Genomic DNA, 142,631 nt, shown 5'->3' on the forward strand with positions numbered 1-142,631 from the left:
GTGAAAATAGGGATGAGAACCTTGGTCTCCAAGCTATGGCAGTTGCGAGAAGTTTATTTCTTTCTTCTCAAGGTAGCGGTTGATACAAGGAAGGAGAAGATTTTTTCAGTAACACAGAGTCCACCCTTTTTGGCGTTGCCCTAGAGATGCAGGTCACGCCCTAGCTCTAATCGCCTATTGGGTATTTTAGGGTTTACTTGATTTTGGGCTTATCGTCCTTTTTACTTTAATTGGGCTCACCGGATATTCACTTAAGCCCATTGCCCAGTCCAGTGAGTATCCTATTTTTCAAGTTAATTTATAGTAACTTAATGTTTTGGAAATAGATTATCTAACGTTTTTACTTTATGATCAATCATTTTCAGAGAGCACGTCAACGTCGTGCTTTAAGTTTTTGTCGACGACATAATTTACCTACTTAACTTCGAGATGAGGTTTCTGCTAATTTAAAGTTAGTGTATCTATCAAATTTAGAACCATCAGAAGATCATGGTATTCTTATGTCACGTCTATCAAAATTCTTTTTGCTATTTTATGTTAGATTATTTTCATTTTTATCGTCTGTCAATGAAAACTATTAACTAAATTTGTTGACGTTGCAGGATGTGGCAACATTTTCTCGTCGTTCTATCGTTTTATTTTTTTGTCGTTCTATCGTTCTATCAATTGTGAAAACATTTATTAATTTCCATATTTCATTTGAATTGAGAGCTTATATTTTTTTAAAGTTCAAACTTTAAAAGGTACTAGGGATGGATCCTGTTTTATTTCATGCCAATACAACAGTGATTCTACAATATGAACTCCCAACATGGCTTTATTTTGTTATACGCGGTTCTGGGGTAAGCATCTAACTTTTTTATATGAATTTTCTTTCAAATTTAAAATTTTGTAACATTTATATTGTAATAAGATATTTGTGATAACAAGCTAACACAAAGTGGTTTCTTTTTGTTTGCACTTGATAGAGGCTATACTTCATTGTTTGAGCGTCTCGTTTACCAATATCCAAATGGACTAGATCCGAATGGTCGTGACGATAAGGGATGGACATCGTTGGTGAGTGAACTCTTTTACATATTATATTGTAGTTTTAGTTTACTTAATTAAATTGTTCTTATAAAATCAACATATAGTAGCATCACGTGGAGATGTTGCGAACGTTGAACGTTTGCTTGAAATTGAGGCTGATCCTAATAGAAAGGGTACATATCATGTTAACTATCCATATGGTTTTATATTCTTTTCCTTTATTTGTCAAATTCATTTAGTTTTATAATTTTAGAAATAAAATATACATAGTCTAACCAATTTAATACCGTTAATTAATTTGAGTGTAGATTTGGATGCAAAGACACCAATTTGGTACGACTTATTTGGTGGACATGATGGTGTTATACAAGTCTTGGAGAGAAGATGAGCTGCAAGGTTGTAATATTGGCAAGTTTGCATGTGCTACAATTGAACCAATTGATTTCATTTTGAATTTGAATTATAAACTAAAGCATCATTGTCATTGTTAATGAATGATGCAACTTAAGAATGATCTCAATACTTTAGTCCAAACGAATGGTTGATTATGAGATGTACTTCATTTTGAATTTTGTTGTCCTCCCTTTGTATTCTGGAACCTAAGTATGTTGTTGGGTTGACGTTTGAAAGACTTTTTTAATGGAAGATTGATGTTGAAGAAAATATATGTTCTTCTTACTTTGAACAATATTGCAAGGTTCTATAGTAGTAATTTATAACCACGTTGCCAATTGTGGATACGGTGCATTTCTTGCGTTTGTCCAATATATGAATTTTGGGACGGAGTATATATTATATTGTTGCAATTACTTACTTGTGAATCTTCCAATATATACTCCCTCCGTCCCAAAATATAAGGGAAAATTGGTCCAACTAAAGTTGATGTATCTAGTCCAAATTTTTAACCAAATACATCAACTTTCTTTGACCAATTTTCCCTTATATTTTGGGACAGAGTAGTACTTAATATTAACTTAATGAGGCAGTAATGTGCAATAAATAAAACTTTCATAGAGTTTACCATGATCTTGCACCGATGTGAAATTAATTGGTATTCTATTGGTCAATTAAATGAATTGCACCAAAAAAGTCCAAAACCTGCACCATAGAAACTCCGGTTTTATAATTGTGAGTAGAGTAATAGTGAGCTATGTACCCAAAAAAAAAAAAAAAAGAGTAACAGTGAGATATATTGTGGAACCAGTTTAGATTTTTTGATGAATGATATTGATATTTAGGAAAAAAAATAGTTGAATTGTTTAAAAATTTAAAAAATATAAAATAATATTAAAAAATGGATTTGGTCCATTTAAGCAACCAACTTAGATGTTATGGATGTCGATGCTTTTATTGACATATCTTATTTCTTAACCTTTTTTTTAGACAATTTCTTTTGCCTTTTGAAAAATAAATGTTTTGGAGTATTTATTATCTCTTTGAAATCACAACACCCACTTTTATGAAAGCATGAAATCTGGGTTCGTATGAGATCTAGCAAAAGATTAATATGAGCACGTGACCATATATAATTCTCCTGGTCACACTCACAAAATTTTTAATTTTTCATTTTATTCTTTTAATTATTTTATAAATAATAAAAAAGTATGTGGTTGTCTATATGGTCACGTGACCATGAAAATCTTAATCTCCGACAAAATACCAAAATGATGAAAGTTAAATGGGAAATTCTAACCTAGACACAAACCCAAATAAAAAATATTTGGGCACACACAATTGATAGTTAAATCCGGATTTGACCCGTAAACCACATAAAAAACAAATGCTATATAATATATTACCCACCGCACTCCCATCATGAAATCGTGGACATATGAGGGCATTATGAGAATTGAGAAGCGTAGTGAGGAGAAAAAAGGATTCTTTATGATCAATTTATGATACAGTGAAATTGTGAAACATGAGCGTTTGATTTAAAATTATTTCTTACAAACACACACGATGATCTCATTACATGAACACCAAAAATAGCATGGCAGTCAAAATAGAGTTGAATTAAAGTCAATAAATAAAACAAAGAGAGGCATGTTCTGAAGCATGCATGAGACAAATGCTCTTTCATCAATACAACTTACTTCTAACTATTTTGAACCAAGAGTTGTTTAATCAGTACAGTACAAACCAATCTCTGCCATTTATTACATTGTTTTTATTTAAAACATTTGGGCCTAAAGTAAACTGAGCATCATGTAAGTGATGTTGGGTTAATTAGTATCAAACTGAATATGTCAAAATAATTTCTTCATCTACCAAAAATAAAAAGTTTTTTTTTTCTTCTTATAAATTAAATATAGTGTGAGGAATGATGCTCCGTCCAGTATAAGAAAGAAAACCTTAAAACTTTAGAGCATTTATAAAGTAATACAGTAATGAATTCAACCAACAAATTAATTTCCCAATAAACTAATAGAAATAACTCAAAATAAAATATGACATAATTTACTTTTGAAATATTCAAAATATCCAACAATCCCCCATTTATTTAAAAGTATTCAAACCAAAGAATACATTAAAATTATGTTTGAAAATATTGCATTTGTCACCTTTGAACCAAGCTATATGAACTATATTGAAATATGTGTAGCAAGCTATATGAACGAAAGATTCTTGATGTATGTTATTGCGGTGTTGAACATTTAAGTCATGTATGTGTCTGGTTTTCATGAGTGCTCTAAAGGTTCGCCACGATCTCATGCAAGCGGCCTCACTTAACACTTATATAGTTGATTCCATTTAATGCATGATGCAACCATACACCACCCATATAGGCTTATCGTAATCGTGAAAAATCTTAAAGCTTATCCCTCAAATTAATTTGATAAATTAACACTTCTCATAGCGATTCACAATCACAAATGTTAAATTCCCATTACTTCTTGGGAGATTTAGTATACGAATTCGTCAAATTAACAAATATTGACTAGACGTTTCAAAGTTAATTAATCTCAAAAAATTTTAAATGTAAAAGAAAATAAACTCGGTTTTCACAATAAACTTACACAAGTTTTTTTTTTTTTTTTTTTTCACAATTACACAAGTGTCTTTTAATGGCTACTAAAAAGCAACGTCTCCTATACCCAAAAAAAAAAAAGCAATGTTTCCTTATTAATGGACCAGAATATATAACAGTTTCACACTGTTATTAATCTCGATCATTAAATTTAGATCAAAAGGTTCAGACTTCAAATTATATACATAGATAAATGATCACATCCATTGATTTATATAAGACGGTGTACATGCGCGTGCCACTAAAATAAGAGACTATGACATCTTTATATACATAGATAAATGCTATAGGCGTTTATTCATTAAACACAATTCAACTTACACTCTACTTTTATCATTCTCAAAAGAAAGAAAGAAAGAAATGATTCATCATTTGCATTGTTTGTATGAGTAGTTAAGATCATGGTTTCATTAGGAAAAAAAAGAAAAGACATCCATAGTTTTCAATTTTTTGTTGACGCAGAATTCTATATATAGTCAATTTTTTCAATTTTTCTCTACAGTTTTTTTTCTTCAAACGAAGTCTCTCCTTTTGTTTTTCTAGAAAGAAAAAAAAAATGCATAACAATACTATCGAAACCTGGAGAGAACTTGACCCAAACCGAAGACCGTGAGTATTAGAATTTGAGAGGCCTATACTCAACCACAAAAGTTAGCTTGAGAATGTGAAACTATTTATAGGCTGCGCGAATTCATTCTTCTCCAAGTTTGCTCTCCTAGAACTTCGGCCACCACCGTCTTCTCCAGCGAACCAACGTAAGAATAGGGGTGGTTATCTTTTCCTTCGTCCCCAAGCTATGGAGGTTATGGGGGTGACTATTTCTTCCACGTGAAGCTAAACAGTTAATAGTTTGGGAAGAATAAGATATTTTGGGCGCGACACAATGTCCAAAACCTGTTAGCGCCACATCACTTCATCCCGCCACGTGATGTCATCTCGCCATCTCGCCTGTTGAGTCTTCCTGGATCATTTTGATTGGGCTTTGTTACTTTTGGATTTATTATGCCTAACTAATTTATCTTTGATCCATTGCCCAGTACAGGGCCCAATCCAAAAAATGACCCACGGATCCAGTTTGGAGGGATAGAGATGGATCGAACCTGGGTACTGACCGGTTTCGGTTCCCACCCAAGAGACCAGAAATTTTCAAACTCCTTTTCCTGCCTCACTTTAGCCCTTTCACCTTGTCTGTCCACACCCTCCATAGACCCCGCTACCTTTCCACCCACAACTTCACTTTCTGTCAACATAATCCGCTGGGTCCCACACTCATTCTTGTTACTTTCTGCAGGAAATACCCCAACAAACTCCTTTTGCAACATATTTTCTCTGTTAGTTCCCTCATCTCTTGCTGACACCAAAAGTTGAATTTGACTCATACCCTTCTCACCTTGTCCTTTTCTTGTATTATATAATTTGTGTCGAGTATTTTTTTCATTCTATATATGTTTATTAAGGAAATAAGATTAGATTTAAGTACTTCATTAAAACATACTTGAGTAATAATATGTCTTACGTGTTAATAGTGTAAAAAGTTATAATTTGATCTCTTCCGTTCACTTTCAAAATGATATAATATCTCATCAATCTTAGCTTAACCAGCAAAAATACTGAAATTGTTAGGTCGAACATCATGATCCGAGTTCGAACTCGAGATCTCACAATTATATGTGAATTTAATTTCAATGGATTATCACTTCATCAAAAACAAAAAAAATGATAGAATGAACTTTTTTATAATCTTTATTTAATTTCACTGTTTCACTTCATTTCATTATATTTTATTTCGCTGTTAGGTTCCATCAATTCAAATAAAACCTATAATAAATATTTTTAGTCTCAAATTACTCTTGCTGAAATCAGCGATTTTGAAAAGGTTTACTTTAATTTTATGTTTTCATGGAGAACTAGAGAGGGTGCCTTTACTCTATGAATTATCCACCCAAGTGCATCACATCACTCTCTTATTCTTAAGCATAATCACGTTTATCTTTTTTCATTGTTAAGATGTCTGTGTTTTATTCATGCGACTAAAAGAGGGCATGTGTAAAGAAAAAGCTTGTATGATGTAATGTCTATTATTGATCAAATTTTAATAGATTTAGGCATTTAATTAACTACCGTGTAAACATTGATACTTTCTTTGACAAAATCACACATATTCATGAAATCTCTAGGGTAATATAATCTTGGTACAAGAGCAATCATATATCCAGAGATGAAGTAAACGTGGATGGATAGCCAACAAAAACGCACTTATGGAATGAAGCTCAAAATATTAGTGAAATTCTGGCAGGCTGGCGGAAAGATGTTGTGATGCTACAGCATCTTATACCAGTACAGAGCATAATAGACAAGTTAAATAAGGCCAATTCTAACATGAAAGACTTTATCAAGTCTTCCATGGTGCACAAATTACTCATATTATTATAACGAATACGAATTTTACAAAATCGATCGTTGGATTGAAAATTTATATTGTATAGATCATCCATAATTTATTTTAAAAAAATCGAAAATCATTTGATATGTTATTGAGACCCATCAAAATTAACGGTTTATTATATACCGTTAATTTTGATGGGTCTCAATAACATATCAAGCGATTTTTGATTTTTTTTAAAAAAATTATGGATGATCTATACGATATAGACTTTCAATCCAGCAGTCGATTTTATAAAATTCGTATTCGTTATAATAATATGGGCAACTTGTGCACCATGGAAGACTTGATGAAGTCTTCATGTTAGCCAAAGCCGTTAAATAAAATGCATAACGTAAATAACACAAGTTATTTGTTAACCCAGTTCAGTGTAAACACACATAATTTGGGGATACCAATCCAAGAAGGAAATCCACTATAATAGTGTTAGTTCAAAGTCCTCGTGCTAACTTCTAACCACTACCCCGTGCTAATTTCTACCTATGAACTCCTAGATATGAGACCCCTCTCACTTCCTCTCAATCACACAACCTGTGATGTAAACTCAGTAACAACTCAATTGTGAAGACACACTTCAAACACAATCCTAACTCCGTACTTCGAACCCGTGAATTTTCTACCTACTAGATTACTTGAAAAAGAAAAAAAAAACTAAACTAGTATGGGATTTGCAGCATATATGATTGCTAGTGGAATTTATTTCCATTTCCATGTAAAAGAACTCTGCACAGTCTGCACCCCATTGTTTTTTTCTCTGGACACTTCCTAGTTCCTACCTACATCTAATGCATAGCGTTGTACAAGCACATTATGAAAAAAGACTGTTATTACTCCAATGGCTATAAAGAGTGTAGTGAGGATGCATATTACATTACAAGCAATACAAAGTAGTAGATAAAAGAAAAGTTGAAAATCTGAGATAGAGAAAAAAAGAAGAAGATATGCATCAATATCGCAATCCAACTGTATGCAAAAGCTTCATCATTTTTCCAAATCAAAAACGTTACAAGTAAGTTATTAACTATTCCATTTCTGCTATTTCCAAATGAAATACCACACTTTCATATTAACCAATTAATTAATGCTTTTATTTTTATTTGATCAGGATATGGCAAAATTTTCTTGTGACTCTGGCTTTCTACACATCAATTGTTTCTTCCTTTGTGTTTGCTTTTCTTGAGGAACCAGAAGCAAGAGTTTTTAATATTATCGATTACATTGTCAATTCATTTTTCTGTTTTGACATAGCTTTAAATTTCTTTGTGGCCTACTACCAAAAATATACTCTTGTTCTTGTAACAAATCCAAAACATATTGCACTACATTATCTAAAAACTTGGTTTGTATTTGATATTATGTGTAACATTCCACCAATTTTTGCTGGAATGTTACATGCTCCACATCTAGCACATGCCATGTTTCTTCTGCTTCAAATTTTTCGACGATTTGGAAAAACTCTAACTTTTTTCAATCGGTGAGATTTTCAACATTTTTCCATTTCAAAAATCGTTTCTGTTTTGGCTATATATTGAATATTATTATGTTTTTTGAGTGTAGGCTTGAGATGGATGTAAGGTTTAGTTTTGTTAGGATTGCTAAGCTTATTTGGGTAAGTTCTTAAACGTATAGTTTTAGTATTTTCTTAAAGATATAGATATAGTACTGCAAGTGCATCCCATCAACTTATTGAATAAGTTTTTTTTACAGATTTTGCTGTTCAAGATGCATCTTGGAGGGTGTATCATTTACTTCATTGCTTCCACATATGGTCCAGAAAGCATATTGGATTTGATTGTAATATCTAAGCATTGAGTTATTATGATGTCTTTTCCAAATAGATCTATGTGATCGGCATATTTAGGATGATTGTAATGTTATTTATTTTCCTTTCGGATTCAAGTTAGTTGTTTCAATGTTCTGTTTTGATTAATGAAATTCAATATGTTTGGATGCACGCATTTGTGATTATTAGCCAACATGTTTGAATGAAACAGAAAATTGAGTATAAAAACATAAACTTGGAAGGTGAATGAATTGTTTGGTTTTTTGTTATCTGATAGTCATTTTTTCACTGCAGTAAAATTGGATTTGGTTTTCTGTTTTATTTTGTGTGATTTATGATTTTAATGGTTATATTTTCAAGAGGGTAATTGGAAAAAAAATGTTTGTTAAATTTAGCAGCAGTTTAATGATTGGTGGTTGTATTATTTTTTGGTGTTAACTGCAGTCCTTAAGACTAGTGATATGGCACATATTATTATAACTATGCCTTAATTTATTCCAAACTGTTAGAGAAGATAAATTAATTTGGGATGGGAATATGTGGTTAGGGAAGGTTACCGGGCACCGGTTACTCATGAAGGAGAAATGGAGGCAAGATGGGAGGGCTGTAAGTAGAAATTGGGTTTATTGTGGGTTTACCTTCTTACCAAGGGTATACTACTATTCTGGTAGTGGTGGATAGATTCTCCACAGGTATTCATCTGGGCATGCTGCATCCACACTATACTGCCTACAAAGTAGCATTACTTTTTGTTGATATTGTGGGCAAACTTCATGCTTTATGGTCGGTGAATGCTCCTCCCAAGGCACGCCATGTGTTGTGGAGAGTTTGTAGGGAATGTATTCCTACGTGTGCGTGCGTGCGTGCGCCTATTACAACGTCAAGTTGATTGTATTCCAAGCTGTCCTTTATGTAATATCGATGCGGAGGACGATTACCATGCATTTGTGTTGTGCCCGCAAGTCACGACTACCAGGGTAGCAGCTGGTCTTAGCCACATTTTAATGCACAGACTGTCTAACTTCAATGATGTAGCAGAGTTGTTTGATATTTGCAGCAAGGAAGAATGTGACATAGCTGGTCGTGTTGCAGGACTTATATGGTGCGTGTGGCACAATCGTAATGCGAAGGTTTGGAGCAACACACAACAATCATCAGAACAGGTTGGGAACCAAGCTTTTCAATTGTGGAAAAACTGGTTTCATGCACAGCAGATCCGTAGAAAAAGCCTCACGATGGGTGGCTCAAAATAAATGTGGATGCGGGATTCTTTGAGCACCAAGGTACCACTACCACTGCTTGCTGTGTTAGGAATAGTAATGGTGAATTTCAAGGCACACAGACAAGAAAATATACTTCGAACATGTCAATACTTGAAGGCGAAGACATGGCCTTGTTAGACGCTGTGAAGTTAGCTACCCAAAAAGGATGAAACTTTATTATATTTGAAAGCTTAGTTAATGCCACCAATTCAAGAAATGGAGGAGTCTTAGAATTTGGTTCCATTATTGATAGTATTAAGAATAGTTTGTTTTTGTTGTCCAACTTTGAGGTTAAGTTTGTTTGGCGACTAGCGAATATAAGAAAGTTATGACCATAAATTGTTTCATTTAGGAATGATTATTTTGCTTGCATTTCAGAACTTGTGCTTCAAAAGAAACAAGTTCCCTCAAATTGGGATTGCAACTAAAATGCAAGTATGAGGCACAAACGATTGGCAGGATACTATTATGCAGCTCGAAAGCACCTCATGCAACTTAAAATTGTGCAGAGATGCTGATACAAACTAAACTACTACTACTACTACTACTAACTAAGAATTTAGCTTTAAGCATCAACACACTAAAGAAACGGAATGGAAATGTTCAATTCCGATTTTGTTAGATAAAACACAAATCATCTAGAATTGTAATTCAGATTGTATGAATTTCATCACCACAACCCACAGACCAGTCAATAAATACATTCCTGAGAAAATACACCTCACAGCAAAACAATCACAGGTTCAAGCAAGCACAAGAAAGCAGAATAAAATTCACAAAATTAAGCTCGGTAAGAGAATTTCATCAATGCAACAACTATCACATAATGTTGATACACAACTACTTACAATCATGTTGTTTAGATGGTAGATAACTTTGGAACATCAATGGGAAACTGGTCAATCTCATCGATCCAAGGACTTTTCTCCTTAGCAGGGTTGATCGTTCTGAGAGCCTTCGACACTGCGCTGTTACACTTGAATCCAGTACCAAATGCTATTTGCCACGTTCTATCTCCTTTTTGATCCTCCCTTTAGCTTCTGTGTAAGCAAGTTCATACCAAAGTGAACTGCTAGACGTGTTTCCAAAACGATAGTGTCATCCTTAATGGTTCCATATGCCAAGGAGATAGCTGCAAATTTTTCTCCAGTTCATCCAAAACAGCTCTGCCTCCGGCATGGATGCAAAATTGTTCAAAAGCTAGCTTAAAAAGTTTCTTCCCAACCAATGTGCTAGACGTAGCTTCTTTGACTCTATGTTTAGCTTTAGCATACAAATCTTCAGCTATGCGCTCTTCTGTGATGATCCAGTCTCTTCATACTTATTTTCAATTTCAACAAGTAACTTATTAACTATTTTCAAAACATCTTTGACGATGACTTTAATGAGGTTATATTCGGTCCTACCATATAAAGGAAACGGGAAAAGAAGGGTTAACATTCTTGTTATGCAGATAATATAATCATACGAAATTTATTGTAAACATAGTAGAGCAAGAAATAATAAGAAAATGTTTCATAAAATGATAATCCAAAGATATAGAGAAGATAATGAATGTTTTAATTTTCTAAGATATGAAGTAGTTTATATTACAGGTAATTTTCGGAGTGCCAACCAGCTAACTCGGCAGCTTCTTTGAGAGCATCTTGCCATTTGTGCAAGTTGACTTTATTGTACTTCAAACAGTGTTCATGTTTTACAAAACCTAGCCCGAAACTCCCAATCTGTAATCTCACACGCGATGGATTTACTTTGTAGAAAATAGGCATCACAATTTGTCCTTGATCTTTTTTGCATTCTAGAATCTTGACAAGTTCATTCAAGCACCATTTTGAAGAAGCATAGTCTTCTGAAAAGATGACTATAGATACATATGACTCCTCAATGGCTTTGATCAGTCCTGACGAGATCTCATTGCCTTTTTCAAGTTCATCGATGTCTAGATAGGTTATAACTTCCTTGCTCAGAGCAGCTTGCAGATGGCTTGTGAAGTTTTTACGAGTATCCTCACCATGAAAGTTTATAAAAACGTCATACTTTTTCAAAGAATCATCTATGGTTTGTTGGATAGTCATCATAAAATTCCAAGTGTTGCATTGCACTAATCACAATGTTACACTAAAAAAACTGGGGATGAAAAATAAGTTGTAGATGATGAATACTACTCTAATACCATTTAATTTTCATCATCTGATAGTGATAACTGATAAGAGTTTTTTTTTCCTGACAAATGATGATAAGAGATAAGATTAAAAATAGGAAAAATAAAATGAACATACCAGAGTCCACAGATAGTCCCAATCAATTCTAAGATAAGCATGCCATGGTACCTGATTAAAAAATAATTGTCTCAGTCACTCTTCTTTTTCTGTAAACTAAGATACGCGTAGTAATCAATCTACAATAAATTGGTCCAAGTGATAAGAGATTTAGACCCTTTAAATAATTGATCATGTAGATTCAACCTTTGATGACATGTACAACTATCCTTGATACTATAAAGCATACAGCTAATCTTAATCCTACAACTGAAGTTGTCTATAGTGAAAATCTTGATGCTAATTTTATCAATTCAAACAAATTTTCCTATGCAGTAGTCATTGTGGGAGAACTCCTCATGCAGAGACATTAATGTTAGCGGCTAACACTCGGTGGGATTTAGTCCCACATCGGATATATAGGAAACCCAACAGACAAACCCAACAGACTCGCACAGTGCAGCATAGCGTGATATGGGAAAAGCCTCACGATGGGTGGCTCAAATTAAATGTGGATGCGCAACTCTTTGAGCACCAAGGTACCACTATCACTGCTTGCTGTGTTAGGAATAGTAATGGTGAATTTCAAGGCGCACAGACAAGAAAATATACTTCGAACATGTCAATACTTGAAGGCGAAGGCATGGCCTTGTTTAGATGCTGTGAAGTTAGCTACCCAAAAAGGACTCTCAAATCTTAGTTAATGCCATCAATTCAAGAAATGGAGGAGTCTCAGAATTTGGTTCCATTATTGTTAGATAAATCACAAATCATCTAGAATTGTATTTCAGATTGTATGAATTTCATCACCACAATCCACAGACCATTCAATAAATACATTCCTGAGAAAATACACCTCACAGTAAAACAATCACAGGTTCAAGCAAGCACAAGCCCATGACAAAGTTGAATTCAACAAAAACTGCCCATAAACTAGCTAGACCTACCACTTGTACACCAGAAAGCAGAATAAAATTCACAAAATTAAGCTCGGTAAGAGAATTTCATCAATCCAACAACTATCACCTAATGTTGATACACAACTACGTACAATCATGTTGTTTAGATGGTAGATAACTTTGGAACATCAATGGGAAACTGGTCAATCTCATCGATCCATGGACTTTTCTCCTTAGCAGGGTTGATGGTGTCGAGAGCCTTCCACACTGCACTGTTACACTTTGGCTTCTGTGTAAGCAAGTTCATACCAAAGTGAACTGCTAGACGTGTTTCCAAAAGATAAAGTGTCATCCTTGATGTGGTGACATATTGAAAATAACAATAGCTGAACCATGTCCAAGCACCATCATGTATGTGGCTCAATTCAATGTGTGATTCAGCCAAATCTAGCGAAAATTGATGCACTTGTAGCTGTATGGCTTCCTGGCACCGAAGGTCAAGGTGTTGCCGACATTCTCTACAGTGACTTTGGATTCACCAGCAAGCTGGCAAGGACATGGTTCTCGACAGTGACCAGCTCCCAATGAATGTTGGTGATAAACATCATGATCCTCTATTTCCATTTGGATTTAGTTTGACTACAAACCTTACCAAATATTGAAACCTCATATAACATGTTCAAGAATACAACACATTTTCTAATATTGCAATTATGAGATTCAACACTAGATTAGAAATGTGCTGTATGGTACCTTGATAATTTTAGTAGTATAAACATGTCATTTTCAATGAACAGAAAAGAATTTCATTTTGAAAGGATGATGTGGTTCTTTGCAGAACTTCTTTTGTTGTGAGCTTAAGAGCCTGGCTTATAATATATATGATATCCTTTATACTTGTAATGTCTAACACTAATTGGGTTGATAGTTGATTAAAGAGAAATATATGGCCAAATGTCACAACTTGCAACACAATCATTATTGATAAATACCAACAAAAGTAAGACACAAAAGAAATTAATAATATTAATTAGGAAGGTTTCTACAATGGCAAAGCCTATAACAGTATTACTTATTGATGTAGTTTCACATTGAAAAGATGAATTATTACAAGCATACAGAAAGTGGGTGAAGTTTCGTACCGATTGAACATCACAATTCAATTGACATGCTACTATCATTAAGCAACCTAATTGTATTAGAAGAAAATAAATAATTATTGAAAGTGGTGCACGATCAATAAAGACAAGGAGGGTGAATACTCATAGAATAAGTCAACAAACTCATGTTTATCACAATTTAATGACATGGTGATTAATTAAAGAAAACTACTCGTATCATGTATGTATTGGGCAATGGATCAAATGATAAATTAGTTAGGCCCAATAAGTCCAAAAGTAACAAAGCCCAATCAAAATAATCCTGGAAGACTCAACAGGCGAGATGGGATGAAGTGACGTGGCGCCAATAGGTTTTGGACATTGTGTCGCGCCCAAAATATCTTCTTCTTCCCAAACTATCATCTGGTTAGCTTCACGTGGAAGAAATAGTCACCCCCATCTCATCTAAGTGCGCTTGGGTTAATTAGTATCAAACTGAATATGTCAAAAGAATTTCTTCATCTACCAAAAATAATTTTTTTTTTTTTCTTATAAATTAAATATAGTGCGAGGAATGATGCTCCGTCCATTATAAGGAAGAAAACCTTAAAACTTTAGAGCATTTATAAAGTAATACAGTAATGAATTCAACCAACAAATTAATTTCCCAATAAACTAATAGAAATAACTCAAAATAAAATATGACATAATTAATAGTACTAATTAGAACTAATCCAAATTACAAATATTAACAACCTTATAAGAACAAATAAATGTTTTGTGGAGAAACTAATAAGTTTAATTGTGTGGAAAATGGGAAAACTTACCCATTTTTTCCAGCTCATTTTTTCCTTCTTAGTTTCAGTGAGTAGTATGCATAATGCAGTGTGGAAAAGTTAGCCCAAAAATTTCATGAAGCTGGAGATTTTGGTACTGATCTAGTAGGAGACGAAAGAACAGGTTTTGGTGGTATTTCCAATGAATTCATGTTGCATTCTAACATTTCAATCACTCTACTCATTGTAGGCCTATCATTTGGAAATGTTTGAATGCACCATAAACCTACAACGGTCATTCTCTTTGCGATCTCATCTTCTTCTGAGGCAATGACTTCGCCCGGTCTTAAATAACCGCCTAGATCAAGTCTACTGTACACCCAATAAGGAAAGTATATCTCACTTGTGTGACTTGCATCAGCACGAAGGTTTTTCCTCCCTCCAACCATTTCCAACAACATCATTCCGTAACTATAAACATCAGACTTGTGTGAAACTCGTCCAAAATTTTTATTCCACAGCTCAGGAGCTACATATCCCATTGTCCCTCTAGCACCTGACATCGAAATAATGCTCTCTTTCTTCGGGCAAAGTCTTGCCATCCCAAAATCTGATATCTTTGGACAAAAATTCTCATCCAAGAGAATATTATGTGGCTTGATATCAAAATGTAAAATTTGAATGCTACATCCTCTATGCAGGTACTCCAGCCCTCGAGCTATCCCTTTAGAAATTTGATAAAGAATCTCCCAACTCAAAGATGGAACGGTTCCTGGTCCTTTATTGTAAATAAGTTTGTCAAGAGAACCATTAGACATTAATTCATAGATAAGAGCTTTTTTCCGGCCTTCGAAACAAAATCCAAGAAGGGTGACAACATTAACATGAGAGGTTTTAGTAATGCTAGAAACCTCATTCATAAAATCTTCCCCATTTCTTTTGGATGACTTTAATATCTTTACAGCCACAGGGCGATCATCGAGTAGCTTTCCTTTGTATACAGCACCATAACCACCTTGTCCTAATTCAACTTTGAAGTTGTTGGTCATTTTCTTGATATGTGAGAACTTGTATCTTCTAACAGGAAAGGGTTCATGAGTTTTTAAGAATTTTTCGATGTCTTGGTTATTTTTTGTTGACTTGTATTTGAAGCAAAAGATTGTGATACATACGGATAATGCTACAAATACTGCACCTGCACTTCCTGTTAGGAGGCTTAGTCAATGTATTTATGATTAAGCAAAAATTTACATATTTTTCTTTGCATAGTTAATACTAATAGTTCACTTATAAAATAAATAGTCCAAACTAATCAACACAGATAGGGAACTTAGATGTATCACCTATAATGATTTTTATTTTCCCTTGTCTGCTCAACTGCTTACCTGCAATAGCTGTAAAAACATCATAGACAAATCTGTTAGAGCATTGGTTACTCTTAAAAAATATTAACTTTATCTTGAATATTTGACAGCTGACATAAACAATCAAAGATGCAAATATTGTTCGGCAAAAAATCTAATAAGACATCGGGAGAAGAAAGAATACCGGTTGATGGTGTTACTCCGTCTATTGGTGCCACAGATTTCTCCGGCGAGAGACAGATAGTTGCATTTTCTGATGTATTGTATCCACATCTCCCACCAGATTTAATGCAACCATCACATTCGTCTTCTCCCACACCACTCCAACCAACCTCGAATCCTTCATCTAAAACATCAACCACAATATCCGAATCGTTTGTGAATGAATTCTTCAAGCCAGGAACTGTGATACTATTTTTACACTCCATAGCAATGAAATCAGCCAATTTGGCACTTGACACTAGGTATGCATCACGAGGTTTACCCTCTATGAGGCAAGAAATTACTTCGGAAACTTCTGAACTCAAAGTAGAGGACTGTGAAAGAGGACCACATTCATACAATAGAGTATAGTTTTCATTATTGGAAGTGTACTTGAAGAAATTCAAATCTAAGTTTACATTAATATATTGCTTAGGACAAGAATGCACAACATCAGAATCGTAACCCCATAAATCGTCCCTTGCAATCCTCAAAAGTTGAGATGTATGATTTATTTGAAGGATGTGAAACTTTTGCGACTTTATGTCAATAGTTTAATTGCCATGTTGGCAATCAAGCTTGAAGTTTGGATGGCCACAATAACTTGGTTGGATGTTAAAACTCCAAAATGGATAACTAATATTGCTGAAATTTCCGCAGTCAAAAGGTGCACAAGATGCGTACATTACCGCATTAGCAGTGGCATGTTTTTGGTATTGGATTAAGAATAAGAGTGAGAGGAAGAGGAAGAGAAATGTGTTGATGGTGAAAGGAAAAGATGGTAGAAGAAGAGATAGACGCGTTTGAGAAGAAGAATATTTATCCATAGTGATTTTCATAGTTTCTCTCTACTAGTAAACTACTGTTACTAGAACAAACTAACTATGTACACTATGGATGAACTCATCCAAATTGATTCCTCTTGTTGGTTTAAAGGTTTTCTCCGACCTTGAATCTGCAGCAGAAAGAAAACATCTGTTGTCATATATATAAAATAATTACACATGAACAAAAGGTAGACGGTGTCATATAACCGATTATCCCAAAAGCTTAAGCTATTAGAATAGAGCTACATCAATGGTTTTATATTATTTCTAACACGCTTCCTCACGCAAGAGCTCACTTGGGTTTGAAGCGTGGATAATGCATAGGCCCACATACCATATGCTTAAATTCCACTTTTTAATTAGAAAGTAAGGGGAACGGGAATCGAACTCTAGACCACTTAGTCATAGAGGCTCTGATACCATGTCATATAACCGATTATCCCAAAAGCTTAAGCTGTTAGAATAGAGCTACATCAATGGTTTTATATTATTTCTAACAGACGGGCTGCACCGCTATTTGTCAAAATGAGTCTTAATTTTAGAGAATAATAAAGTGAGTAACACTCTTCTAAAGTGAAAAATATCACTCGAGAGAATAAAGTGAGTAATATCAATTGTTGATAAACAAATCAATATAGTATCAACTCTTAATTTTCCCACTTTACTAACTACTCAGTTAAGAGTAGCCAAATCCTCCACTGGATTATACTGCTCATAAACTATGTTGGAAAACGGTTATTGGACGTTCTCGGTGTATTATACTGTTATGTTCTAGTCATCCAAAATCATAAATCAATCTTTTGGTATGATTTCTCTGTGACAGTTTGGTATGTTGTATGTTTCATGGAATGACATGTAAAATTACAAAATAAGAATTCAATTTTCTTCATTAGCAGTGACTGTTATTTTGTAGAAATACAGCAATCATGACATTATGTAACAAATTACTTACAAAGAAATTTCATACCTTGTTAATCAAGCCTTTTGATGGCAACTAAGACAGGATCACCATTTCCATCAACAAGACTTTGTGACTCTTTCAGATTCTGAAAACTAAAGTTTCTCTTTGCTCTTTTACTTCAAGTGTACCATTTGATTATTATTATCCACATGCATGAAATTTTCAACTGCATCTTGATGGTGACATGAATCCATGTGGACCCTATTCTTTCTCCTCCTCTCCCTGCAATCACTCATTATTTGCACGTATTCATGCAGTCAGTGTTTGTGTGACCGTCTGATAAAAAATGGACGGTGCATATCTCGAACAAATTTTAATTTACAGAGTTTGATATATGAATCGTCAGGTACACATTCACTGGCTGTATGAATGCGTAGTTAGCGACTACAGGGAATCTCGGTGCGACATATTAATAAGTGGGATCCATGCCTATAATGCAGTTGTTGGCACACATTTGTCTAACAATATTATGCTAGACAAAACTTATTTTAGACAAGTCTTATCTTATTTGTCTTTTCTAAATAGATATTTGGTAGTCGTTATTAACAACTTTAACTTTTTCCTATTAAAATTAAACATTTATTGTTAGTAGTCCTCATCGTTTATTTACCAACAAAAATAATTCAAAGATGAAATAAATCAAACAAATGATTTCTACTGTGTTTGTGTTCTATAGTTTGACAAATTACACCCGACGTACTAGCTCGGTGGTAAGAGTTTAACCTTATAATCTCAAGGTGCTAAGTTCAAATTCCATCAGGGATAAATGTAAAATACTAGTTATTAGTATCACTTAAATTGATAAAAAAAAAGTTTGACGAGTTAATGCAAACTCAATTCATCCTGTTTTTAGTAGAGTTCAAACATGTAATTATGATGTAAATACTCAAGATAATTAGCACACAGAGATATTCATCTGTATCTGAATTGGATTCTAAATCTTTATCTACCTGCAACTCAACAGATCTCATCCTATTAGTATTGGCTTCCAATGGAGCTAGTCCATCATCATCACTTGTGTTCTTTATATTTAAATAATGTGTACAAATTTCAGGCACACAAAAACCATGATTGAAAATGTGAGTATTTGGTATCCTTATGGATACTACACAAAACCATGATTTAAAAATAGTGATGATTTCCATCAAAGGTGTTAATGAGTTATTGATACAACGGAAGTCCAAGATATAAATTCTTTTTCCGGATTGGAACCTTTCAAAGAGACCCGAATATACTGGTCCTTCTGTTTTACTTGAAGGATGCCACGGCCCCTTTCCGCTCCCGATAAGATCCGCCGCTGAATGGTACCAAAAGCTTAAAGGATAGTTGATACTTTCATTAAAGGATAGTTGCCCCTTCTTTGTCCTACAAGTAAGTTTTATGTTATAGTTAAAAAATAACCATGCAGCAGATAAAAAACCTACAAAAAATTGTAGGTAAGGAAAATTTCATAATGTATTTTCCGATTTTTCGCAAGTGAAATTTTGGAGAGGCGGAAAATTTTTCAAATGTATTTCACTTGCGGAAAATTTTCCTTGGTCCTTTGATTTAAAATGGCAAGGAGGTTATGTTTTGGTTGTTAGCTGGTATGTCTATTGATTAAACATAAAGCACCCTCTGACATAAAACTTTTGGAGAGGCGGTGGTAATAATACTCGAAAATTTTGGAGAGGCGGTGGTAATAATACTCGACATCAGCCTGGAGAGGCGGTGCTAAAATTATGTACAAAGTGTACTATATTGTATCCATTTGCGGGTTAGCACTTAATATTTTCGTATTTGATGCCCGCAAGTCACGACTAGCTGGGTAGCAGCTGGTCTTAGCCACATTTTAATGCACAGACTGTCTAACTTCAATGATGTAGCAGAGTTTTTGTTTGATATTTGCAGCAAGGAAGAATGTGACATAGCTGGCCGTGTTGCAGCACTTATATGGTGCGTGTGGCACAATCGTAATGCGAAGGTTTGGAGAAACACACAACTCTCATCAGAACAGGTTGGGAACCAAGCTTTTCAATTGTGGAAAAACTGGTTTCATGCACAGCAGATCCGTAGAAAAACCCAAAAAACGCGCACAGTGCAGCATAGCGCGATATGGGAAAAGCCTCACGATGGGTGGCTCAAAATAAATGTGGATGCGGGATTCTTTGAGCACCAAGGTGCCACTACCACTGCTTGCTGTGTTAGGAATAGTAATGGTGAATTTCAAGGCGCACAGACAAGAAAATATACTTCGAACATGTCAATACTTGAAGGTGAAGACATGGCCTTGTTAGACGCTGTGAAGTTAGCTACCCAAAAAGGATGAAACTTTATTATATTTGAAAGTGACTCTCAAACCTTAGTTAATGCCACCAATTCAAGAAATGTAGGAGTCTTAAAATTTGGTTCCATTATTGATAGTATTAAGAATAGTTTGTTTTTGTTGTCCAACTTTGAGGTTAAGTTTGTTCGGCGACAAGCGAATATAAGAAAGTTATGACCATAAATTGTTTCATTCAGGAATGATTATTTTGCTTGCATTTCAGCACTTGTGCTTCAAAAGAAACAAGTTCCCTCAAATTGGGATTGCTACTAAAATGCAAGTATGAGGCACAAACGATTGGTAGGATACTATTATGCAGCTCGAAAGCTCCTCATGCAACTTAAAATTGTGCAGAGATGCTGATACAAACTGAACTACTACTACTACTACTAACTAAGAATTTAGCTTTAAGCATCAACACACTAAAGAAACGGAATGGAAACATTCAATTCCGATTTTGTTAGATAAATCACAAATCATCTAGAATTGTAATTCAGATTGTATGAATTTCATCACCACAACCCACAGACCAGTCAATAAATACATTCCTGAGAAAATACACCTCACAGCAAAACAATCACAGGTTCAAGCAAGCACAAGCCCATGACAAAGTTGAATTCAACAAAAACTGCCCATAAACTAGCTAGACCTACCACTTGTACACCAGAAAGCAGAATAAAATTCACAAAATTAAGCTCGGTAAGAGAATTTCATCAATCCAACAACTATCACCTAATGTTGATACACAACTACGTACAATCATGTTGTTTAGATGGTAGATAACTTTGGAACATCAATCTCATCGATCCATGGACTTTTCTCCTTAGCAGGGTTGATGGTGTCGAGAGCCTTCCACACTGCACTGTTACACTTTGGCTTCTGTGTAAGCAAGTTGATACCAAAGTGAACTGCTAGACGTGTTTCCAAAACGATAAAGTGTCATCCTTGATGTGGTGACATATTGAAAATAACAATAGCTGAACCATGTCCAAGCACCATCATGTATGTGGCTCAATTCAATGTGTGATTCAGCCAAATATAGCGAAAATTGATGCACTTGTAGCTGTATGGCTTCCTGGCACCGAAGGTCAAGGTGTTGCCGACGTTCTCTACAGTGACTATGGATTCACCGGCAAGCTGGCAAGGACATGGTTCTTGACAGTGACCAGCTCCCAATGAATGTTGGTGATAAACATCATGATCCTCTATTTCCATTTGGATTTAGTTTGACTACAAACCTTACCAAATATTGAAACCTCATATAACATGTTCAAGAATACAACACATTTTCACTAGGAGCCTTGAAACTGTCAATTGCTGAGTTATTAGTTCATGTTTGCCTTTCTAATATTGAATATATGGCCAAATGTCACAACTTGCAACACAATCATTATTGATGTATAGCTTCACATTGAAAATATGAATTATTATAGCATACACCTTTATTATAGCTGAGCTTTTGCTGGAAACAAGGTCAGTTTCATTTGTGCTACTATGGAAAAAGACAATTTTTCAATGGATGTCGCAATAGGCAATAGCTCGTAATGACAATGAAATTTTTCTGGTTCTAGTTTTGAACAATAAAGTAATTCGAATCTGAAATTTTCGTTTTCAATTTTTGGACGCTAAAATGCATACAAATGTTGAAATGATATTAGAAATATTTATGTTTGTGTTTAAATGGCCTAAAATCGTGATTTTGACTTATTGGAGTTGCATGGGTTGGATCGGAATGACCAGTCTAGAGGCAAGATTGTCTCCGATTATTTGGAGGTCCTCTGAAAATATTAAAAATGGACCATAATAAATATATAAAAAAAAAACAAACATAAACACTTTCTAAATCAAATTTAATGATATTCAATGACGGAACTGGGGGTGGCTGGGTGGGCCACGACCACCCCTGAAAAAACTGACAAATTATTTTAATATGCTTGGTATTTTTACAATCTTAAAACTATATGGGATAAATTTGTTTGCACACATTAATGACAAGAAGACATCATGCCCTTGCAACTTGGGGTCGTGAGTTCAACTCTTACTAACCGCTATTTTTTGTTCTTTATTTTTTATTTTTTAAAAAGAATGTCCAACATCCAAGAACCCACTCATACAAAGACCAAAACATTTTTCAAGTCACTAAACCAATAACACTATTTCATAAAAAGGTGATTTTTATAGTCAACACAAACAATGGATAATTTCTATTTATGTTTTTCCCAAAAAAACAAGCCAACTATTTTCAAATAAAAACAATCATTCACTTTTAAGTATACATGTAATATATATCATTTTTTTTATAATTAACTTTGTGCAAGTATTAGTTTAAAGTAAATCATTGATAATTTCAAGTAACATGGCACACATAGAATATTATATACGGTATACAATTTAATTTTTTTATGATCAAATTTATGTTTTTTATTACTTAAATTTTTGTATGAAATTGTAAGGCCCGAAATTTAGAAATTTATTTAGTTATTATTTAATAAATTTCGGTAGAAAATATATGTCAAACCAACTAATTAATGAGAATTTAGAGTAGATGAGACGAAATAGTGAAAATAAATAAAAGAATAAAGATTTTCATGACTTTAAATTAATAGATCTTTTAGGAATTTAAGATGAGATAAAAATTGTCACAATTCAAGCCACTAGGTTTGGTCTAGTAGTGAGGGGTTTGGGTAGTATGTTATTAGTCTGGGTTCTATCCCCAGCTCATTGTAAACAAAAAAAAAATTGTCACAATTCATCCTTGCTTTTAGGAAAAGAAAACTTAGCTGACCCATCATAAATAGAAGGAAAAATAAGAGAATTAGGATTAGTCATCCTTTTTATGAAGCACATACTATAAGAATTAGGATTAGAGCGCGAGAACAAATGAGGCTAGGGCTTGAGATTAGAGATCAAGAGGAAAGAACAACTAGGATTCTCGCCACTATTTATTGCAACGCAAATACAACTGACCTTGTTTGCAGCAATATACTCAAATGCATAACAACATGAGTCACTTGGGTGTGATTTATTGTCCATAAAATATGGTAGACACCATAGAACTTATAATTGATCTACAATAATTTGTGCTTGCTTCACTCGATATATTTGAGGATGAAATCGATCGATATTGCATTATTATTTTTGAAGATCAATGCAAAAGAAAAAAAACTAAAATTATGAACACATTTGCCATCTTTTTCACTCCAATAACTCTCTCAACTGGAACACAAAATAATTGCATTATTTGGTTTGTTCTCTCAATTGATTGATTAGTAGATATGTTTTTTTGAAGAATTTTTAAGTTAAGATTCACTTTTTAACTTAAATTAAACGATAAATATCCGCATCCAAAATCACAGTTTAAGCGATATTTTTTCAAAAAATTGTGGAATCTAACCATATTTTTCTAACAGATTCACTACTTTTATGAAGAATAAGAAACGAACATTGCTAAAATCAAGGTATTTTTGGGGTTGAAGGTACCACAGGTAGCTAAAGAGCAATATTTTTGTTTTGATCCCTACCGTTAATGTGACGTTATAAAAAAAAAACTAACAGTGTGCGACGTTGCTCACTCAAATTATGCCATGTAGCACAGTCAAAGACTTGATTTACAATTTATTTTAGACTAAATATCACCCCTCTCATGAAAGAATGAAAGAAGTTTGAATTACACTCTCCGTCCATCTTATGTTAAAATATACATTTTAATTCATTTTAACATAAATAAATATTTTTGTGATAGTAATTAACTTTAACCAACTATTTTATGTCAAAAAACTTTAAGTCGTCATTTAAAAAATTAATTTTTCTTTCTTTGAAAATGTTATTATTAAATTTATTATTTAAGAATATAAAATTTAATATAAATTAGTTTTTCTAATCAAATTTAGTAATTTATCCAATATTTATATTTTATTTTGTATAGTTTCATAATTCATAACGATATTTAGCATTATATTTTAATGATGTGAGTAAAAAATAATAATGAAACATATGCATTAGAAGTTAAACTATATTAAAATGGAGTTTTATTAAAGTATCGGAAAATGTAGGTTTTAATATAAACAGGGAGGGGATAAAATTCAAGCTTGTTTTAAGAATGAAGAGTGTAATTTTCTCTAATATATTTTAACATAAAATGGAAGAATAGTGTAATTTAAACATCTCTTAAGAAAGGAGAGTGTAATTTACTCTTTATTATTTTTTTGATAGAGAATTTACTCTTTATACTTATTACTAATATTAAATGCTAAACAAATTTTTTTTTTTTTTAAAAAAAAAACTCTTCAAAACAGAAGTTAGGGTTCATAACCCATCCTCTCTTCTCCTTCATGTTCAACCTCATCAATCTCATTACTTCAAAACAGAGGTTAGGTGACCACTGACCACCACCCAAATCCATATCCAATTTCATCTTCATCATTATTAAATCTTCATCCATTGTTTATAGACTCTTTAATTGTATCAAACATTCCTCGTTAATCTGGTAGAGTGTTTTTATGATGCATCTGTTAACTAAATACAAGGGTATTTTGGTAAATTTGTAGGAACAAAATATCATATATAGGAACAAAACATAAGGATCTATACATAGGAAGAAAAAAATTAATAATAATATCATAAAGTCAATTAGTATCAAACTTACTAAATTACCCTAAATATTCCTAATAAAATTTCTAATTTTTTATTAAAAATATACACGGGACTATTATTTGTCACTAAAACATAAAAATTGAATAGGTCCTGGGTTCATCCCCAACTCATTGTAAACAAAAAAAAACATAAAAATTGAATAAATAAATTTACAATTCGTCAAAAAAAAGTTTACAAAAATGATTAACAAAATAATTCCACTTATATTAGTCAAAAACATAATTCCACTTATATTTTAACAATATTATATAATAAATTTTTAAATATTTAATTTAAAATAAATTTTTTACATTAATATAATGACAAACTCAAATATCGAATAAAAATTAGTTGACTCGTGCCCGAACCCGAACCGTTGTCCACCCCTAGTTTCATTAACCAATTAAGTCAAATTACTTGATTTACATCTATTATTTAATCATTTAATGATAATATATTTTTTATATTTAATTATTTTAAAATTAATTTTATCTACGTAGTACATACTCAAGAAAACTTTATGGTACCAATTCACTAAGGTTGCTGCACAAAAAACATATATGCTACCAAGATGGAAAAATAAAGGGGAAAGGGACTGATCGAGGTGGAAGATTTGAGGGGACATAAAGTGGAAAACATTGAAAGTTTTTTTTCAAGCTTCTACCAAAATATTTTTCCTCCTCAAATCTAGAGAGGCTCATTGTCTTTTGGATTTTCACCATTATTCTATGTTTATGATAAGGTGGCTTCTCATATGCATCACCCTACAAAGTGATGCAACTTACACAACCCCACTATTTTGGCTACAGTCCAAAATAAGGAAGTGAGGCCCATAAATGGATGGCCAGGATTGAATGTAATAGATTTTACATTTGTAAATCTGACCACACCATATCACCACTTGATGAAGTGGAGCCCACAACTTGATGTAAATGAAAATAAGTTAACTGGAGCGGATTTTTTAAGAATCCAACTAGGTCGGTTACTAAGAAATAGTTAATTGGAGTGTTTTTTTTAACCCGTTTTGTGAGTTTGGGCTAATGGATGGGCCATAACATGACTAGGCCTATTACGTTTTTTTTGTCTACCTTTTTTTGGTTTTGAAACAATGGACCAATTAATGATGTTTTCTCTCCTCACACCCCGTGAATCTTTTATCCCACCCTGAATTTCCAATTTTGCCCTTGAAAAAACTCCGGTTCATAGAAACCGAAGTTTTTTTTTTTGCCTTGAAAATAAATTTCGGTTTCTAAAAACCGAAATTTACTCTGAATTTGCACTAGTAAAAATTCGGTTTATGCGAACCGAATTATTCTGCAAGGGCAAAATTGGAATATTAGGGGTATAAAAGACTCACGGGAGGTGGGAAGAGAAAACATACAAATTAATAGGACACTTTTTTGCAAATAGGACACTTTTTTGTTAAGTAGTTTAGGCCAAGAATTGAATTTTGCAATATACTAATAAATTGAATTTTGACTAATAAATAAAAATAAAATTGTACATATACCGGTCAAGTATGTAATCACATAATTGAATTACAAATGCAGTAAAATGATAAATTAAAAAATTAGAAATGTGACAACACATATAAGAGTTAATTTTTTATAATTTTATTTTGTTGCAACATTTATAAGAAATGTGACAATATATATAAGAAATACTTCCAAAAGTTGTTACAACAACCACACATATGTTTGTTCCGTTTCATCGCAAACAATTGCAGCACAGAAAACAATAGTTTTGTTGTGGTGGTTTACCCCAGAGAATATAACTAATGGGCACATACACTTATTTATTTTATTTGAAAATATTTGTCTGGGTACATTACAATTTTGTTTATTTTATTTGAAAATTTTACTTCAAGTTAAAAGACAAATTTATGCAAAAAAAATATTTTTCTTTGTTTGTTTCTCAAAGAAGATGAATAAGTTTTTGTTATTTTGTGAAGTTGATATTTGATATGCATTTTTAGTTTATGTTTTAGTTTATGGTGCTATATACTGACTAATCTATCATCTTATACCTGCATAGTATCACTGACGCAATGAAGTTTCACACAATCACAAGCAAAAAGTTTTTTTATACTTGATAATATAATTAACTTTTGGTTTTTGATTGATATGATTGCAACATTTTTTGTTGCATTCATTGATGACAAGACATGTATGATGGTGGATAATCGAAAGAACATTGCCATTATGTACTCAAAAATTATTGTCGTCGATATATTCTTGTGGTTTCCCTTGGGAAGCATATGTTATATCCATATATTGGGTTGTTGTGACCTTAACGACCGTTGGTTATGGTGATTTGCATGCAGAGACTTTTGGAGAGATGAGTGTCTCCATCGTTTTTCCGTGCATTATCTTGTAGTAGCATCATATATATCACAGGCTATATAACCAACTGGATGTCTCCTGGCATAGGTAAAGAGCAATCGATCATCCTGACATCTCATATTCTCCGCATTCCATAACGTTCTAGTAAGTTAAAGGCATTTAACGGCTATCCGATTTGGACACTGATGGGCGTCGTCCGTAACACCCCATCACATTACTTATCCCCTTCATCAACAATGGAAACAACATTTATTTTTCCACGTGAAAACTTGTCACTTCCTAACTTCTCACACCTTTTGTCTGTTTCCTGCAATGATGTCAATTATTTACATCGAAGAATATTTGAAGAAGTACATTCTCTAAAAATATTTGCTTGGGTACATTACAATTTTGTTTATTTTATTTGAAAATTTTGCTTCAAGTTAAAAGACAAATTTATGCAAAAAAAATATTTTCCTTTGTTTGTTTCTCAAAGAAGATGAATAAGCTTTTGTTATTTTGTGTAGTTGATATTTGATATGCATTTTTAGTTTATGTTTTTAGCTTGTTGTTTAGACTTGACTCATTTCCTCGTAAAAACAGGAATTTTGTATTTTCTCCCCACTTCAGCTCATCTTGTAAGTTGGGCGTCTGTTGAAGTTCAAACAAAATGGCAAGAATTAAAGGAGGTATTCCACAAAAATTGAGACGTTGCATCATATCCCCCGATAATCTTTATTACAGGTTATTCTAGTATATATGCTTTTGTTTTTCCTGATAATTTGTGTGTTTTTGCGTTTGGCTAGACAAAAATTGTTATAACTATTTGTATCTTTCTCTCTCTTTCTGCTTACATGCCTTATGTTTGTTTGAATTTGTTAATAAAATGTTAGCCGTTAAAAAACAATAAATATTAAAACTTGTTTGCCTTTAGTAGGATATGGTGCTATATACTAACTATTCTATCAACTTATACTTGCATAGTATCACTGACGCAATGGAGTTTCACACAACCACAAGCAAAAAGTTTTTTTATACTTGATAATATAATTAACTTTTTGTTTTTGATTGATATGATTGCAATATTTTTTGTTGCATTCATTGATGACAAGACATGTATGATGGTGGATAATCGAAAGAACATTGCCATAGAGTTCTCAAAAACGATTGTCGTCAATGTATTCTTGTGGTTTCCCTTGGGAAACATATGTTATATCCATATATTGGGTTGTTGTGACCTTAACGATCGTTGGTTATGGTGATTTGCATGCAGAGACTTTTGGAGAGATGAGTGTCTCCATCGTTTTTCCGTGCATTAATCTTGTAGTAGCATCATATATATCACAAGCTATATAACCAACTGGATGTCTCCTGGCATGGGTAAAGAGCAATCGATCCTCCTGACATCTCATATTCTCCACATTCCATAACGTTCTAGTAAGTTAAAGGCATTTAACGGCTATTCGATTTGGACATTGATGGGCGTCGTCCGTAACACCCCATCATATTACTTATCCCCTTCATCAACAAAGGAAACAACATTTATTTTTCCACGTGAAAACTTCTCACTTAGTAACTTCTCACACCTTTTGTCTGTTTCCTACAATGATGTCAATTATTTACATCGAAGAATATTTGAAGAAGTACATTCTCTAAAAATATTTGCTTTGTTTATTTTATTTGAAAATTTTGCTTCAAGTTAAAAGACAAATTTATGCAAAAAAAAATATTTTCCTTTGTTTGTTTCTCAAAGAAGATGAATAAGTTTTTGTTATTTTGTGAAGTTGATATTTGATATGCATTTTTAGTTTATGTTTTAGATTATGGTGCTATATACTGACTATTCTATCAGCTTATACCTGCATAGTATCACTGACGCAATGAAGTTTCACACAATCACAAGCAAAAAGTTTTTTTATACTTGATAATATAATTAACTTTTTGTTTTTGATTGATATGATTGCAACATTTTTTATTGCATTCATTGATGACAAGACATGTATGATGGTGGATAATTGAAAGAACATTGCCATAGAGTACTCAAAAATGATTGTCGTCGATATATTCTTGTGGTTTTCCTTGGGAAGCATATGTTATATCCATATATTGGGTTGTTGTGACCTTAACGACCGTTGGTTATGGTGATTTGCATGCAGAGACTTTTGGAGAGATGAGTGTCTCCATCGTTTTTCCGTGCATTAATCTTGTAGTAGCATCATATATATCACAGGCTATATAACCAACTGGATGTCTCCTGGCATGGGTAAAGAGCAATCGATCCTCCTGACATCTCATATTCTCCACATTCCATAACGTTCTAGTAAGTTAAAGGCATTTAACGGCTATTCGATTTGGACATTGATGGGCGTCGTCCGTAACACCCCATCATATTACTTATCCCCTTCATCAACAAAGGAAACAACATTTATTTTTCCACGTGAAAACTTCTCACTTAGTAACTTCTCACACCTTTTGTCTGTTTCCTGCAATGATGTCAATTATTTACATCGAAGAATATTTGAAGAAGTACATTCTCTAAAAATATTTGCTTTGTTTATTTTATTTGAAAATTTTGCTTCAAGTTAAAAGACAAATTTATGCAAAAAAAAATATTTTCCTTTGTTTGTTTCTCAAAGAAGATGAATAAGTTTTTGTTATTTTGTGAAGTTGATATTTGATATGCATTTTTAGTTTATGTTTTAGATTATGGTGCTATATACTGACTATTCTATCAGCTTATACCTGCATAGTATCACTGACGCAATGAAGTTTCACACAATCACAAGCAAAAAGTTTTTTTATACTTGATAATATAATTAACTTTTTGTTTTTGATTGATATGATTGCAACATTTTTTGTTGCATTCATTGATGACAAGACATGTATGATGGTGGATAATTGAAAGAACATTGCCATAGAGTACTCAAAAATGATTGTCGTCGATATATTCTTGTGGTTTTCCTTGGGAAGCATATGTTATATCCATATATTGGGTTGTTGTGACCTTAACGACCGTTGGTTATGGTGATTTGCATGCAGAGACTTTTGGAGAGATGAGTGTCTCCATCGTTTTTCCGTGCATTAATCTTGTAGTAGCATCATATATATCACAGGCTATATAACCAACTGGATGTCTCCTGGCATGGGTAAAGAGCAATCGATCCTCCTGACATCTCATATTCTCCACATTCCATAACGTTCTAGTAAGTTAAAGGCATTTAACGGCTATTCGATTTGGACATTGATGGGCGTCGTCCGTAACACCCCATCATATTACTTATCCCCTTCATCAACAAAGGAAACAACATTTATTTTTCCACGTGAAAACTTCTCACTTAGTAACTTCTCACACCTTTTGTCTGTTTCCTGCAATGATGTCAATTATTTACATCGAAGAATATTTGAAGAAGTACATTCTCTAAAAATATTTGCTTTGTTTATTTTATTTGAAAATTTTGCTTCAAGTTAAAAGACAAATTTATGCAAAAAAAAATATTTTCTTTTGTTTGTTTCTCAAAGAAGATGAATAAGTTTTTGTTATTTTGTGAAGTTGATATTGGATATGCATTTTTAGTTTATGTTTTAGTTTATGGTGCTATATACTGACTATTCTATCAGCTTATACCTGCATAGTATCACTGACGCAATGAAGTTTCACACAATCACAAGCAAAAAGTTTTTTTATACTTGATAATATAATTAACTTTTTGTTTTTGATTGATATGATTGCAACATTTTTTATTGCATTCATTGATGACAAGACATGTATGATGGTGGATAATCGAAAGAACATTGCCATAGAGTACTCAAAAATGATTGTCGTCGATATATTCTTGTGGTTTTCCTTGGGAAGCATATGTTATATCCATATATTGGGTTGTTGTGACCTTAACGACCGTTGGTTATGGTGATTTGCATGCAGAGACTTTTGGAGAGATGAGTGTCTCCATCGTTTTTCCGTGCATTAATCTTGTAGTAGCATCATATATATCACAGGCTATATAACCAACTGGATGTCTCCTGGCATAGGTAAAGAGCAATCGATCCTCCTGACATCTCATATTCTCCACATTCCATAACGTTCTAGTAAGTTAAAGGCATTTAACGGCTATTCGATTTGGACATTGATGGGCGTCGTCCGTAACACCCCATCATATTACTTATCCCCTTCATCAACAAAGGAAACAACATTTATTTTTCCACGTGAAAACTTCTCACACCTTTTGTCTGTTTCCTGCAATGATGTCAATTATTTACATCGAAGAATATTTGAAGAAGTACATTCTCTAAAAATATTTGCTTTGTTTATTTTATTTGAAAATTTTGCTTCAAGTTAAAAGACAAATTTATGCAAAAAAAATTTTTTTTCCTTTGTTTGTTTCTCAAAGAAGATGAATAAGTTTTTGTTATTTTGTGAAGTTGATATTTATGATATGCATTTTTAGTTTATGTTTTAGTTTATGGTGCTATATACTGACTATTCTATCAGCTTATACCTGCATAGTATCACTGACGCAATGAAGTTTCACACAATCACAAGCAAAAAGTTTTTTTATACTTGATAATATAATTAACTTTTTGTTTTTTATTGATATGATTGCAACATTTTTTGTTGCATTCATTGATGACAAAACATGTATGATGGTGGATAATAGAAAGAACATTGCCACAAAGTACGCCAAAACGATTGTCGTCGATATATTTTTGTGGTTTCCGTTTGAGCTTGTTGGGCTGAGATTCCATACTTCTAGTCGAACTCATAAGATACTCAACGCTCTTCGCTTTTTTCGCCTTATCCGTTTCTACAGAGTTTATAGTTTGTACCTTGAGTAAGTTTGAATTTTTTTTACTTGAAATTTTAAAAAAAGAGATTATGAACACTTTATTGTTTTTTTGTTGTAAATTATAACGTGAATATGTTGAGTGCAGGCATAAGAAGAGTGACAAGATTAATTTTACTTATATTCGCGCGGCGATACTAATCATGGTAAACTTTTGAAAAATATTAATCATGGTAAACTTGAGAAAAGTGCAAAGAATTGATTATTTGTGTATGTAGATGACTTGTTTTGTCTTACATTGTGGGGCGTGTATCTTCTACTATGCTGCAACCTTGCATAGTGACCCCACGGGAACATGGATCGGATCTCTACAAAAGAAGTGGTGGGAAGCATATCTTATATCCATATATTGGACTGTTGTGACCTTAACGATCGTTGGTTATGGTGATTTGCATGCAATGACTTTTGGAGAGATGGGTGTCTCCATCATTTTTTTGTGCATTAATCTTGTAGTAAGATCATATATCACAGGCTATATAACCAACTGGATGTCTCCTAGCATGGGTAAACTAGATGAATATGTGAGTAAAATATATTTCTGAATTATTTGATGTTTTATGTTGAATATATATATATATATATATATATATATATATATATATATATATATATATATATATATATATATCTTACTTACATCTTATCTTGTGATTTATAATTTTAGAAAGAACACCGAAGTGTTGCTGCAAGTTTTTGCGAGCGAAGTTGTATACCTACTCCTTTGCAACAGGATATATTTTCTCATCTGCGTCTGCAGTATACAACAGAAATCCATGGATTTCATTATTATAAGGATCATCAGTTTCTCCAATCCTAGAGGTATAAGAACAAGCATTCTCCAACTTCTGTGCCACAAAATGTCAGATAGCCATTTATTCGAAGAAGTCTCAACTGAGACGCAATTTCACATGGTAATTGTTATTTTACATTCAATATTTATGATTTCGTATTTCATTTGTTTGAACTAAAATTTATATATATATATTTTGAAACCCAGGTACAAGCAATGGAAATTGTAAGTTTTCCGGAAAATGCAGCAATTGTATTGCAAAATGACTTCCCCACATGCTTTTATTTTCTATTAGATGGTTCGGTGGTGAGTCTAATTTGAATACTATATTAAAATTTTAAAATTCTATAAAGTTTTTGTGGTAGGTAACATTTTCATGTTTTTAATTTATCTTTTTATCTCATGTTTTGTCTTCATGGACAGGATTTAATGATTTTTGAAAATAGAATTGAATAAGTTTATTTGATTAATAGTACACATCAAGCAAAGTATTAAGTACTTTATCTGTCTATTGTAATATAATATACGGTAATATAATAAAACTGAATCTTAATCCTGATTTTAGGTTGCCGAAATGATAAGATTGGTAATTTTGTTGGTGAAAGCTGCGTGTTTACTAATAAACCGCAAATGTTTACCATCAAAACAACCCAAATTAGCCAACTTTCTAAAATAGACAGAGACAATTTTTTGAAAATTCTCGAAGGAAATCCAAGTGACGGAGCCATCATGTTAGGAAACTACATCAAGGTATGTTGTTTGTAAAAGAATATATTTTTTTATGTTATTTAAATTACATATGTATATAAGCACCATGAGTTACATTTATTGTTTTGTCTGCAGCTACTCAATTTATTAGATGACCATTACATCAATAGAGTCTTAAAGAGACTCGAGTATCAGATGGCCATAAGTAGGATTTGTTTTTATTGTTTTTTGTCGCTTACATTGACAAAAGAACTTTTGCCGTCGTGATATTCCAAAGAGAATTATTATCAACAATGTTAAAACATTTATTTTGCGTGTGATTTTGATCGCTCCTTTTGAGGTGGTTGGGATGCAATACCCTCCTAGTAGCACAACATATCGGATATTCACAGGGCTTTCCTTTCTTGGTCTTATCTACGCTACATAATCAGTGATTGTTTAACCGAGTAAGCTGTGAAATTGTTTTTCACTAAAAAATCATATATTCTTGGTTTTTTTTTTATCTTTGTAGCTAATGATGATAAATATGTTTATTTTGAGTGTAGGCTTGAGGAGAATGAAAATATAAACTTTGTTATTGTTCGCTTGGTAAAGATTGTCTTGGTAAGCGTTTGTAATTTCAACAGTTTATGAACATAAACTCATCTTTCTTTAGCAATATTTTGGTGGGTAGAAACTTATGATTACCTCAAATAATTTGCTTATATTTTGATGAAGGTGAGTTAGACTGATAATTGGAATGTTTATTTTTGTTAATATGTTTGCTTGTTTATTTTGCCATTATGGTGGGTGCATATTCTATTTTATAGACAAAAATTGTGATAACTATTTGTATCTTTCTCATACATGCCTTATGTTTGTTTGAATTTGTTAATAAAATGTTAGCCGTTAAGAAACAATAAATATTAAAACTTGTTTGCCTTTTGTAGGATATGGTGCTATATACTAACTATTCTATCAACTTATACTTGCATAGTATCACTGACGCAATGGAGTTTCAAACAACCACAAGCAAAAAGTTTTTTTATACTTGATAATATAATTAACTTTTTGTTTTTGATTGATATGATTGCAACATTTTTTGTTGCATTCATTGATTACAAGACATGTATGATGGTGGATAATCGAAAGAACATTGCCATAGAGTACTCAAAAACGATTGTCGTCGATATATTCTTGTGGTTTTCCTTGGGAAGCATATGTTATATCCATATATTGGGTTGTTATGACCTTAACGACCGTTGGTTATGGTGATTTGCATGCAGAGACTTTTGGAGAGATGAATGTCTCCATCGTTTTTCCGTGCATTAATCTTGTAGTAGCATCATATATATCACAGGCTATATAATCAACTAGATGTCTCCTGGCATGGGTAAAGAGCAATCGATCCTCCTGACATCTCATATTCTCCACATTCCATAACATTCTAGTAAGTTAAAGGCATTTAACGGCTATCCGATTTGGACACTGATGGGCGTCGTCCGTAACACCCCATCACATTACTTATCCCCTTCATCAACAATGTAAACAACATTTATTTTTCCACGTGAAAACTTCTCACTTACTAACTTCTCACACCTTTTGTCTGTTTCCTGCAATGATGTCAATTATTTACATCGAAGAATATTTAAAGAAGTACATTCTCTAAAAATATTTGTTTGGGTACATTACAATTTTCTTTATTTTATCTGAAAATTTTGTTATTTTGTGTAGTTGATATTTGATATGCATTTTTAGTTTATGTTTTTTAGCTTGTTGTTTAGACTTTACTCAATTCCTCGTAAAAACAGGAATTTTGTATTTTCTCCCCACTTCAGCTCATCTTGTAAGTTGGGCGTCTGTTGTAGTTCAAACAAAATGGCAAGAATTAATGGAGGTATTCAACAAAAATTGAGACGTTGCATCATATCCCCTGATAATCTTTATTACTGGTTATTCTAGTATATATGCTTTTGTTTTTCCTAAAAATTTGTGTGTTTTTGCGTTTGGCTAGACAAGAATTGTGATAACTATTTGTATCTTTCTCTCTCTTTCTACATACATACCTTATTTGTTTGAGTTTGTTAATAAAATGTTAGCCGTTAAGAAACAATAAATATTAAAACCTGTTTGCCTTTTGCAGGATATGGTGCTATATACTAACTATTCTATCAACTTATACTTGCATAGTATCACTGACGCAATGGAGTTTCACACAACCACAAGCAAAAAGTTTTTTTATACTTGATAATATAATTAACTTTTTGTTTTTGATTGATATGATTGCAACATTTTTTGTTGCATTCATTGGTGACAAGACATGTATGATGGTGGATAATCGAAAGAACATTGCCATAAAGTATTCCAAAACGATTGTCGTCGATATATTCTTGTGGTTTCCCTTTGAGCTTGTTGGGCTGGCTGAGATTTCAGACTTCTAGTCGAACTCATAAGATACTAACGCTCTTCGCTTTTTTCGCCTTATCCGTTTCTACGGAGTTTATAGTTTGTACCTTGAGTAAGTTTGAATTTTTTTTACTTGAAATTTTTTAAAAAATAGATTATGAACACTTTATTGTTTTTTTGTTGTAAATTATAACGTGAATATGTTGAGTGCAGACTTGAGAAGAGTGACAAGATTAATTTTACTTGTATTCGGGCGGCGATGTTAATTATGGTAAACTTTTGAAAAATATTAATCATGGTAAACTTGAGAAGAGTGCAATGAATTGATTATTTGAATTTTTGTGTATGTAGATGACTTGTTTTGTCTCACATTGTGGGGCGTGTATCTTCTACTATGCTGCAACCTTCAATAGTGACCCCAAAGGAACATGGATTGGATCTCTACAAGAGAAGTGGTGGGAAGCATGTTATATCCATATATTGGGTTGTTGTGACCTTAACGACCGTTGGTTATGGTGATTTGCATGCATAGACTTTTGGAGAGATGGGTGTCTCCATCGTTTTTCCGTGCATTAATCTTGTAGTAGCATCATATATATCACAGGCTATATAACCAACTGGATGTCTCCTGACATGGGTAAACTAGAGGAATATGTGAGTAAAATATATTTCTGAATTATTTGATGTTTTATGTTGAATATATATATCTTACTTACATTATCTTATGATTTATAATTTTAGAAAGAATGCCGAAGTGTTGCTATAAGTTTTTGCGAGCGCAATTGCATACCTATTCCTTTGTGACAAGATATATTTTCTCATTTGCGTCTGCAGTATACAACAAAAATGCATGGATTTCATTATTATAAGGATCATCAATTTCTACAATCACTACCTAGAGGTATAACAACAAGCATTCTCCAGCTTCGCTGCCACAAATTATTGTCAGATAGCCATTTATTCGAAGAAGTCTCAACTGAGACGCAATCTCAAATGGTAATCGTTATTTTACATTCAATATTAATGATTTCTTTTAAACTAAAATTTATATATATATATTTTTTGAAACCCAGGTACAAGCAATGGAAATTGTAAGTTTTCCGGAAAATGCGGCAATTGTATTGCAAAATGACATCCCCACATGCTTTTATTTTATATTAGATGGTTCAGTGGCGAGTCTAATTTGAATACTATAATAAAATTTTAAAAAAATGATAAATTAAAAAATAAGAAATGTGACAACATATATAAGAGTTAATTTTAGTTAATTTTATTTTGTACCCAAACATATATAAGAAATGTGACAACATATATAAGAATTAAGAAATGTTTCCAAAAGTTGTTTCAACAACCACACATATGTTTGTTCCGTTTCATCGCAAACAATTGCAACACATAAAACAATAGTTTTGTTGTGGTGGTTTACCCCATATAATATAACTAATGGGCACATATACTTGTTCCTCTTATATGTAGCATCAAAAGCAACTACGTCACCAAAAATATTGTAATCCCTTTGAGCAACACCGTCACACCAAAACAAATGTGACTAATGGGCACATATACTTGTTCCTCTTATATGTAGCATCAAAAGCAATTACGTTACCAAAAACACTATAATCCCTTTGAGCAGCACCGTCACACCAAAACAAATGTGTAAGTCTTCCATTATCATCAATCCCATGCCTCCAAAACATATTATCGTCACTTATACGCATACTTTCAAGATATTCACATGCAGCTTTGGCATTTGTAGAAGAGGTTAAGCGCAACATTCCTTGCATATTGTACATATCTTTCCTTCGAAAACCAACATTTTCAAAACCCCAGCTTCACTAGCAAACAACCCGAAGATATGGTTGGTCTTTATTCCAACATGCTTCATGTGGTTCATACGCCAAATGTCATATTTTGTCATCTTTCTATAACCCGGTAACATACCCATAAATTGATCACCCAACATGTCATAGTTATGGGTGTTGTTGAACAATTTGAAGAACCACCTACCAATTATTTTATCAATGTGAACACAACACTTAGCCGGACAACCACATCTGGTGCAACTTCTTGGTACACGTCTTCTACTTATTGAAGGAAATTTAGTCTCTTTGGCAATGCTTTGTCTATAGCAAACAAAAGTCAGTTGAGTTAATTCTCCATTTACTTTACTCCTTAATACGACATGTTTTCTTGCGGCAAAACCATAAAAACTTGCATACCAATTGTAAAAAATAAAAGCCACAGCAACATTCAAGAAATGGTATTTCATTATACCATCCATGTTCATTTCTTTGAAATCAATACATGTGATGTCTTCCAATGAATTCACTGCTTTGTTGACGTCAAAACAACAACCAGACTCATCACTTTGAACCTCGTCACTTTCTGTTTTTTCGTCTTTACTTTGAACCTCAAGCTCACTATTTTGAAGTAAAAAATGCTAAATAATCAACATTCTATGATTTAATCTTTGTTACTACAACTTGTACACAACACAACTTAAACAATAACAAAATGCACACACACCTGATTTGATTCAGTTGAATCATCCATGTTGCCACTGGATTGTGAACTAATAACCACCATTTTTCAAGGACTACGCAAAATCAAAATTAACAAACATTAACCCAGTTGAATTCGGAGCAACTAAACACTAATTGAACACTAATCGATAAAGCAAGATCAACTAATTTAATTTAAACATACTTTAAAAATTCCAAGATGAGAAAGTAGATCTGTTTTGCATGACCCAACAAGAAAACATTGTTGAAGAAGAAGAAGAAGAAGAATTGTTGAAGAAGATGAATTAAGTAAAGGGATATTAATGATAAGTTGTTGAAGTTTGAAAATTAATGATATGTTGTTGAAGTGTTAATAGGATGGACGATGAGTGATATTAAGTTTGAAATGAAGATGAAATGGGTAAGACCCAACTTGTATGATAGATTGGAAATGGGTTGTCATGATCCAACTTGTAGGATCCAAGTTGACTATTATATGGTGTGTTTTGACTAGGGTCCATGGTATGAATATTAGCAAAAATGTTGACTTTTGGGGGTTGTGTAAGTTGCATAGATTTGAAGGGTTATGCATATTAAAATTTACCTTATAATAATATAAGGGTCTTGCTAACGAGTGCCCCGGGGCACTCTTTAAGCATTCCATTAAAAGAAACTTTTTATTCAAAAAAATTAAACACTTCAATTTCTAATGCGTTGACTTTACGCATTTTCATAAAAATTCTATAAAAAACTTACTATTTAAGGGCTTAAAAAGTGCCCCGGAATACTATTTAGCATTTGCCATAATATAATTACCTTGAACCCCCTCAAATATTAATCTTTCACCCTATATTTCGTATCCAACAAACCAACTTTCTTGTGTGCACTAAGAGCTACTGATATTCTTAGTTATCCAAAGTCTAATAACCCTCTCCTTTTGTGAATGCTGACAGCTAAGTCCTACAAGTTTAAGCACACAATTTTATATCACATAAATTTGAGTGGTTTAAATCTTCAACAACATTTTCATAAATAAACCCAAATTTAAGGCTTTGCCACTAAGCCAACGGCACAAACATGAAATTATTTAGGGCTTCTTTGAATTAGTTTATTTTTGAACTTTTTTTAAACAAGTTTATTTTTGAGCTTATGTAAACAACTTAAGCAATTTGGATTAGATGTAGATATTTGGGTCAAAGTAAAAAAGTGTACCATGCTAACACACACCTTCTATTTTTTGAGTAAATCTCAAGCTCTATTAAGTTTTTTTATTCCTATAAATATCTCAAATGTTGTTTTTAGTCCCAATTTATTTTAGCAATTTTCGATCCTCCAAATACTTTTTATTACAACTTTTGGTTCATGCCTTTAAATCAACTCGTGTGTATTATTGATAGAAATCTCTTTACCAAAGGTTAACTTATTTTAAAAATGATTAATTAAAACCAATAGGTTTGTTCTAGTGGTGAGAGGTTTGAGTAGTACGTTATAGCTTATGAGTTCGATCACCAGCTCATTGTAAACAAAAAAAAAAAGGATTAATTAAATATGAATTTTTATTTATTTTTTGCTTAAAATTTTGTTTTTTTGTTTTTTTTGCGGTTATCTTTAATACATTATAAAAATTATATAAGCAAAATTTTACTTTTTAAATTTATTGAATAACTAATATATTTGATTTATAATTAAGTTCGAATAGTGAATTAAAAAATAAAAATTTGCTTATAATTAAAATGATCAACATGAGCAACAAACTCTCTAAACCCAAATTAAAACTAGGACCTTGGTTAGTAAATAAAAGGAGGTGGGTAATTTAAAGTTAGGCAGCAGTAAATAAAATCTAACTAAAAAAGAAAATATTATTTAAACACATTTATTTGACTAAAAAGGACAATATTATTTTTGTTTTTTTTTTAATATTTTTTGTATACCTCTGTTTCTAGAAAGAGAGTTAATGTCAATTTTATTTCTCAAATTTGATACCTCAACTAAAAATCTCAAGCTCAATGTCTTCATTTGACACCAAATACAATCAATTATATTTCCATGCACTAAAGTTTCGAAAAACATGATACTCTGTCATAGGCGTTTATTGAACAAACACAATTCAACTTACACTCTACTTCGTCACTACGCCATTTCTCATTCTCAATTTCAACCTTTGGATTTCGAATTTGATAGATACAAAACCTCTTGTTCCTCCAACGATGCCAATAACCTTCATTTACAAATCTACAAAACCGGTTTCATCAATGATGTTTTCATTTGCAATACCCTTATTAACATATATGTTAGAATTGCCAACTTGGTTTCAGCACATAAACTGTTCGATGAAATGCCCCAAAAGAATCTTGTTTCTTGGTCTTGTTTAATTTCAGGCTACACACAAAATGGTATGCCAGATGAGGCTTGTTCTTTATTCAAAGGGATCATTTATACTGGTCTTTTACCTAATCACTATGCCATTGGTAGTGCTCTTCGTGCTTGCCAACAATGTGGTCCGACTAGACTTAAACTTGGGATGCAGATTCATGGCTTCATTTGCAAGTCTCCGCATGTTTCGGACATGGTTTTGTCTAATGTGCTTATGTCTATGTATTCCGTTTGTTCTGCTTCTGTCGATGATGCTCGTCGTGTTTTTGATGAAATAAAATTTAGAAATTCTGGGACGTGGAATTCTATTATTTCAGTTTATTGTCGAAGGGGAGATGCAGTTTCTGCTTTTAAGCTATTTTCCAGTATGCAAATGGAAGATATGGAGATTAATTTAAGGCCTAATGAATATACATTGTGTAGTTTAGTAACTGCTGCATGTTCTCTGGCTGACTGTGGACTGGTTTTGCTTGAGCAGATGCTAACCAGAATTGAGAAATCCGGATACTTACGTGATTTATATGTTGGTAGTGCTTTGGTCAATGGGTTTGCAAGGCATGGTTTAATGGATTACGCTAAAATGATTTTTGAGCAGGTGTATGATCGCAATGCTGTGACTATGAATGGGTTAATGGTTGGACTGGCAAGGCAGCACCAAGGTGAAGAAGCAGCTAAGGTATTTAAGGAAATGAAACATTTAGTGGAAATAAACTCGGAATCTTATGTGGTTCTTTTAAGCGCTTTTACTGAATTTTTGAATTTAAAGGAAGGGAAGAGAAAAGGTCAGGAGGTTCACGCTTACCTGATTCGCAGTGGTTTGGTTGATGCTCGGATTTTGATTGGAAATGCACTTGTCAATATGTATGCTAAGTGTGATGCCATTAATTATGCTTGCTCAGTTTTTCAACTCATGCCTAGTAAAGATACTGTCTCGTGGAACTCTATGATCTCTGGGCTTGACCACAATGAGCGGTTTGAGGAAGCAGTTGCCTGTTTCCATACAATGAGGAGAAATGGAATGGTCCCCTCAAATTTCTCAATTATTAGTACTTTGAGTTCGTGTTCAAGCCTAGGTTGGTTAACATTAGGACGACAGATACATGGTGAAGGGATCAAATGGGGACTTGATTTGGATGTTTCAGTTTCAAATGCCCTATTAACGTTATATGCTGAAACTGATTCTATCAACGAATGTCAGAAAGTTTTCTTTCTAATGCCAGAGTACGACCAGGTTTCTTGGAATTCTCTTATTGGCGCATTAGCAAATTATGAGGCATCAGTTTTACAGGCCGTAAAATATTTCCTGGAGATGATGCAAGGTGGATGGAGACTTAATCGAGTGACGTTTATAAATATTTTAGCAGCAGTTTCATCTCTTTCAGTTTTAGGACTGGGCCGTCAAATCCATGCTTTAATCTTAAAATACTCTGTTGCTGATGACAATGCTATTGAGAATGCACTTCTAGCTTTCTATGGAAAGTGTGAGCAGATGGAGGACTGCGAGATTATTTTTTCTAGAATGTCTCAGCGAAGAGATGAAGTCAGTTGGAATTCAATGATTTCTGGATACATACACAATGGCATCCTGGACAAGGCCATGGATTTGGTGTGGCTTATGATGCAAAGGGGACAGAAATTGGATGGTTTCACATTTGCCACCGTTCTCAGTGCTTGTGCTTCAGTTGCAACACTAGAACGTGGTTTGGAAGTTCATGCATGTGCTGTAAGAGCTTGTTTAGAATCTGATGTTGTTGTTGGCAGTGCACTAGTTGACATGTACGCAAAATGTGGAAAGATAGATTACGCTTTGAGGTTCTTTGAATTGATGCCTGTCAGAAACATATATTCTTGGAATTCAATGATTTCAGGTTACGCACGCCATGGACACGGACAACAAGCTCTAAAGCTTTTTACACGAATGAAACAGCATGACCAATCACCAGATCATGTCACCTTTGTTGGGGTTCTATCGGCTTGTAGTCATGTAGGGTTAGTTGATGAAGGATTTAAGCATTTCAAATCAATGGTTGAAGTTTATGGACTGCCTCCTCGAATAGAACACTTTTCTTGTATGGTAGACCTCCTTGGGAGGGCAGGTGATGTTAATAAGATAGAGCAATTTATCAAAACAATGCCAATGGATCCTAATATCCTTATTTGGAGAACAGTTTTAGGTGCATGCTGCCGAGCTAACGGCCGTAATACAGAGCTGGGGCGGAGGGCTGCGAAGATGCTTATTGAGTTAGAGCCGCAGAATGCTGCGAATTATGTGCTTCTTTCTAACATGCATGCTGCTGGTGGGAAGTGGGAAGATGTGGCAGAGGCTAGGTTGGCAATGAGGAAAGCAGCAGTGAAGAAAGAAGCTGGGTGTAGTTGGGTCAACATGAAGGATGGAGTTCATTTGTTTGTGGCTGGAGATCAAACACACCCTGAAAAAGAAAAAATCTATGAAAAGCTCAAGGAGCTAATGAACAAAATGAGGGATGCTGGATATGTGCCTGAAACCAAATATGCACTCTATGATCTTGAGCATGAGAACAAAGAAGAACTCCTTAGCTATCATAGTGAAAAACTAGCAATTGCTTTTGTTCTCACTCGCAAATCTGAGCTGCCAATTAGGATAATGAAGAACCTTCGGGTTTGTGGTGATTGTCACACTGCTTTCAAATACATATCAAAGATTATTGATCGACAGATAATTTTACGAGATTCAAATAGATTTCACCATTTTGATGGTGGCATGTGTTCTTGTGGGGATTATTGGTGACCAATGCTAAACAATTATGCAGTATCTTTGGATCTATCTACAGCATGGACATACTCCACTGCCCACAAGATTCTTTCACCACTGATGCTATGGGGGAACATGGTTGACATTTGCAAGTGCAATTTATAAATGATGTTAGTAGCAAAGAAGAGTGAATGAAAATAGTGTGACACATATTGATATTGATTGGCATGTTATATTAGGTGATAGAGATAGAAGAGTGGCAATGTCTGGAAGTTCGATGACAATCCACCACTATGAGAAGTATAGGTGCAAATTTTGGAACTCTGACTATGTCTTAGTTTAGTCAGTTATCTGATTCTGAATCATAATCAGATTTGGATCCAACTAGTACAACAGAGCACAATTAGAAAGGAAGACATTGGCTTGGTTTGGTACCAGGTTGTCTTGTTTCTCTGAAACTGAGTTGTAATAATTTTGTACATCTTCTCACTGTAACTTTTCATCGACTCCTAATGAGAAAATGTTTTGACATTGTGGAGAACAACATTGATCAGAAACTGATCGGGAACTTAAAGCCCATCTAGTTGGGATTGAGAAGTTTATTTTGATGGTCTGTTTGCGCCTTATTTAAAGTTACTTATCGCATTTAATTTATTTGTTATGGTTTGTTTTATGGTCTGCTTGTATACTTGCAGTAATGGTCTTTGGATGTTATTGGAGTCATTGCTAAGACATGACTTAGTGGAGACCTGCTTGTTATTTTAAGGATTTGAAACAAATGGATTTTTGGAATGCATACTGTTTTCTGAAACGAGTCTGCAATATCTGGTATGTTATGCATACTATTGCATACTTGTTGCCTACTGCTTGCTGCATACTGCTTAATTTCATGCATACTGCCTGTTTTCCATATCGCTTTCAGCCACTACTTATTGGTGCCGAGAAGGTTATTATTGCTGTTTTCCAAAGACTCCTCTTGTTTGGTCTTTTGACTCGTGTTAGTGCCTTATAGGTAACTTGATCGTAGATCAGATATAATCTAGTTTGTGATTATTTTGAATTTGGTATTGCTTTCTTTACAGACATCTCAAACACGAGGAAGAGAGATGCATGGAAGAGTTGCAGTGCACCAAAAGGGTTTTTTGAGACTGATAACATTTCATGCTAGCTAGGCCTAGAAGCTGCAAATGCTGTTGGCACTCCAAATTAGTGCTAATAATGGTACAAGTTTGATTATGCTAGGTTGTGCATGTAAAGATGAGCTAGGCATTAAACACAAGCCATTGCACTGAGGCATGGTTCAAGACTTCAAGATATAAAATAATCTACCTTTTTAATCAATTAATCTAATATATAGAAAAATAAATGTAGGAAAAAGGACAAATTGGGGTTGAATGTGTTTCTCTTTAACCTTTAAACCGCATTTAAAATTGATTGATAGAGTAGTCATGAGTGTCAAGCAGCCATGGACAACAAAATATCCAAGCAAAAATAATCACTTGGAAAAAATATATAAAAAAGACCACACAATGGTACCATGACAATAAAAAGATAAATAATAATATCATCATCATCATCATTCTCTGGCCTTGACAATGGGGAATTTGGAGCATGACTGGGTCCTGAAACTGCCTCCGAAGGATATGGACCAAGAGCATTATCTGCAATGTCACAGAACATGTATAATTTTTTATCAACACATATAAATTTGAAACAACTAATTGAACACATTTATGAATTATTTCAATTGTTAACTCTATTATAGTTTGAGTTGAATCAAACTCTATGTATCCAATATATAAGATAAGATGAGATGAGATTTTTCCATCAATAGTTATAAACTCATTTTGAAGCATGGCACTCTTAGCACACTCATCGGGTGGAAATGGGATGGATAACTCAACTGGTTAAGCTAATTGAGTTAAGGGTTAAGAGTTGAAGATCCAAGATTTATATATACGATGTGTTAAAGTCTCACATCAAGTTGAACAAGTAAGTGTTTGTAATAGCTAGGTTCTTTAAATTTTTTACGTCATGTAAATCTTTTATGTTTATAACTTATCGCACTGTTACCTTTCTAGTTGATCTTTGTTACCTTATTGCACCTTGGTTGTTAACACATATTGGAGGATATTAATGAGAAGGGTAAAAATGCAACAACTTTAACAATTTTTTATAACATAGAATAAACGGTGCAATAAGTTAGAGAAAAAAAAACCTAGTTTTTAGCTAAAAAACTTAAAAGACTTAACTGTTATAAATGTGAAACTTAAATATCTTTGAATGCATTTGATCAATTTTAAATATATATATCAAGTGTGATTCTCACGTTGGATGAAAGAGTTGATATTGATCAACATAAGAGACCCATAAATCCAATGTCACGAGGATTTTGAATGAACATGTTATTCAACTTGTGATTGCTCTTAGTTTATTTAGTGTTGTAATTCAACTAAGTGTGAGGTACCCTGTATCCAGCCGAATATTCTCCGTAACGTAACTAACCTAACCATATACTTAAAATCCAAATTTCTCAACACTTCCAAAAATTTTTTACTAACAATTCAGAGGATTATTCCGAATAATTCATCTCAGTGACCACTTAAGACAATTCTTCTTGATTCTACTTAACATCAGTTGAAGTTGAATTATCTAATATTATTATGATATATGTATGCAAAGAGTAAGAGTATTATACTTACAGTGACAAGGAAGTGATACGCCACAAATAGTAGGGAGCTTCATTGTTTTTGTGACATCCTTTGACAAGTTATCTCTTTCTATAGTATCACAAATGCATCTGGCATCGTTGGCTACAATAGATTGAAATGCCAAACAACATGAATCATCCGGTTGCGAATGATCGTACATAAAATATGGTAGACAGTAGACACTCCATCACCACGTAAGTTACAATTGATCAACAATAACGTGTGTTGTTAGGTAGACACTATTTATTTTCTCTTCATTCTTAGTATAAAGACACCAGTTTTAATATAAGTTTTATAAAATAAAAAAGCACACACTAGAAATCTAGTGGTCCAATTTACTAGTTTGAGGAAGAAATTGAGTTTGTTGATGTGAATTATTTGGTGTGGTAAGGGGATGGTACCAGAATTGAAATGGGGTGTACAGTAAAATTTTGCAGAACTTGAGGAGAATGGTGGTGGATAGTGGAAGATAATGTGAGAGAAAAAAATTTAGTGTTGAGAGACTATAATAAAATGGTGTTCTTTATTTGATCTAATGGTCAAAACTCAATTTAGTTTACTACTTCCCCATGCTAAATGTCACCTGTTTGTATTTTGTGTTAAGAATATAGTAGATATTAGCTAGATTTTTCATTACTTAGTTACCCTTTTCATTGGTTTGTTATTAGTTGATTAATAGTTATTTTTTGGCTTAATTAATTTATTGGTCCCTTAAAGACATTTTAGGTTTCACAATGATCCCTTAAAGAAAAAAAGGCTCGGATTGGTCCCTTAAAGAAAAAAATGTCCGGATTGGTCCTTTAAAGACATATATGTTTGTCATATTGGTCCTTTCCGTTAAATTTTAACTTCAAATATAACAAAAAATTCCAATGGTTAAAATTTTAAAAATTAATAAGGTTTTTGGTGGATCACTTACACTTAATGGCATCTACAATCCAGTCAACTAAAACTAACGTTTTTTGTAAAAAATTGACAGAAAGGACCAATTGAGAAACAGATGTGTCTTTAAGGGACCAATCCGGACCTTTTTTTCTTTAAGGGACCATTGTGAAACCTAAAATATCTTTAAGGGACCAAAAAACTAATTAAACCTTATTTTTTTTATTAGTTGGTTAATATCCAAATTAGTTTTCTTGACGTAGCCCTCGTTAGTTTCTTTCTTTAATTCATTCAATTAATGGATTTATATATATCTTGCTGATTGGAATAGGCCAGACCGGCCTATATGGGCCTACGACACAAATGATACCAGGAAGTGTTACAGATGGATTGTATGTATGAATTACGGATGATAATGGGTATCTTCGGGCACATATAGTAGTCATCAGCTATTTACTTTGTTCGATAAAAATGATATTTGCAAACGTCTTATATTTGTTCATATATCTGTTAGACGAGTAATTATATATAAAAATAAGTAATTCTTTCATGGTGACTAACAAACCAGTGGCCTGCAACTAGCATGCATCCATTTATTTCCTTTTCCCACTGTCCAAAACCCTTCCCTCCCTTAACATCATAACCTTCAAACAAAGCTTTAAGCAACCAATAATCACTAGAATGCCTAAGAAACAAAACTTAGACTTTGAAAATTTTCCATGTAGAGAATTTTACTATATGAACAGGTTCTGTTAAACTTGTACATTCTGAACTAATTTCTCACCTACAATGAGTTTTCTTTTCCTACATATGTTGCTGCATCTCTACTTGGAAGTCATCCTATATTGCGCGGGTAGCTCATTCAACAGTAAAACATTACTTTCTTCACCTTCTCTTTTAGAGCTGGCAGCGGCCTAACTGACTCAACTTTCGATCTTGTAACCTCTGATTTTACATTTTCGTGGACATCAGGTTCCATGTAGAATCGAGCTCTGTAAGCTGCCAGATGCGCATAGTAAACAGGAGGCACTGCACACACATATCAGAATCAGACAGTTAAGTGTGATCCATATATGAGTAACTAACTTTCGAGTTTGTGTGTTTAAACAAGAGACAAATACTTACCTACAGAAACAGATCGCGTACATCTTGCATAACTGTGATGATCAAAACATGATGAGGTTATTTTTCATCATAAGAATAGAGGAAATATATGTGATTTCAGATGATAAGAGAGAGTTAGTTTATTTACATACGTGTAGCACAAGTTGTTAGTTAAGGACTGAATCTCATCGGCACTGAAGTTATTGTCGTCCCATATAACACTATAATGAGCAGGTTTACTTGTACCCTGAAATTTCCATTATTTGTAAATCCAACTCTAACACGTGCTTTCTAAATTAGCGAAGATGTCATTATCATACCTGAATTCCTGCGTGACTGCACAAGTAGAAGTCGAACTCGGTAGGATGACATATCTTCGAATCCACCACAGTACCTACATTAACCAATTAAACATGTTTCAAAATATTCTGCAATTCTGAGATCACACTTTTCTGGAAAATCTCTACCTAGACATGCTAGAAGGCTTTTTACCTGGCAAGATATTCCCACTCCTATCGGTGCTGTTTCTGTCGTTGTGATTGTTTGGGAAGAGTCTAGTGTGATGCCCTTTCTGAACAACGACAAATGTAACCGGAGGTTGGTAACCAGGTTCCAAAGATGCACAAGCCTACACATATTTAGAATTTAAACACTGAGAAATGTCATAACCAATCGAAACATATATAACTGTTATTGATATATTATGTCTGAGTACCTTGCGGATTGCATCAAGCTCAAATAGCAAAACCTGGTAAAACTGTCCTTCACTTACCCCATCCCTGTAAATATCACATTATAAATAAGAAAACTTCTCAATTATAATTATGATACACCAACTTAATTTGAAATAACAATTTCATACCTGTAAAATATTATCCTAAGTGGTTTTTTTCCAGTTGCCTTCTGAAATGAGAGTAAGAGCTCTCTGCAGTAGCAAAGTATGTTATGATCCAAATAAGCATGCAAAATGCCGGCGCTAGAAGATGTGTTACTAAATTACCTGATCATGCCACCATAAACGATACCGTGATGAGGATCGTTCCAACATTTGAAAAGATCGTGAATAAGTTCCACGCGATGAGGCTGAGCACATACTAATCCTGCATACTTTGTCACTTCTGGCCAGTCTTGGGAGGCTACAACCTGAATAACAGTAATCAGAATAGTTCGAGCATAGGGTGAGCTATAAGTTACAGGAGTTTGGAAATGCTTACGGCTGCAAGGGATGGACAAACATCCTCTCCGGCTTCTGGATGACTTACATCAGCTCCGAAAATTATTGTTGGAATGTCGCTAACCAATGGAATCCTGCAACTTAGAGCATCCAAAAGTACTGTGTTCCTTCCTCCCATCTAAAAATATATTGTTTAAGAAAATGAAGTGATTATTCTTGAGTAGCAAGAAACCAAGGTGATACTTTGGATTGTAAAGTTTGAAAGATCATTTAAATTTCATAATAACATACCTTGACATTGATCTTCAGTGCTACATTTGATAAATAATGTCTATTAATCTTGAATACATATTTTGTAAGACAGCATTGAGAAATCAGCCCTAAATCCGTTTCGCAGATTTTTTTGAGATCGCCTGAAAGACGGAGTTGTCCGCCACACAAAATGTGAGATAAAATATGATAACAGAACAAAACATATTTATGTGTAATAATGACAAGAAGCAGATTCGTCAGGAGAAGGAAAAAAATGAAAGAGAAAAATATGCAGAAAATGTAGTATAAAGTACCAGAATATCTTAGAATCATACCATAGAGAGAGCCATTGTTGTCTGGAAGAATCGCGATGAGAAACTCTAGCTCTTTCCCATCAAGTTTGTTTAGAGAAGTAGAATGTACATACTTCAAGGCCTTCTTAACCATATCTGGTCTTGCTGAATACACAGGAATCACAGGTTCATGACTAAATTCCTGTGAAAGAATAAACAAAGCATGTATACTAAAATGTACACGACGATGATAAACGGCGGCATATAATTCGTACCTATAACATAATTATAAAATAGTTGTCAAAATGTATAGCCAAAAACTTGAAACTTTACCATGCCTAAAGATTGGCACGCCTGAACTAACTGTTGGCAAAATGCATTAGCTGTTCTTTGTTGGACATTTCTTGAGAAATTGATACATGCCCAATATCTTACTTTGCTTCCATTTATAACTTTCTGCATTGAAATAAAAAGAATTAAAATCCACTGTGAAAAACTAACTATAATCTTTGTGTGTATAAGCTAACCTTGTTTGCCATGTTCCACTGACCACATTGTGGCAAGATTTTTGAATCTCTTCCAGTGTCATGATATTTCAACTATGAAGAAAGAGACAAAATGTACTATTATCAGTAGAATGCCAAAAGGCAACAAATCAATGATGATCAACTCAACAATAGGAAAAATCACCCATGGAGCAGGAAGAACTCGAGCCTCGACTGATGCAAGCTTTTTGTCTACTTTGATACCAAACTCCTTTGCATAAGGATTGCAATCATAATCATTTTGATGAATTGTCTGTCAGTTAAAACAATAGCGATTTATTCCAGATATCATAGCTAATCAGTTCACAGCGGACTCAAACCTATGTAGAAACGACACTTCAAATTGAAAGCATGTCTGATATCCGACGTGCATCAGTGTTTGACACTGGCACATTACATTCATTACCAGGTATCCGTGACAGTGTCGTGTCAAGTGTTTGTGCTTCATATACTCTGAACGTAAAAATTTAAAAGGAAAGGATCGAGGGTTATATTAAGAATCAACGACAATGACCTGGAGAATATCTTTCTCCCTTTCACGTGGCCTTAGGCATGAAACTTTTAGCAAAGAAGTTATCTGCTTATCATTAAGCCCTTTTGTACATCTCTGACCTTCAACTATCTTGCATGCCTAATACAAGATTCACATGAGTTTTTTTATTGAAAAATTATTTATAAAAAATGTTTTGAATAAATTCAAACAAAAGCATACCTCCATAGGCAAATAGTTCGCCTTCTTTTCGCCTACTTGAATGCAAGGTAAATGAGGATACATGATTGTATATCCATACATTTCTTGAAAGTAATCAACTACTGATTTCATGTTCATTTTCTCATCCAGAGGGAAACTGTTAGGAGGAAAAGCGAAAATCATTTCGTCAAATGACAAATATGTAAAATGTAAAATTCACAACTTCCGATGAAAAAATCACAATGACATACAAGAGTTCCCTTGTAGGCTGTGATGTTACTCCTGTTATCCTGTACTTCCTTCTAAAACTTCCTCTATATGTAACTTCTACTTTCACACCTCTTAAGGCTTTCTTAATCTGCCCGAGTTTTTGAGATTAGATTATCTGTAAAAACAATGAATTCTATAGTTACCATAGTCAAGTAAATTTCATACCTTGACGCGATCTGCATCTGAAATTGGCTTTGAGTACACATCTTTTTCTAAGATTTGAGCTACAATGTCGATCACAGGGAGCGGTTCTATAAACGCAGATGATGACAAGTCTGGAAAATCAAATAAAATCAGAATAAAATCACAGCCAAGCAGCTTCTTGGTATTGACAAACACAAATGAAGATATGGTAGAACTCTCACCAACGTTAAGCGATAATCCCATCTGAGTAGGCTTTATACTTTGGTAGAAACCGTGCCACAATTCCAAGCCACCACTCAGATTATGCGATTTTCTTAAATCCGGAGAATAAAGTAACCTCCCAAATGATACATAGCTAAACAAGCAAATTAAGGTGTAAGAAACAATAATATGATATATTTTGAAACCTGAAAGAACAATCACAAATTCACCTATGAGATGCAAGCTCCTTTAATACAATGCTAATGACCTTAAGAGCTTCATGTGGAGTATCCACTTTTTTTCCACTTAGAAGCTCATGTAACTGATGCATGCTAACATGAGCTACAAACTTGATTTCAACTTCAAATTCTCTTTCCCTAAACACACAAAATTTACATCTTCATATTTATTTCAAAATCTAACAAATTGATGAAAAATTACTTAGTTTTCTTGAATAATCAATCACCTTGTACTGCTGCTAGCACCTTCATCATCCTCATTCACTACTACTATATTGAACTCCTTGTGTGTAAAAGGAAGCGAACCGGCAGTGTAAAGATTCCTTCCGCCATCATAAACAGGAAGCTTCCTTCCCAACTCAGTGTTCCGATGAAGCCTCACTAACTCTACTATGATAGCTTTTCTTTTTTTTCGAAAAAATACTTCAGGAGTTATAGTAACCTTCACAAAACACACATGATAACTTAGCAAAATCCTATAGTTCTAAATTGCAGTCTACATCTATAATTGCGGCCGCAATATAAAAGACATCGCAACCAAACACAACATCAAGGTTTGTGAAACCGCGACTAAACCCGCAAATTATAACTACATTCTTGATATTTCCAAATGACTTACTTGGTAATGGCTCAAGTCAGATACTGATATATCTGCAAGGAAGTGATTAGCTTTGACAACACACTTTGTCCCAAGTTTTCCATAGCCAGGTCTAGAAGGAAACACAAGACTTTTGCTAGAGGAAGAAGAAAAACATGAAGCCAGTTGAGATTCAAGTCCAGTTTCTTGGAGTTTATCTTGTTCCTCCATTTGTAATAGCCAGCTAGTTCTGTAGAAAATAAAGAAGAAGCTTTCACTTATAGAAAAACAAGTTCCAACTTTTTTTCTTATGCTAAAAAACTTCACATAGCTCATGCAATGGTTCTTGAAGAAAAACAAGAGAGCAAGAAAGTACAAGAATGGGAAAATCAAGAATCCTTGGTAATGGTTGTTGCAAGATATAAAGAAAGTTAAGAAGAAAAAAAAACTACTAATAAAGAAAGGTATATTTCATTTCATTTCATCTTCTCCTAGGTGCTGTACATTCTCTGAGTCTGAGACTGAGATTGAATTGAAAAGATGGGGAGAAAAATAAAGTGACATGCATAGTTGATAGCAAACATGCAAATAACAAGAAACTAACAATAATATCATATAAAACTCTTAATTAATTAATGAGCATTGACATTGTTGCTTATTTGAAATTCCTTGTCAGTAGTATATTGATGCCTAATTTTGACTTATAACCACTCTCTTTCATTTTTTATGGCCATAATAAATAAAAACTTTCTTCTCACCACTACCACTTTTCCTTAAATATGAATTCCAAAGTTCCCTTAGCTCACATAACAATAGGCTTCAGCTTCACATATACATACATAACATACATACATATAGAGTTGTACACGAGACAAATTCAGCTGGTACACTGCTGCTATAGTTTAGTATTATTTGTGGGGGTGTGGTGTGGGACCTGGATTTCCTATCTTGGAGATAATCGTGCATTTATGGTGTCAACATGTCACAATCATCTAATTTTAATGGAATGACTAGTAATGTGTCTCTACAAAGGAATTAGATTCCCTACATTTACATAGTAGAGTAGGACTTTGTATCAACCTGGACCGTCCAATTTTAAATTGACGGCTGAAATCGTTTTAGTGTATGAAATTGTGTTTGAAATTTGAACCATCTAATTTCAAATAGACGGATGAAATCCTATTCAGTGTGAAATCTCTACGGTTGGTAATCTTGATCCCTAAACAAAGCTAATCAAGAATACAAAGTATAAATGCTGATTTTCTGGTCAAGATCGGACAGTTCACATCTACGGAGCATAATTATGTAAGTGCGTGCAATCTATCTCCATGTGAGATTTAGATTGTGTGGAGTGTGACAACATGCACTCAAATTTCAATATTGGATTTAAATTTTAAAATACCGAGTTTTGATCAAATGGTCACGGAGTTGTAACTGCACACGACCCAGATCCTCGTGTAGAAGCCCTTACTTAGGGTTAAATATGGTGGTCCCAAAAGGGTGCATGGGATGTTTGAAATGTTCCCTACACCAAGTAATTGGAATAAAAAGTTTGTAAGATTGCAAGTATAATTAAATAAACTCATTGAAGCTTTAACTTGTTCCGAAGATGAATTACAATGACAGAACAGAGCACTATAAAGGAGAGCCCCACAGGAACAGCAGAGACAAGAGGAACAGCAGCATAGTCAAACAAAATATGAAGCTTGTTTCTGTGCATGGATATCCTCTGGACATTGTTGTACAATACAATGCATGAAACAATTGGCCAAATGCTTAATGACAAATGAAAATGTCAGTGGTACTGTCAAAGGAGAGTAAATGTAGGTTGCAAACTATGCTATTATATGCAAAAAAAATTAAAAATTATTTTTGGTGGGTTGGATGGGATATTGGGGAACTAGTAAGGGATATATGATGAAAAATGGTGGTACAATTGATGGTAACGTTTATGAAGTATATGAGATAGTTACAAAAAACACGAAGAACAATCATGTGTCATGTCCCTTTCACTAATTGCTTCAAACGAGACTACCCATGTGAATGAATTTAGAGTAGCATTGTATTGTATATCAACTAGTAATATTTTGCATTGTACTATTAATTTTTCATTTTTCAGTCATCATAGTAATATTGTTGTTAGATACTACTAAATTGGTTAAACAAAAATAGTAATGTATTGTATGGCGTAACTTAATTAATAATGTCGGAATTATTTGGTTGAACTTTTCACTTTTAGTATTCCGTTTATTTGACCGTCTAATTTCGTTTGAAGGTCAGTTTTTGCATCAAATTGTTCTAATCCCTTCGATTGCAGTTGCGAGAGATCAAATTGTAGTCCGTCCTACCAAATTCAACGTCAATCATCATTGAACCGACTGATGATCAGTAGTTGAATGGTTTTGTTGAGGGAAGAATTGGGATGGTTAAGACTTAAGAGGCATTAATAGTACATATTGAGGTGCAGCCGAATTTCCCTGACTCTTTGGTTAGTGTGATACTTACTGTGAAAAAAATTCACAGTCGAGGGACCCCCTCCCCACAAATCCTAGCTGTTTGTTGAAAAGTTAGCAATTAAGAGCTAAAGTTGGAGGGCATACCCATCTCTGATCGGATTTTAACCCCTAGTACAAACTTGTCCCTTGCCAACTCACCTTTTCCATATGTTTTTTTGTAATATTTTTAAAAAAGTAAATAGCATTTACCTATCTTGACTGAAATAGATTGCATCCGAGATATGGACAGATGTTTAATAAAGATTGAACTAGGAAATTTAAAAAATTTCTACAAAAAAAAAATACTGTAAATTTTATTTCATGTTAGTTTTAAGGAGGACACGGATTGAACGCAGTAACTATGTGTCGCTGTAATCAATAAAGGTCGTTCGATCTCGAATTAATGGTAGAGATCATTTTGTACTGATTTTTGAAAAGTGTGATATGAATTGATCGATCTCAAATCAATGACTCGGATTAATGACTATATGTAAAACTGTGGCATATTTGTACAACATGAGATCCTGGTCCCTAGTTTTAACATACCCCTTCACAGCACGTCCAATACTAATATATGGTGTTAATTAAGTTGAGAACTTGAGATGATAAAGCAGGGTTGATTTGTTGTGTTGTGGCCGTCCTATTTATAATCAGTCAAAAATAGGGCGGGATACCAACCAACTTAGGTAGTCAAATTATCATTTCCTATATATATTACACAACAAGTTGCGCCACTAAATTTTTTTGTATAACAAAATTCCATCTTTAAAAAATTATATTTATAGACCTAGACAACACATTAACCCTAAAAATTCATGATATATATATATATATATATATATATATATATATATATATATATATATATATTGTTAGTTTTGCATATTATTTATTAAGTTAATAGTGGTGGACTAATGATTTGTTGTTGTAAGTTAGGTGATTTTTCAGCAAGAACAATAAAAAAACGACAATTTTTGTAAATAAACTCACAAATCAGTATGCCCCGCTTTTCAAACACGTTAAACGGGACCGATCAACTTAAAAAGGACGAATTCGAAGCATCAACTCAGCTTGCCTAAAATAGCAGGTCAAACGGGCTGACCCAACGAACTCGACCCGTTTTACTACAATATCATCCCTTGACTCAAGTGATCAAATAGTGACTCATTTGATCTTCTTTTTTTGGGTTAGATAGCCTTAGAGGGTAAGGTAAATAAGTGGGGTGTCTGAGGTTTAAACTTCGGCCCCTGCGTATAAAATATGATGTTCCTACCAATCGAGTTAAATTCACGAGAGTGACTTATTTGTTCTTTAAATATACTATAATATTTATTTTAAAATTTGAGTATAAACCAACGCTACAAAATAGATTTTTAAAATGAGATACATGTCTTTCACTTATAAGTCATTTTCACACTATATATCATCTCATTGAAAGCGATAAGAAAGTAAGTTATATGATTATGAAGGGAGAGATTTTATAACCACCAAAAAATGAAAAAATATATATTAATCAAAAAAATCTCTTCTATAAAAAAACAAATCACAACTCACACACAAAGGACACACTATCCATATTCCCTACATGCACAACAAGACAAGTTTAATTAACTTTATGTTTTTCTATTTTACCAAACAAAATCAGTTTAATTAATTAAGATAATTTGACAAAGGATAAAAAAAAAATGCACTATATAGTATTACTAGTTACTAGTTCTCATTCATTAATTTGAGTTTGAAGGTGGTGAAATAAATATGCATGCAATGGAACTAATTACAGGTTGTGTAGACTTTGAGAGAAAAATAGTACTAGAGCAGAGAATGAGGCAGGTATATAGAGAGGCTATAAAAAATTTGTGTCTGAGCAGTTAGTAGAAACATATATACCTTATGGTTTACGCCATCTATATTTTAGCTTTTAATGTCTGCAATGCAACTGAGAGCTCCAACTATGTGAAGTTGTTGAAGTATGAACTCAACTGAAACCACCTTCCATTTTACCACATTCTAGCTAGACTCTGCAACAAGTAACATATAGGCTTCCCATAAGAGTTGAAAGACACAAACTTGAACAAAAACTGCACCTATCTATCTATAGCCTCTAAAGATAACTAGTAGTGCTAATATAAATGCTTAGGCCACCAAAATGTTTTCTATAGTATAGTACTCCACATGCATTACATTAAAGTAACCTAAAACTTGTGTTTTCATCATCTTAATTAAAGTTTTTTTTTTGTTATGAATCCTCTAGTTCTCAAAGGAATGAGTTCTGGTAATCCAGAGTTCGGCCGCGAGGTAAATAAAATCTGGCCAAAAATTGTTTTTACCAGAAACCGAACTTGGGTTCTCCCGAATAGTTCGTCATAAGTGAACTCATTCACACCACTTGAGTCCAATCTCTTATTAAAGTTTGAAACAAGACAATTAATTTAATGCAACCAAAATATTTGTTTTCTTTTATGGATTTGGTGAAACAAATTAAAGTACAACAATACAAGCAAGGAAATTATTTATGATTAAAAATCTATACAAGATCTTTTGTAACAAAACAGAACCAATTACCTTACTTCAATAAGCAATGAGCAAAAAACACAAAGGTACAAGGAAAAAATTACTCAAGGGGTTGGAACTAAGCTATTAACATGGATTTTGGAGGCATGACAGTGTAGGTGCTTTGCTTTCTGTGATTTGATAAAACATATATGAAAGACAAGTGCTTCACTGTCTTTAAGAAAGTAGCTTCAAAAGATAATTGAGTTCTAATAAGTGCTTTTGCAGCACCAAAGCATGCCACTGATTAGATTTTAGAGTATTAATTAAATAGAAAAAAATCGGTGTTAGCTTTTATCTCTTGGGAAATATAAAAAGAAACTAAGGAAAAATAATAATTATGACACAGAAAGGCAGATTTTAATGTTAAGTGAATCAAAAAAGTGGTGTTGTCTCTGCTTTTGCTGCAAAGGTAAATTTCAGTGCATTCCCCCAACAGGTTACGCTGCTTTTGTTGGGTTAGGAAAGGTGTTGCTTTGGCATTTTTATAAAGAACAATGGTATTTTATTTAACATAAACAAAAAATTAAAGGGATTAATTGTGTAAAGAGTTTTTATATTGTCAGTTAACAATCAAAGTTACTCCATTATACTTAGAGCTGGCATAAATAAGTCTTGGATGGGTCTAAAAAAACATAGTCCAACTGCGATCGTGACGCAGAACGGAAGCACTAGGTTAGCAAAACGCTAAAAACCTAAATGATATTGACAAGCCGCCAGCACAAACTTGTCAAAATAGGGTTTCGGAGTCCACCGAAGGTTGAGATGAAACTCAAATATTTTTATTGAATGAAAAAAAAAAAAAAAAAAACTATCTATCAGTCTACAACCGTTTAGCTTAAATAGGGAAAAGACAAAACCCTAATGGGCTGAAATTAACAGAGCGAAAAATAATAATAAACTGGCTAAAATATTAAATTGCTAAATAACCCCCCCCTCCTACATCAGATCGGATTTTTTGGCCCAAGCCCATATAATCTATATGGATATCAGGTTGGGCATGAGTAGCTTATTGGGCTTTGGACCGACTCATTATAAATATGTCATTTTTATAAAATAATATCAATAAAAACATAAAAAAAATTATCATTGATAAATTATTATAATTAACTTTCATTTTTTTTTGAGGCATTTAACTTTCATATTAAGTAGTGCACAGGTTACTTTTCAAAAAAAAAAAGAGAGTAGTGCGAGAGGTGTCTCGCATACATGTGCGAGGTGTGCGATGGTATCGGGTCTCAAAATTTTGAGGGCCTCAACTCAAAATTTTGAGGTCCTATAATATTACTTATATATTATTTATACCTATAAAATATCAAATGTATATTAATAGATTAATTTTTAGGCCCTAAAATAATAGTTATATATTGTTAATGTTCATAAAATATCATATGTATCAATAGATTAGTTATCTATAATCGTAAATATAGTTCTAGTCCATTTTAATCTTTGCATACAATTTGATCTTAGATTAGGATGTTCCTTTTTGTCGTTATATACAAAGATAATTATTTTGTATTTCTTGTTCCATTTAATTTAATGCAATTGATTTAATATTGATAATTTATATGTTTATAACAATGATTTTTTTTTTATATTATATACAATTTAAATCAACAGTTTTTTTTAAATTATATCTTTTTTATTAAGGGCCCATTTTTATATTTTGCACAGAGTCTCCTAAAACTCGGAGACGCCCCTGAGTAGTGCGCAGGTTAAAGAAATAAAGTACGTAAATTTGGTATTCATGAAATGTAGTGTTAAGTTAACAATCTTATTTAACTATGCATCAAAATTTGTTCACATTTGATTCGCTCAATTTTTAGGAAAACATTCGATTATAAGTCATTATGGAAATTGCAAATACTTGCATAGTAATAGTAAAAATCTAGACTCTTCATCAAACAAAATAAATAAAATATCTATACAAGTGATAATGATCAAAGTGATGTCACAACCATTGACTAGCGAGATAGTAATTGACTGAAACATCTCCCCATTGATATGTAGTAGTCAGTTGCTGCAGAAATTTGGTGGGTAAATGCTTAAGGTATTCATTGATTTTTTTTAGATTTTTGTTTGATAGTTTGGAGGGGATTTGAGAAGAGAACTTTGACAAGATTGGTTTAAGGGTTAAGCGGCCATACGAAGACTTTTGAGCTTTGAAATATAGACTAGAAAAAGGATAAAAAAGAAACTAATTTATACAATAAATGATAAAATATTAAAAGGTATTTAGTTAACATATTTGGCTAAGATGAGTGTATCATCTTTTTTTAATGCTCGGGTTTAAATCTCATCTATATTTATATTTATCTATATATATAATTCCTAAATAGTTATCCTAATGTTTATCTAAACCCTAATTCACTTAAACCAATCAAATGTTTTCATTTAGCCATGTCATCCAATACATCCAATTAAATCACTTTATCATGCCACATCACTTCCTATTTCTCTCTAAAACTCAATTTAGTAGTTAATTTAATTCTTGCTCCTCTTCCAATGCCCACCAATCAATATGTATCCGTTTTATTTTTCTTTTCATATGCAACATTTACTTTGAAGAAATTATATGCCTAATAATATATTCACCATTTCTATGCATTATCTTTTCATATGCTCTTTTCAAGTTTTTTTCCCCTTAAATGTGCATATCCATTACCCCCTATATATATATATTACCTTCATTCATGCAACTTTATGCTTCTCTTCATATCCAAATTATGTGATTATTTGTTACCATTGTTTTGTAATATTTCCTTTTTGCAAATGGGTGACCATCATTCTTCTTCTTCTTAATTTTTGTTTTAATCTCTTTCTTTTAGTGGTTTTGGTATTTTTGTGATGATTACATCCAATTTTTTTTCAAAACTAAATACTTCGCATTAATCTGTGTCATTTCTTTGTTCATATGATTCATCCTCTTTTACGAATTAGCAGGTCTTTTGTGTGGAGTAATTCAAATTAGCATTCCTATGGTAATTTCAAACCAACATAAATCTATTATCTATGTATATCATTTAAATGTGTCATTTTCATTTTCATTTTTTTGTCAATTAACTGATCTTCTATACTAACTTCCAAATAATCCAAGGTGTGATTCAGATGACTGGTCCTATTGTTGTTCCGTTAGCCGATGATTTAATGCAAACACAAAGAATGACTATTGAGAAGTTGTTCGAATCCCCTATTTATAGATTTATAAAACTAGATGCTCTAATTAATTATAAATTTGATATTTTTATTTGTGGACTAATTAAGCGAAAACACTTCAACCATGCTATGATTGGAGTTTGAATCTCGGATTCTCTATTTTATTATTTTAAAAATATTTATTGTTTCAATTTCTCCGATTATAATATAAAACAACCCATCACACCCGTGCATCACACGGGTAAGGGTCTAGTATATATAATTTCTAAATAGTTCACCTAACCCTAATCCACTTAAACCAATCAAATTGTTTCATTTAGTCACATTATCTATTTAAATCCAATTAAATCATTCTACAATGCCACATCATTTCTACTTATATTATTATTATTATTGTTGTTGTTGTTGTTGTTGTTGTTGTCATTTCTATACTTTTCATATTCTACATTTATATACTTATGACTTTTTAATATACACTCACTCAAACCTATTCCTAAATAGTTCTCCTAACCCTAATCCACTTAGACCAATCAAATTGTTTCATTTAGCCACATCATCTATTTAAATCCAATTAAATCACTCTACAATGCCACATCATTTCTACTTATATTATTATTATTATTATTATTATTATTATTATTATTATTATTATTATTATTATTATTATTATTGTTGTTGTTGTGTCGTCGTCATTTCTATACCCTAATGTTTCAGTTTTATGCAATTTTATTATTATTATTCCTAAATAGTTCTCCTAACCCTAATCCACTTAGACCAATCAAATTGTTTCATTTAGCCACATTATCTATTTCACTCAAACCTATTCCTAAATAGTTCTCCTAACCCTAATCCACTTAGACCAATCAAATTGTTTCATTTAGCCACATCATCTATTTAAATTCAATTAAATCACTCTACAATGCCACATCATTTCTACTTATATTATTATTATTATTATTATTATTATTATAATTATTATTATTATTATTATTATTATTATTATTGTTGTTGTTGTTGTTGTCATTTCTATACTTTTCATATTTTACATTTATATACTTATGGCTTTTTAATATACACTCACTCAAACCTTTACTTTTTTTGGCGAATATAATAATTTTTGCTTACTATATTATAATAAGGAGAATACAAAAATACACACTAATTAACTTTGTAACTCCCGGTAATATATTTTTCATCCCTTGGACTCTTCTACCAATATTTTAATATATAGCTTACAATTGTTTTAATTTGTATCCTATTCATATTTTCCTAACTAACCATTACGAATGTTAGAAACAAATATTTTCATTCCCTCATGTGCTTAATAAGATTACCATTTGTTTTTCCGGTTGAATGTGAGAATAGATTTTTTCATATCTTAGATGTGCAATTTCTCTTTCCATTATCTTGCCTCTTCATCTTTTGTGCATCAGGTATAAATACTTATGTTATTTTCTAAAACCATGATTTGTTGTAGTTATTTTATTTTTTGCAAAAATTAACTTTTTGCATAACAAATAAAATTAAGAGAATTTGACATTTTTTGTTTGTTGCAGATCATACATTCAACTTTTATGTTGCACATCATTTATAGGTTTAGTTAATTGTTACTGTATATGTGTATTCATATTCTATTATGATACAAATTAAATAATATATACTTTATATTTAATTGAATTATGTAATAGTTGTTTTACTTTCATTTCCTTTCCTTTCTTTTACTTTTTTATTTATTCATTTTTTTTATTGATATACTTATTTTTATAATTTTTGATTTTAGGCTTTGGGTCATCATCTCTTACTCAAACAAACTGAATTGTGAGGTTGATGCTCTTCACATATGTCCCTTTGGAATATTTTTAAAAGGTATGTACCCTTTAATTTTATTTGTTTTATTTGAGTTTTTCTAATTCTGTCACTATTTATATGCCAATTGTGTGACTTAAATTTTGTCACATCTCTTTTCATCCAATCATTTGTGTGTTTTGAAATAGATTTATATGTTGTGCGGAGATATATCATATTACTCCGGTATATATAAATTTTAGATAGTCATTTTGTTACTCATGTAAAGTAAATCATAATCCTTAAACCAATAATATTTCTTCATTTAACCACTCACTTACATTGTCACACCACTTCTCCTTAGAATCCCTCCGTCCCAAATTATAAGGGAAAAATACCCATTTTTTTGTCCCAAATTATAAGAGAAAAAATCATGTTCAAGAATGTTTTTTCCTTATTTTCATAAAATTAAATGCAAATTGCATTTAATTTCTTCTCTTTCTCATTTTCTCAATAAACAACAACCAATAAAAATTGTTTTTACATCTTTCTATGCAACTTATTTCAAGAAAAATCCACAAAAACATACTTCAAATTCTCATGTTTTACTTTTTCTTAATAAGTGTGATTTTTTTATTTTCCCTTATAATTTGGGACGGAGGGAGTAAATCTTTTGAATCTTGGATTCTCTATTTTATTATTATTATTCTTATTATTATTATTATTATTTTGATAATATTTAATGTTTCAATTTTATGCAATTGTAAAATAAAAACAATGGCATCACACCCGTGCACCCGTGCATCACACGGGTAAGGGTCTAGTTCTCATCAATATTTGATCTATTTTTTATAGTTCAATATTGTTTTTTTAAGGTCTCGCAACAAAACTTGTTTGAAAAAATAGAGAAATTTTTCAATTTTTTATTGTAAATTTTTTTTGGTAACAAAGCTAAGAAGGCAAGAGAAAAGAGGGAAAAAAAACGAAGAAGAAAACTATTCTCTAAAAAATAAGTTCATATTGCATCGTTTTTAAGTAGACCACAAGCGCTTTTTGGAATAGCTTGAGAAATTGACATTCGAAGACACTTCAAGCTTTGCAAAGAAGTCCGTGCATTGATTTGCTTCTTTAAAATGTGACAAAGAGAAACATTGTTCTGAGAAATCAGGTCCTTTATGTCCTAGATCAACACAACGTGATACTTAACTCGGAAACTTTCAATGAGGTTAATACTTTGTAAAGTATCTGAACAACAAACTCATTAATTCCCATATCTTTGACGAGCAATAGGCCCTTGTAGAAAGCTTATGGCTCAACATACAAAATGTCAGAAGCCATGGATGAAACCTGAGAAATTGTAATAGCCAAATGTGTTTTTAATGATTCCACCAATATCCAGATTAAATAGGAGAACCAAGACAACTTTCGTCGCCATTAAATATGGTGTTTCTAATAAATATTTATGATTAATATATTTTGTTAGGAATATTATAACAATATAAACTAAACTTGAGGAACTCGGTTCACACTTTAAGAGCTCATTTGAATTGACTTATATTTGAATTTATGCAAAATAACTTTTATGTATTGGTATAAATTTTTTCAAGATAGTTTATCAGAAAACAACATTTATAAAAATAAATTTTTTGTTAATAAAAACTTACGAATTAACATAAAATTTTTATGGGTTATGTTAACTTGTGCCATAAGGGCACATGTTAAGCTATCTAAAAATAGAAATATAGCATTTAATAATAGAAAAAATTTAATGTTTAGAGAATTGAATACACCACAAGTTCAATAAATTTTTTTCACATTTATCTCCTTAATATGTGCCCTTAAGGGAACAGGTTAACATTCCCCAATTTTTATAAGCTATTTTCCGGATTTTTCACCTCTTCCATAAAATGCTCCCTAGTTTATCATGCGCGAGGGTTTTATTTTTTTAGAAATTCAGTGGCACAAAAAACAACTCTAAAAAAATCATGATATTCAAAGATGGGCCCAAGTTTTCTCACACCACATGTCTAATGAGAGGCCCAAATTCCTAAATTCAACCCACAAAAAAAAAAAAAAAAAAAAAAGAAAAAAAAGAGTGAGTAGTGAAGAAGAAGAAGTGAAGTTCAAAGTTTGAAGCAGAGCACAAGAGTTGAAGCTCAAAGTTTCAATCCCAGAACTCAAAAATGACGTTGGACGACGATAGCTCCATCTATGTTGGAGGTCTCCCCTACGATGCCTCCGAAGATACAATTCGCACTGTCTTCAATTTGTATGGTGCTATCCTTGATGTCAAGGTATTTCACTTCTCTATATTTTTTTTTTTCATTTTTAGGGTTTTGGTCAAACCCTTCTTAATTCTTTCTTTTCTTTCGCTAATTATCGATTGAAGTTATTGGGTTTTCATTTTTGTTGCTAAGTTTTTTTTTTTTTTTTTTTTAATTTCAGATTATCAATGACCAACGTACAATAGGAAAATGCTATTGTTTTGTTACTTTCACAAACCCTAGGTCAGCAATTGATGCTATCAATGACATGAATGGAAGAGTATGTTATTTATGTTATTGTCATATTTTGATTGTTATGTAATTTATTTATGTTAATATTTTGGTAGTTTTTATTGTGGTTAAGACTTAAGAGTTTTAGGGTTTTGACACTGTTTTTATGAATCAGACTATTGGTGGACGTGTGGTTAAAGTTAATGGGGTGAAGAGTCGTGGTGGTGGTAGTGGTGGTGGTGGTGGCAGATTGAATTTTGGGAGAGAAAGAGAACGTTATTATCATCATAATGATGAAAGGAATGGTGATTGGGATCGTGGTGGCAGAGATAGAGATGTTCGAGACCAAGATTATGATCGTGGCAGAGTTCGAGACGAAGATTATGATCATGGTAATATGAAAGATGGATACAGGAATAGAGGCAATGATTGGACTCGGCTTCGTGATAGGTCTCGAGATCGTGATAGGTCCCGAGACCATGAGAGGGATAGGGATAGAAGAGTTGAGCATATACAAGATTATGCTGTTCAAGCTAGAGAAAGCATCTTAGACCGTGACAGGGATAGGGATAGACGAGTTGAGCATATGCAAGATTATGATGTTCAAGCTAGAGAAAGCATGTTAGACCGTGATAGATCCCGAGACCGTGATAGGGACAGAAGAGTTGAACATGTGCAAGATTATGATGATCAAGCTAGAGAAAGCATGTTAGCCCGTGATAGATCCAGAGACCGTGATAGGGGTAGAAGAGTTGAACATGTGCAAGATTATGATGATCAAACTAGAGAAAGCATGTTGAACCGTGATAGATCCCGAGACCTTGATAGGGATAGAAGAGTTGAACATGTGCAAGATTATGATGATCAAGCTAGAGAAAGCATGTTAGACCGTGATAGATCCCGAGACCTTGATAGGGATAGAAGAGTTGAACATGTGCAAGATTATGATGATCAAGCTAGAGAAAGCATGTTAGACCGTGATAGATCCCGAGACCTTGATAGGGATAGAAGAGTTGAACATGTGCAAGATTATGATGATCAAGCTAGAGAAAGCATGTTAGACCGTGACAGGGATAGGGATAGAAGAGTTGAACATGTGCAAGATTATGATGATCAAGCTAGAGAAAGCATGTTAGACCGTAACGGGGATAGGGATAGAAGAGTCGAACAAATACAAGATTATGATGATCAAGCTAGAGAAAGCATGTTAGATGGTGATTGGAATCGTGACGATGATAGGGCTGAATATGAACAAGGAAACAGCAGGGTACATGGTGGAGATGTGGATAAAGATCATACCTTAGATGTGGATACAGACAGAAAGCTGGATAGGATTAGTGATCCTGATAAAAGTTTTGATGAACATAAAAAAGAACAATTAAGGAGAAACATCGAGTAAGATCTCCTCTGTTCATTTTCCTTGACATTGGTTAATTTCCAACTATTCCTCTTTGGGTGACTTATGCTGCATACAAATTTCTTGTCTGATTTTTCTGCAGTTTGAATGTGACAAATCAAAACAGTCCTTCAGATTCTAATGAGGACCACAATGATGAGGTAACCTGATGTTAGCACGATCATATTTTAGTTTCTTTAATGTGAGCATTCATGTATTCTTGTTTGGATAGCATAATTTCATAAAATAAACTGAGACTGATTTTATCTTGTTTTTACTTGTTTTTGTGGCTTCAGCTAGAGGATGAATTTGAGAGGTCAATGCAGAGGCTTGATCAACTAAAAAAGGAGGTTTGTAGTCTCTTTAGAGTTAAAATGAATGAATAATGCGACGTTTGCTCTGGAAGGATGTTTTTATGATAATGCGACAAATGTTTCTGAACAATTGCATTTTCTGGACATGCATGTGCACACAAAGGCTTCCTGGGATTCCAATGTTTAACAAATGCTGTTAAGATATCACATACAATTTATAATAGTCATCCAATTCTGACATGCCCCCTAGTTTCTTATATGTTGTTTTTCTCCTCTTTTATGTGTTGATGGTGCTGAAAAGTGAACTTTTGTCAGGTTTCTAAGATGGAAGAGGGATTGGAAGAGAGAAGAATTGATGTTATGGAGTTACAAAAGCACTCTAAGGTACCTTCTCTTATATTTCCAAGCATTAAATTTTGAACTTGATTAATGATTACTATACTTTTAGAAAAACCCATCCTAATTATAAAAAAACTTACCTGGACCATTTTATGGAAGAGAAAATAACCGGAGAACCACATTTGTAAACTAGTAGAATACCCGGTTCTGGAGACTCTTGACTCTCGGTCAGCATTCACCACATAGCTAGCATTCCAACAAGCTCTAGCGCCAATCCCTTCCCGTTTTTGATGTATGATGAACCCTAAATCCCTTTTTCATTGTGATCGACAAAACCTAGCAATTTCTCCTGTATTGTATTATCTTTTAGTGATTTAATTGCCTTTTTCCTTGGGGTGGGATGGGTAGCTCAACTGGTTAAACTAGTTGAGTTAAGGGTTAAGGAGTTGGAGGTCCAGGGTTCGATTCCTGGTAAGGAGAAGTACTAACATAACATTGTAAATATACTAACAACTAACAATTTGCCATTAAAAAAATTGCCTTTTTCCTTCAGATTCACCATTGGATCTCCACAATAAATTCTCATAATGGTTTTCATTACCAGGGGTTTCTATTTTCTTTCTAATATGTCAGATTTATGATTATTATTCACAGGGCCGGCCCAAGCTACAAGCAGCCCAAGTTAGGGCTTTAGGCCTCACAAAAAACCGAATTTTTTAAAGTCTATTAGGCCTCCAAATAATTTTTGTTTTATTATATATAGGCCTCATGTCCGAAAATATCATAGAAGAAATGTAGCTCAGTTGGCGCGCGCGTTTGCAGTTTTGAAAGGAGGTCTCATGCAAGCAGCATTTTTTGTTGAATTTTTTTTTTATTTTCTCCTTTCTAACTGTTTTGGAAGGCCATCACCTTTTTTATTTGACAGAAAAGGCCCATAACGTTTCTTTATTATGAAAAATAATGCTTTACTATTGTACTCTATTAGTATAGTTTGTTTAATTTTGAACTAATTGTGGCCTGATGTAATTTTTTTTTAAAAAAATGTGCTCTTAAAAATAAAGTTGTTTTTTAACTTAAATTTAATATTATACAATATGAATATTGAATCTTAAATTAAAAAAAAATCAATATAGATATTTTGAACAAAAAAACAAACATTAAATTAGAGTTAAACTTATGCAATAAAATAGACATAAAATAAAGTGTAATGGTATTTTTTTTAGTTCATAATTTAGTTATATTATTATTATTATTATTATTATTATTATTATTATTTAAATAATTATAGATAATCTGTGCCTTTGTAAAATTATTTTTATTTTTTTAAAAAAACTAAAGGCCTCATTTTAATATTCGCTTTAGGCCACATAATATGTTGGGCCGGCCCTGATTATTCATCTTACGGTGGTGGTGATGTCACTTTCATCGCCATTACTGTATATACTGCTAAGGACCAGTAGCTTAGATTATGAAAAGAACAAAAAAAAACCGGTTCAGTCAAAGAACTGGTTTCGAAAGCTGTTCATGAAATTTAAACCAGTTCGTAGTCTAAACCAGTTTTGAATCGGTTCCGAACTGAACTATTAGTTACTGGTTAAAAAAAATAACTGATTTTTGCTAAAACAGTTTTTAGGAACCAAATCATAAATTTGGTCCAATTTGGTTTGGTTTGAATTCAAAATCTGTTTTATATTCTGATCTAGGAGATATTTACTGCAGAAACTGGAGGATGCGGTGATTAATGCAAAGAAACAATCTTTATATCGCCAGATGCAGTTGAGCAAGGTAATATCTAGTTGTCATATAATGACACATTAGATGTTTAGAGTCCCCATTCTAAGTTTTATCATCAATTTGGTTAATGCTGCTATTGCTAACATTGGGCTTGGGCAAATGATCTTCAGCTGCATGAATGTTTTCTGCAAGTGCAAGAATCCACAGAAAGACTTAAGACTAGTGAAAAAGAATTCCAGGTTTGTGTGTTAACACTGTATTTCTGATTACATTTGAAACTGCAAGTCGTTTCTTGTTGCTTGTAGAATGTTTACATTTCACATTTGTGCAGTCTTGTGACAAATTCTCCATTTATCATTATTTTATTTTATAAATTGTTGTGATTCCTTGAATTATGTTGGCAACATAGAATCTTTGAGTAGTGCAGATGTATACAAGACATGTATTCTTAAGATTCTTTTAGGTATCTTTGAAATTAAATTTGATTTTTCTCTTTTGGATGTTTTTTCTTTTTAAAGTGATGGATATTTGCATTTTGAAGTTAATGACATGCAATTTATTTTCAAAGAATAAATTTTATTGAAGAGAATATATGCACAAATAAGAAATCCTATGAATGATTTGAAAAACATGGACCACATTATTTTAAACATTGTCTCCATTAATTAAGCTCAATAATCCATCTTTATGCCATAGATTACTGTGGCAAAAAATAGGAGAAATGTAAATACCTGTTGTGCGAAGTGTTAAATGAATGCAAAAGTAGCTATTAGGAAGTGCATTCCCTGTTGTCAAGGAAATGGCTAAAATATTTCTCTGCTGAGATTTGAAAGATCTCTGATGTTTTCTCCTCAGTATTGATTTGAACTTTTGCATATGGTCTTGGTTTTGTGTTGTCCTCTAAATTTAGTGAATTCAGTTGCTCCTAAAATCCAGCTTATTTCTTGTTTTTCTTCAATGTTGTGTCCCAGATGGATTTGATTAACTTGTGCTTGTAGCATATGCTGAGTAAATTTTTATCGGCTTGCAGGCTCTAGTTGATTCAGTAATGTTTGAGAGTGATGGTGATGGCGATGGTGGTCTTGGACAACTTACAAATGGAAGTCTTGATGGTAGATAGTTGTTACTATATTGCCAAAACTACCAAAATGTATGAAATATTTTTTGTACCATGTATGTTTAGAAGTATCATTGGTTGCGAAATTCATACTAATTTGTGCGAATAAATTGTGTACCATTAAGCGGTGCTCTACTTTTTTACTCAAAACGTAATGGTAACTTCTACTCTAAACGTGAATTTTTGTTGTGATTTTGAGCAAGCGCAGAAATCCTGCCGTGCGACAAGCGTTTTGGTTAAAGAGTTTTAACAAACGTTTATGATGTTTAGACTTGAGTTTCATTTACTACTGCATATAAAAATTTGATACCTGTAGTTTGTGCATAAATCATGTTTGAAAAATAAGTGATTGTCAATATCTTTAAAAATATCTCAAAATGATGGCTTGAGTGCTGCAAGTGTAATTCCAAACATGGTATGATTCGTTAGTTTAGCCAATAATTCACAAGGAATCATATGCAAATGAAGAGATTCACCCATCATAATCACACGAAAAGGATTTGTATACATTGGATTTGTTTTTACATGAAATTATCAATAAGTCATTGGCTGAAATATGTAGTGGGGGAATCCCAAACTAAAGGTGTGTGGAATTAAAATATCTTGTATTATGTTAATGAAAATGCTAAAAAAATGTCATAAAAGCATGATTTAAAGAAATAAAAATGGCAATTTTGTATAGAAAAATGATATTATTTTGACAATAATTTAAAATTACATTTCTAAGATAAAATTTTCTATTATGAATTTCTTATAATAATATATTTAAGACACTTGTTAGCAGGAACATTTATGTTAAAATATTAATGTTGGACACCATATTGTTATGCATGATTTTTTTAAATCTTTTCAAAATATTTTCACAGTATTTGGTGCTATTAGACTTATATCCAATATTAGTGTCCAAAACAAATGGTATCAAAACATGCTGATGACTTAATCTATGTAATTATGCCTAAAAATACACATTGCTCCAAAAATCCTAGAGGTGGAGGAACTTTTATAGATTCTATTCTATTGTTAAGATTGTTATTATTCATAAATAAGACTAGAGGGTAAATATGTCTAACCAAGAAAATAACAAAACGCCAAGAGTCAGAATCTGATTCTTTTCTTCCCTCAGTACAGTAGACTGTAGTACGCAAATGGTAGTAGTACATAACAGAATAATAACAGAACGGTACAAAACAAATGCTCACTTTTTTGTCCTTTTTAACCCTCTAAAAACTGCATGCAGTATGCACTATATTTACATTTTACCCCACCTTCCACCTAAAGCTAATTAAGCATATTTAGTTCCACATAATTTGCATTTTATTTAATTAATTAATTTATCATATCATATTTTGTTGAATGATAAATAGATAGTCTAACAAACCAAGAGTCATGAGAATATTAGAAAACAAAACCCTCATTCTAATTTCTTAAAATTAAAATAAATATTCATAATAATAACACCTAATTGTCACAGCCTATTCCGACTAACATAGTCAAGATTATTAGGCTAAACATTTTTTGTAATTACTCGAGATCAAATTTGAAATCTTCTTGTACGTGAATTTTCAGGTGATGTTTGTCATTCCGTCTCTGAACTCGAAAAAATTCATACCTAATTAAAATTTGAGAGTGATATCACTCCCATTACTCTCTTCAACAAACCCTTTCCTCTCCCCTTCATTCTCCTCAGAACTCCCATCTTTCCAGCTACTACTCTCCGACTTCCCGTTCTCAATACTCTCCAACCCATCTCCACCTGTCTCCGGTGAACCCTGGCCATGCGGCGTAGTCTTGTAAACATGATGCATATGGTGAGGCGGCGGAAGTAGCTGCTGATGCTGCGGCGGCGCAGTAGTATAATACTGCTCCTGTCCAGGAGCAGTACAATAGTGTGGCAAAGTAAGATGATGAGAAGTAGGATGTGCACCATAAAGAGTAGGGGTTCCTACTCCTGTATGTGATGCAGTTGCATATTCTGGTGGGACCCATATACCTCCTAAAACAACTAACTGTGCTGCTGGTGCACCTGTTTGGGAACTTGGACTTGGTCTTCTTGTGTGTAGCCTATATTTCTGTTCATTAACAAAAAATAGTACATACATAAGTTACATAAATTAAAGTTTCTTTTGGATAATAACTAGAAATAAAAACATAGTAAAATACAAAAGTTCGTTATAAATTGTCAGAGAAAATAATCAGTACAGTACTATATCATTATCATCAAGAAAGAAAGGTGCTGTTTTGTGCTTAAGACTGTTAGATAAAAATACCTGCAGATGGCTTTTAACTTCATCATTGGTCAAACCATCAACCTTCATCAACTCCCTTATCTGTTTTGGTGTTGCCACTAAAAATAAAATTAAAAAATCAAGTATATTAATAAAAAGTGAATTAATTAAAAAAAATTGATAAAAAAAGTGAATTATTGAATATTAGATGTATTACAAATTTTTAATTTATAATTTTTGTGTATTTATTAAGTATTATGATTTTTTTTGTTACACTCCTAACTATTAATTATTCTTTTTTCAATTCACATAATTTCACTTTTTCATATTGTTAATGAATGATAATTTAATAAAATAAGTTATAATTTTTATAAAATCAATAAAATTAATTACTTTATTACTTGGTGTGCAATTGAGTAAGTAACTTATGTTATGAGACAAAAGGACTCATACTAACCATAATTTCAAGACCTCTAATGTGATCATGGTTTGGGTAAAAAAAAAGTGATAATAGTTTAATACTTGCACTAATTTGTTACAACAAATTTCATTTGTATTTTTACTAATTCACAATAATATTAAGCTTTGCTTAATAACAATATATTAATAATAGTACTAGTAGTACTAGTATCAATATATAATTTGTAGTTTCATAAAAAAAAATATATATTAAAAAATTGAATTAATTAACCTGTACCAAAGTTAATTACCTCAAGATTGAAACTTTAATTAAAACTTTAAACCCTTTATTTACCTTGAGATCCACCAAGCATTTGAAGAGCATTAACAAATCTTCTATGCAAATCAGGTGACCAACATCTTCTTGCTTTCCTATGAGTTTGATTTGTACTATTGTTGTTTGTTGTCTGTCCATTTGATGATCCTATTGGACTCTCTTTTTCTTCATTGTTTTCTCTCTTCTCTCCTTCTCCAACATGATGTTTCTTATCATCAACAACAATCTCTTTCTGAGGTGAACCAAGTGCAAGTTCAGGAACACAAGAAGAAGAGTTATTATTTCTTTCTTTTGAGAATGGTAAAAAAGCTCCACCATTTCTATGTTTAGGACTAATGTTAAATCCAATATTATTATTTTCAGGAATAATTTCTTTTGTTGAATTTTGTTGTTGTGTTCCTTCACTTGTTTGACTCCATAGTTGTGCACTTGTCATCCAATTCGCCTTATCACATACATTGTTATTTGTTGTTTTTTCGATACTTTCCGATGAAGTTATTAATTGCTTCACTGGTATGAACTCTTCAAGAATTGGTTTTGTTGTATTTCCTTGATTCACTTTGAAAGCTTGAAGTTGTTGCTTTGATGCTTCCATAGCTATAAACAAAACAAAACAAAACAAAAATTAATTAATTTTCATGGTAGGTAAATATTTAATTTGTTTTAAAAAAAATTACAAAGTTACAAGGTCAGACTCTTACCGTTTGTGAGAAGTTGCATGCAAAGTGGAAGTTCGCGCTTGAAAGCGTCGATTTTGAGACGTTCTTCTTCTAAGCGAGAAAGAAATTCTTCGAGTTTGTAGGTTTGATCAGTTTGTTCTCCAACTGATTTGAGTAACATGGAGTAGCTATGTGGCTTGCAATCCAAGCCTAGTTCAGATGGTGAAGCCATTGTTAATTAATAAAATAAGTAATTGAAAAGCAATGTTTTTTAAGATATAGATATGATCATATGATAAAATAGAGAGCAAGGTGGTTTTTGGTTTGTGTATGTAGGAATAAATAAGAGTAAAAGAGAGTGTTTGGTTTCTAGCTTCCTTTGTAGTTGTTGTGGGGGAGAGGCAGAGAGAGAGAGAGATAAAAGGGAGAGTATGTTGGTTTGTGAACACAAGGAGGATCAAGGGAGGATCGTCTTCTTTTTAATAGGTGAGTTTTAGTGGGAATAAAGTTGGTTTATGTGTGTGTATGTGAGAGAGAGAAACAAAAGAAAAAGTATGAGATAAAGCAGTAACTTCCTTCAAAGAACCAAGGGCAAAAATAAAAGGGGTAAATAGTCTTTTTATCCTTAAATGTGAGTCAGAAAAATGTCCTTAAATGTATTGAAATTATAAAAATATCTTGAATTTTGTGTTTTTATTAGTTATTTGAAACCTCAAACGTGTCTTTATTGAGTTAGTTTAGTCTTTAAATTTTATTTTTATTGATCGATTTAATCTATAAAATTATTAACGGATTTATAAGTTGTATATATTAGAGATTGTAACAAAAAAAAAATTATAAGAGATTATAGCCCTAAGATGCTACACATGAAATGAAAATGGGATTAGGGTTGTGTGAACCATGTAATTTTGTGTGGACACACATCTCAATTATTAAATTAAGATCGGACGATTAATATTTCAATTTTTAAAAATTTTGAAGTAATTTTTTAAGAAAAAAAACATTAAGTATGTTTTAATATCGATTTAATCGTTCGATGATCGCATGATCGAAATACGTCTGAGTGGACATAAGATGGTGATAGTTGTTTATAAAAAATATGAGAGAGAGGGAATCAGAGAGTCTGACAATAAGGGGGTATTCATGTGCTTGTAGGCTGGTTTTAGAACCTCACACTCACTAAGTGTTCTTTAATTGTACGAATTTAAAATCACCAATACAAAAGATGATTCTCCTTACTGTTACCCTTTTTTTTCTTCTTTACTCTCCTTTTTATCTTCCTTGGTGTACTCCTTTTATTTTATGTTACCTTTCTTTTCATATAAGAGATATATATATGTGTGTGTGTAAATGAGATTCATATATTCTCCTACAATTTCAAATCAAAACTTCATTAATGGTTATTATCTTTTCTTGCCTTTCTTTTCTTTCCTTTATATATTTTTCTTCTTTTCATGAGATCTAATTTGCTTTATTACCACATATCCATGAGTTTTTGGTTTAAAAGTCTTTGAGGATATTTAAGTATAATATAAGATGCATAGATATCCTTTATCTATTGCTCTAATTACTCTCTCTAATAGATCAAATTTGCATAGCTATCTCTTGGGGTCTATATGACTCATATTTGTTGATAAGCAAATAGACGCCGTAGCATATAGCGAAGTAAATTTGTAAATTAGACACAGTAGTATTTGGCGACAATCTTAAACATTACATATTAGAAAACTTCGCTAGTAGTCGTTTTGACGTCAATATAGGTAAAATTGGCTTAATCCCGTGATTAGTCGTTGTATTTGTACTTTTCATTTGCATAGGCGCACTCAATTAATTAATTTAATTGAAACTAAAAAAGAAAGAAATTTTTTAAAATTTTTTTATTTGCTTTCTTTAGAGCTGGATTTGCTATTCTAATTTTGCCAATATATATTGTGTACAAAAATGAATGCCATTTTTTATTTGCTTTCATATTTGAATGGTGTATAAATTCGTAGCAAATGACATTTTTTTTGTTCATAAGCTTGTAGCAAATGACATTAATTAATTTGGAACTTCTAATTGTTAATTTAAATTCAAATTCTAATGCTAGCAAAGTAATTGCTAAGTTTTTAGGTAGGAATAATTTTTTTGTTTACAAAAGAGTTGAAGATCGAACTCAAAATCTCAGGTATACTATTCAAACTCTTTACTAGACCAAAAACACAATCTTAATCGAAGATAATGTCGCGGAAGATGAGTTTTAAGTGATTACATCTAAATCACAAAAATACGAATTGAGAAAACATGAAAAACCTTATTGGAATGCCGGTCAATTCAACTAAGTTAGTGGTCCTCTTAAATTAGATTTGCATGAGTTTGTATTTTGTCCCCGTATATTGTTTGTTTCGTTAATTTGTTTGTTTTCCAATTTTATTTTTTTATAATTTTTTCTCTCTTGTTATAAATAAATAAATTTTCATTTGTGTAAAAAATAATCTTAAAAGGTGTATAATAATTAAATAAAGAGTAGTTACACTAACAATAAATTGGTCCAAAGTGATAAGTGTTTTAGTCTCCTTAAATATCTGATCAGAGATTCAATTTCTAGCTCACACGCATAAAAAAAAAAATTGTTAAGAGTCTCACATCGGTTGAGAGATGGCCTGACTAAGTGTTTATATACTAGAGGCAATCCTCACCTTACAAGCCGGTTTTGTAAGGATGAGTTAGGCCCAATACTCAATTCTAAGATAGTATCAGAGCCTCTCCACGATCCGTTGGGCCACCTGTTATCAGGTTTCCGCTATTGGGCCACCTACCGTTTATATCCACGCACCAAGCCCAATAGTGTTGGGCGTGAGGGGGTGTGTTAAGAGTCACACATCGGTTGAGAGATGGCATGACTAAGTGTTTATATACTAGAGGCAATCCTCACCTTACAAGCTGGTTTTGTAAGGATGAGTTAGGCTCAATACTCAATTCTAAGAAAAATTAGTTTTACACCTCTACAAATTTTCCGACAAAGATTAGTTATCGTCAACATATGAACATTATGATAAACAAAGAAAATATCATGCATGGTTACATACATATATGCACTTGCTATGGCTCATGCTTAAGGAATGACTAATATGAAACCATCCGGATATGCAGATGCTAACCACGTGTTGTTCAATAATTGTTGTGATTGTCCAAACCCAAGTATGCTCTTACTATATGGCAGCAAGAATTATAATAATGAACCTATCATGATTAATTAATTAATTAATTGCAAAAACTTTATGAATTGTGGGGGAGCATATACCACCAACATAATTTTTACCAACAAGGTGAATAAAGAGAAAGGGAGAGAGAAAAAAAGTAGAGAAGGAAAGCACATATTCAAATAGGTTTATAGTATCAATCCAACTTGCAACTTTTTTTGTTTGAGTCTAAAAGTTATATAATTGTCATGAATTTTAGTGCATTCAAGAAGAAGAGGAATATCTAATCTAAAAAATGAGACATTCACTATATAGAATAAAATATTTGCCTCCAAGGAAAGAATATCTTAGTTCCAATTCTGCGACTCTAAATTAAGGGAACACACGAAGCTTAAAGGAGAGGGAAAAAATAATCACATTGTAAAAAGAATGATAGTGGAGCCTAACAAAGGAGAGAATCTTCTTCTGCTACTCTCTTTTTTGAAGTGGGTAAGAAGCTAAGAAGATTCTCTTTTACATGTTGAACGAATTTTTGTAATTTTACTTGGGTTTTTAACTTTTTTTTTTATTTATTGGATCAAGTTTAATTAGCTAGATTCCTTGCTGCTTTTTTTTTTATTAAAATGTTATATGGGGACAAAGTTTGTATTGGGTAGAGTATGTTGGACATATATAAGGTGAATTTTTCTCTCTTAATTAAAAATTTTGATACACAAAAATCAAATATCGAACTGACCACCTGTTTAAAAATTTCAACTCACTTACAACTTAAAATCAATTCATTGTCATTAATTCCTTGTTGGTTTTACCTACACAAGGTAAAACAATAATTTTTTTGTAAACTTATTTTTAACTTTTTTTCCTACCCACCACAATTAAGCTCTTTAATGTCCCTTAGGTGCCAAAGTATCTCATGGCTTAGATAAAAAATTTCTAAGAGTTTTAACGTTATTACATAACATGCTCAAATTAGGAATCGAACTCAATACCTTAATTAAATTGGAAGAAACATGTATTATCTCATCTAACCGCTCTTTGGTTATATTACATGTTGGTAAATTATTTCTAAATATTAAATAAGTTCATTAATTTCTTTTCAATCATTAAACTTCTTTTTTTTTTATTTTGTATCACTCATTTTGTTAAATTGTGGTATAATATGTCTAATAAGGTTGGCCAAATGGAAAGAAATTCACAAGTGAGGAGAATTGCATATATATATATATATATATATATATATATATATATATATATATATATATATATATATATATATGTTGGATTCTTGGGGTACCATGTTTACCTAATAACTTAGAAGGCAAAAAATGCTCAATAACCTCGTTCATTATCCAAGTATAAAATTGATATTAAGATTCACCGATGTAATTATTATAATTATTATATACAGCTCAGTCGTCGATTCTAGATCGGACAGTTATTGAAAATTATATTTTTTTTAGTGAAAATAATCTCGACTGTTAAAATTAAATCCGACAACTCTAATTGATTAGTGCATCCAAGAAATCCTTTTCCAACATAAGTCACAAATACTGCAAAGAGTGTGTTGCTAGCACTCTCATACCGTAAATAGTGATAAATGGGTAAGTTTATATTGGAGGGAGAGACAACAGAAAGTAAGACAAGAAGGAATAACTAACGTACTATATATACTAAAACAGAATAACTAATTCTGTTAACTATAACTAATATAACCACAAAGTCTTTTTTTTTATCATATATGAAATTTGGACCGTCATCTTCTCTTATTTTTCGGTCCCTACCAATCAACAATGAACTCTTCTCTTATGTGAACTTCAGATCCAAATAAGCAATGTCACGTTATCAAATGTAATTGCACTCAATCCTTACAATACAAGAGGGTTTTATTAGATGTTTTCGAAGTAAATTAATAGGTCGTTACGCCAATAAAAAAAAATTTATTAATGAATATGATATTACATAAAAAGCCTCACATTGAATTGTGATAAAATAAAGTTTTTTTTTTGTCAAGTAGTCTAATGGCTAGAAAATTCACTTTAAAGGTGAATAAGTGAAGTATCTTAGGTTCGAACTCGGACTCCTGCACATATAGTGTGATGTTCATACCAACTGAGCTAAGCTCACGAGTAGAGCTGGGTATGCGAGCTAGCCCGCCCCGTTTAACCTGCCCCGCATAAGCCCGCATATTAAACGGGACGAACAAGTCCGTCGGTAAATATAAACGGGTTATAATATTAAGCTCAAGTCCGGTCCACATAAGCCCATGGGTTAAACGGTTAACCCGCAGACTATTGCAAAAAAATTACTTTTTTCAAAAAATAAATTAAATTAGTAAAATATTGATATAATAGAAGCTAAAAAAATATATATTATTAATAATTTTATGTTATAACATATAAATTGTAACTAACAAATAAAAATAATGCAACCAAAATCAAATTCAACTGATTCTTATTGTCATTTTTGTGCCGTCTATTTTAGTGAGAAAAGCTTTCTACATGTACCCCAAAAAAGCCTAAAAAGATTATCAGATTCAACCTAACTAAATCACATCAAGGTAACCAAATTATTCAAAACATAATAGCGGAAAATACCCCCGAGACAAATAATTACCCATTTAGACATGTATCCTTTAAATACTAGCAAAAGTATATACAACTAAGACAAAGTAAAAGAGAGTAAAAAACAATAAAAGATTATAAGTAGAATAACATGCATGGATCCTGATGTTGTGTGTTGTTGTCTACGTGATTAAAATTGAAGTGTGTTGTTGCTTTTTATCATTAGGGTTTAGACTAAATTTTTTTTTTTATTGTTAAAAAAGTTGAATTTGGACATAGACCAAGTTATTTATAAGTGATAAATTTTGTAATTAATTATAAAAAAATAAAAAAATAAAATTTCTCACATTCTAGCCGTCACCACTTTTTCCTCTTCTAACCTAGCCGTCACCACTTTTTCCTTTTCTTCTTCTTAGTTTATCAAAGAGGGGTGATTTCAGGTCAAATCTTGACCTAAAATCTTTGACCTAAAATCACCCCTCCAAATTGTTTTTATTTCTCATTATATTAAATAAGTGTGATTTTCACATATTTGTTTGTTTTTGTGTATTTTGTTGTCCGGTCTTTATGCGGTGTTGTCCCTTCGTTGTGCGGTGTATTTTGTCATCCCGTCTTTATGCGGTGTTCATTTGTTTCAAGTTGAAGGATTAATTTCGATCAAGTGCAAATCCATATTTCAATGTCGACTTTTGTGTCATCAATGCTACAGATCTTGAGACATGGACATTCCAGACACTTCAATATAGTCATATTCCTAAGCTTATTTAATTTTTCGTTTTATGCTATTAACATGGATGCTGTGAGTTTGTTCGCAGATTCATCCTTTTTGTTTTTAGTGAATTTGAATTTGTATTGCATCGATGTACTCTTTAAATTTGAATGAATGAATATCGTTTATTTTTAGTCAAAAAAAAATTTAGAAAAAAAAAAAAAGAAGAAGCGGGCCACGGGCTAACGGTCCAATCCACACGAACAAAAATATAAACGGGCCAAAACAATTTGGTCTTAAGTCCGTGCGGGCCGCGGGTTAAACGGGTAGGTCCGCAGATCTTAATCTGTATACCCAGCTCTACTTATAAAGTCTTAAAACTTGTGAAACAAAAGTATTAAAATCCCAAATTTAGACCCGTAAAAAATCCAAAATTTATATATGGAAGGACAAAATTCTTGTTTAATAAGCCTCGCATTGAATGGGAGAATCCGTTCTCTTAAGCTAATATAGAGGAAATAAATGTGTATTTAAGTCAAATACTATTTAGTAGAAAAATACAAATTAGTGACACAAATTTAGATAGGAAAAATGTGGAATTTGTCTCTAGTTCTATAATAGTTTTCTTTTTTTTATTAAGTTACCATGATATTGGTATAAAATTTTCGCTATCGTTACAGGTTACTAATCAGGCAAACTGTGTGGCATATAAAGTGAGTTCTCCCTTGCCAACCGAATTTTCTCCATACGCTTGAGTCAGGATCGAACTCCTAACCTCATGCTTAAGGGGAGACCAAGATGTTGGGGATAATTTGAGAGAGTTGAAAGAATATGAGTTAAGATGAATTTTATGGAAAAATAGTAAAGTTGCATTATTCACAAATGAGAGATTAGATCTGCTTATATACACAATGACATGTTACGTGACCTACAAGTAACCAACTAACAATCAGGCCAGCTGCAACAACTAACTAACAACTAATAGCTAACTAACAAAATAGAACTAACAGAACCAAACAGAGGTTCAGAACCTATAGAATAAGAACCTACTAACTTCAGAGACTGAGAAGGTCAGAAGTTGAAAGACGTTTAAAGGCTGAATAAGTTAGACTTGAATTATCAGACTAACACAAGACACTTATTACTTTGATCAATTCATTGTTGGTTTTACTATCTAGATTCTATCATGAGCGAATTAGTGGTGAATTTGTTTTTTCTAATTTCAATCATTAATTTTGATTTTACAATAGTAAAAGTATTAACAAATTTGTACCTATTGTGAACAGATCCAGAAATCTATCGAATGATGTGCATGCATATATTTTACCCGTATATACGAACATCATTCAGCACATGGGCTGAACATTATGGAACTAATGAGTTAGACTGCTCCAAACAATATTGTACCAAACTTTGAACACAAATAATGTGTTAGAACTTGCCTTCAATTTTGAAATATCATGTGATATTGTTTGATGTATCTTGTCTTGTTGTGTAATATTCTCTTCAATGCAAATACATATAAAAAATTAAATAAATATATAAAAATAAAATCGTATATTTCATAGGATGCTATAGTATGTATGCTAAAAAACAAAATACTATATGATTTTCAAATACAAAATAAAAAATAAAAAAAGTTAATTAATAATATTCAAGTGTGTGAAAGTGAGTGAAGAGAGCATCGAATTCCCTTAGGTTGCAATAAAAATGGTTGGTTGCTTTCCAAGTTCAGTCTTCTGGTACAAGCTACACTCCAACCCACACCTTTTCTTCATATTCTTACTTTTATTTTCATTCTTTTTTCTTCTTTCTCTCTACAAAAGAAAGAAAAAAGACCAAAGGGTAAAAAAAAAAAGAGTCTAGTTAAAAGAAAGAGAAGAGATTATCTCGAGACACGTGTCAAAATATTCTTCACCCTCCTTGCCCATCTGAATATCCCTTTTATATGGCCCATTCACATACATAGCCTGTCAGAATATTCTTACCTTCTGACATTGTCTTAATCCTCATGCCATGCATTTCCTATTTTTAATTCATCACATATATTCTTTCAATATGTAGTGGTATTAATTATTACTCCCTCCGTCCCAAATTATAAGGGAAAAAAATCCATTTTTTTTGTCCCAAATTATAAGAGAAAAAATCATTTTCAAAAATGTTTTTTCCTTATTTTCATAAAATTAAATGCAAATTGCATTTAATTTCTTCTCTCTCTCATTTTCTCAATAAACAACAACCAATAAAAATGGTTTTTACATCTTCCTATGCAACTTATTCCAATGAAAACTTACAAAAACATACTTCAAATTCTCATGTTTTACTTTTTCTTAATAAGTGTGATTTTTTTATTTTCCCTTATAATTTGGGACGGAGGGAGTATATCGTATAGTTTGAATTTTCTCGAATTTTTTTTTATCATATTGGACCAATTCATTGTTATAAGCATGAGTTGTTTTGTTAACTTGTCTTACAATAAATTTGATATAAGAGTTTTTTTTTCTAGTAGTCTAGTGGCTAGAAATTTTATCTTAAAAATCAGTGGCAGCTTGCACATATGTGCAAGATGTGCGACGGCATCGGGCCTCAAAATTTTGAGGGTCTCAGCTCAATTAGATGAGGAGGTTCTTTTTTACGTTATATACAAAGATAATTATTTTGTATTTTTTATCCCATTTGATTTGATGCAATTAGTTTAATATTGATAATATATATGTTTACAAAAATAAAAATGATTTTTTTTATATTATATTAAGGGGTCACTTTTATATTAAGTGTTCAGAATTCAAACTCCGACTCCTACATATATATATAGTTATGTTCCTACCCACTCACGGAACAAATTTTCTAAAATATGAATAATACAATCGTCTGTAATTATCAATAATAGAATCGAATTCAGAGTTATCATTTTTCTAGTGAAATTATTCCACATCTTGCTTGAAATTAAATGTGAAATTTGTTGGTGCGGATTACTGGAAGATAAATAACCGGAGGCGTGTAGTCACTGAACTAAGGACACTGAACTAAGGAATTATCCGCATATATTAAGCAATTTCTCCATAATACAACCGGTTCTTCTCAATAATAAACTTACCGAGTCTATCGGGACTTGGTAACTCGGGCACTTAGTTTTTCTCTCGTGTATTGGAATAAGCTCACCTCATTTTATATACAAATTTTCGTACGTTGCTGATAAAAAGTATTAGTAGGAAAATCTGTTACCCAACGTTCAGCTAACTAGTCATAGCTAATCATGTACTATAAAATAGGAGCATGTGGAAGACCTTTAGAATTATGCCAAAAATATGGAGATTTAAGTTGTAATGCAACGTACCAAAGTAAAATTGAGTAGATATCTCCTATTTAATAGGCAACAAGCTTAATATGAGAGTTGCTTCGATGAGAATTGAGTTTGGTTGATGAGTGTCTTTTCTTTGTTGGAAATTTTTCATTATAGGAGAATTGACAATGGAGTTCCATCATCGATTAGGATTGCAAATTTTAATCTCAGTTTGAATTCTTTTAACGTGTATTTACTTGAGTCTCTTTTTAGAGAACTTCAAAGTATCTTATTTAACGATATTTCCGGAGCTTATATGCCGGAAAAATGTTCTTATTGTAAGCAGTGAACGGTTTTTTTCCAAAAGCTTTCATGGGGATATTTTAATATTTTATTGCACAAAAAGAAGAATTCAGAGGCTAATATAACACACAAAGAATCATACTCAAAAATGGGCCTTTGAAAGCCCAAATGCGAGTAGATAACCAAACAAAAAATAAACTTCCAACATTTCAATCTAGATATTTCTTAAATGCTAACCCATGCAAAATTGCTCTCATTTTCCCCAACCAATAAATCGTATGAAATAACTTTATTTTTATGGAAAATGCTAAACAGTGCCCCTGGGGTACTGGTTAAGTATCTTAAAATAGAAATTCTATCTCGAAATGCGTGCATTCAATGCCTCAAAAGTACAAAAAGTTGTATTTTCAATATAAATTTTAGGTATGCTTAACAAATGCCCTGGGGGCACTGTTTAGCATGACCCTATTTTTATTTATGTTTTAGGAAAGAAAGAAGGGAATAGTGCTTTTTGTCTTTGCGTCAAAAGCTTCAACAAAAGCAAAAGACAAGTTGGCATAATTTAAGTGATAAAAGTTTTTCTGAAATTAAGTATAGTGTAGGCAGATCATTGGTTCATAATTACGAATGAGGTTTCTACATTATAGTAATAAAATGGGGAGATGCTACCTTTTAACGAAAATTATTACAATTATATAGCTTGAAAAGAATAAGAATTCCACTTAATTATATTGTCATGAGAAGATTGGAGTCATTCTAACCGACATGTGGAATATTAATCTTATCGTCGATGGACGTTAAAATTGATTAAGTTTATGTTTGTTATCACGGTAAATATGTCAAAATCACCAGTAATTTATCGTGATTTTACAGAAGCTGTAGAATGTAGATTTTACGGTAGATCACCGTAATTCTGACATATTCACTGTAATATCAAACATACACTAAGTAATTTCTACAATCTCACATGTTGCTGACCTTACTAAGAAGTTTATTGATTATTTTTAGCTCGTCTTTTCATCCTTTTCTAAAGGCAAATAATGATTGTGTGGACGAGTTAGCAAAATATGGAGCATATTTAGATGATAATTCGATCTTTTGGAGTTAGTTTTCAACTTTTCTACTTACTGTTTTTATGAAGATTACTTTTTTTAGGGTGAGTTTGTCTCATTTTCATTTTTGTCTTATTTAGCATTTCTTATGATGAAAAAAATATCGTCATTGTGTAAATAGAACTATATGTTTTCCATTCAACACCCCAACTATGCAAACAACCATACAAAATAAAAAGTTTAAATCCAATTAAACTGAACTCTATATTATAAAAAAATGCTTTAGTTCATAACATTGAAAACTTTAGAACTCAACATGAGCATAAGAAATTTATCACCCAAAAAAGGCATGAACATAATAAGTATTAGAATTCTATTCTTTTGAATCCAATAATTTATCAAATGCCTTAATTCATGTAATATAATCGTCAAAATGGTCACTGTATTCGAATTTAAAATTCTATTCAACTTGGATAAAAAGAGAATGGTATTATATGAGAATTTGTATATGAATGAAGCTAAGCAATAGTATTCAGTAGTAATATGGGGAAAAATATTCTTGTGGGCTTTGTGGAAAGCCAAGGACAGTTCTTCTACGGGTCTAAGAATTTAATTTGCATTATAGTATATATTATATAATAATATAATAATAAAGATAAAGAATCTTTATTGGACCTATTGACTAAAATAAAAATGAAAAGTATATTACTAAAGGATTATTCTTCATTCTGTCAAAAATAAAAAAATAAAACAGGATTATTCTTCTAAAAATTCTGTGATTCACTTGAGGATTGATTCTAATTAACTCTTTTGGGCATTAAAAAATGAAGGGGGAAAAAGCAATTGTATTATTATTCACTTTTTATTTTATAAAAATAAACATTGCTATCTAGCTGTTTACAAAATTTGTTATGCTTGCATTTGGGAGAATCCATAACTATCTGCAAGGTTAAACTTTAACTTTCATTTTCTTCAATCTGGTTATTGTCCTTACTATTTACTAATATTAATTTATATGCATCACTCTCAAGTTAATATCTTGAAATTTATGGTAATTAGCCAGACAAAAAGATTATGGTAATTTGAGAAGTTCACGTTGAGATTCAAATAAAATTTTTAAAAAAACGATAAAAAAGAAAGAAATTAAAAATTATTTGATGTTCTTGGAAATCCTTTCGTAAAAATTGTTTGGATCGAATTTTAAAAATTAAATTGAAATAAACTGTATATAATTTTATTTTTTTTGCAAGTAGCCTATTGGCTAGGAATTCCATCTTAAAGGCAGATAAGTGGAGTGTTCGGGTTCGAACTTTGACTACTGCATATATAACGCGATGTCCCTACCAATTGAACGAAACTCACGAGAACATATCAATAGCTTATATATTTATTTATTATTAGTATGAGACATATCAATATTTATTTGTTGATATTTTGACTTTATTGATAGCTTTATACCCAACCCAAAAAAATTGTTGATATCTTAAAAATTTACTAACCAGAGTTGAGTGTAACAGAATGAGCTAGAGTTGAGTGTAACAGAATGAGCTAGACTAGACTCTCACAATATGAGAAGTTAAGGTTTGAATCTCAGTGTGGGGGGAGAGATAGTTCAACTTGTTCGAGCTCGATCAAGGTTAAAAAAGTTAAAGAGTTTAGGAATTAAAGTTAAAGAGGTATTCGCATTAATGTTAGGCACACCTCAAATAAAATTATAGAGTTTAATGTTTCACGCACCTCAAATTCGCCCAAAACCACCCCTTATCAATAGACGAAAAAGAAAAGAAAGAGAAAATTTGAGCAACGGCTAGTTTAAGGTCAAAAAAACCTTTGTGAATTGAAAGAGAAGAGTTAGAACATAGAATACATGTGCATTGTGCATTGGGTGTTTTAGGCATCTTAAGCATATAAAGAAAGTGGAGGATGGATGGAATAGAATTATGTTGGTCGGCCTCAATTAAAAAGATGAACTTGTAAAGAAAAAAGACACACTAATTCAGTGTGTTGGTGAAGATTAGAATTTTGAACATTTAATTATATGTTGAAATAATTTTTGACTTACCATTATTGTTTGTGTCAACACCAAGTTTAAACTACATATATACATCAAACATCATTGTCCGTAAAATTCTGCACTACTAATTAAAGTTGTGACATTGAGTTGAGTATTTGTGGGAAAGTTCATGTAGCTTTTTCTTTTGTGTGAGTTTCGTGCATTGCAACATCATTTTGAATCTTTCATGAGTTTTAAAATTTGTGATAGGATAAGATTAAAAATAAATTTAATATCCATAGGTATATGATATAAGCCTATAGCACTTCAGAAAAGTTGTTGAAATCTTTTGTCAAACTTTTGGTTTAATTACATTTTTGATCTCCTTATTTTATTAAATTCATAAAAGGTAGACTCTTTATTTTAAAATCAAATTTTTTGGTCACTTTATTTTTATATTTATTGCAATTTTGATCTTAACCCATATTTTTTTCTATAAATAATGATTGTTGGCGTCTAAAAGGTAATGTATTGTCTCCACCATCGAATTTAAAGATGAAATATAATATTTCAGACAAAAATTGCAACAAATGTTAATAAAAGGACTAAAAAAAGGGACTAAAAAACATGAGTTATGATCAAAATTGTAACAGATGTGAAACAAAGGGATTAAAAAATTCAATATGATAATAAAAGACTATTTTTGTGAGTATAATAAAAAGTACAATTAAACCTAAAATTTATTTAACCAACACTTCTTGGTCAAAGCAGGGACGGATTTTGTGGGGGCAGTGGGGTCGGCCGACCTCACTTGCCTATTATATTTTTTGTTAATACTAGTATTATTTATGCAATGTGACCTCATATATCTGGTATTATCGTTTTTATATAGTCAATTTATTATACTATAACAAATATAAAATTAATAAGACTAATTTATAATACTAATGAGTATTTTAAGAGTTTTGACTAATAAACCAAAATAAATAATTTTATATAAAAAAATATTAAAATTATATAAATAACAATTTATATTTTTTTACGTTATAATTTTGACCCCACTTACTAAAATTCTTGGATTCGTCCCTCGGTCAAAGTAATCTACCTTGGGATTCAGATGGTCGACTTGGTGTTTTTGGATTTGATTCTCACAATTAAAAAATGTATTGATCAATATTTACTTAATTTTGAGACGAGTGGGGATTGATTAGGCTTACATTGTCAGCATGGAGATACTTCGTAGATAGTAAGTGATGGTCAAATAAGGAGTTCATGGGTTTTATTTAACCCACGATAAAAATTAACAATATTAATTACTAACTATTAATATTGGCGGTTAAAAAAAATTATTGTGAGGTCTCGATTTGAAACTCGAGCGAAGGTATTTAACCTTACCAATTGGGCTAAGCCTTACGGACAAATAAACTTAATTTCAAGCAGATGCATAACAAAAGTAAAAGAAAAAAAATGGGTTTGATGGGATTGATTATGTTGAAAATGTGACTTAAATGGCTTCATTGCTCATACAAGAAAAATACACTATTAAAAGATATGATCTTTTGATAATATTTACACTATCGAAAAATATCTTCGATGAAAATTAGAGCATTTTTTTTAACCAAACAAACTTAATGCATTTCATTAATTATCAAAAGTTCAATACATGAAGGAATAATCTCAAATCTATGGAAACTAGTCCAAGAATTGACCGCCCTAGCTAGAGTGTGAGCAACCGAATTCACTTGTCTCATAATAAACTTAACTTCAAATTTCACACATGATAACAAAACAAGAATAATTTCATTAACGATTGAAAGAAACTCTGAGTTGTCTCGCCGCATGGTACGAATAGCATCAACCAACACTTGAGAATCACTTTCAAATTGGACGCATTCAAAACCTCTACTCTTGGCTTCATTTATGGCTTGCAATAATGTTCATGCTTCACCCTCCTCTATTGATAAAGTCAGAGCATTTTGAACAATGTAGAGAAGGAAGAACAATTACTGTAACCAAATATTTTCTGATGGATAATTTGTTTTAGGCCCATACCTCTTCGACTTACTCTGAATCAATTAAACTAGCCCAAATATGCTTTCTGTATGCTATTGAGTGGATTGGGCCCCTTTCTTTGTTCTATGATGAATTGTCAGTCCAAACAAAGTACATAAATGGGGGAAAATTATACCCTCAATACCTAGTTCCCTACCTCACAAACACTCTGAAAATTATATTTTTCCTTATTAACTTTTAAATATTTTCACTTTTATTTTCTGGATTTTTCACCAACCTTTCAAATTTATCAAAATTGAAGAAAACAACAATGAGATTTTTAGTTTTCAATTTCTATATCGATTGGCAAAATAGAAATTTGTTGCAACTAACTTGAGATGAATAAGTGGGAGATCTCAAGTTCAAACCTCAGCCATGTATATAAAATCGATATTTCTATATATTGAGCTATGCTCATGGTCATGGGTACCAACCATCAAGAGGTGAATTTTTACAACCTAGATTATTATGTAATCAATTTTATTTTTACAAGTTTCATGTTTGGGAGATTGTACACCTCCGAGACTTCATATATCTACTTGGTCCTCACAATACGATACCCACAAGCCCATTACTAAGGGATAGATGCAGTTTTACTCGGTCAAGGATTTATTTAAGGATTATGTTAAAACTAAAAGCCGTCCGATTTATTTAAGGATTCTGCATGGAAAATTGGAAATGATTGGTGGTTATTATTTATCATTCAACTTTGTGGAGATCCTCACAAAAGCACAAACGCTACCAGACACTTCAATGTAGGATGGCCAAATGTGGACCAAATGTTTCACATAGTCATCAATATATAAATAAATAAATAAATAAATAAATAAGGATTAGATTATGTTTTTTAGTGGTGTGTTTAGTTTGAGAGAAAAAAAGAGAGAAGAAAGAAAAACACGAAAATTAATGAATAAATTTGAACTAAAATTTAGTCCAAGTGAGAGCACTACATTATTGTTGTAACTGAAAAATGTTTGTTGCAACCAACTCAATTGTTACTCATTGATTTCCAAGTGATTACAATGCTAGACTTATATAGCTTGCCACACAAGCAACACAAATGGGCTTGATACAAACTAGGCCCAATACAAGCTAAGCCCAAACACACATCAACAATTATAATGCTCTAATACGGAGTATAAACTTATCTCTTTTATCAACAAATGATTAGTGAAAAGAATTTTGACTGCACAATATGTTAATTTACAAATATTTTTAATATCTAATAGTCTCGAATAGGATTCTCTCTGTTAAATTTTCCTTATAGAAAATCAAAAAAAATTATCTCTTTTAAATTTTTTCAATTCATGTCTTAAAAGGTGTGTGTTAGCATTACACGTTTCTACTGATTTTTAGATTTGGACAATTTTGTTTTAAAAAATATTAGTTTTTGGAATTCTAAGATATAATTGACATCTTCCTCCTTTCAATTGAGATTGAGTAAGTTAGATAAATAATACACACCTCGAGCGTTAACTTAGCAAGCGATTTGGTTAAGATTCTAAAAATGGGTTTTTATAGTTTGGATCCATTTACGTATATTAATCCACGATAGACCAAGTTTATATCTTATCATGTTCATCTACCTACACCAAATATAATCCACCAATCCTCTCTCTCATTGCGCACCCACTTTCTCGGAAATAGATTAGGTGTAGTAAGAGAGAGTGCAATAAGTATTTCGGAACTATCCGATCAAAATCGAACGATTTAGATCTTGAGTCAATTTCTTTTTTATTTTTTGCATAGGAAAAAATACTTTCATATGCAAAATACTTTCTTTCTCATGCATTCATATGCAAAATACTTTCTCCCGTGATTACTGTATATACCTAAAAATGGCGCCATTGGAAGCCATGATAATAGGGATGGCAACGGACACTCATGGGTGTGGATTTGACACATACCAAACCCACATCCGAAATCATCACCCAACCCCAAAAGGCTGTTCGGGTGGCAAAACAACACCCACGTCCACACCTATTGGGTTCGAGTTTTTTTCATCCAAACCCGCATTTGAAAATAATTTGCAAATTTAAGAAATTAAATTTCAACATTGACTTTGAATTAAATTACAACTAAAATTAAGGTCTTCCAAGGAAATTCAAACATAAACTTTCAAAAAATTACAACATAGACTTTCAAGAAATTGAATTACAACTAAAATTAAGGTCTTCTAGGGAAATTGAGGGAGAGTATGAGGGGTAATTAGGTAATTATAAAATATTTCGGACGGGTGTATGGATTTCGGGTGTGTGTTTGATTGATACCAAACCCACACCCATATTATCGGGTGTCACCCGAACCCAAACTCAGTCATCTTGAGTTTCGCCCGTTGACTTGAGTTTGAGTTCGGATGAGTCTCTCATATTTGGATTTTTCTGTCATCCCTACGTGAGTTCATCCCTACGTGAGAAAAAAGCAAAGAAGATAACAAATAAAATAAGATGTTACATTTTCGACCAAACAATTTAGAAACAAGTAGTGTGACAATGAAAGTTAGTTATATCACACAACTTAAATAGAAACAAATGATTAAGCACACCCATGCATGAATGATATAACAAATTAAACTTCATTTCTGCACAACGCGACATGAACAAAATTTTGGAAGAACGTCTCCATCAAGAGTTGTAATGTTGTAGCATATCCAAATCGTCATCATTGTTGGGTTGATTGTCAAGTCTTAGTTTCACATTGTCCGGTCTTTTAAATAATTAAGAAGGTTAAAAATTAGTTATCAGAGAAGTCCCACATTGTTTATAATGTGGTGAAGCATGGAAAGACCAATGTTATATATTGGACATAAGCTCTTTGTTTTTAGATAACCAGTAAGTAACACTTTAAACTTATATCTGACTTAGTTTAAATATTTGATTTATGAGAGTATGATTATATTGGGATATTGGGGTGAGAGTGTGTATGTATGTTGTAAAAAATTCACATAGTAGTAATTCTCTAATTGTCGATTTAGACAATAGTCTTGAATTTTTTTCTTCGATTTTGTAATTTCCACCCCGTACACTCTGAAGTAAATATTGTCATGCATAATTAATTAACTAATTAAGTCCAAATCTTTCTCCATTGATGCTTCATCATTCTAATTTTGTAACATGTGGTGTCACACTCGCATACTCTCCAATGATATAGATGCTTATTAGTTTACGTGGAAAGTTTGTTATTGATATATAAGACACCTCCAATGCAATAGTAAAATTTTAAGAGGTGAAATCCGATTTTGTTGCCTCATAACAAAACAAACAAAGCAGTTTTTATTCCTTTACTTTAATGTATTTAGAATATTTTATGAGACATATATAGATGAAAGAAAAAAATGCTTAAGATAAAAGACAAAGCAATATAGAGATAGAAAAATTACAGTAACTTTTCCGTCACAAAATCATGCAAAATGATAATATGTAAGTAGAGTCTGCATATACTTACTAGAGCATGTTCATAAGCCTAACAATGAATGTAAACGAAAACATAGTAAGAAACTGACTGGCATGGGACGAAAGGAGCAGTCAATTTTGCTTCTAAACAATATGGTATGGTGGCATATAGGGTAACTGGTAAGCCATTAAATATGTGGTTCACTAGTAGACTACTTTTATCAATGCACAATCGGGTTGATTAAAAATACAAGAGTAATTGAGATGTTAATAAATTTCCTTTAGACGAACCGGTTAAGAGAATTCAAGTTTATTTTTTTGTTATATTGTATTTATCTCATAGACCAACTTTAAATTATTAGAGTGTTATGAACCAGAGCGTTGACATAAGAATATAAGGGTTATGCTAATATGCAGGGGCATATGTTAAGATATTTAAATTAAAAAAAAAAATAAATTTGGTCAAGTGGTGAAGAATTTAGGTAGCATGCTAGGTTCTAGGTCCGATCCTCAGCTCCGTCATAAACTAAAAAAAAAATGTTAAATATTACAAAAACATTAATATTTAAAAAGTTGATTATACAAAGTTTAAGAAAAAAATTATATTTGGTTTGTTTAATATAATTAAGGGATGCGCACGTTCGAACCTCAGTTCCGTCGTAAACTAAAAAAAAAATGTTAAATATTACAAAAAAAAATTAATATTTAAAAAGTTGATTATACAAAGTTTAAGAAAAAAAATATATATTTGGTTTGCTTAATATAATTAAGGGCTGCGCACAATGTGAACAAAAAAGAAAAAGCATTCTGCCATTGAGGGAGGGAGGGAGGGAGGGAGGGAGGGAGGGGGGGGAGAGAGAGAGAGAGAGAGAGAGAGAGAGAGAGAGAGAGAGAGAGAGAGAGAGAGAGAGAGAGAGAGAGAGAGGAATGTATTTCTTTTGTTTTGTTCCCTTAAATTATTTCTCAAAAAATAGAATTGTCAAAACAAATTTGTTTTTAAAGAAAATATTATCAGGGAGAAGAGAAGAATCAAGTCAAAAGATAATTCGGAAATTACACACTAGAGCTTCTAAAGAATTATAATTAAAAATTCTAAACTCACGCTAAAATAAATGCTTACATTAATAAATTGGAAACTCCTAGAGTATATTTGAAAATTTGAATATATCGACACATTAAATTTTAAATTGTTCCTTCTTCAAAAAATTTTAAATTGTTAGTTAAATAATGTTTTTTGAAATAATTTTTTTCTTTAATCATTTAAAAAATTATTATTTATCAAAATGGTCAACAAAATAAAAGTAATTCAAATGAGGGAAACAAAATACAAAATGAAAGTATTTATTAAAAAATTACATTTTTTTTATTTAAATGGTCTTTCTTTGCAGATTATTTAAATTAAAGATATGCTTTTTTTCCTAGTATAATTTTCAATAGTTTTCGTTTTTTTTTAGTGAAATACTATATAGTCCTAATTTGTTTCTTTTTAATGCACATTTTGAAATTATTTGAAGTACTATGTGTGGACACAAGATTTTTAGACATGCAGAAGTAAAGGACAGTTTACCACATGTCAGCTACTGGTAGCTCTCAATGCTACCGGAACTACAACTTCTCAGTATCTGTTTGGTTTTGCGGTGGACAGAATTGATTTTGACAGAATTGAGTTTGACATAATTGATTTTAATAGAATTGAGTTTGATAGAATTGATTTATGTTTGGATATATTCATACAAAAGTGAGTTGAACAAAGAATTTGAGTGTAAAAATCAATTCTAGAATGAGAAGCTACAATTTCTAGCTTCAAGTAGAATCCATTCTGGAGGCAGAATCAATTCTACTTTTGAGGAACCAAACAAGTCAGAATCCATTCTACATGTCCAGAATCAATTCTGGCTACTCCAGAATTGAAACCAAACATACACTCAGCCTTTGGCGCGTCTACGTGTTCTGGTCAAATATTCAATCCAATCTTATTATTAGTACATTTTTATTACCGGAACAGCTTAATAAAACTGCTTTATTACTAGTACTACTATTATAGTAACATTAAATAGTAATTGAAGTCTATTTATTATTGGTAAAAATTAAATTAGTACACTACTATACTCATAATTTCAACTGTTAAATTTGTTATAAATGAAATGCCTTTACATACATACAGCTAATGTAGTACTGTACTGTAGTATGCAGTTTCCATTTTGTGAAACGCCATATATTTGTCCGTTTACTTTGATATATCGAATCTTATCTTAAGAATCCTAATGCAGTCACATTTTGTACGTTAAACGAAAGGAGAGCAAAACTACTATTGCATGGCAAAATATGTGCCATCACGGATGTAGCGACCAGTGAGCAAGTTAACTTTATGTAACATGTACATTGTGATGTGTTTAGTAAGCAATTAAGGATCATTATGCTACTAGGTGAAATTCTTAAAACTTACTTATATTGAATCTAATACAAAATCCGTTTATAGAATGAGGAGTAATACTTTTCTATAAACTAATACATTCTCTTAGGTCTAACACTATGGAGTCTAGTGTATAATTGTAATGACTTGAGTCAATAGACTCTACAAATTTATAAAATTGGCATGTAAAATAAGGAGTGACACCTTTTACAATCTAGTGAAAATAGGTGTCTATAAAATTCAACTCAATTAATAAAGTCGATATTGTTGGACTAATGATCTCATTTGTGTTCGAATTGACTTATTTCTTTCGCCAAATTGAGTACTCCTATACGACTAATAGGGATGTGGATTGGGTGCAATCAGCACTTGTGATTGCATGCAGTTGGAGCCATCATAGTCGTCCAATTTTGATCAGATGACCCAAATTTAAAGTTAAATTTTTATATGATTTATAAAATCAAAATTGTATTAGAATGTGCGCCACATGATTATAATCAAATGTTTGAGAGCTATTGATTACAGTTTAACTCCACAGTGACTGCGCCGAATCGGGAATGAATTCTCTCAAGTGTGATTTACACTTCAGAGAATAAAGTGTAATCTAACATCATCTAAATTCATTTTATCTAAAATTTTATATATTTTTCTCTCTTAATCCATAGTAACAAACCACATTTTACACTTGAGAGAATCCATTCTGTTTCCGACTAATACTACTACTAGCGGGGTCCATTGTCCCTAGTTGGGGTCAAAAGCTCTTCGTTACTCACAACAGCACAGAAAACTCCCGCCAGCCTGTGATCCACACAAAGGGCAACTCTGTCATTCGCTTTGGATTTCCCACCATTTCGGTTCCATGTGAATTTGTTACTTTACATGTGAATGTGAATTTTGGACCACACTCTACACCAAAACCGCGCGTGCTATGCTATGCTATGCTAATTAGTTTTAGTTAATATTCACTCATTACAGGTTAGTTAGTTTCATACTCTGATTAATTATCTAAAAATAGGTGACGTGTATCCACACTTTATGTAATGATTTACTTTAACAACCGGCTTGCTTGTGTTAGGTTTAAAATGTTAAACACGCTAAGCACAATTAACATACGACAAGCAATCAAAGACAATGGAAATGTATAAGATTGATTTAGTACCAAAAATAAAAGTAATTACTAACTATAAAAAACTGCAAAAAATGGCAATTTAAAAATCATTAAATGGTCAATCTCTTAATAGGTTCATGGAACTACTAACAGTCCATCCTCTCCCCCACAACCCCCACTTTAATGAACAATTATCAAACTCCACCCTGTAAAAAATAAAAATCATCAAAAACTAATAACAAAAAATAATTTAAATAAAATACATTTAAAGATAAAAATACACATTAATTGGACCACCACCGGAAAAGACCAATCAAGATATAGCGCGCCAAATGTAGAACAATTTTAAGAGCGACCCACCACTTGTCATGTCCTTTTCTCTTTTTTATGATCTTTAATTTCAATTCAACAAATACTTTCCTTTTTTTTCTTTTGATTTAACCGGTTTTACTACGGTGTGCGTGATCTAGGTGGAGTCCTCGATTCGGGAGGCGGAGTATGACCCTCGGATCCTTTTGAAGGATCATCCGACGACTGTCGGAGACCCTCGTCGGTTTCACCGCGATGCATATCCTCAATCATGCGTACCACATCTTGCATACTTGGTCTTTGATCAGGGACCACAGAAACACAAGCCATCGCAATCTGTAACAATTGAACCATTTCTTCTTCAATGTTATGAAACCTCATCAACTCGGCGTCAAAAACTTCTGCGGTCCATTCTTCACGAACAACGGATTGGACCCACCTTGGTAGATCGATTCCTTCTTCTCCAAGTGAAGCTTGATTGGGTGCTTTTCCTGTTAATAGCTCCAATAGCAAGACTCCAAAGCTGTACACGTCGGATTTGAAGGTGACTTTTCGGGTTTCTAGGGTTTCTGGTGCACGGTAACCTGCAACACGGTTTGATGGGGACCCGTTTCCAAATAATGGGTTGAGACCAAAGTCTGAAACACTTGCATCGTGGTCAGGCCCTTTAAGGAGGATGTTGGAGGATTTGATGTTGCCATGGATCACTTTGCCGGACACATGAAGGCATGCCAGTCCTCTTGATGCTCCGAGGGCTATTCTCATCCGGTTGTCCCAATCTAACGGCGTTCGACCAGATCCTCTGCTCCCTATATAATCATAATAATAGTAATTTAGCAAATGCAGTGTTTATATAATGAAATCTTAACCAATCAATATCATTGTATAGTGTAAATATATACACTAATATAATATATAATGATAATGAAATGTTAACAAATTAATACTATCATGTCAACTACTAAAGTCACAAAAGAATCTATTTTTGTTGCTATTATCCTCCATTTGTCTCATGGGCCATGGCAGCTAGTAGGTTTAATTCAGCAAGATAACATTATCAAAATGCAATAATTTGACAGTTACAATAGTATAAAAAGCATGAATCAAAAACGAGGTTGTAGTTTATTTTGAGTTTTTTTTTTTTACTTTCATTTTGAGTGAACATAACGTTATTGAAAAGCAAAGCAAAGTAAAAAAGCACAGTGTCTTCTTTATTTCATCAATCAGGGAGTGAATTAATCAATTAACACTACAGTAGTATCTTTACTTTTGTGAATTAAAGGAAGAAAAAGAAAAGGAAAAAAGAACAAAGAACAAAAACGGGTAGAAATAATGTCGGACAAATATATCATGAGTGGGAAGTGGGAAAAAATGAAGCAAATGAATTAAAAAAAGACAACCTCACAGCTCAACTCAATCATTTCATGAGTTGAGAATGTTTTGCTTCAGAAGCATGTCCTACATTATTATGGAGGGGCAAACACAACAGCACTCTCTATATGCTAACTTCACAAACACTCTTACTATTAAACAATCTTTCCCCCATTGATTCATAAACTAATATTCAAGTAACATGATATGCCATTAGTAATACCCACCTCTCCATCATCAACCCACATAATAAAAACCTATAAAGCAAGAACACTCCTTAAATTAGACGTGTTCAGGTGGCGGATACAAGTTGGTGTTAAACACCGACACGACCCTGACACTTATATTTACACTTAATTATGTCATTTTTTTCAAATTATTATCGTGTTAGTATCATGACCGATGTATATACTAGTTACAAACTAAGCAGTAAGCACGCACATTATTTGCCAATAATAAAAAACAATAACCACATTAAAATATTTCTATGGATACAATTAAAATAATCTAAATTCCACTACTGTAACAGCTGGAACAAGGAATTTAGTCAAAATTGCAGAAACAAACAATGCTAATTCCATCATAAAGGTAATATGAACACAAGGAAATGTCGGAAACACAACCCCTCGAAAGTATCAAAATCATATCATATTCCACTAAATTTGAATAATGTTTCCATAAAACTATTGTATGAATAATCAATTAATTAGTTAATCACTTAATGATCAGAAAATTAAGCAGAATGAATGATACTCTAAAAACGTACCGTGAAGTAACGCAGATAAGCTACCAGCAGGCATGTAATCATAAACAAGCAATTTCTCATCTTTAGAGAAGTAAAAAGCTCTAAGAGGAACAACATTCTCATGCTTAATTTTACCCAAAATTTCCATTTGCATCTCAAATTCTTTCTTAGTTACAACAACATCTTTCAACCTTTTAACAACCACCGTAGTTCCTTCTTCTAAAACCGCTTTATACGAAGTTCCAACACTACCCTTACCCAAAACCTCCGCAGAAGCTCTAAGCAAATCCTCCAAATCAAAACTATATATCCCTCCATCGAAAAATACCAATTTGTTCCTCTCCCTTTCCGCTTCGGCTGAACCGCCGGTTATATCGTCTTTCGAAGATGATGTTCCGGCTTCTGCCGGAACAGAACGAGCTGCTGTAACTACTGGCTTTGGTGGTTTTGCTGGTGTCCGGCGACGGCGTTTCCGGAGACAGAGTAATAGTATTAGAAGCAGTAAAGCTATGAATAAAATGGAACCAACTACAATTGCGACAATGGCGCCGGTGGAGAGTTTCTTGGATTTGTGGTGCTTTGGTTTATCAGCCGGTGGAATTGCATCCGGTGACGGAGCCGGCGCCGGAAAAAACGGTGTGCATGATTTCAACGGTGGACCACAGAGATCTAAGTTTCCGGCGAACGATGATTCAGGGAATTTCTCGAGTGTTTTCGGGATTGAACCGTTGAGATTGTTGTTAGAAACATTGAAACCGTTCAAATTTGCAGTGATACTCGGAAGAGTACCGGAGAACGTGTTGTTCTCTAAGAACAAACCAGTAAGATGAGTCAAATTGTTGATAGAGAAAGGAATTGAACCGGTGAAGTTATTAGAAGAAAGATCCAACCGAGTCAAACGAGTCAAGCGAGTTAAACTAGACGGAAACTCACCGGAGAATTTATTATTCTGTAAATAAATACTACGAAGAAAAGTCAAATTAGAAAAATCAGAAGGGATCTCACCGGAAAGAGCATTAGAACGGAGACTAAGAACACGGAGATTTGATAACCGTCCGATTGTGTTGGGTGGAACTTTACCGACAAGATCAACGGCAGGTAAACGGAGAGAGAAAACATATGATTGAGTAGAGTCACATTGAATACCAACCCAGTTACAAACGGAATCGGTTGAGTTCCATTGAAGACGGTTAGAGTGTGGTGTTTGTGAAATGAAAGCAAGGAGTGCTTGCTTGTCTTGAGTTGGTTCCGAGTTGATGACTCGGGAATGGAAACTCAGTATAAATAAAAAAATGAAAATGAAAATGAAAATATGGGAAGACATTTTATGTTGAATGTGTTAAATGGCATGAGAAAAAATGATAGGAATTGTGTGAAAGAGAAGAGAGGTTATGTTTGTTATGTAAGTGAGAGAGAAAGGTTGTAGTACTAGAAGAAGTAGAGAACAGAGTATAGTAATAGTGTCACGAGGTTCTTAAAAGTGAAAAACTAATAAAGGTGATGCTACTACTCTTGATAACTGGTCCTGACTGATTAACGTTTTTTCCTTTTCTTTTTAATTTTTTTAAGTTTGTTTTGTGAGTTGTCCTCTACGCGTAACTGCATAGACTAATCTCTTGAGTCTTGTGAAACTCAAATGAATGACAAGCTCTCCCTAAGAGTTTTAACACTGCTACATGTCCAGACTAAGGATCGGCCAAAGATCGAACCCCAAACTTTGGTTAAATTATAAAGACCCGCGTTATCTCATCTGAGTGCTCTTCATTTTTTTGAAGTTTGTTTAATTTCATTTATTCACAACGCCTTTTTCAAAGTTTTAATTCATTATCTCACGCGCTATTCTACTGCGTGCAGGCCTTGTGAAAAAATAATGTGATTTTGTTTTTTAATGAGGAGTTGGAGGAAAAGAACAGAGGAAAGATAGTTAAAGTATTGTTACTACCAAATTTGTATGTTCAAGTGAGTTTACAGCTACAGTAGTGATTTTTGTTTGTTTTATTTAAGTTGCATTACATTGGCGTTGGTATGGTTCGTATTGGGAACAGACGGCAAAAAAATAAAAAGGACAAAGTAAAACAAAGGTGTTTGTCGCTGCTATGTTGTAGGTTTGAGGCACATGTAATGTAATATATGAGGATCATACTTTAACCAAGGGCCAAATAAATGTGAATTATGTATGAGTCACCGGGTTTTAATCTTCATTTATATAAATTTAAATTTAATTAAAAGTCAAATAAATACAAGAAGTTTGAATAGGAAACTTATTGTACTACCACCAACAAGAATTTCTCTGTAGTGTTTAAAATGATTAATTTGTTCTTTAAAAGTTTAGCGGCCCATATTATTATCTGTTTATATTCGTGTGCAATTACTATTATGATAATGAGTATTCAGTATTTATTATACTACATCAAAGTTCAATTTTTTTTTTTTTTTTTGTGATAAAGTTCAAATTTTAATTACATAAGAGAAAAACATCTCATGTTCATAAAGACTCATTAACATGTAAATACACCAAAAGGATTCAAGAAGGAAGTATAGGAAGCCATTAGCGACAACAATCTTCCATGGCAGTTGTTGTGGCGAGCAATGGAAGGAAAATGTTACAATAGTAGTGGAAGATCTCATATGAGGAAGATGTAGATTGTCTCTCATGTGAGTTTAACTCAGTTGATAAAAAAACACTCTATTTATTTATAGTAAGAGTAAAATTTCTCACCATTAGAATATATGGAAGAAAAAAAAAATCAGACTATCTTAAACTTTTGTCTAGTCAAGAATTGACCCATCAAGTTTGTAGATGGACTGAGCTTCTAGGTCCGGTCCAAAATAATTTACGTTGCTAACCAATTTTTTTCTTTTTTTCTTTCTCAAAAGACTTTAACCAAATGTGATATAAATACACAATAATATTAAAAGACAACAATGAATTGGTCCAAGTGATAAGAGTTGTTGTCCCTTTAAACATGTGATCAAAAGTTCGATTCTTTAAGCATGTGTATAAAGCAAATTCGGTTGGAAGAACTCACCTTCTGTATCCACATGCAGGCCCGACCAAGAGGCCTACAGCCCTAAGCCTCAGTTTTTAGGGTCTCAATATAACTTTTTCGACCCATCATCTAACTAACCTATTTTTTTTTTATTTTTTACGCAAAAGTGCAAAACATAACACTTCACACATTTTATCAAATAACCTATTTAAAAAAAAGTCCATAAATCCAAGCTCAACTGGTAGAAATGCCAAAATTGCTAGTGTTAGATGTTGTTAGTGTTGATTAGCTTGAGACTAGGCTCAGCAGGCTCATGCCGTGCCAATGAGCAAGGATGCGCGCGCAAGGCAAGCAGGCTTGGCCTGGCTTGGCCTGAGGTTACTTAGTTAGCAAGATTAAGCACTTGTATGTGTGTGTGCTTACTTGTATGTCTTGTACTCCTATATAAGGACATGTTATGAGATGAATAAACTAGTGAATACCATTTGGAACCAACAATTGGTATCAGGAGACCTAAGGATCCAGTTTTGCAAAAACAGAAAAAGTTAGTTACAACGGTGTAACCGTTTTCTTTCTCTTCTCTTTTCTTTCTTCCTCCAACGTGAAGCTTCACCAAGCTTCATCAATGGCGGATTCTACCACACCATTTCATCAATCTATTCCAAAGTTCGAAGGATTCTATGATCATTGGGCTGAGCTCATGGAAAACCTGCTGCGATCGAAGGAATTTTGGAGCTTGATCGAACATGGTGTATCCGTTGCTCATGCAAATGCAACGCAAGAACAGATACGTGCTGCAGAGGAAAGTAAGTTGAAAGATCTCAAAGTCAAGAACTATTTGTTTCAATCCATTGATAGAGCAATTCTTGAAACAATTCTTGATCGAAGCACATCAAAGAGTATTTGGGAATCTATGAGACAGAAATATCAAGGTTCAACAAGGGTGAAACTTGCTCAATTGCAATCTTTGAGGCATGAATTTGAGCTATTGTTGATGCAAGAAGATGAATCAGTAGATGACTACTTTCGAAGAACTCTTGCAATTGCTACCAAGATGACAGCACAAGGTGAAACATTATCTCAGGCCACTATTGTTGAAAAGATCACAAGATCCATGACTCAGAGGTTTGAATATGTTATCTGCTCAATTGAAGAATCAAGAGACATTACTGCAATGTCTATTGATGAGTTGCAGAGCAGCCTTCTTGTGCATGAAGGAAGAATGAAGAGGCACAGAGCTAAAGATGAAGAGCAAGCTCTGAAGGCTTCCAATCTTGGCAGGGGTAGCAACAATTCAAGCAATTCAAACAACACCAGAGGGAGAGGACGTGGTTCTAGGGGGCGTGGAAGAGGTAGATCCAATCCAATCTCTAAAGAATTTGTTAAATGCTATAAATGTCATAAGCTGGGACACTATCAGAGTGAATGTCCATCTTGGGAAGAAGGTGCAAACTATGCTGAATTCAATGAACATGAAGAACTCTTGATGATGGCTCAAGAAGCAACAGTTCACACACGTGATCAGGTTTGGTTCTTAGATTCTGGCTGTAGTAATCACATGATAGGCAACAAAGAATGGTTGTTTGATTTTGATTCAAGTTTTAGAGAAACAGTGAAACTTGGTGATAATTCCATTATGTCTGTCATGGGAAAGGGAAACCTTAAGCTGCATTTAGAGGGGAAGATAAGTGTGATTAGTGATGTGTATTATCTTCCAAATCTTAAGAACAATCTGCTTAGTATTGGCCAATTACAACAGAAGAATCTTACTATAGTGTTTAGCAAGAACACCTGCAAGATATTTCATGAAGAAAAAGGGTTGATCATTTCAACTCCTATGACAGCCAATAGAATGTATGTTTTGCTTACACCAGTTATGATGCCTCAGTGTCTTGTAGCAAAACATGAGGATATAGAACATATATGGCACTGCAGATATGGCCATCTCAATTTCAAAGGTTTGGTGACTCTTGCAAAGAGAACAATGGTGAAAGGCTTGCCTATATTGAAAGATTCAGCAGAATTGTGTCCTGATTGTGTGATTAACAAGCATCACAGAGATTCTATTCCTAAAACAGCATCATGGAGAGCCTCAAGCAAGTTAGAATTGATTCACTCTGATATATGTGGCCCAATCAATCCATCTTCCAATGGAGGCTGCAGATACTTCATAACCTTCACAGATGATTTCAGCAGAAAGACTTGGACCTATCCATTGAAAGATAAGTCCAGTGCTTTTGAAGTTTTCAGAAAATTCAAAGCATTAGTGGAGAAGGAATCTAATCACCAGATCAAATGTCTTAGAACTGATAGAGGTGGAGAGTTCACTTCAAGCCAATTCAATGATTTTTGTAGTGAACATGGAATCAAAAGACAATTGACTGCAGCATATACTCCTCAGCAAAATGGAGTTTCAGAAAGAAAGAATAGAACCTTGATGAATATGGTAAGAAGTATGATGTCAGGGATGAATGTACCAAAGAGGTTTTGGCCAGAAGCTGTAGTCTGGGCCACACATGTCATCAATAGAAGTCCAACTTTGTCTGTGAAAGATAGAACACCTGAAGAAGCATGGAGTGAAATGAAGCCTTCAGTAGCTCATTTCAAGATATTTGGTTGCATATCATATGCACATGTACCTGATGTTCATAGAAAGAAGCTGGATCCCAAAAGTGTCAAGTGTGTTCACTTAGGAGTTAGTGAGGAATCAAAAGCCTACAAGCTCTATGATCCTATTCAAAGGAAGATAATCATTAGCAGAGATGTTTTTGATGAGAAACAAGGATGGAAATGGAATGAAACAAGTGACAAAAAGGAAGTTGAGTTAATAGACAATGATGCTGAAGATTCAGTACAAGCTGAACCTGCTGAAGTTGATCCAGTCATCACTGAACCAGCAGTTCAAAGTGATAGTGACATGGATACTACTAGTGAAGAAAACTATGATAACTCAGAGGATGGTATAGGGCAAAGATCCAGAAGACCTCCGGGCTGGATGAGAGATTATGTGACTGGTTCTGAATTACAAGAGGAGGAACAGTTGCAAAATCTAGCAGTTTTTAGTAATAATGAAGATCCAACTTGCTTTGAAGAAGCAGTGAAATTGGCTGTGTGGAGAGAAGCAATGGATCAAGAGATAGAGTCTATTGAGAGAAATAGAACCTGGGAATTGACAGATCTTCCTCAAGGTATGAAGAAGATTGGTGTGAAATGGGTTTATAAAACCAAATATAATGAACAAGGCAAGGTTGAAAAGTACAAGGCTAGACTGGTAGCTAAAGGGTACAGTCAGCAGTATGGTATTGACTTCACTGAAGTATTTGCTCCTGTAGCCAGATGGGATACAATTAGAACCATACTTGCATTAAGCAAGAGGGAAAAGTGTATAAGCTGAGGAAAGCCTTGTATGGACTTAGCTGAAGATGTGTATATTGATCAACCAGCAGGTTACAATAAGCAAGAGGGAAAAGTGTATAAGCTGAGGAAAGCCTTGTATGGACTTAAGCAAGCTCCAAGGGCTTGGTACAGTAAGATAGAATCTTACTTTGTTCAAGAAAAGTTTCAGAAGTGTCCTCATGAGCACACATTGTTCATAAAGGAAGATGATAACAAGAATGTATTGATTGTGAGCTTGTATGTGGATGACTTGATTTTTACTGGCAGTAATAAAGTCATGTTTGAAGAATTCAAGACTTCTATGAAAAGCAAATTCTCAATGACCGACTTAGGCAAAATGAGGTACTTCCTTGGAGTAGAAGTAAAGCAGTTTGATGGTGGAATTTTCATCTGTCAACAGAAGTATGCAAAAGAACTTCTGTTGAGGTTCAAAATGGATCAATGTAACAAAGTGTGTAGCCCTATGGTGCCTGGAAACAAGTTGATCAGAGATGAAACTGGAAAACTGGTGGATGCTACTAATTACAGACAAATGACAGGTTGCTTGATGTATTTACTTGCAACCAGACATGACATTTTCTGTGTGTTTGGTGGCTAGATATATGGAGAGGTCTACTGAGATTCACTTGGTTGCAATCAAAAGAATAATGAGGTATCTCAAAGGAACATTAGAGCTTGGCATTTGGTACAGAAGGAATGAGAAATTGACATTGGTTGGATGGTCTGATAGTGATTATGCAGGTGATCTAGATGATAGAAAATCTACATCTGGATATGTGTATATGCTTGGCTCAAGTGCAGTATCATGGTCCTCAAAGAAGCAAGCTATTGTCACTCTATCCACCACTGAAGCAGAGTTTGTAGCAGCTGCTTCATGTGCTTGCCAAGGTATCTGTTTAAGGAGAATTCTTGAAGAGCTTGGTCAGTTGCAGGAATGTACTACAATAAAGTGTGATAACAGCTCATCAATTAAGCTGTCTAAGAATCCAGTGATGCACGGAAGATGTAAGCACATTGATGTGAGGTATCATTTCTTGAGGGATTTGACTAGAGAAGGAGTGGTAGAGCTCAGCCACTGCAGTACAATGGAGCAAATTGCTGACATCATGACCAAGCCATTGAAGCTTGAAACTTTTTGTAATCTTAGAGATAAGCTAGGTGTATGTGATGCTCATAGCTTAGAATGATTGCTTTATGTTACTTTTGTATAAACTGATCACATGTGTTCAGTTTAGGGGAGTGTATGTTAGTGTTGATTAGCTTGAGACTAGGCTCAACAGGCTCATGTCGTGCCAATGAGCAAGGATGCGCGCACGCAAGGCAAGCAGGCTTGGCCTGGCTTGGCCTGAGGTTACTTAGTTAGCAAGATTAAGCACTTGTATGTGTGTGTGCTTACTTGTATGTCTTGTACTCCTATATAAGGACATGTTATGAGATGAATAAACTAGTGAATACTATTTGGAACCAACAGATGTTATGACCAAGGTTCGAGCCGGGTGGAATTGCCACAACGTGGGTATTCTTCTTAGCAAAAATTATTGCAGTAGGATAATGGCTAGAAGGATTTGAAAAGCATTATGACATTAAGATTTTCAAGGTTTAGCCGAGGTTTAACTCAAGACCCCACTACTCGTAATATTTGGTTTGGTATTGCTACCGCACATGATTTTGAGAGTCATAATGATATTACCGAGGAATGTCTTTATCAGAATATTTTTGCTTCTCATTTTGAACAATTAGCAATCATTTTTCTGTGGACTTCTGGAATCTCTTTCATGTAGCTTGACAAGGAAATTTTGAGGCATGGGAACCCTGATCATTCCAATTTATGTTTGAATTTTCAATGACTTACTATTTTACCTATCAACAAAAAAATAAAAATAATGGACCTACGCTAACTCATGATCCGGCACATTGAAGTTGCTTCGTCATATGTTTCCATTCAGCAATAGCCATATGCCAAAATTATACACTCCCGACCCTATTAGCAAAAATTAAATAATAAAGTTATAAACTCCCTCGCTTTGTTTTTTTCTTTCTTGAGTGAACTCTCCTTCACTCACAGCCTAATCTGCGGCCTCTCCATATATTGGGTGAAGATTATTGTTGACTTGTTGCTGTGTCTACAGTAAAAGGTGACCTTCGGAACAAGTGTGATGCGGTGTTTTGTTGGAGCGAAGCAGTGACGTATCCAGGAACCTGGGGCAGAGGGTTCAGACTATTTTACTTAAAAATATTTGCTTCAAAATGTCTTTTATATTCTAGTTAGCAATTAGTTTTTTGAATGAGCAAATTTTATTAAAAACGGCTTAAATTAAAATAGTTTTAAAAAATTAAAATAGAAAATATTTTAATAAAATGGATGATCCTAAATTTTTATACAAATATACAAATAAATATTTAAATAGCAAATATTTTGAACTTAAGCAAAAACAACTTATATAGATAAATAAATTTTTATCCATTATTCTAATGGCTCGTTTGAATTGGTTTATTTTTGAGTTTATGCAAAATAGCTTATGTAAATAAATAAGTTTTTATGTATTATTCAAAACTTTTCAAAATAGTTTATGAAAAAATTGCTTATAAACGATTTCAGACAGTTATGTCTTTCTCTATTTTGGCGGTCTATTGCTGGAATATTTAAAAAATTAGTAATAGAAAAAAAATGAAAAGAATTTTAACTTCTAAATCACCACAGTCCATAATAGGAAGAAGAAAAATAATTGGCCCAAAAATGGCCCCATACGTACAAATAACTCATACACATGTGTCATTGTCTCAGAAAAAAAGTGTCATGTATTCTTGGCCATGTTAACCCAAATTGTGGTAGTATCATCATACTTCATGGGTAGTGTGTGGTGGCAATGTAACCGTAAATACAACAATTAATGTAATTGCCATATTTTCACCGTATGCGTCTATAGGATGTAGGGGATTGGATTCTTAAGGCCTTTGCTGTAAGATAATGACTACACGCAAGAATTGAATAAGTGTATGTATGGGATATATGAGAAACAAAGAATAAAAGTATTACACAGCTCACTTCTTCTTCATGATTTGTGACCACTTTAGTCTTCAATCTTCATAGATATATAGTGCACATGTAGATGTAGGACACTTAGGGTGTGTGGGGAAATGTTATTTTTGGTTGCTGAGAGCAACTGATCGGCACATAATCAAGCATTTGAAGGGAAGAAAGTAACCTAATAAGTGCTCAACCTCATATGTACAACTTAATGACAATTGAAAGTTAAATAAAAAAGTAGATATCAATAAAGACAGTACCTATAGAAGTATTGGGCATGAGTGTGCTTATAATAATCTTAAGATTCCAAGTTTACATTCTCTCGGAATAATCGTAAAATAGTTATTTGTGTTACTTTGATTAATAATACCACTTTTTTTTTTAAAAAAAATTAATATATTATTTGTCCATTTGAAGTTTTTTTTAGTGGTGAATCGAATGATTTAGCTCTATCATATTATATGCAAAACTATATTTTTTTTATTTACGCACCTGTATATTTTTGTCAATTGTCGTGTTTTGGTAGTCGTTAGTACTCGTACTTATGACTCCGAAGTTATCATCACACTAAAGGGTTTTAAATAAATATAAAAAGTCCGTTGAATTCATTCAAAAGTCATTTGTTATTGTGCCCTTCGAGAAATGAGAGCTTGTTGAAGGGCGCTAAGCAATTTGAGCTAGATATCTCGACTCAAGTCATCATGACTATACTTTGTCATATTCATATTGTTATTCGGGATATTGATTCGCTTCGTACCTAAGGTTTGGCCAAAATTGTTTCCTGAAAGCCTCCCTCATGGTCGGGGTGTCTCTAAATGTAGATGGTAGTGTTTATAAGTTCATGCTTGGCAAGGTTTGGTGGTCCTATTAGGGATCACGAGGGTGTGGCTTATGTTGTAGTATTGACCCCTCTTATATTAACCATGTTCAAATTATTACTTTGTACTCCTATATCATGGTCTGAATCCATGTTGATTTGTTGGCCATCATCATCTTGTTTGCTATTTAGATTCCCCATGTGATTCAGTTAGAGGATCCTTTGAATGTGTAACATAAATTCCGTATGAGAAATGTTATTTCAACACAATATTCTAATAAAAATACAACAAAGTTTCACTTTATGCTTTTTTTTAAAATATTTTTTGCACATCTCGATAATTATATTGTGAGTAGAGAGAGGTTGTGTCGTATTTTTGTCCGATCTTTTTGTGTTCATATACCACTACACACTACTCATTTGGTATCCTTGTTAGAACGACAACTTTGATTGTTTGGCTAAATTGTGCGAGTTTTACTAGTTTGGCGGTTTTAATGTTGCTCTTTGATGCTCTAAACGTTTCTTGTGAGTTACTATTAACCTTATAAAATTATTTTTTTGACAAATGGAATATGAATATACAAATATTATGTGTGAAATCATAAAATTCGTCAAATATCTCTATGAAATTTTCGAAATGTCAAATATTCCTATGAAATTGAGTGGCGTCTGTCAAATTGCCCCTACTTCTGTTTTCTCGTTAGTGGTGATGACATGACTGTTAACTACATATATGACACCTGCTAATGTGACGCCACATCACATGGGGGTAATTTTTCAGATACACGTCACATGGCAGTAATTTCAATCAATTAACCCCTTGATTTTGAAAATTTTAGTTTAGGATGTAAGCTAGGTAGGGAATGTGCCGTCCCAGCTCCCCGCCCCACCCCTAAATTTGTTCCTCGACTCAGATTCACGCCACCAGAAAATATTCTTCCTCATCCCCACAGATTCCCACGGTATCCACGAAGATCCACCAACATAAAAAATTAACAAAATTTCTATACTTTTCGAGCAAAAGTATGACACTAGTAATTTGTTATTTCTTCACTTTTTTATTAAAAAAACAAAAACATGTATTTTGCATTTTCATTTTTTAAAAATAAAAACACATTTTGCCTCAATAACAAAGAAAATAAAAGAAGTAGTCGGTGTAAAGGGTGTATGTACTTGATGCACTTTTTTAGCGTTATCTAGGTAGTGAAACAAGAAAATAAGATGATCACCATAATGATGACTCTTGATTTTCTAGCGTATTAACTTTTTTTTTTATAAAAGATAATTAAAAAATTGTAAGGTTATACAATTATACATTATATATAATATCTTAAATAATATGGTCGGTTCGAGGAGTTCAGGGTGGCGAAGGGTACTTTTCGATCCCCATCCCGAAATGTCTTCGGGGAAACATATAATCCCCACGGAGAACTTCGTTAATAGATGCAAATTGACATCTTTATTTTAGTCAATTACCCCTTGTAACATGTATATGATCAATTACCCCTGAGACGCGACGTTACATTGGCATGTGACACCTGTACCGTTAACGTCACATCATCACCGCAAACGAAATAACGAGGCATGAGCAATTTGGGAAGCACCTCTCAATTTCAGGGGCATTTGACATTTCAAAAAATTTAGGAGGTATTTAATGAATTTTGCAATTTCAATGGATATTTACCTATTTTATCATGTTTATAATTATTATTTTTGACAAAAAAGTCAAAGGTTAAAAAAATTCTTGAAGTGTGAAATTGATGATTGGAGTGAATAGTTAATTCATACACTCCTCCAGCCTGGCTTGAAATTGTATGGAAAAGATATGGTTTAGGATGGTGGCAGGGTCGTTTGTGGTTCTTTGTTATCCACGATATCTTCAATAATTCACTATAACCCAAACTTGTCACTCTCATTCTCATTTTCACTTCACTCTCTTTGATTCCAGCATCACACTGAATCATTCATTAAACCCTTTTTCATACTAAAACCCTTTTTCTCTCATCCAATCAATGGCTTCTATGCCCAGAATTATTTTCAGAGACCATAGATTAGGAACATATGATGCTTTTCTTAAACCAAGCTGCTATAACCATATTACTCGAAGAAACAACCTTTTTAATAATCATCTAGGTATGTTTGTTACAATATTTGATCTGAAAAAATGTGTTCTGTTTTTTTTTTTTTGACATGTTTTGCATTATGTTTCTGTCATCTGTCTTTCAGACGTGAAAAGCTTTGCAATCAGAAGTGAGTTGCGTGGCGCAAATCCAATTGTTGCTGATGCTAGATTACCCTTAGTGCATTTGACGTCAAAAAGGTATTTTTTTATTTTTTTTTTAAAACCATGCTCTTATACAAGCAATGAGTTTAGTGGCATGCTACGTAGTTCTGATACTTTGCATCGAAGTCGTATCTGGTGCCCGACACATGTCGGTGACATGGTTTTGGTATATGTACTAATATGAGGAACACCAATTCCACCGTCTACTAGGGGTCCCATTTAAAGCCAAAGTTTCTGTGTGAATTGGCCAACACAGAAAGTGGCACCGGGAGGATTTGAACTTGAACTTGATACCTAGTATATGTACTGAAAAGAAGTGTTTTTAATCTCTTATAATTGATGTTTGTGGAAGAATTTGAGGGAATGAAATGAAATTAGTACTTCCATATATATATATAGGGTACGATGATACGAGTAGCTATGCTAAGCCATGGTAGCTTCTTTTTGTCATTGTTGAACGGATAGAAGTTTCTTGTAATTGTTTGAAAAGAGGAAAAAGCCCTCCTGTATAAGGGCTAGTCTTTGTTGTACATGCATTATTGATTGGATTCAAGTAAAGATTTGTGCCTTTAGATTAAAGTTGCTGATTCTATTTTAAAGTAGGAACAGGGGAAGAGTGGGAAAGGAAAAACAGTGCACTGAATATAATTTTAACCAGATGTGAAATTATATACAATGTAATCTGTGCTTTTATTGAAACTCAGCTTTTCAGCACACATTTCAACGAGTGTTGTTAGATATTAGCAACTAGACCGGCGTTCTATCGTTGCTGAATTTGAATAAATCGCTATTGTTCTGCAATATTCTCAAATAACAGCTATAGCATAGCGGGATTTGAATTTGAAGAATTCACTATTGTTTTGCAATATGCTATTCAGTACAAAATATTGTCAAATAACGGCTATAGCAACACTATAGCATTGTTACTTAGTGGAATTTGAACAAACTGCTGTTTTCTGCAATCCTCGATTGTTAATGCTAATTTTAATCTAAGTAACTAGAGATGACCTCGGGCTCGGATTGTTTTTTCTCATCCATACGTAATTGTAACTTCTATGAATCTTCCTATGAACTTATCCTCCAGTTCTGAATTTTAGGTATACTCATTATGCCTTCCGGCTCAAATATTCTGGACTTGATTAATATAATCTATCTTGCCTGAATTATACCATAGATTGCTAGGTTTCAGATTTATTTCATTCCCGGGATAAAACTATGTGCACTACATGGTTTGCTTGTCTTCCTTCCCTTCTTTTCTTCTTGAAAAAAAGAACTTAACTGCTTTATAACACGGTGTTCATTTTCACATTATGGATTTAAAATGAAAATCAGAAAAACAAAGGAAAATGGAATGTAAAATCCAAACCACTTTATGACAATTTCTGTAACTTATCGTTCCGTACTACGGTACTGACTGGCAAATTTTTTTATCTTTTTACTGGTGCTTGAATATCTTCTTTCACATTCTTTATTTGAAGTGCTAATGACTTGTTTATTGCTATGTTTAGGAACTCTCAAATATTGTGCTCAGCTTCAACAACTGGAGATGTTCCTGAAAGTGCTGGGGGCCTGAGCCAGTATGAGAAAATTATTGAAACTTTAACCACCCTTTTTCCCGTTTGGGTATGTCTAAATCTTTTCTTCTTTCCAATTTCTTACTTGTTCAGTAGTTGAAATCTGGCTGACTTTAACTTGCATGCGCAGGTCATCTTGGGGGCTCTCCTCGGTATTTACAAGCCAGCTGCTGTAACAACTCTATCTTTACGCCGCTACTCATATGGTTGTTGAGTGAAATGTTTTTATTAACTGCTATATTGTTATGACATTATTCCAGGTTACTTGGTTGGAGACAGACCTATTTACTCTTGGCTTGGGTTTCCTCATGCTGTCTATGGGTTTGACATTGACATTTGACGATTTCAGACGATGTTTGCGAAATCCATGGACAGTAAGGGACAATCGCTCATGTTTAAAGGAAATGTTTTCTGTTTGTTTCTCATATTAAATATGATTTATTTTGTTGTTGCAGGTTGGTGTCGGGTTTCTTGCACAATACTTAATCAAGCCCATGCTAGGCTTTGTCATTGCAATGGTATTTCTTTAATTTTTTTTGGCACTTTCATGCATTGCTATTCGTGCCGATTCAATTAAATTAGTTCTTGAAATATGTTATGTCATGTTATATTTTTAAATTACCTAATGATTGTTATCGAAGAAATTATATCAATGCCATTGGTTAGTTGAGTGTATTGTACCTAGTTGTAGGAATTAACGTAGCTAGTTATTTTTTGAGTCCATTTTTGGGATATGCAGTGTTTTTGTGTGTGGTTTAATCGGTTAAAGAGACCTTATCTTAATGCCTATTAATGTCTGTCACTTTTTTTATTTGTCCTGTTCATGTTGCTTTCTAAAAAAAAGTATTTATTTCTATTGTAATTAGAGACCAAAATTTAACGATTGGTAATTTATATCGTACTACTAGATATGTACCGTGGCGTGGATCATAAGAACCTATATCATGCCAAATATGCTAACAACGATTTCTGTTTCTCAGTCACTAAAACTTTCGGCTCCTCTTGCAACTGGTCTTATTTTGGTCTCGTGTTGTCCTGGAGGTCAGGCATCAAATGTTGCAACATACATATCCAAGGGAAACGTTGCTCTTTCTGTTCTAATGACAACGTATGTTTAACTTGCATTTCCTTGTTTGGTTGCTTTTGTATTTTGTATTTTATATTTTTATCTGGCTTATTTTAGTTGCTATTTGGTGATTTCTGTACTCAATGTTGCTATTTGCTGTTTTGGCCCCCTTTTTTGTCTCATGTCCCTTCTCCAATCTTTAAATTTTGTCATATGTGCTGAAAAACAGTTTTTCATCTGGTGAAAGGTTGATAGCGAGCGTGTAAGTAATCCTTATAGAATTTATTTTCAATATTTGTGTTTCTGATCCTATTCAATTTGTGAACACCTAAAAAGGTTTTTCTGTACTGCAATCCAAGCACGTGCCTAAATTTGTGGTACTCTATTTATCTACAGAAACTCGAAGAGCATGCACTCATACACCTCTGAATGAAACTCAAATATCCTCTTCAAACATGCATAGCTGATAATATGAAACTATATGCAATTACTAAATGTGTTATTTTTGCAATTGTGTCACGTTATACCTAGACGAAGTTATTTTAGCTTTATTATTTTTGTATTTTGTTGCAGCAATGAATTTATCTGGTGAGTGATTTTAAGAAATCAAGTTACCAACATGTTATTTACCATTCTGCAGGTGTTCAACTATTGGAGCTATTATTATGACCCCACTCCTAACAAAGCTTCTAGCTGGTCAACTTGTTCCAGTTGATGCTGCTGTAAGTTATGGCTAGCTTGCCTATTTTTTTTTTTTTTTTGCATGAAGGGGATGTTAAAAAAATTGTTTCATTTAAAATATATTTTACTAAACTTTTATCGGCAAGCTGGTAATGAAATGCGTAGTTGACACTTGACACTACAAAAGTACAAATCATACTATCTCCTAATCATGCGAAAAAGTAAATATTTGGAAAGTATACTTTGTGTTTCTTTTTGACGTACTCAGTGTTCCGGCTGTACTGTGATTTTTTTTCACATTATTTCTGTCACAAAAGTCCTATTATATCTTATATTTTCGGTTTTTTCACTCATGGAATGAAACTTCTTTTTCAGGGTCTTGCAATTAGTACCTTTCAGGTTGTTTTAGTCCCTACAATTGTGGGAGGTAAGATATGAATCTTTCAAGTAACATGTGTTAGAGTTGGTTGCACAAGCACTTGAATTTTTACTAATGCAGTAATGCCTCTCCACTTGGTTTGTGTAAAGTCTGGTTCTTAAAGATTAGGATGATTTTTAAATGTTTTTGCTTTATTTGGCAGTTTTGGCAAATGAGTTCTTTCCCAAGTTCACTTCAAAGATAATCACTGTGACGCCTTTGATAGGAGTTATTTTGACCACTCTCCTTTGTGCAAGCCCAGTAAGTTGAACAAGTTATAGAATATGATGTTCACTGGCTTTGTTATAATTATCACTTCTCATTCTTGCTTTGCATGGAAATTGACATGTATTAAATTTTCAGATCGGACAAGTTGCGGAGGTCTTGAAAACTCAAGGAGCACAATTGATATTGCCAGTTCTTGCTCTACATGCTGCTGCATTTGCTCTTGGTTATTGGATTTCAAGATTATCATTCGGTGAATCCACATCACGCACAATATCTATTGAGTGTGGAATGCAGGTAAACTTAATGCAACAATATTCATTGCTATCTTTTATATTTTTCATTTGGATCGAGTACATTTCTCATAGGTGTTTTGTTGGACCTTAGAACTTATATAACGAGGGTTAACCAAATGGATAATGGTCCAATAGTTAGAGGTAAAAGGAGACCAAGAAAAACTATAGTTCACTATTAATCACCAATTCACCATTCAGTCATTCGCCTTCTTTTTAGGATGTAATAGTATGTTGATTATGTACATATGGAGTTGGTAACTTCGCATACAAAGATACATTCATTTATAACTAATGTGATATGAATGACTCGTGAAAGATTATGTTCTTGATGCTAATGTAATCACGTGGAATCATTTGGACATACCAAGAGAATCCCCACTTCTGGCATTTCTTGGTGTTCGACTACCATCAAATTGCAGAAGATGGACATCAAAGCACATGCATAAATTAATTCCAAATTTTGAGCATAGAGCGCTAAATAGTATATTAATATAGCAAGCAATAATATTAGATCAATAGATTAATAATGTAAGATGTCATTGAACAATGTTTCTGGCGAAGGGATAATCAGTAACAGTCATATATTCACATTTACACTATCAATTGATGCTTATCTGAACTTTTTTCTTCTTCTATTTGCAGAGCTCTGCACTTGGATTCTTGCTTGCTCAGAAGCACTTTACAAACCCTCTTGTAGCCGTACCTTCTGCTGTCAGCGTAGTCTGCATGGCGGTAAGATAGGACATTTTTTTCCTTCTATTAGACTTTTACTTTTGTCAAATTCTTGCAAAAGAATTAACGATTTTATCTATGATTACTTCTTATTGTTGTCATGCAGCTTGGTGGAAGTGCTCTAGCTGTGTATTGGAGGAATAGTCCAATTCCCGTTGATGACAAAGATGACTTCAAGGAATGAAAATCATGACATATCTTCTATGCACTACATGCCCTAGGAATTATTTTCTGCTCATTGTTTAGAGGACATTAATTTATGCATTAGTGGATGAGAAAGTTTTGTTTTATGAATTCGTAGCTATGCAATATGTTAGAATTTTAAGAATTTAGGATAAGTTTGCAACAATTTAGATCATGGTGAAAGAGTGGCAACAAATAATATACCCATGCAGCAACAAAAAAGGGTTGACTAAGCTATAGAACTCTTGCCATGGTAGGATCAAATGAAAAGATCAAATCCATTGTTGTTCTATTATAATTAACTTATCTTGTATTTGCTTAGACAATGATTCCACCACTTGAACTAGTGATTTTTAGTATTATCAACGAATTCTTTCTTAGTAGCATTAGCCATAATGCTTTTAAGATTTGTTAGAATTATACTACATTTTTTCCCTTTGTTCCACACATTTCAGCGTTTTATCCAAGAATACTGAGAAGAGGTGGTATTGGTGCTAGGAATTTTTCTCCTCCCACCCTCCGTGCGTCTTTTCTATCCCTGTTTTTCTATTTTTGCCCTTGTATTAATACTTCGGAACGTGTTTTCCGAAGTTTTCTAGTTTAAATTCGTAAAATACATTCCGAATTTTTTTTCAAGGCAAAATAAATTTGGAAAACACGTTCTGAAACAAAAATGAAAAAATAGGGGTAGAAAAGAAACACGGGAGGTGGAAAGAGAAAAATTCTGGCACTAGTCTAGTCTCTTTCAATTTAACCGGTGTTTTCAAATTCAAGCCCAAATTTTAGAAATGCGAAATGCTAAAGTCCCTTTTCTTAGGTGCTTGCTTTTCTCCCCTCCCCTTTACATTGTTCACACAGGTAAAAATAAACTATCAGGAGATGAAGATATCTATTGGTGAGTTGGGGGGATTTAGAGCAATGTAGGTAAAAATAGTTTACAGTATAAATTAAACTCCAAATACTTCACACATTTTATTCTTCAATAACCAACATTAATATAATCACACAATTAGACATAGATAACTTGTTCAAAACACAATGTTTGCTTGAGTAAATAACATTCGTCATATTTAAAAGTGCATTTGAGGCACATTTGAATGGTTGAATTGCATTGGAAACTTAGATCGTACTAGTAACTAATGTGCGATTGAGATGCACTGCAATAAGTATGTGTTGTATTGGGAACTTTAATGGTAATTAATTGTATGATTGATGTGTGTTGAGACTTGTTTTGCACAGGAAAATTCAACCGCTAAAATTTACGATACTGGTATATGGTCAAAAAAACTTTAATAAAAAATTAAATATATAAATCCACATCCCACAATATAGAAATATATAAAAAAAAATATTATGTGATATAGGACATTACATCATATATGTAGAGGATTCGAGTTTGAACTCCGATCATCCCACTTATTTATCTTAAGAATGAAATTTCTAACCCGTCAAGCCCGATTTTTCCCCGGGCCTGGACCTTGAAAATCCTAGCCCGAATTGTTCCCGGGCTTTTTAGTCCGGCCCGATAAAGCCCATTTAAAATATGGGCTAGCCCGAATGGGCCACTGGCGGCCCGCAAGCCCGAATAAATTATTTTTTTTTTCAAAATAAATACTATAAGTAACTTGTTGTGGATGATTTGAACTTACATTGTATTATAAGAGTTTCTTTTTGCCGCTCTTCGAGTGTCTCAAATAGCATCCGCTACTTAAGTAGCGGACGATGTTTTTTTCCTCAAATTACTTAAGTAGCGGATGAATAAAAATAGAGCGTGCAAGAAACTCGTAGGTAGTAGATGAGTAAAAATAGAGCACGCGAGAAACTCATAAGTAGCGGATGAGTAAAAATAGGGCGCATAAGAAACTCTTAAGTAGCGGATGAGTAACAATAGGGCGCGCGAGAAACTCTTAGGTAGGGGATGAGTAAAAATAGGGCGCACGAGAAACTCATAAGTAGCGGGTGAGTAAAAATAGAGCGTGCGAGAAACTCGTATGTAGAAGATGAGTAAAAATAGGGTGCGCGAGAAACTCGTAAGTAGCGGATGAGTAAAAATAGGGTGCGCGAGAAACTCTTATGTAGCGGATGAGTAAAAATAGGGCGCACGAGAAACTCCTAAGTAATGGATGAGTAAAAATAGGTCGTGCGAGAAACTCGTAGGTAGTAGATGAGTAAAAATAGGGCGCGCGAGAAACTCGTAAGTAGCGGATGAGTATAAATAGGGCGTGCGACAACTCTTAGGTAGCGGGTGAGTAAAAATATGGCGCACGAGAAACTCATAAGTAGCGGATGAGTAAAAATAGAGCGTGCGAAAAACTCGTACGTGACGGATGAGTAAAAATAGGGCGCATGAGAATTTTTTATCTTATTAAATATATGTATACTATAAGAGTAATTATTAACATAGTGTAGTAGTTAATTTGAATGTCCAATTTTGGTATGCACAACACGGCGTAGTAATTTTTTAGTTATTTATAATGTTTAGTTTGAAACTAAAAGTAAAAAAAAATATCCGGGCCACCCCGAAAGCCCAACAACCCATACCGGGCCGGGCTCGGGCACTAATTTTTGAAAATTTCTCATCCCACCTACCCATTTTCTCACCACACCCCTGGAAATTCCATTTTTGCCCTTGGTCAAAAAATTCGGAACGCGTTTTCCGAATTTTTTTTGCCTTCAAAAACAACTTCGGAATGTGTTTTCCGAATTTTTTCCAAATTTGAACTAAAAAAATTCGGAAAACGCGTTCCGAATTTTTTGATCAAGGGCAAAAATGGAATTTCCAGGGGTGTGGTGAGAAAATGGGTAGTGGGATGAGAAATTTTCCTAATTTTTCTATCACATTTTTTATCGGCCTTTTTAGCCCGGCCCGACAAAGCCCGAAGCCCGATCGATCGGGCCGCCCGTTTTGACAGCTCTACTTCCATTGTTGCGTTAGAAATCTTAATTGTAATTAATAGTGCAACAAAAGTGAATAGGAAGATGCATTACATCAAAAACATTTACCGTAATTCATGCGCGTGATCAATGTGCATTGCGACAAATATTGTATCATTGTAATTAATATGTTCAACAAAAGCGCATTGGAAAATACATGACAGCGAGTTGCATCATGAACATCCATTGTAATCGATAATACAATAAAAGTGCATCGGAAATACATCACATCGGGTTGCATTGGAAAGATCCATTGAAATTCATATGTATGACAACAAAAGCACATTGGAAAATACATGACAGCGAGTTGCATCATGAACATCCATTGTAACTGATAATGCAATAAAAGTGCATCGAAAATACATCACATCGGGGGTTGCATTGGGAAGATCCATTGAAATTCATATGCATGATGACAAATGCGCATTGCGACAAGTATTGTATGGGGAACCTTCATTGTTGCATTAGAAACCTCAGTTGTAATCAATACTTGCGTCAAAAGTGCATAGGAAAATACATAACATCGGGAACCTCCATTTTTGCATCAGAAACCTCATTTGTAATCAATACTTGCGTCAAAAGTGCATCGACAAATACATAACATCGGGAATCTTCATTGTTGCATCAGAAACCCAGCTGTAATCAATACTTGCGTCAAAAGTGCATTAATACATAACATCGGGAACCTTCATTGATATTTTTTTAAAAAATACCACTCATAAATTTATATAAATAAAGGTAAATTACTCTCTCTCTACATAAGCAATATTTTTTTTTTTTTCAAATTCATTAAATAACTTATGTATCTCATCCGTATTATGGACCAGATAATCTTCGTTGTTGCATCAGAAACCTAACCGTAACAATACTTGCGTCAAAAGTGCATTAATACATAACATCGGGAACCTTCATTGATATTTTTTTAAAAAATACCACTCATAAATTTTTATAAATAAAGGTAAATTACTCTCTCTAGTCTCATACATAAGCAATTTTTTTTTCAAATTCATTGAATAACTTATGTATCTCATCCGTATTATGGACCAGATACACCAAATATTCAATGAATCTGAAAAAGAAATATTTATTATTTATATATGAGATCGAGTAAAGTAGGTTTGTTATTATTACTAGAGTGTCTGCCTGTGTCTAACTTATGTAAAAAAAAAGATAGTATCTTATGTTATGGTGAGTTTGTTAATAAAAAAAATTTGATGCTAAAAAAAAGATGTGCCTTATATTATGATGAGTTTGTTAATAAAAGATTATTGTTGCTACTAAAAAAATTAAGGATATTGTTAGTATTATGAAAAATTCACACAAAAACTCATGTATTCTCTTTATATACACAATATAGAAGATTAACAGTAGCATTGGTCTAAATAATAAGAGTTTTGTACCTAATCAATAGATGATTGGAAAATCTATAATTATCTCTTGGGTAAGAATAAAAAACTCCATAGTTATATCATGGTAATTAAAAAAAAAAAATATTTACAATTGTAGAAACTACGAATTCACAAGTAAGGATTTAATTAGAATCAAATCAAAAAAGGGATTTAATTTGAATGATGCACCAAGGAGACACTCACACCAAAAGTTGACGAAAATCCTAACAAACATTTTTGCAGCATGTCCACTAATATTGCGTTGCGTGGGTAGCAACCATCGATATAGAAACAACAAAAAATTACCAAAATAAAACTCTAAATTTTACAGTGTCATAATAATTCTTTTTAATATCATCATAAAAAAATATGTACGCATCATAAAAATAAAATAAGTAAGCTTTTATGAAGTGTGTTTGAAATGAGCTAAAAGGAAATTTACTTTACTCTTTCCTTTTCAGTAACTAAATTATTATTATTTTTTTGACTAAAACTAAATTATTAATTAAATACAAATAAATTTATTATTTTTTGTGTGCTAATCATCTAACTCTCAAAGAAAGAGGTTGATAATCTATAATTTAGCTGAAATATAAGGAAAATTTGATTAAAAAATTGTTAATTTCAAGAAATTAAATTTGAATTCTTCCGAACAATTCATCACAAAAAAATTATTTTACTTTTAAATAAATCAAAGTCAAAAAAATTTAAATTAAATAAGTATATACCTTATCTAATTTTTGACTAAAATTTATTATATTTATATTATATGCAACTTCAAAATGTTTTTTTTTAATAAAACGCTGATTTTAACATTTCATAATTTTAGTCTCGTGAGTTTAGCTCAATTGATAGAGACATTACATTAGATATGTAGGAGGCCAAGGTTCAAATCCTGATCATCTCAATGAAATTTCTAACTACTAAATTACTTGACAAAAAAGAATTATAATTTTTTGACGGTCCAATTAAATCCTTAACAAAAATAAAATCCACATCCTTGACATTTTTATATTTGAGATAAATTAGTCATCTAATATATTAGAGACTAATTTATCTCTAATATAAAAACATTTTAATTTTAATTTATCTCAGTTGTTTTATATGTAATGACCGAAGTTTGAATCCGGAATCTTCTTCCACTACGAAAATCAATGAATGAACTTAGATTAACTTTAGTCCAAATTCTTTATCAAAAAAAAAAAAAACTTTAGTCCAATTTCATTAATTGATTTTCGTGTTTTTCTACTTTTTTTTTTCTACTTACTAGACTACTTAAAATAAAAAAATATCTTCACCAGGAAGTCTTCTTCAATTCAGAGTCTATAAATAAGTGTCTTTCTTTCACTTCGTAGCGGGAAAGGCGTTGTTTTCTCACTGATACACTTCTTTGCTCTCTTCAACAATGTCTGAAGATCAAACTCATAAAATGTATGAAATCTCTTCAATCGCTCAACTCATAGCCATTTTTTCTTCATTTCTTTTTCTAACATCGTCTTGTTCCGTTTTCTTCTTACGCGGTTTCTTTCGCATTAGTACTTTTTCCATGAGTTTTTTTTTTTTTTTTTTATTTTAAGTTTTTTTTCTCAATGTTTTGTTGAAAAAAAATGGAACTAAAACTTATGAAGTTAATGTAAGTGATTTTGTGTGTAAGTTAGTTAGAACTAAAATCTAACATGATTTTTAAGGGTTTTCCCTTTGATTCTTCATTTTTTTTGTATTTAAATTTTTTATAAACTCTTTTACATTTATTTTTTCTTTGATTTCTTGCTATTACTTTGATTACTTAGTTCATGTTTCAATTTGCGGTGAGTTTGTCAGAATCACGGTGAGCCAGCGTGATTTTGTTGAAGTTAGACGGTAGCTTTTGCAAAATCACGGTGCTCAGAGTGATTTTGGTAACTTAAACTTGCATTTATTATACTTGTTTTTTCCATTTCCAACGAGTTTTTAGTTAATGTTTTGATTTGTCAGAATCACGGTGAGCCAGCTTGGTTTTGTAGAAGCTAGGCTGTAGCTTTTGCAAAATCACGGTGCTCAGAGTGATTTTCATAACTTAAACTTGCATTTATTATACTTGTTTTTTCATTTTTAACGAGCTTTTTTGTTTTTTGGGATGGAAACAGGTTAAACGCTTATATCTATGATTACCTGATGAAGAAACAATTGTATGAAACAGCCAAAGTATTTCATGAGGAAGGTGCCGTTGAAACTGGTATTGGTAAGATACTGATATGAGCATTTTAGGGAAAAGTAATTTAGCTTATGCAAAAGTGAAAATGTTGTTCTAGTTTGTTGAGTTTGATTTTTAATTTTAATTTTGGCCATATGCTTCAGTTATGGATGCACCTGGTGGCTTTCTCTACGAGTGGTGGTCGGTTTTCTGGGAATTGTTTATGGCCAAACAAGGTCTTTCAAACTCAGAACAAGCACTATCTTATCTTCAGGTGCGGTTTCCCCCTTTTAATATAGACCTAATTGATTTTTCTTTTTGCTTCCTGGATTAAATCATTTGCATCCTTGTTATCTTTTCGTTTTTACGCGTACTTATTGGTATACATTGCGTTCATTGTTATCTTCCTGCTTGTGTATGGAAAATGAAAACCAAGGATAAGCACATTGTGTTTGCGCCTATTTGGAATTTTTTGAATACAAAGAGTCCTATTCTGTTTTGACTTCAGTTGTTTTAGTACTCTTAATCACTAGCCATTATTTACCATTTTCCATGGTTCTATGATGATTAAGATTTTAAACTTCGACATCTATCATCGTAAGATACCATGTCACTGTCAGAATCAGAACTTGATGCTATGTATCTGTGCTTAAGCTTTATTTCTATGTGTTCAGTATGTAGTATAGACCATAGATCATAAATTATTAGCTTATTATGAATTTGAACATGACAGTTCCAACAAAATAAGGCTGAAGAAATGCGGAAGCAAGAAGGGCTGGAGAGTTTGCAGTTCGCATCACAGAGCCCTGCTCAGCAGCAGCAATATGGGGCTGAAACTCAAGTTCTTAATAGCAATGTTGTCTGTCCCATTAACTATGGTTCTTTGGCGAGGTCTCCCCTCCATGTAAATGGTTTAGAGGACACGGCCATTGAGGTATTACGTTTGTTGAAGATTATAATATAGTCCTGTTGTTCGTATATAATTAGCATCACAACAATATATTGTTTATACTATATACAGATAATGAAATCTTATATCCGTGGTGGGCATCCAATTGAGGATTGTGCCTTTCTGTGGAATGCAACAACAGCATTAACTGGTGGACAGGCTTCAGGGTGCGTACCAATCATTTGTCTTTGATGAGATTATTAGTTATTCATATAATCTTGTTAATTATGCTTATATTATATCATTTGAGGCTGAATTAGCAAGTTCTCCAATTCTGTTTACAGACAAACATTTCCCAGTGCACCTAGCATTTTACAAGGGAATCTTCAACAAGTTCAAAATCCAAACCGGCTACTTCTAGGGTCTACACAAGTAATCATGAGCATAACTTTTTTCTTGAGTTGTGTGCTATCCCCATAAAAATTCACAACGGTCTAATGTATTAACTGTCTTTTGTCCTGAAACAGTGCATGAACATTGATATGAGTGCAATGATGAGGTCTCGAGCTGTTGTTTCAGAAGGATCCTTAATCGGTGTTCATGGTACTGTTCTGTTTCATGTTAAATTTAACATTAACCAGTGTACTTTTTCTTGTTGGTGTTTCAATATGCAGACTCGGTATGTTCAATAAGGGATCTTTAAAGATATCCACTCTGTGTAAAATTGTAAATTGGCTTCAATATTTTAATTTCTAACTAATTTTCAGTCCCGTTTTTTGGAAGTGTATGCTACTGGATTTATTTGTTGTTTCCTGAAATTCATCATCATTCATAATATCTTTGGTTGTAATCAGTTACACTGTAACTGTTCTTTTTGCAAAAATATAATTATAGGATATGCATTTGATTTCTATCACTTCAATTGAGTTATGTCAGCTTTCCTATTTGATTTCTATCACTGCTTTGGTGCATAGTTGCTTTATATGCCACCTCTCAAATGAGATTTATTTTATGTGTGTTATATTGTTATGGCATAATTATAGTATATGCAATTTGATTTCTTTACAACTCATTTTAGGTTCAAATCAAGGTGGTAGCGATTTGACTCTGAAAGGGCGGCCTTTTGCAGTAAGACTTTGGCTTATTTCTCCCTAACAAATATTGTGATTTTTTCCCCCCTGTTTGTTGGTGTGATTTCCCCCTAGTCTATATCATGGTTTATTGATTTGCTTAATTCAAACTAGAAAGCTGAATATATTAGGGAAAATGGAATTTAGTGGTGCTGTGAGGCTGCTTTATTGGATTACATAAATTGTGTTCTACACTTAATAGATAATATTGTCTTCTCTAACTTTCTACATAGTACTAATATTTACTAGCTTTGTCCGTGCATGCACTAATGAAGTAAACTTTCTCATGATAATAAAGGGACATTATATGTCGTTTAGATCATTTGAAATGGTGATATGCATGCATTTTATGTTATTCGGTACTTTTCTTAGAAATTGGTATATATGAATGAAGTAAACTTTATCGTAACGGTGGAGGGACATTACCTTTCTGATAGATCATCGTCCCAGTTTAATAATAAGGAAGTCTCTCTCTACTTGGCTTGTGCAGAAGAACTACACAGTTGAATTCTGTTATAGAACTTTAACTTATAATATGAGAAGTCATTGAAAGTGAAAATTGCCAAAAACGGTTGCCATATGGAATTGCGGATTCTTTAGTTTATTAATTAATTTTGCATTTGTGCTTTAAGTTCATCTGTGAGTAAGTGACAAAATAACAAGAATATAGGCTATCATTCTCATCTTCACTTTTTCTTATATCTATCCAAGAAACCTACGGGCATCAATGTTCTTTCCACTGAGTGAGCAATCCTATTTCTGATTAGATCTAAATTATTTTAGGGACATGATCAGCTTCATGCTGAAATTCTCCAGAAGCATAATTTGATAATGTCTTCTCAATATTCCAATCAATTTTTACAAAGGCAGCAACTTATGCTTCAGGCACAACAGAATTCATTCAATCCATCTGTCAGTAGTTTTGATGGCAAAAGACCAAGGCTGCTTCTTAATAATCAAATTGTGGTTCCTGGAAAAGATGGCCAATCAAGTTCTGTAGGCGGTTCCATTCCCAATATTGGAACACCTTCACAAATTGATTTCCCTGAATTGTTGCCTTATATGGACATGGAAACGCTCCTTAAGGTATCAACCACAGCCCTATATCTGAATTGTATTAAGTTTTACACCACTTAAACTGTATGCTATTAAATTGCCTTTGAGCAATATTCAGGAGCTGTAATGTATGTTTAGGTTTTTTTAATCAGTGTTTGTGTGTGTGAATTTAAGGCTACCAAAAGTCAAGGTGGGCGAAAGCAAAAACGAAAAGTAGGATCATATTCAGGTCCTGGCAATACCTCTGGAACTGCAAACACAGTGGGGCCATCTTCTGGTTCACCTTCTACACCATCTATGCAGACACCACTGCCAACTCCGCAACAGAATGATTTGGGATCACTTGCATCAACACAGAATCAATTGGTCAGAGACTATAATTCAAGCTGTTGATTTTGTGAGATTTTATGTAAAAGAAAAGAGAAAAGTTGAATTTGTGAGATTTTATGTCAAAGAAATGAGGGAAGTTGAATTTGTGAGGTTTTATGTAAAATAAAAGAGAAAATAATAATGGGAACCTTTTGAATATTATTGGTACTGGCTCAATTTTAATCCCTAATTATAATATTAATAATAATAAGCGATTTAAAATCTGACATTGTCTTAAAATCACTACTTGTATACATTGCCTGATTGTGCCATCCTGCATTGCACCATTTTTTTGTTGAAAACTTATGTTTCTATTGTCTGTAGAATGAAATGTTGTTTATTTACATGGCAAAAGGGCCCTGAAAAACTACTTTTTCCTTGTAAACATTGGCATGCATGATATAATGAACATGCTAATGTTTAATACAATAAAATATTGACTTTAAGAGTAAATATATCAGCACTTTTGAGTTATGCTCATCTTTATGATTATCACTCCATTAATACAGTAGACATGTAAGATTTCTTTAGCATGGAATAATTTAGGCGTCTTGAATAAACTACTTGACCTCGAGGTAATTGTTATTTGGCAGGCTGGTATGGGCCATCTCAAGAGTGGTGGATCTTTGGGTGAAAATCTTGCTGATGCAGTTCATAAAGGACGAGTTGGAACAGGTATTATGAATCTGATAGTTGTGAATTATCCACCATCCTTTCCCCCTTCCAAAAAATCTCAATTCAATAGACAATTGATGGAATGAAATTGTATATGACTATATAAGCTTTCAAATTCAAATGGTCTACTTTTCATTAGGATTCTCATTGAAGGAGATCAAACATGGAATGGCTAGTTCACATATAGTTGACTGTTGTCACTTCTCCTCGGATGGAAAACTGCTTGTTACTGGTGGTCATGACAAAAAGGTATATTCTAGGTTGATCCAACTTTAATGAAGAAGTGATCTATATTTCAGCAATATTGTTACATTTAGTGTCTGTTTAAAGAATGTTCTGTTTATTTATTTCAATACATTAACCTCTGCTATGTGGTGCAGGCTTCTCTTTGGTGCACAAAATCGTTTAACCTGCAATCTACACTTGAAGAGCACACTCAAAGGATAACTGATGTTAGATTTTGTCCAAGCATGTTCTGTGTTGCTACGTCCTCAGCCGACAAAACTGTGAAGGTTTGGGATGTCAATAATGTAAGTCTGGATTTTCGTGATTTAAATTCAATTTTAAAGTAATTATCAACCAATTTGGATTTAAATAAATAGATGGACTCAATAATCATGATTTTACTTTTATGATATAAATCTTTGCCGTGAAAACTATAACCCTTGTCTATTATCATTCCTTAAATATCTTATTGTATTTTTTTTTTTGAAACAAAATATCTTATTGTATTAATCATCACTTTTATGCCCTCTTTTGTCATTTACCTTTTGTTTCTTCTACAACCCTCTCTAAAATTTAAGCATGGGACTATAGTCTATTATTATTGTTAATAAATTGATAAGTAAACCTTATTGGATTAATCTGAGTACTAGTGTTATATTATAAATGATTTAAAGTAGATGATATATGTCAAAAATAGAGGGGCTTGAGTGTCCTCTGTTACTGGACTTGTCAATAAACCAATTTGTAGTTGGTTTTTACATTTCCATTACATGCATGCTGTTTTCTGCCGATAATTTATTCTCCCCTTCTTGCCTACACATATTGGAATGTTACAAGGTTGTAAACTTAATCTTAGCATCAGTTGTGCAATTACGTGGCAAAATTGATTATGTTGCATTATTGTTGAAAGTTGACTAGCTTTAAAAGATCTCCTGGATCTGCTTCAGATTTAATTCCTATGATTTATCATTTCATTAATCTTATTATGCATCACACTGGTTTTTCTTATATCAGTGAAGTTGTTCATTTTATTAAATGATTTTTCCTTTTTACTTGTATCATATTAATGAATTTTTTTATTATACTTTGCAGCCTGGTCATTCTCTTCGGACATTTACAGGGAGTACAGCTGTGATGTCCATAGACTTTCACCCAAGTAAAGATGACCTTATTTGCTCTTGTGATAATAAAGAGATAAGATATTGGAGTATTGAAAAGGGTTGTTTAGTTGGGGTTTACAAGGTATGAAATCTCAAACAGATATTGTGAAGCAGATCCCAAAGTACTATTATAGATTGATTGCAAATAAGTTTAAATTTTCCAATACTTACTTTATCAGGGTGGTGTAACTCTGGTGAGATTTCAACCTGGTTTGGGAAAGCTTCTTGCAGCAGCAGCAAATAATCAAATACTCATCCTTGATGCAGAAACTCTGAGATGCAAATTTAAATTGCAGGTCAGCATTGAATATGGTTTTGCATTTGCATTTGTCTATTTGTGATTTTGCTGAAGTTTTAGTTGACCTGAAATGATGCTATATTTCACATATTGGTACTAATGATAGATTGACAACCTTCATTTGGAGAACATTTTGGTTCACATGTATATTTCTTTATTTTTCCATTCCCTCAACATATAAGTTGATTTCTTTTTCTTAGCTTTAATGTGCACAAACAGTAAATAGTAAACACACTTTTTACATCAAAGTGTTATTCTTATTCATCAATGCAATCTTTCTCTTTCTCTGATTCTTTCTCCCCCTCCTTATAATGAGCTCCTGACAACCATTGTTTATCAATTTCAGGGTCACAAGAGCCCTGTTCATTCGTTGTGCTGGCACTCTTCCGGAGATTATCTAGCATCTGTCAGTGATGATATGGTTAAAATCTGGGCTGTTGGATCTGATAGCAGCGGGGTATGTGTTCAGGTATTGAAAGCACATGGGACCGATGAAAAATTCAAGACCTGTGTTTTCCATCCCATCTTTCATGTTGTGATCATTGGCTGCAATGAGGTAAGTTATTTATCCGTTGTCAATTGTCATATTATTACTATATCAAAGACAGAATAATACTTGCTATTCTGACTCTGGATCAACAGAACATTCATTATCTTTCTTTTTAATTCAGTCGCTTATGCTGTGGAACTTCATGGATAGACAAAAAATGACTGTGCCTGCACATGAAGATCTTGTGTCTGCCTTGGCAGTCTCTGATGTTACCGAGTTGGTGGCTTCAGTCAGCCTTGATAAGCAATTTAAGATCTGGAAGTGACTTACAGTTGCTGTCCATAATATAGGTTTACATTCCTTTAGGCAACAAAACATAGGGAGGGTCTTTGTATATGCCTTTTTGATCATACTGCCTTATATATAGGTCTTATACTACAAGCAGTAAATGGCATGTTTTGTATTTTTGCGCAAATGTAAGTAATATTAGAATGAAAGTGATAGACCTCAGGAAAAAAAAGAAAGAAATACTATGTTTTGTAATTTTTCTTGGGAATATTATAAACATCCTCTACATATTTTGGTCATAGCTTTTCAGTTTTACCTTTTATCAGTCATTTTTTTTTAATAATTTTGGTATGTTTTGTTTTTTCGACCGTTTTTTTAAAGAATTCCTAAAAATGTTTGTGGAGATTTGAACTCTATTTCTTTTGATTACAAAGTTAGGTAGTCACTATAGTGTTAGCATTCCACATGACAATCTTGAAAATATAATCATATTTATTCAAAACAAAACCATTTGATGTGGTGGGTTTCAGTTTCACACTCTTTGTATGTTTTTTCTTCTTTCTTTTCTCTCTAACCTTAAGGTCCTCCATGGCTCCACCGAAAGCTTGTTGTATAAGCATGTTTTTAGTAACCCGTTAAAACTCCAATAAATTGGAAAAGGAGACATTGTAAAATGCAAACTAATGCCATTGGAAAAGGAGATGAAGGGCTTGTGATTACATAGAATATAGTTAAGCCACATTAATAGCCATAAAAACTAGATTAAGATTCCTGATTTGGTGATCTCTGATTGACCAGCAAAATACCCAATAAGCACAACATGTGTGCTAACCTTTGATTGGCTGCCTTTAAACCCAGGTTGATGCCTAGCTGCCTACCCTTCATGGAAATGCTTATGCTTTAGATAATCTCATCATTAAGTCTGTTTGAGATTGCAATATGGTCCTATTGTTTCTATTTGATTAGCATTACAATACTATTACACTATTTAATATATATGCAGCAAGAGGAAGCTGTTGGTTATGGAATTTGCCTTATTGATGAATGCAGTAGCGACAATAATTGGCAGAAACGCTTCAGCTTTCTTAAATACATTACCTGATTCTGTTGTAAGGACGGATGTGTAATGGAAAAACCAAATTAAGCAGACATATTTTCAAAAGCAATAAGAATTATTTGTATTAATAATTCACATCTATGAATGAATTCCCAGTAATTTTTTCCCTTTCAGTCCCTAGCACTTTTCTTGGAGTCTTTCCTTCTCCAACAAAGACTAGGAAAATATTTGCAGCAGATTACCTCTCCCATATCACATATAAGAGACAGATAACAAAGTTAATTAAATAAGAACTAGATGACATGGGACATACAAAGAATGATTTAGTGGCTAGTGTGGATGAGTTAAAAAATGTAGTGATAACATTGGCCGTTTAAAAAAAAAACTAGATGACATTTCCACAAATTTCCAGAGAACCAAATTAAGGACGTCTGAATAAGATTATTCAATATGTATAGCAGCAGAAAAACTAGTTTACATTTTCACCTAAAACCTGTCACTAAACCATAGAGTAAGTAATCTGAATTTATATATCTAACAGGAAGCCTACAAACAAATAATACATCACTTTACAACAAATTTGCCCCTTAATAATGTAAAACAAAATAATTCTGATACTGCGTTGTTATTGGTTTACAAGCCGTAAAAGCACACAAGATCTCTGCTATAAATTATAATTATATTATTGCTATACATTTATCACGCTTATTTTACGAGGTATTGGAAATCTAATAGCAAAGTCCACCCCATCATCTCCTTTGGAAATTGAAGGATTTAATTGCGTAGGCAAATACAAATGCAAAAAGTATGCAGAAACCAGCTACCATAGTAGCAGCAATGCACAAGAAATCATGCCTGTACCCAAATACTTCTCTGAGTACTAGCCTTATGGATACTGAATTTCCATCGGTTAGCTTCACCAAATTATCATCATCACCATACTGTGAAGTTAAGAGACCATACAAAGTCCAGGCTACAGGGTTTGCCCAGTAATACCATCTCCACCAAATAGGTATTCTCTGTAAATTTCAAGGAGAAAATGAAGTCACAGGATGACAGATAATTCAGTATATGAATATAAATCGATGTATTTCAGCTTCTACATATTACAAATAACATGCCAATCAAAGTGTTAAGAGAGGTATCTCATTAGTTTGCGAAATACTCAAGCAAAATACCATGACAACAAAACTAAAAGCAGTAGTACACACTTGAATATTATCTGAACTAAAACTCAAAGAATTTCTGAAATCAATAAATTAATAGTTATATTCATTGAATAAAGCTTCATTTTAGTTTTCTATAAAGTTTTTGATGTATCAATGTAGTTCTCAAAATCATATCACATCGGTATAATACTAGTCCAGAAAGTTCTTGTTTATCGGGATCAAAATGTTCACGTTCGAGGACAAAATTAAAATTTGAGAACCAATTATTTTTTTGGTTATTATTATTAATCTTTCAAACATTAGATTCAATATTTTGAGAATTTTTCAATGACCAAATTAGGAGTTTATTTTTCTTTCATGTATGTCATACTCTACCACTTTTTGTAACAATGACTCTTGAGAGTTGAGAGCGACTGAAACTGTAAATGGAAGCAATAAAGAATCAGTTTCCATACCTTATGAGGAATCATAAAACCACTGAAAAGGTTCCACAGCATATAACATGGAGCAGCAATGATGGCAGCAACGTGATGATTTGGTGTGACAGCAGTAGTCATCATCCCATAGAAGGTAAAATATAACATAGTAAAATACATGAAGAATAAGTACCAGATGAACCTATCAACAGTCCAAACAAAGGAACCCAGGGAATAGAATATTGTAGAGTATATCATAGCCTGTGCGAACACGTAAGGAAACTCAATCACAACCTGCACAATGTAGGATACCAAATTAGTCAACTTACCCAAAACAGCAGGTTCCAAGCACTAAGTAATGCTATCTGAAAAAAAATACCTGAGCAAATGCAAAACATAAAGGTGAGTACATCCCTGCAGCTCTTTCTCTATACGAAACAAATCTTTCCACAGAAACAACAGGTTGAACAGCTGTGCCATTTGTGATGCCAATGAAGAGGATGGCCGAATACATAGATCCCATGGCATTTAATAGATCTTGCTGTGTCTCCCTTTAAAAATACAAATATTGGTGTTGCATAAGGTTCATGGTAAAAGAGCATAATATATATCAGAGCAGAAGTATAAATAAATTATATTAGCATATCGTAGTCCAACTTCATTCTATACATTGCATGAATCTACAGACATCTTGAACAGCATTCTGTCCATCATCTTGCCTAGTGCCTTAGATAATTTTTTAATCCCATGTTACTCTAAAACTTAAATTAGTAAATTAATCTCTGCTACATTCTGACTAACCAATTGATTCTGTCAACTCATTACTAGTGTCTTGCAGGGATATCTTTACGTTTACAAATATATAGGATCCATCATATGATCATAACTACCTACTTCTAGTAGGAAAATGTTGCAGAGATTTGCCAAATAAAAAAAATTGGACAACTTATGAAGCATTTGAAACAAATTATTTGAAATTGAATATCAAAGAAAATAAAAAAAATTAAAATACAAAAGAAAAGGACCTATGTGCACCAAATCTCCAACATATTGTCCCAAGCATCAATGAGATGAAGAAAGTGTAGAAGAAGCGGACAGCAGTGTACTGCGGGTTGCGCCAGTAAGATAGATTTTGCTTCCAAAGACAAGTTAGGAACTGCTCAAAAGGTGACCGGGAATACTTGGTTGGAAAATGCAATTCTTTCGAGTTACTAGTAGGTATGCTCAGCCTTTCGACCAACTCTTGGTTATATCTGAAGAAAAAGATGGTATATTAACATATATAAAAAAATTCAAGTACAATAGTTGCAGCTAAAAATTACACATACTGATATAAACTTGATTGACGGTAGATTTCTGCAAAGTCTACTCCCAGGCGGTTTTCTTCTACTGTAGAAGTAACTTCCAGCATCCATGTTGCAGGGTTATATCCAGATCTGATCTTTGGAACTCCTTCGATTGCCTGCATAGATATAAACATTATAAATAAATGAAGATTCACCATTAAACCATATAGAACATTCAGGAGACGTAAGCAAGCATCAACTGACCTCAAAATAACTGATCAGTTCACTAGATTTAGGGCCAAGTGGACCAGCGTATATAAGCTCTCCTCCCCGCTTCATAAACAGGAGCTGTAAAAGAAATTGAGATTCCATCAGATTTGTGAGATGATATTAAGTGTTAAAGAGAAGTTCAAATAGAAAGACAACATGAAATGCTTGAAATGCCCTCTACTAAGGAAAATACCTCATCAAAGGATTCAAATATATCTATGCTAGGCTGATGGATGGTGCAGACAATCGTTCGCCCAGTATTTACTATGTTCCTCACAGTTCTCATCACAATGGCTGCAGCCCTGGCATCCAATCCGGACGTGGGCTCATCCATGAAGACTATAGAAGGGTTGGCAACTAGTTCTACTGCTATAGTCAACCTTTTTCGTTGTTCTGTTGACAGTCCATCAACTCCAGGTAGACCTACTAGTGCTCCACTTAGTGGAGTGAGCTCCACTAGCTCCATTATCTCCTCAACGAAGGCCTGGAAATCAAAACTCTCAAGAAGTTACTTTTTGATTAAAAATGTTTACAAATATTTCGTGCTTGTCTCTATACAATGCAAAAATGCCATACTATCACTATGACTCACCTTTTGTGTCTCCAAGTCAACATCTGAAGATAATCGAAGCCAAGCAGAAAACAGTAAGGATTCCCAGACAGTCAAGCCAGGGGAATGCACATCAGATTGCTCACAGTAACCAGATATTCTTGCAAAAGAATCTTGTCTTTTGGGATAACCAGATATGTATATACTCCCTTCTATGAAACCACCAGTTTTTCTTCCAGCTAATACATCCATCAGAGTGGTTTTCCCAGCACCACTTACTCCAACCAATGCTGTCAACACACCAGGTGTAAAAGCTCCAGTAACATTAACAAGCAGCTGCAGTCTTTCTTCTGATACCCCTTGTTGTTTCAACTCCTGATGCAAGAATTTAACCAAAAAGCATTTAGTCTACCGGATTACTTTTTAAAAAAATTAAAATGATTTCTTTACGTACCAAAGGGACTTCCACATAGTAATTGATATTGCGGAAAGCCATGGAAAGGGGTTGAAATGGGAGAACCATTCCCCTTTGCTTAAAATGCTTTCCTGGGAAATAAGACAGTTGGAGGAAATGTTATGTCCTATCTATACACATACAGTCATTTAAAAAATATATGTACAATCTGAAATTTATGTTGACAAACCATTTGATGCCGAATGTTGCAAGTACTCTCTCAACTCAATAACAACACTTTCACCTTTTCTTCTCTTTTCTCTTTCTTGCAGCTCACCCTTTGAGACTACAGCTTGCTGTCTTCCCAAAGCTGAAGCAAATATTGGGAGAGCAAGATATTATAAAAGCTGAAGCAAATATTGGTATACGGTCTTTGACGTCTTATGATTAAGAACCACAGAATCAGACAATTAGAGCGATTATATACAGGATAGAGAGTCTTACGATTAAGGTAAGCTAAGAAGATTGTAAATAGAATGTTGAACAAAATTGTGTATCCAACCAATGCTCCAAGACCAATCCAATACCAATAGCTCTCAGAATACAAACTTCTCGCTTTTAACACTGCCTTGCCCAATAGATCGGTGGTCTGGTTTCCAACTTTCTGTAAATGAGATTAAATAGAGATGGGTCGTTTTAGATGCAGTAAGGAAATTGCTGAAGAGAATACATGTTGAGTAAATATCATGTCACTTCACAACATTATCATCTGCATTTCAAAACTAGAAAAGTAGTACCCATGACACTGAAACAAACAAATGGTCACAATTACAACAAGGATTATACCTTATCCCAGGAATGTCCAAGGAACTCATTTACAGAGGCAGAATTTTGTGCATACATCAAAGGAGAAACCCAAAAGCCCCATATCCACCAACTTGGTATATGATCTGCCTCAAAATAAATTAAAAGTCAGAAAAAATAGTTTGCCTAAACGAATTTTGAAACATGCAGAGATTGCAATTCCAGATTAACCTTTTGAAATTATATATCCACCAAGAGCCATTACAACCAACATTGCAAATGATCCAAACGTATTGGCTACTATCATATTCCGACCCAAGGATCCTATCAGGCGAAACAGACCTATAGACATCTGATGCAGAAAGAAAAAAAGCAAGAATTGCTGAAGAAATCTGCAGATCATGATAGACACATAAATAGTTACTCAAGAGAAACTCTTAGAATGCATGTAAACACCACGTGAAATAAGAGTTATTACCTAGTAAATGCAGGATCATATCCACTTGCATAGTATGATACCACTACCCAGCATCCAGCCTCCATGAGAGAAGTTGGGATACTGAGTAACCAAGAAGGGAGTGTATATGCCCAGCTAGGATAGAAATGTAAGTCTCTGTGCTTGTAAAGAACAGGAAGCTTTGCAACTAACATTGACACTTCCGTAAAACCATTGAAAAGAATAGTAACCATAGAAAAATACAGTGCTCCAAGATATAACCCTCCGTCATCAATTGTATCATGGTGCATCGTTGTTCGGAAAAAAACACTCATTGTAATTAAAGCAACCAAAAACAGCTGAAAATAGTAAATAAAAGTCAATATAAGCTACATAAACCTTACACAGTTACATCCACCTTAGAAACAAAAAAATGTCGAACTAAAATAATCAAAAAGAAAGAGACAAGAGTGCATTCAAACACATAACAAAGAAGATTCTGAGATTACAAGAATTATTGCTTTTTCTTGAGGTAATTTCAATAGAATTACTTTTACTTTCGATTTAATAATCGTAAGATTACCTGAACAAATTTAAAAATGTAAATAAATGCATTCCTTTTAATAAGAAGCTTCTGCCACTGATAATTAATCTTGAGAAGTTCAAGCCTTTTTGCTCCATAGGAACAAGTTGCCAAGGCAGCTGGATGATTATTGCGTTTATCAAAAGGAATGTTTAGTTCCTCGGACAAAATCTTTCCCTCGCGATACAAGGAAAACGCTTGGGCGAATTTCCCAACAGGTACGTACCGGTAAGGGCGGTCGAGAACCGACCAGTACTGCTCTTGGTCCTTCTTAGACGTGACCTGTTGATAAGAATTTGAATTATGAATAGTTACTAAAGTTAAACTGTATTAGAAATATTCATTGCAATATCACTACTACTCACTTCTTGTAAGAAGTCTGCTACATTTTTTCGCTCAGGACAAGTGAATCCCATCAGTTTGAAAAATTCAAGAGCAGCCTCACGGGGGCCCTGGTATACAATCTGACCCTCGGACAAAAGAATAACATCATCAAACAATTCATAGGTCTCAGGAGCTGGTTGAAGAAGAGATATGATTGTGGTTGCATCAAGTGCATGTGTTGAATGCCTAAGATATCTGATGATCTGATATGTAGTTGAACTATCTAGACCAGTTGATATCTCATCCATGAAAAGAACTCTTGCAGGTCCAATTAGTAATTCACCTGTAAATCACACATCAACAGATTTAGCATATTGCAAATATATCTAAGGTGCTAGTAAAAAAGACAGTAATACACTACGTGTCACTGACCTGTTGTAAGCCGCTTTTTTTGTCCCCCAGAGATTCCCTTGAGCATTTCATCCCCTACCAATGTGTCACCACACAGGTCCAAACCTAATATCTTTGTGAGAAATATTTTAGTACTTAGAACTAAACAATGAAATAATAATATCATATATAAATACATACAAATAATTGTAGCTTATGAACTTTTTTCAGATAGCTTGCCAAAGAAGTTAAGCACATGTTGGAATTAGGCTTCAAAGATTTTTTTCTTTTCTTTATTGGTATGTCCTCAATTTTGTTTTTAGGGTTCTTTATAAGTCATTGGTTATCAACACCGGGCAGCCGGACAATTGTGTGGTTTGTTTGTTGTGTGGGGTTTTGGAAAGTGATCCATGCGATAGCTTACAAATTTTAGTCGTCCAAGCTTAAGTTCTACCACTCTCTCTCTCTCTCTCTCTCTCTCTCTCTCTCTCTCTCTCTCTCTCTCTCTCTCTCTCTCTCTTAATTCATTGTATCCAACAAAACAAAATTATTTTGCATCACAAATTCCATTATCGGAAAGAAAAAAAATCCAAGAACAAGTCAACAAATATTTCAGGTCATTATCACATGACAACTCGCTATGCATCAGAGAGTAACAGTATCTAGGGAATACCTTCATGATGTACTCAACAACAAGATTTGTTTCCTGTCCACCGAGAGCTAATGACTGCAAAAAGAATTTTGAGTATATTAATTTGTGTCCATGAATGAAGTTTATAATTGCTAGCATGAAAAGAAAAAAAGAATGAATATGTGCCTTCATGAATAAATCAAGATCTTCATCGGGTTTTATTCCAGCATTCTTTTCTCTTCGAGCAAGTTCCATCAACATATCTGGTAAGACTCTAGAATTTAGTATTCAGCATCTAAAAGAGCAAATTGAGTATAAGTTAACATGATTACAAAAATAACACACGCACCGAATTTAAATCCAGCGCCTTGGCAGCGACCAGCAAACTGGAGAGTTTCCCTCACGGTCATCTCTGCTATATGCCAATCTTGTTGACTGACATAAGCTGATGTTCTCTGAGGAACAAACTCTTTCAGACTATGTCCATTGTAGGTAATATTCCCTGACATCTTCAAAAGGCATGAATGAACATAAATTAGATGAGAGGAAAACAAAGTTTTAAATCCAGGATTGTAGTATAACAATTATAGGCCACTATTTATGCCATTTAGAAATATTCATGTGAATCAAATGGAGAAGGAACCCATACGCAAAAAAATCTATTTTCGTAAAAGGAGTGCAATCTAGTTGGTGCCTTCAGCCTTCCATTCCACTAATTACAACCAATGCTTTTTTTACTAAATGATGGTGCTATTTTGTATCCAATACTATTAGAGATAAATCCAAGCAGAGTGTAGCAAAGCCCCAAAAATATTATCTCTGGTTATTAAGAAATGGGAGAGTTATTCCTATCGTGGCCTTGGCATACTTGTTGACCGTCAATACATATAGGAATGGCATTAGGATTGTTTAATGCAATCAAAAAGTTATAGTATACCTGCAAACCAGGTCCTAGTCTGCCAGCAAGGGCTAAAAGCAATGTAGTTTTTCCAGAGCTTGGCGGACCCAATAATAACGTTAGCCTGCAAAATTAACAAAACAACAATCTATCAATCATGTGCAACATACAGAAACAAGAATAACACACACACACACACACACACACACACCATGCATGTAAGAATAAATTATAAAAAATATTTATCGATATGATTTTTCTTTGAATGATATATAGTGAATATAGTTATCCTTATTTCCCAGTTACATGTATATGCTGTATAATATAGCATTCAATACAGAAAAAATTTAAGTAAAATAAATTAAAAAAACAGTAAGAAAACATTGGTTTTAATGATATAAGTATTTTTTTTTTGGTTTTATAATAAATATTTTATTTGTAATAAATATACTTTTCTGAAAAATAAACATTTAAAAACTACGAGTTTTAAAAAATTGAATTTTTTTATTTAATTAATAAAATATTTATTTCTGATTTGTTAATATTTATATATGTAAAGTTTCCATTTTCCTTTTAAAAAAATTTAAACATGTTAATGATTTATTCACAGTTTAAAAGTCTTTACCTTGACATTGCATAAAAAAAAATTGAATGGTTAACGAAAAAAAAAATTGATTATTATTATATGACAATACCAAACAAAGAATCAAGGTTCCCACCACCGCTAAGGATGAAAGTGATGAAAAGTCAGATAGTCAAAGTGTGGTTAATGCTAGTTGAATGCATCGTTGTGACTTAAACCATGTATGCTATGCACCCATGACCCACCCATAGGAAATTCGTCTTAAAATATAAAAATTCATCGATTTAGTCTATAACATCTTAATTGTATGGACTAAATTGACATATTTTATACTATACTTATACACATCAACAAGACTAAATTGAAGTGATGGTTAATAGCTTTCAACACTGACCTTGAAGGTCTGATAATCCCACTTATATCGGCAAGAATTGTCAATTTACTTCTCTTTCTTCTGTATAACCGCATTTTTCTTAAAAGAGTCTAATCACAAAATGAGAATCAAATTAGCAAGGTAATTAAACTCAAGGTCTCAAAATAGCAACCATATTGAACTTTGGTAGTACAAAATATAAGGTTAAGGTAATTAGGAGCACCTCAGTCATATTACAGATGAAATTTGGAATAGTAGGTAGAGCTCTGCTTCCGACAAGTACAAAAGTCTCAATGGTTAGGTTTTGAAATCGAACTTGAATCTTTGGAAACTCCAAACGTACTCTGCAAAGATCAAACATCAAATAAAACATATTACTAAGTGAAGTTTAACTACCTTCATTTTCTTTTGAAGTAAGCTAAGCTAAAGCAAGAGTAAAAAATTAACATGTTATTCTAATAAATATTTGTTTTATATTTTTGTATTAACCATATGATTTTCAGGCGAAGGAGTCCGGTAATCCAGAGTTCGGACGCGAGGTCAAGAAAACCTGACCAAAAATTGTTTGGTGGAATCAAACTCGAGTTCGCTGATCCGTCCTATGGAGAGCTTACTAATCATCTGATTTCAATGTCATGATTATTTATTCAAAAAAATTATGTTTTTAGAATAAATAAATAGTCAATTTATTATTAAAAAAAAGTCCATAATCAATTTAGTCTTTATTATTAAGATGTTGCATATTAAATTGATGAATTTTCATATTTTTTAGGGACTAGATAGATAGAGACTAAAATTGATAATTTATTTTAAAAAATATTTTCATTTAATTGATTTTATAAAATTAATTTAAATTAAAAATGACAAGAAATAAAATGATTATGTTTTTTCAACCAAAAAAAAATGATTGTTTTTTATAAAAAATTAATTTATGTTTGGATGTATTTATCTTAATTTAAGTTAACAATAAATTTATGTATTTTTTAAGAAAGTTAACAATAAATTTGAGTATAAAAAATCACACATCTAAGCTTCAATTTTAGATGCAAGGTCAATTCTAATTGAATACTTGAAAAGACACCAAAAATGAATTTTAATTCAAAATCACTTTTACTCATCCCATGAGTGAATCCAAATTTGAACTTAGTTAATTTAGTTTACTATATATAAATCAAAAGTAAATTATAGTACTAAATTCAAATAATCCAAACATTAACTTTTTTCCACTTAAAACTCAATTTCAATCAAATCAACTTTATAAACAAAAAAGTGCATCACAACTACCGCCATTTCCAACATGATGAACACATAATTCTACAGAGCAAACCTAATTAACACATGCAATTGCTTTAAATTCATGAATTCTACCACTCTGCATTTTGCTAACACAAGATCGAAGGAGGGAAAAAAGAAATTACGCATCAAATCGTGTTCTCATACGGTGGAAGAATCTCTCAGGATCATTATCAACGAAATCAACAAGCCTTTCCAAAATAAGCCGTTGCTCTTGCGTCTGAAGTTCAGTTACATCGATCTCTTTCTTATCTCCGACGAGATTCTGGAAGATTCCTCTCCGTGCTCGTTTGTAAGTTGGAAGTCTCTCTAACGCCGCCCAGCGTAAAGCTTCTTCGTCTTCTCCTTGTTCTCTAAATGACTCCGATCTGGCGAAGGCGTTCTCCGCCGAGTTCCACATTTGGAGTAACAGAATAGAGAGAGTAGTGTGAATAGAAGTGATTATTTGTGAGAAGTGATTATTTGTTTGTTATTGTTGTTATGAGTGATAGATGGATAAGTGGTTGAGGTTGAGAGAGGTAGCATTAATGGGGAGAGAGTGAGTAGTTGATTTTCTTAAAGCACAGTAGTAAGAGTAGTTGTGTTGTTTGCTGTTATAAAAAGGACTCTCTATTTAATAGCCGCGGGAAACACAAAAATGGCATTATGCTATGTGGATATCAGACGCGCTCTTAATTTCCCGTAGCAACCTCTTCTTTCTTGTTATGAACAGGGTATCATGGTCATTTCATCACTTTTTTTTTACTCCGGACCTATATATATATATGGGATACATCGAGAAAAATACACGTACTAAGGAATCTTATTTTTTTTATTAAAAATTCTAAAATGTTATGTATTATTCCAAAAATTCTAAAATGTTATTGCATAACATTGAAATATGTTGCATTTTATAAAATTTAATAAGAGTATACATTATCCATTTAATAAATAATAAATTTAAAAAATGTTTCTTATAAAAGGGACAAAAAAAGTTTCCAAAGTGTTCCTTATATATATATAGGACCGGAGGAAGTACAATTTTACTCCTTCTAGTCTTAATTATAAGAGAACTTTTATTTTTTTTTAGGTTCGTTGGAATTGGAATGTTAATGTATATAAATTATAATATAGTCCAAATACAATATTTTTTCAATGAATCTAAAAAGTAAAAGTTCTCTTATAATTATGGACTGAAGAGAGTATCAATGAGAATCAATTCAATTACCTAATGCATACTATTCACTCAAGGACAGAGCTAGAAGGGGAACCAACATGTCATAGTCACTATATTTTATTTTTGTGAACTTTAAATGTTCTTAGAGGACGTGATGAATGAACAAAACTGAGAAATTTTTCTTCAAATGGTTTTGGCTTCTTGCAATAAGAAAGTAAACAAAGTATTCATGAAAAATGTCACTCAAAATGTCAAATACATTTCTTCAACTACTCATAAAGAAAACATCGACAATAAATTTATTCAACATTGTATGATTCATTCATTAAGTCAAAAAAAAAAATTGTGTGTAACTAGCTCAACTCCAATAGATATCGTTAATGTGCAAGATAACATATTATCTGATTAAGCAATGAATTTATTCAACATTGTATGATTCATCCATTAAGTAAAAAAAAAAAAGTATGATTCATCCATCAATTCTAGCTTGTTCTTTTTGGATCATCTAAAGAAATAGTTGGTTGATACTTTTTCTCAAACCTTGAATATAATTGTGAATGATGTATGTTTTTCTTGTAAATACGATGAATTGCAAGTTACGCATGAAACATATCAAAACTTTCTCTTTGGTTGAAATGATCCATTTTTAAAAAAAAATTGTATATGTTGTTCATTTTAAATTTTATTTTATTTTTATTAAATTATACTATTAAACTTGGGCCCCCTAAATTGAATTCTCAATTATTATCAATTTACTATAGTCCCTAACATAGTTTTAAAATGATTAATATGAATAAAATTTGCCAAAGCTCAAAATCCTTTTTAAAATATTAATAAAGTTATAGACCTATTTAAGAGTGTGCTACAAAATCATGGACCAATTTAGTAGTTTATTCAAAATTTATTGTTGAAGTAATTTTTAACTAAAATCAATTTTACAAATTCAAAATTAATTTTTTCCACTATAAAACTAAACATGTTGCAAGGCCCAGCGTTGTAATTATGCAACCAGAACTGATTCTGGACAAAGATGACAGATTTTACTGTTTTACGTTTTTAGTGATGCATCCAATTCCAACATGTGGTTGGTTGCTATACCCGTTTGAGTGAAACGAAAAGGATACTTTAAGATTTTATATGAAAAAAGAGGATTATATTCATGAACAAAGTATTGG

The 142,631-nt window shown here is 32.9% G+C and overlaps 14 protein-coding genes and 1 long non-coding RNA gene across 22 annotated transcripts; 7 read left to right on the forward strand and 8 right to left on the reverse strand.

Moving 5' to 3' along the window:
• Positions 1-10,171: 10,171 nt before the first annotated feature.
• Positions 10,172-11,878, reverse strand: LOC123924580 (putative disease resistance protein At4g11170). Its single transcript, XM_045977525.1, has 2 exons — positions 11,142-11,878; positions 10,172-10,950 (listed from the first exon to the last, which is right to left on the reverse strand). Exons 1-2 carry the CDS (start codon positions 11,624-11,626, stop codon positions 10,833-10,835), a joined length of 603 nt encoding a protein of 200 aa, XP_045833481.1. The 5' UTR covers positions 11,627-11,878; the 3' UTR covers positions 10,172-10,832.
• Positions 11,879-14,490: 2,612 nt separating this feature from the next.
• On the reverse strand, positions 14,491-18,312 carry LOC123924581 (LEAF RUST 10 DISEASE-RESISTANCE LOCUS RECEPTOR-LIKE PROTEIN KINASE-like 2.1). 3 transcript variants are annotated; one of them, XM_045977526.1, is made up of 4 exons: positions 17,941-18,312; positions 16,130-17,101; positions 15,925-15,975; positions 14,491-15,785 (listed from the first exon to the last, which is right to left on the reverse strand). In XM_045977526.1, exons 2-4 carry the CDS (start codon positions 16,371-16,373, stop codon positions 14,716-14,718), a joined length of 1,365 nt encoding a protein of 454 aa, XP_045833482.1. In that variant the 5' UTR covers positions 16,374-17,101; positions 17,941-18,312; the 3' UTR covers positions 14,491-14,715. The 3 variants fall into 3 exon arrangements, with proteins under 3 accessions (XP_045833482.1, XP_045833483.1, XP_045833484.1); XM_045977527.1 differs by having other exon boundaries at positions 16,130-16,462; positions 17,941-18,051; XM_045977528.1 differs by having other exon boundaries at positions 14,491-15,776; positions 17,941-18,051.
• A 1,456-nt stretch (positions 18,313-19,768) lies between these two features.
• LOC123922718 lies at positions 19,769-20,242 on the forward strand. Its single transcript, XM_045975415.1, has one exon. It carries the CDS (start codon positions 19,769-19,771, stop codon positions 20,240-20,242), a length of 474 nt encoding a protein of 157 aa, XP_045831371.1.
• A 16,964-nt stretch (positions 20,243-37,206) lies between these two features.
• On the reverse strand, positions 37,207-38,757 carry LOC123923413 (putative protein FAR1-RELATED SEQUENCE 10). Its single transcript, XM_045976102.1, has 3 exons — positions 38,623-38,757; positions 38,443-38,512; positions 37,207-38,336 (listed from the first exon to the last, which is right to left on the reverse strand). The coding sequence occupies exons 2-3, from the start codon at positions 38,463-38,465 to the stop codon at positions 37,679-37,681; spliced, it is 681 nt and encodes a 226-aa protein (XP_045832058.1). The 5' UTR covers positions 38,466-38,512; positions 38,623-38,757; the 3' UTR covers positions 37,207-37,678.
• A 1,619-nt stretch (positions 38,758-40,376) lies between these two features.
• Positions 40,377-44,862, forward strand: LOC123921265 (putative pentatricopeptide repeat-containing protein At5g09950). The gene is made up of 3 exons (XM_045973735.1): positions 40,377-44,131; positions 44,217-44,349; positions 44,604-44,862. The coding sequence occupies exon 1, from the start codon at positions 40,486-40,488 to the stop codon at positions 43,555-43,557; it is 3,072 nt and encodes a 1,023-aa protein (XP_045829691.1). The 5' UTR covers positions 40,377-40,485; the 3' UTR covers positions 43,558-44,131; positions 44,217-44,349; positions 44,604-44,862.
• Positions 44,863-44,906: 44 nt separating this feature from the next.
• On the reverse strand, positions 44,907-46,394 carry LOC123921266 (non-specific lipid transfer protein GPI-anchored 11-like). The gene is made up of 2 exons (XM_045973736.1): positions 46,224-46,394; positions 44,907-45,182 (listed from the first exon to the last, which is right to left on the reverse strand). Exons 1-2 carry the CDS (start codon positions 46,390-46,392, stop codon positions 44,977-44,979), a joined length of 375 nt encoding a protein of 124 aa, XP_045829692.1. The 5' UTR covers positions 46,393-46,394; the 3' UTR covers positions 44,907-44,976.
• A 1,197-nt stretch (positions 46,395-47,591) lies between these two features.
• On the reverse strand, positions 47,592-57,843 carry LOC123921267 (protein argonaute PNH1-like). Of its 4 annotated transcripts, none has more exons than XM_045973738.1 (24): positions 57,667-57,843; positions 56,987-57,117; positions 52,647-52,854; positions 52,255-52,469; positions 52,019-52,165; positions 51,809-51,942; positions 51,609-51,718; positions 51,425-51,531; positions 51,195-51,330; positions 50,997-51,113; positions 50,628-50,735; positions 50,465-50,536; positions 50,271-50,393; positions 49,980-50,139; positions 49,684-49,805; positions 49,433-49,570; positions 49,219-49,361; positions 49,081-49,143; positions 48,934-48,997; positions 48,711-48,846; positions 48,539-48,612; positions 48,371-48,465; positions 48,240-48,271; positions 47,592-48,143 (listed from the first exon to the last, which is right to left on the reverse strand). In XM_045973738.1, the coding sequence occupies exons 3-24, from the start codon at positions 52,833-52,835 to the stop codon at positions 47,977-47,979; spliced, it is 2,652 nt and encodes an 883-aa protein (XP_045829694.1). In that variant the 5' UTR covers positions 52,836-52,854; positions 56,987-57,117; positions 57,667-57,843; the 3' UTR covers positions 47,592-47,976. The 4 variants fall into 4 exon arrangements, with proteins under 4 accessions (XP_045829694.1, XP_045829695.1, XP_045829697.1 ...); XM_045973739.1 differs by having other exon boundaries at positions 57,662-57,843; XM_045973741.1 differs by lacking the exons at positions 56,987-57,117; positions 57,667-57,843 and adding an exon at positions 53,363-53,540.
• Positions 57,844-64,537: 6,694 nt separating this feature from the next.
• Positions 64,538-70,207, forward strand: LOC123921035 (U1 small nuclear ribonucleoprotein 70 kDa). Of its 3 annotated transcripts, none has more exons than XM_045973423.1 (10): positions 64,646-64,884; positions 65,036-65,134; positions 65,261-66,026; positions 66,189-66,480; positions 66,585-66,642; positions 66,778-66,831; positions 67,111-67,179; positions 68,854-68,919; positions 69,039-69,107; positions 69,899-70,207. In XM_045973423.1, the coding sequence occupies exons 1-10, from the start codon at positions 64,774-64,776 to the stop codon at positions 69,986-69,988; spliced, it is 1,674 nt and encodes a 557-aa protein (XP_045829379.1). In that variant the 5' UTR covers positions 64,646-64,773; the 3' UTR covers positions 69,989-70,207. The 3 variants fall into 3 exon arrangements, with proteins under 3 accessions (XP_045829378.1, XP_045829379.1, XP_045829380.1); XM_045973424.1 differs by having other exon boundaries at positions 65,261-65,939; XM_045973422.1 differs by having other exon boundaries at positions 64,538-64,884; positions 65,261-66,480.
• Positions 70,208-71,380: 1,173 nt separating this feature from the next.
• Positions 71,381-74,075, reverse strand: LOC123921036 (myb family transcription factor EFM). The gene is made up of 4 exons (XM_045973425.1): positions 73,648-74,075; positions 72,965-73,543; positions 72,253-72,329; positions 71,381-72,054 (listed from the first exon to the last, which is right to left on the reverse strand). The coding sequence occupies exons 1-4, from the start codon at positions 73,835-73,837 to the stop codon at positions 71,599-71,601; spliced, it is 1,302 nt and encodes a 433-aa protein (XP_045829381.1). The 5' UTR covers positions 73,838-74,075; the 3' UTR covers positions 71,381-71,598.
• A 21,662-nt stretch (positions 74,076-95,737) lies between these two features.
• Positions 95,738-99,604, reverse strand: LOC123920839 (probable inactive receptor kinase At2g26730). Its single transcript, XM_045973167.1, has 2 exons — positions 98,100-99,604; positions 95,738-96,771 (listed from the first exon to the last, which is right to left on the reverse strand). Exons 1-2 carry the CDS (start codon positions 99,400-99,402, stop codon positions 96,104-96,106), a joined length of 1,971 nt encoding a protein of 656 aa, XP_045829123.1. The 5' UTR covers positions 99,403-99,604; the 3' UTR covers positions 95,738-96,103.
• A 10,393-nt stretch (positions 99,605-109,997) lies between these two features.
• On the forward strand, positions 109,998-116,134 carry LOC123921178 (sodium/pyruvate cotransporter BASS2, chloroplastic). The gene is made up of 13 exons (XM_045973608.1): positions 109,998-110,442; positions 110,536-110,629; positions 112,102-112,216; positions 112,298-112,339; positions 112,428-112,541; positions 112,623-112,685; positions 113,148-113,275; positions 113,874-113,955; positions 114,290-114,341; positions 114,496-114,593; positions 114,696-114,854; positions 115,496-115,585; positions 115,692-116,134. The coding sequence occupies exons 1-13, from the start codon at positions 110,322-110,324 to the stop codon at positions 115,767-115,769; spliced, it is 1,236 nt and encodes a 411-aa protein (XP_045829564.1). The 5' UTR covers positions 109,998-110,321; the 3' UTR covers positions 115,770-116,134.
• Positions 116,135-121,465: 5,331 nt separating this feature from the next.
• Positions 121,466-122,515, forward strand: LOC123924585. Its single transcript, XR_006814759.1, has 3 exons — positions 121,466-121,521; positions 122,217-122,311; positions 122,428-122,515. It is a non-coding gene; the product is annotated as an uncharacterized LOC123924585 (long non-coding RNA).
• Positions 122,516-122,870: 355 nt separating this feature from the next.
• Positions 122,871-123,404, forward strand: LOC123922720. The gene is made up of 3 exons (XM_045975416.1): positions 122,871-122,936; positions 122,997-123,197; positions 123,285-123,404. Exons 1-3 carry the CDS (start codon positions 122,871-122,873, stop codon positions 123,402-123,404), a joined length of 387 nt encoding a protein of 128 aa, XP_045831372.1.
• A 1,014-nt stretch (positions 123,405-124,418) lies between these two features.
• Positions 124,419-129,131, forward strand: LOC123922721 (transcriptional corepressor LEUNIG-like). The gene is made up of 10 exons (XM_045975418.1): positions 124,419-124,436; positions 125,066-125,368; positions 125,513-125,704; positions 126,301-126,382; positions 126,522-126,631; positions 126,763-126,912; positions 127,700-127,849; positions 127,947-128,063; positions 128,412-128,621; positions 128,737-129,131. Exons 1-10 carry the CDS (start codon positions 124,419-124,421, stop codon positions 128,878-128,880), a joined length of 1,476 nt encoding a protein of 491 aa, XP_045831374.1. The 3' UTR covers positions 128,881-129,131.
• A 1,199-nt stretch (positions 129,132-130,330) lies between these two features.
• LOC123924583 (ABC transporter G family member 32) lies at positions 130,331-140,884 on the reverse strand. The gene is made up of 24 exons (XM_045977530.1): positions 140,426-140,884; positions 139,231-139,351; positions 139,029-139,117; positions 138,091-138,175; positions 137,503-137,662; positions 137,340-137,416; positions 137,196-137,249; positions 136,565-136,655; positions 136,174-136,475; positions 135,809-136,090; positions 135,268-135,584; positions 135,021-135,181; positions 134,832-134,935; positions 134,490-134,649; positions 134,236-134,355; positions 134,046-134,137; positions 133,634-133,966; positions 133,235-133,525; positions 133,036-133,119; positions 132,814-132,947; positions 132,511-132,738; positions 131,865-132,036; positions 131,525-131,779; positions 130,331-130,919 (listed from the first exon to the last, which is right to left on the reverse strand). The coding sequence occupies exons 1-24, from the start codon at positions 140,698-140,700 to the stop codon at positions 130,650-130,652; spliced, it is 4,257 nt and encodes a 1,418-aa protein (XP_045833486.1). The 5' UTR covers positions 140,701-140,884; the 3' UTR covers positions 130,331-130,649.
• Between the last annotated feature and the right edge of the window lie 1,747 nt (positions 140,885-142,631).

Source organism: Trifolium pratense, linkage group LG4 (genome assembly GCF_020283565.1).
Source record: "Trifolium pratense cultivar HEN17-A07 linkage group LG4, ARS_RC_1.1, whole genome shotgun sequence".
NCBI lineage: Eukaryota > Viridiplantae > Streptophyta > Magnoliopsida > Fabales > Fabaceae > Trifolium > Trifolium pratense.

What these genes read in the sequence shown, in the direction of transcription:
- LOC123924583 (XM_045977530.1), bottom strand. Translation starts at nt 140,700, where the DNA reads ATGTGGAACTCGGCGGAGAACGCCTTCGCCAGATCGGAGTCATTTAGA. An exon ending in ATGAGAACACGATTTGATGC is followed by an intron (nt 139,352 to 140,425) that starts GTAATTTCTTTT and finishes TGATCTTTGCAG; the next exon opens with AGTACGTTTGGAGTTTCCAA. An exon ending in GTTTTATGATTCCTCATAAG is followed by an intron (nt 130,920 to 131,524) that starts GTATGGAAACTG and finishes TGAAATTTACAG; the next exon opens with AGAATACCTATTTGGTGGAG.
- LOC123924581 (XM_045977526.1), bottom strand. Translation starts at nt 16,373, where the DNA reads ATGGAGTGTAAAAATAGTATCACAGTTCCTGGCTTGAAGAATTCATTC. An exon ending in CGGAGTAACACCATCAACCG is followed by an intron (nt 15,976 to 16,129) that starts GTATTCTTTCTT and finishes ATGTTTTTACAG; the next exon opens with CTATTGCAGGTAAGCAGTTG. An exon ending in GAAAATAAAAATCATTATAG is followed by an intron (nt 15,786 to 15,924) that starts GTGATACATCTA and finishes GCCTCCTAACAG; the next exon opens with GAAGTGCAGGTGCAGTATTT.
- LOC123921035 (XM_045973422.1), top strand. Translation starts at nt 64,774, where the DNA reads ATGACGTTGGACGACGATAGCTCCATCTATGTTGGAGGTCTCCCCTAC. An exon ending in ATGAGGACCACAATGATGAG is followed by an intron (nt 66,643 to 66,777) that starts GTAACCTGATGT and finishes TTGTGGCTTCAG; the next exon opens with CTAGAGGATGAATTTGAGAG. An exon ending in CTAGTGAAAAAGAATTCCAG is followed by an intron (nt 69,108 to 69,898) that starts GTTTGTGTGTTA and finishes ATCGGCTTGCAG; the next exon opens with GCTCTAGTTGATTCAGTAAT.
- LOC123924580 (XM_045977525.1), bottom strand. Translation starts at nt 11,626, where the DNA reads ATGATGACTATCCAACAAACCATAGATGATTCTTTGAAAAAGTATGAC. An exon ending in TGGCACTCCGAAAATTACCT is followed by an intron (nt 10,951 to 11,141) that starts GTAATATAAACT and finishes TTTATATGGTAG; the next exon opens with GACCGAATATAACCTCATTA.
- LOC123921178 (XM_045973608.1), top strand. Translation starts at nt 110,322, where the DNA reads ATGGCTTCTATGCCCAGAATTATTTTCAGAGACCATAGATTAGGAACA. An exon ending in GTTTGCGAAATCCATGGACA is followed by an intron (nt 112,542 to 112,622) that starts GTAAGGGACAAT and finishes TTGTTGTTGCAG; the next exon opens with GTTGGTGTCGGGTTTCTTGC. An exon ending in CTATTGAGTGTGGAATGCAG is followed by an intron (nt 114,855 to 115,495) that starts GTAAACTTAATG and finishes TTCTATTTGCAG; the next exon opens with AGCTCTGCACTTGGATTCTT.
- LOC123922720 (XM_045975416.1), top strand. Translation starts at nt 122,871, where the DNA reads ATGTCACTGTCAGAATCAGAACTTGATGCTATGTATCTGTGCTTAAGC. An exon ending in GCTTTATTTCTATGTGTTCA is followed by an intron (nt 122,937 to 122,996) that starts GTATGTAGTATA and finishes TGAACATGACAG; the next exon opens with TTCCAACAAAATAAGGCTGA. An exon ending in TAGAGGACACGGCCATTGAG is followed by an intron (nt 123,198 to 123,284) that starts GTATTACGTTTG and finishes TACTATATACAG; the next exon opens with ATAATGAAATCTTATATCCG.
- LOC123923413 (XM_045976102.1), bottom strand. Translation starts at nt 38,465, where the DNA reads ATGATTCAACTGAATCAAATCAG. An exon ending in ATTCAACTGAATCAAATCAG is followed by an intron (nt 38,337 to 38,442) that starts GTGTGTGTGCAT and finishes ACTTCAAAATAG; the next exon opens with TGAGCTTGAGGTTCAAAGTA.
- LOC123921266 (XM_045973736.1), bottom strand. Translation starts at nt 46,392, where the DNA reads ATGTACGATCATTCGCAACCGGATGATTCATGTTGTTTGGCATTTCAA. An exon ending in CGTATCACTTCCTTGTCACT is followed by an intron (nt 45,183 to 46,223) that starts GTAAGTATAATA and finishes GTGACATTGCAG; the next exon opens with ATAATGCTCTTGGTCCATAT.
- LOC123921036 (XM_045973425.1), bottom strand. Translation starts at nt 73,837, where the DNA reads ATGGCTTCACCATCTGAACTAGGCTTGGATTGCAAGCCACATAGCTAC. An exon ending in CATGCAACTTCTCACAAACG is followed by an intron (nt 73,544 to 73,647) that starts GTAAGAGTCTGA and finishes TTTTGTTTATAG; the next exon opens with CTATGGAAGCATCAAAGCAA. An exon ending in AAGTTAAAAGCCATCTGCAG is followed by an intron (nt 72,055 to 72,252) that starts GTATTTTTATCT and finishes GTTAATGAACAG; the next exon opens with AAATATAGGCTACACACAAG.
- LOC123921265 (XM_045973735.1), top strand. Translation starts at nt 40,486, where the DNA reads ATGATACTCTGTCATAGGCGTTTATTGAACAAACACAATTCAACTTAC.
- LOC123922721 (XM_045975418.1), top strand. An exon ending in TAAAGGACGAGTTGGAACAG is followed by an intron (nt 126,383 to 126,521) that starts GTATTATGAATC and finishes ACTTTTCATTAG; the next exon opens with GATTCTCATTGAAGGAGATC. An exon ending in GTTTAGTTGGGGTTTACAAG is followed by an intron (nt 127,850 to 127,946) that starts GTATGAAATCTC and finishes TTACTTTATCAG; the next exon opens with GGTGGTGTAACTCTGGTGAG.
- LOC123921267 (XM_045973738.1), bottom strand. Translation starts at nt 52,835, where the DNA reads ATGGAGGAACAAGATAAACTCCAAGAAACTGGACTTGAATCTCAACTG. An exon ending in CAGATGCAGATCGCGTCAAG is followed by an intron (nt 51,532 to 51,608) that starts GTATGAAATTTA and finishes AAACTCGGGCAG; the next exon opens with ATTAAGAAAGCCTTAAGAGG. An exon ending in GAGTGGGAATATCTTGCCAG is followed by an intron (nt 48,613 to 48,710) that starts GTAAAAAGCCTT and finishes TGGTTAATGTAG; the next exon opens with GTACTGTGGTGGATTCGAAG.
- LOC123922718 (XM_045975415.1), top strand. Translation starts at nt 19,769, where the DNA reads ATGCACAGACTGTCTAACTTCAATGATGTAGCAGAGTTTTTGTTTGAT.
- LOC123920839 (XM_045973167.1), bottom strand. Translation starts at nt 99,402, where the DNA reads ATGTCTTCCCATATTTTCATTTTCATTTTCATTTTTTTATTTATACTG. An exon ending in CTTATCTGCGTTACTTCACG is followed by an intron (nt 96,772 to 98,099) that starts GTACGTTTTTAG and finishes ATGATTATATAG; the next exon opens with GGAGCAGAGGATCTGGTCGA.